The sequence below is a fragment of the Ovis aries genome, chromosome 9, assembly GCF_016772045.2.
Source record: "Ovis aries strain OAR_USU_Benz2616 breed Rambouillet chromosome 9, ARS-UI_Ramb_v3.0, whole genome shotgun sequence".
Lineage (NCBI taxonomy): Eukaryota > Metazoa > Chordata > Mammalia > Artiodactyla > Bovidae > Ovis > Ovis aries.
The window spans coordinates 49342683-49486861 of record NC_056062.1 but is presented as its reverse complement, the minus strand read 5'-3'; the positions used below and the strand labels follow the sequence as shown (position 1 = coordinate 49486861).

Here is a 144179-nt window from a genome sequence, read left to right as displayed (position 1 = left end):
TACAGGAAACACTTTCTGAATGGCATTCATCCAAATTCTTAAAGTACACTAATCTTCAAGGCTTGAAAGTGTTTTAATGGCTTGCAAACTCTTAAACTTTCTGTTTATCATGAAAATAAGGATGACACACCTTATGATTATCTGCTATCTCCAATGGAAGAGTGTTATCTACACGAAGCTTTATTCTTCTGTGCCCCTTCCAAACCAGTCAGTTCTCGCTTAATCACGGACACATCCCCTTTGAGATGTCACTTGTCTATACCTGGGAGGGTTTCAACTACGGACTTTAGGGGCACATCTCAGGAAGTCTAGGACCAGAGGAGGGACTGTCTGGATCTCTGAAAGAATATAAGCTTTCTATGGAGTCTAGGTTCAAAGTCAAATGTAACTTTTGAGCTTAACTCCTTCGTGTGTTTCACCCACATTTCTCTCTGTCCTCTCAGTGTGGATAACTGAGATTTAGCCACATTTTAAATCCCTCCTTCCCTGTTCATTCCAACCAGAGTTCCACCCCTACAATTTCATTGAAACGGCTCTTAGTTGTCCAAGTCACTAGATATATTTTAGAACCTGGGAATACAGAGACAAACAATCAGGCCTTGACTTTGAAGATGTTGTTGACTCTGGATTAGAGACATGGGTAAACAAACAGTGGAAGGCACGGTAAGGGCTTTGGCAGGTGTTTGGGAACAGAGTGGACATCAACTGACCTGTCTGTGGTGGTTGAGGTGGGTTGACATTTTCTATTCTTTTGGTTTCTAGAATAATACCCGTTGATTTCTTTCTCTCTGATTACTGTCAGCCTCTTCACAGTTCTGCTTTCTCTATTCATCCCCTGCATGGTGGTATTACTCAGGTGTCCAGACCAAGGCTCCTGCCCTTATTCCTTGGGCTTTCTTAGGACAATCTTATCCATAGTTCTGACTTCTGCCCCAGTAAGTTAGTGACATCCACATTTCTGTTTTCCATTGTGTATCTCTCTTTTTGGCTCCAAATTTACTCGTCTGTGTGTTCACCTAGGTCTCCCACAGGCATCTCAAACCCAACACATCCCAATCTGAACCCATCATCACAAACCTTCTTCTCTCTTCTGTTGCCTATTTCAGTGAATGGCACCACCATCCGCCCCTCCCAGGTACAAACCCGGGAGTCATCCTGGACTCACACAATCACCAGGTCCCATTGGTCCTGCCTCCTCGCTGCCAGGTGAGCTGCACTGCATGCCTGTCGCACTGTCCACAGAATCAGAGTCCTGCTCCATACAGCCTTCTGGGACTGGCACTCAGGTGTCTCCTTCAGCTGTTTCCCCGATAACTGGGCCTCACCTGGTGACACTTCTTGGTGAGAAGCGTTTCCATTTTGGATAGTAATGTGATTAGACAGGCAATGGCGACCTGCTCTTGCGAGAGGGGAGTGACTCCTACTCTCTGGCGTTGTAATCTTTCTCTGATATCTGTTCTTAAATGCCCTGTTATTAGCAGCCAAGTCATAAAATGGAAAAATAAATCTTAATCTCTTCCTTAAGAGGAATGAGAAAAGTATTATTGAAATGGAAAACAGGATAGAGGAATAGCTTCAGATTGTTTCCGATGTTTGGGAAATTCCGACCAGGGCAGAGTAGAGGATATTTGTATCATTTTTTTACATTTAAAAAAGTTTAAAAATAAACAGTGACTGTAAGATTTTGAAAGAAATTTCTTTGCAGAGACCAGAAAGACTGGGCCTCCTGTAGTGTTATTTAGAAACTTGAATCCTTGATGACAGTGTGTGGTTAAAAAAAGGGAAACTATGTTTGCAAAGATACTACTTCTCATTGTGTTTGGATATGAGTTAGTTATAGGACGTTTTCATTGTTATGCATTGCAAAATTGGCATAGAGAAAAACTAGACCTGGGGGTTGAATAATTTTCTCTAATGAACAAATAATTCCACACAATTTATATAATGATGAATCAGATGAACAATTAATTTACCATTTAAGTGAGCAAATTCTGGTCCCTAAAACAAATGTATTCTATAGATTAAATAAACAATTCCCTGTTTTACATGCTTTGAGATTTAAATTTACATTCCAGAAATTTTGTATTTAATGTTTAGGACCATCCTAGGTGGGAAAACCCTTGAAGAACTTACGAATATTTTAGGAAACTTCTTGTTTCTTCTTAAGAAACATAGCAGTGGTCATAGCTCAGACCATTCAAATATAAAATAAACATAAATAAGAAACTCCTTGTTTCTTCTTAGGAAACATAGCAATGTATCATGGTGCATGTCATTTTCCCTCTATCTGATTTCTTTGTTCTTTCAACTGCTGAGATTACAGGAATGAACAGTTGTTCAGACCACCTGTCTATTAATGACTAGTACTTGACACAATAGGATTTTGCCCCCAAGACATCCAACTGATGCTAACCTATAATTTCTTTCCATTTTAGACAAGACAGAATCAAAGTGTTTATGTCTTTATTTCATCATCGCTGTATTTAACCAGTTGTTGTATTTGAAAGTTATATCTTTTCCCACTACAAAAATGATCCTTCCTCCCTTTGTTTCTTCCTTTTTTCTTCCATTTCTCCCTCCTGCCCTCCCTTCACTCCTTCTTTCCGTCTTCAACAACTATTATCTGAGCCCCTAATCTGTCATACAATGGATGTGGGAGATGAAAGAATAGTTCAGGCATAGATTCTCACAGAGGAGGCTAGTGTAGTGGAGAAAGCAGATATGCAAAGAGAAAGTCAGAAAAGAAGTAAGTGCAGTGATCAAGACACATACAAGGAACACAAACAAAAGCCAAAATAAAGGGTAGTTGGGATTTCTCTGGGGGTCTGGCGGTAAAGAATCTGCCTTCCAGTGTAGGGGATGAGGGTTTAGTCTCTGATCAGGAAACTGAGATCCCACATGTCGTGGGGGCAACTAAGAGCCCACAACAAAGAGCCCACATGTCACAACAAAGACCAGACACAGTCAAATAAAGTAATTAATTAATTGATTGATTAATTAAAAAATAAAATAAAGGAAAGTTGAGGATTCATCAGGAACTGCCTCCCAGCAATGCGAACCTGAGCAGGTAAAGGAGGTTTGTGTGTAGGAGAGAAAAGTGCTCAAGGCTTTCTGGTTAGTGACCCTGGGACAAGCAAAGAACAGAAATTTGAAATCATAGAGTAAGGTCAGAGAAGAAAACCAGGTCATCATATCTAGAGTGTGAATTGTGAGGCAGGAAAGAAACAAAGGAAGTTAGGAAATTGTTCAGGTGCCAGATTATGGAGATATATTAAAGAGCTTGGATTTGATTCAATCAGAGTAGGATAGACTTGTGGGATCTAAGACTGAAGACAGAAAACAATGAAGAGATGATCACATTGGTTCAGGAAAGGTAAGAAAATGTGAGGTCCCAAACTAGGGTGGTGAGGAGGGAAGAAAGCCCAGAAATATGTAGAAAGTAAAATTGGCAAATGTAAATGATTGTTGGACACTAGTGACAGGAAGTCCACGGGTGGAATCTAACTGCTAGGTTTCTAGTTTGTGTGATGAAATAAAGGGTGTGCTATCAGCTAAGGCAGGGGACAGGGGGAGGCAGATACACTGGTTTAGAAGGAAGCATAGTGAGCTGTATTTTGGACATGTTGAGCTCGAAATGTCAGTGGGGTTATGAGGTAGATGTGTTCAAAGGTGGTTGCATATATAAGCCTGGAGCTTGAGAGAAAGATCTGAAGATTTAGATTTTTGAGTGATTGGCATGTATGTAGTATTTAACACCCAAAAATACAATAAAATCATCAGTGACTGCTCTGGGAAAGTATGGAAGATAAGAGAAGCAGTTGGATAAGGAAGAGACCTTAGAAACAGCAACATCTGAAGAACTGTGAGAGCAAAAGAATGCCCAGGAAGAGGACAGGAAGTAATGGTCAGAGGAGCCTGAAAACAACTGAAGGAGGCATCATCACGGACAGTACAGGAGGGAAATGTCTCAAGGAGAATGAGAACCAGACTCTACAATGGAGGGATTCCCCTGGTGGTCCAGTGGTTAAGAATCTGCCTTGCAATTCAGGGGACTCCAGTTTGCTCCCTGGCCAGGGAACTAAGATCCCACATACCTCAGAGCAACAAAGCCAGTGCCTCAGCTAGAGAGCCCATGGGACACAGCCAAAGATCCTGCAACTAAGACCTGAGGCAGCCAAAGAAATAAATATTTTTTTAAAAATGTAAATGGACCAAATTTTAAAAAAAGACTATACAATAGAGGAGAGGCCCATAAGGTTTTGACAGTTAGAACTTCATTGGAGAGAGAGGGAGAGAGTTCAAGAGGGGGATGAGGAGAGAGGTGGGAGAGAGGTTTGAGAGGGAAGGGACATACGTATACCTATGGTTGATTCACGTTGATGTATGGCAGAAACCATCAGAACATTGTAAAGTAACTATCCTCCAATTAAAAATAAAATAGAAAACTAAGTAAAAAAGTTAAATTAAAAAGAAGAGTAGGGGAAGCAGAAGTCACACTAAAATGCCTTGGGGGGAAACAGGAGCTGACACTTAGAATCATATTCACTGATTGTAGGGAGTTTGGATGAGAAAGAGAAGAGAGATTTAATAGTAATCAGAGGGGAACTTGGAGTTGAGAGAGATGTTTGAAGAACTGGTGTGGTGAAAATGAATTTTTGAGAGAACTACGCTGTAGAGAGAGTAAAATGTTGCAACTTAAGATTTCTGATATGAAAACGGTTCTAGGTGATAGCAAGATTCATGGTGTGGCCCTAGGAATATATTGATCATTAAAGTTAAAGATATTATTAAGTGAAAAAGTATAGGACTGTCTAAGCAAGGACATTGTATCTGCAATGTACATACAAGTGTCCCAGTTTCATGAGAGAATTTGAGTGTAATAGGAATCTGTGAACCAGACTCCGAAGACTTTAATGATGGTATTTGCATATCTTAATCGGGTTTCTAGGGGCTGCTGTAAGTTCTTTGTATATATTTAAACCCTGTGGGACTGGTGTTGGGGAAAGGAAAGCCTTCTCTGAAGAATTCGCACTTGAGCTGTGTCCTCGAAAAAGACCAGAAATCAGTCACAGGAAGATCCCAGGGAATAGTATTTCAGACAGAGAGAGCAGCAAGTTTAAGAACTTCAAGGTGAAAATCATCTTGATATGTCTAAGAGACGCAAATGAAACCAGTGGATGAATGAGATAAGACTGGAAAGGTAGGAAGGGGCCAGGTCAAGTCGCCCTCCTGGGTTATGATAAGGCAGGGCTGGATATTATTCTAGTGACAGAGGAAATCCATGGAGCGTTGTGAGCAAGGGAATGACTGCTAGGAGACATTTATCAATGGATTCCTTGAGCTCCTGCCTGTTCGAGGTCTATCTGAGCCAAGGCATTTATATCCATTGTTTGTATAAGGAGATCTTCCAGGATAGCAAAGCTTAGAGATGTTCCTTCTTTTCTCTGGAGACATCCCAGAGTAATAAAGATAATGCTCTTTCCTTTTGCTTCCTGGAGGAGTTCGGCTTACATTCCAAGGTAATGAGTAATCTCTCTCTTTAAGGGGAGGATGAGCAGGTTACTAGCAGCCCTATATAAAATCAGATTTTCCTGACTTCAGAGTTCCTCTCCTCTGATATACTCCACTGCATGTGCGGGTATTGTCTGCCTTGTCATGTTGAAGAACCAAAGCAAGATATAGCTCTGGCTACTGCTCCTGCTGTGAGTAAGAAATGATCTTTTTCTCTGAATCAGAGAGACAGTAATCTCATGTCTTCTGTTGGTATAAGTTGAGAAACCTCTGATGTGGTAAGCTAACTTGTTAGCTCTCAAGTGGGGCAAAATCTCAGACCCTCCAGTGTCTGATTTATCAAGGACCTAATCCAATTTGCATTGGGAAAGGATTTTATCATGTCAAAAGGAGACGGAAAGTTAGAGAGCTGAGATGCTTTCCCTGAGATGAGGTAGACCAAGGTTTTCACTGGGACTTTGAACAGGACAAAGTTTTGTAGGTGCTTTTTTAGTGCTTTTCAGAAGAGCATCTTGGCTTCTCTGAGTTTCTCTTCCGAACCCTCCAGGTATATCATCATGTAGTTCCTGTTCACAGATTACTCATACCAATCTTCTGAAAGAGGGCTATATTTTCAAAAGGTGATTCAAGTAGACTCAAAGAGAAGGAAAACTTAGGGTTACCAAAGGGAAAAGGAGGAGAGCATAAATTAGGTATTTGGGACTAATATATGTTCTCTGCTCAGTCGCTCAGTTGTGTCCAGCTCTTTGTGACCCAATGGACTGTAGCCTTCCAGGCTCCTCTCCATGGGATTTTTGTGATGCTAGAGTGGGTTGCCATTTCCTTTTCCAGGGGATCTTCCCAACCTAGGGATCGAACCTAGTCTCTTGCGTCTGCTGCATGGGCAGGCAGATTCTTTACCACTTAACACCACCTGGAAAGCAACATATACACACTACTATATATAAAATAGATTAACAACAGTCTATTGTATAGATTGTTAGATCTAACAATATATAGCACAGGGAACTGTATTCAATATCTTTAATAACCTATAATGGGAAAAATCTGACAAAGAACACACCCACACATATATATATGCATATATATATGTGTATATTTAACTGCATCACTTTTATGTGCATGTGAAATGAACATAGAATTGTAAATTCTATTTTTAAAATTCAGATTAAAAAAGAAAAAAAGACTTTACTGGGTTTCCCTGGTGGCTCAGTGGTAAACAATCCACCTGTCAATGCAGGAGACACGGGTTTGATCCCTCATCGAGGAAGATCCTGCATGTTGTGGAGCAACTGAGCTCTGTGCCACAACTATTGAGCCTGTGCTCTGGAGCCTAGGAGCCGCAACTACTGAAGCTCATGAGCCTAGAGCCTGTGGTCTGTAACAGGAGAAACCACAGCAATGAGAAGCCCTTGCACGGCAACTGAAATGAATGTGCTTACTCGTTCAGTCATGTCTGACTCTTTGCGACCCCATGGACTGTAGCCCTCCAGGCTTCTCTGTCCCTGGAGATTCTCCAGGCAAGAATACTGGAGCGGGTTGCCATGCCTTTCTCTAGGGGATCTTCCAACCCACGGATCAAACCAAGGTCTCCTGTATTGCGATGAATTCTTTACCAGCTGAGCCACCAGGGAAGCCCAAGAATACTGGAGTGGTTAGCCTATCCCTTCTCCAGTGGATCTTCCCAACCCAGGAATTAAACAGGGGTCTCCTGCATTGTAGGTGGATTTTTTTTTTTTCACCAGCTGAGCTACGCAGAAAGCCCCAGCACTTCATTGCTGGACTGAGCAATGAAGACTCAGCACAGCCAAAAATAAATAAATAAATTTATTTTAAAAAAACAACAAACAAAACTTTGCTGATTAAAGGTTTTTAAAGGAATTTGAAAAACAGCCCAATGGAAGGCACACATAGAAAGTCAGGAAGTTCTGCCATGGACTTTATGGAAAACAAGGTGAATAGACTAGTTCTAGGATTCTTTTTGAGAAGAAAATGATGCCTGATGGATTTCTGTTTGAACTGAGTTTACTGAGAAAAGGAATTCATGTAAAACCATCCTCACATTGTGTGAAATCAGCATCTGAAGATGCAGTGAAAACCTTGCCACTCTTCTCTCTGTCTGGGACCGGATGCCTCCAGCCCACGCATGGCAGAACTGCCTCCCTCCAGATGCAAGGCTCAGCTGGTGTGGGAGACTGTTCATTTCATGTCACCTGGAAAGAGAGCAGTCAGACAAGGGAGACTCTCTGGAGACCTCTTTTTCTGTCTTTGTTTTGACTATGCATGTTGAACACAAAGCAAGTGACACCTTTGATAAAACTTAACTATTTCCAGGTCCTACTGAACATCTGCTCTTGAATAAAGAGCACTATTTGGATCCAAAACCAAACGAAAACAAAACAACAATCCTCATTAAGGAAGGGAATCTTGTACCCTCTTTTGCAGGGTCTTTTCCCCACTTATTGATCTCTAAATTCTCCTGTGGTCTCAGGGTTTACAGTTGGTATTTCTATCATGGACTCACATCTTCAAAGGAATTTGTTACTTTCAAATTTGTTCTGCATTACGCTGCCCCTCACTACAATGGTGTGCCCTGTTTCAGAAACGGGGAAACTCCTAAGAACTGATCCTTTGGATAAATTACAGTATTCTCTGGGTGGCCATCAAGGCAACGAATCTCAACCTTTTTTATTGAACATCCTACCAGTTATTGGGTGAAACAACCTTGGCTTTTTTTTAAATTTTAAATTAATTAATTTATTTTAAGTGGAGGCTAATTACTTTACAATATTGTAGTGGTTTTTGCCATACATTGACATGAATCAGCCATGGGTGTACATGTGTTTCCCATCCTGAACCCATCCTCCCACCACCCTCCCCATCCCATCCCTCGGGGTCATCCCAGTGCACCAGCCCTGAGCACCCTGTCTCATGCATCGAACCTGGATTGTTGATCTGTTTCACATATGTTAATATACATGTTTCAAGGCTATTCTCTCAAATCATTCCATCCTCGCCTTCTCCCACAGAGTCCAAAAGACTGTTCTTTACATCTCTGTCTCTTTTGCTATCTCACATATAGGGTCATAATTACCATCTTTCTAAATTCTATATACATGCGTTAGTATACTGTATTGGTGTTTTTTTTTCTGACTTACTTCACTCTGTATAATAGGTTCCAGTTTCATCCACCTCATTAGAACTGATTCAAATGTATTCTTTTTAACAGCTGAGTAATACTCCATTGTGTATATGTACCACAGCTTTCTTATCCATTCATCTGCTGATGGACATCTAGGTTGCTTTCATGTCCTGGCTGTTGTAAGCTGGGCTTTCCTGGTGGCTCAGTGGTAAAGAATCTGCCTGTCATTACAGGAGACACAGGTTCAATCCCTAGGTCATGTAGATCCCCTGGAGAAGGAAATGGCAACCCACTCTAGTATTCTTGCCTAGAGAATCCCATGAGCAGAAGAGGCTGGTGGGCTACAGTCCAGAGGTTGAAAAGAGTCGGACATGCTTAGCAAGTAAATAACAAAACAAGTATCTATAAGCCACTGCATCTGTGGGAATTTGTTATAGCAGTGATAGAAAATGAATATGCTTTATATGCATTAGAATACCTGACAGGCTGATTAAACTCCAGATTGTTGGGGCTCATTGCCCAAAGCTTCTGACTCAGTAGGTCTTGATTGATTGAGGCCTGAGAGTTTCAATTTCTAATAAGTTTCTAGTAAGCAGATGCTGATACTGGTGGACACTTTGACAATGTCTGCTTTATCTCACTGAAGCCCTAAACTGCAGCAGGTTATTCAGCTTTGAAAATGTCCCATTTTATATATTCATACCCTTTAGTTTGAGAAATTCAAGAGTGAAAAGAGGACTTGAATGTATGGGGGTAGTGAAGCAATGATCACACTAGGCATGCACACCAGTTTGTAAAAGTCAGTTTCATTCCCTGTGGCATGAGTTTGGGGATAAGTCTGTATCAGAGAGATCAGTAGTGGCCTGTGCAAGAATGTAACTAGACAACTCAACTAGAAAAAAACCCAACAACCCCACTGAAAAATGGGCAGAAGACCTAAATGTCTTCTTTAAAGAAGATATACAGATGATCAGTAGGCACAAGAAAAGATCCTAAGCATCTCTAATTATCAGAGAAAGGCACATCAAAACTACAATGAGGTGCCGCCTCCCACTGGTCAGAATGGCCATCATTAAAATGTCTACCAATAATAAATCCTGGAGAAGGTGTGAAGAAAAGGGAACCTTCCCACACTGTTGGTGGGAATGTAAGTTGGTGCAGTCACTATGAAGAACAGTATGGAGATTCTTCAGGAAACTAAAAACAGAATTACCATATGACCCAGCAATCCCACTCCTGGGCATATATCCAGACAAAACTACAATTTAAAAAGACACATGCACCCTTATGTTCATAGCAGCACAATTCACGATAGCCAAGACACGGAAACAACCTACGTGTCCATCGACAGGTGAACAGATACAGATATGGCATATACATGCAAGAGAATACCACTGAGCCGCAAAAACAAAAGAATGCCATTTGAAGCAACGTGGAAGCTGGAGATTATCATTCTAAGTGAAGTGAGTTAGAAAGAGAAAGACAAATACCATATGGTATCACTTAAATGTGGAATCTAAACTACGGCACAAATGAATCTACCTATGAAACAGGAACAGACTCACAGATATATAGACAACAGACTTGTGGTTGCCAAGGGGGAGGAAGGGTGGGATAGGGATGGATTGGGAGCTTGAGGTCAGTGGATGCAAATATTATGTATAGAATGGATAAACAACCAAGTCTTATTGTGTAGCAACATCCTGGGATAAATTATAATAGAAAAGAATTTTTAAAAGAATATATAATGTATATAATGGAGTCACTTTGCTATACTGCAGAAATTAGCACCTGGTAAATCAACTATACTTCAATAAAAATTAAATTTAAAAAAAGAACATAATTAAGGGTAACTGCATTGATCTGCATCATGTTCTTTGTGGTACGGAGCTGGACTCCACAACCCCATCACTCAGCATGACCTTAATCCCTAGCATGGATGGAGCCCAGTGAGTCTAGAATGACAACATTGATCTTGATTTTCACCTGAGCTCAGGCCTTACGGTTTTCTCAGATTTCACTACATGTCTGCTATTGCACAAGTTCTTCAGCTTTTCTCATTCTCAGTGGACCTTTTAAAACTCAAAAATATTAATAGTTCTATATGCTGAATGGAGTCTCCAAACCAAAGCCAGGTTGGTTGACAAGGGTGACTGAAGAGACTTCTTACAGTCACTGGGCATCCTCACCTCACTTTGAGAGCAGGAGCTTGGCAAGAATGGACAATTGTACTCTGGGTTATTTTTCAAAGCACATTCACATCTTTTATCTCATCCTGTCACAAACATTAATGACAAAAGTCAGGAAGGGAATACAGGCTTCCTGATCTTTAGCCCCATGTTCTGTACTGCTTATGCTGCTGTGACATTTTATCTCTGCCTCTAGATCAATGTCCAAAGTGCTGCTGTATCTATAGGGGAGACAGAGCTAGAGAGAGAGAGAGAGGCAGAGAAAGAGAGAGAAAAAAGAATACACATTACACACACAGAAAGAGAGAGGGAGACAGAGACAGAGAGAAGGAAAGAGAAATAGAGAAAGAGAGGGAGAGACAAATAGGAAAAGAAGGGGGAAGAGGAAGGGAGAGAGCAAACAAAAGGAGTAAAAGAGGAGAAGGAAACAGAAAAGAGAAAGAAAGTAGAAAAGAAATATAGTGAAACTCCTCAACAATTGGGAAACATAACTCTCCGTGTCTGTGAATGGGATTACAGGCATCCTTCGGCATCTGTGGGCGACTGGATTCAGGACATTGCTCACTTCCACCCACACTCTATACCCCCTAACCTCCCACCCCTGCTGTCTGTCACTGCAAATACCCAAATCTATGGATGCTCCAGCCTCTTATAAACATACACACAAAAGCCTGGTTCTGCTGGCCCTGCACACTCACCTCCTCCTCTCCCTGCTTGGCAGGCTCTGAGACAGCGTGTTGGCAGCTTACCTGTAGTGTCTACAGGCTGTACTGAGTCAGGCTGGGGGAAGGATGAGGCTAGGAAATGACCGGGACACCCTGACCATCCCTGGGTTCTCAGGAGTCCCATAAAGTCCCCGAGATCACTCTCAGATAAGACCAGAGGGAAACAGGAGAGAACAAAAGTTGGGAAAACAACCCTCCCCATTCTTTTTCAGTGTTGTCTTAACTATTAGAAGATTAAGGTCAAGAAATCTTTCCACAGGGAGTGTGGGTCAACGTAACACTACTTGAATGGTGGAACGACATTTTTCAGAACATAAAATAAGACCAATTCTGAAGGCTTGCTGTAACAACTGTCAGTCTGGCCAGGCTTGGGGTCTGGGAAGGGCAAAGGTGGGGAGGATGGCAAAGTGGGAATTACTATCTCATGTTATAGGTTGTTTCGTTTTGTTTTGACTCAGCGTTTGGAACCATCTCACTTTTTGTTTGACCCTTGTCTATACCACTCTTGTTCTCTGTGCCCACAAACTTGCCTCTTGAGGTCCCTAGGCCCCTGGCACAGCAGCTGGTGCACTGCAGGTTCTCAGTAGGTGAGGGGTTGTGTAGAAGGCAAAGAGATTCTGCTCCTAGGAAGGTCTAATGCCAAGGGTGCTTGCCCCTCATTTGGTGGAATGTGGCAGTCATGGGTAAAATGGATAGTTAGACAACATGACTTTAGGGTGCCTCGAAACTCTGAACTTCTGTATTTCTTGTGTACTTAGAAAACTTCAACAATACCAATATCTGCACTGGAGAAACATTTATTAAATATATATACTGGGGCTTCCCTGGTGGCCCAGTGGTTGGGATTCCACCTTCTAATGCAGGGCACGAAGCTTTGATCCCTGGTCAGGGAACTGGGATCCCTTATGCCATGGGGCAACTAAGCCTGTGCTCCACAACTATCTAGCCTGTGTGCTCTGGAGTCCCTGCTCTCAACAAGAGAAGCCTGAGTGCCACACAAAGACCCAGGGCAACCAAAATTTTAAAAATACATTAAAAATAACAAATAGAAATAATAAAACCTTTTTAAAAAGATTTATAGTAAATTTCTTTGTTGGAGGCTTATAAATAGCATTATTATTTGTCTTGAACATAAGGTCCCAATTTTCTATTTTCCTCTTTACTTAATTAGATACCATAAATCCCAATGACTCTGCCTACTGTCATATCTTACTTTGCAAAATTGAAAGGGCACATTTTTAGAGTTCCGAAAGAAAGTTAGATTCTTCAAATGGAATGTATACAGCAAAACATCAATGGCCTCTACCCAAGGCTTCCCTGGTGGCTCAGATGGTAAAGCAAGTGAAAGTGAAAGTCACTCGGTCATCTGTCCGACTCTTTGAGGACAGTAGTCCATGGAATTCTCTAGGCCACAATACTGGAGTGGGTAACCTTTCTCTTCTCCAGGGGATCTTCCCAACCCAGAGATTAAACTCAGATCTCCCACATTGCAGGCAGATTCTTTACCAGCTGAGCCACAAGGGAAGACCAAGAATACTGGAGTGGGTAGCCTATCCCTTCTCCAGAGGATCTTCCCAACCAAGGAATGGAACCAGGGTCTCCTGCATTGCAGAAGGGTTCTCTCAGTTGATAAAGAATGCGCCTGCAATGCAGGAGACCTGGGTTCCATCCCTGGTCTGGGAAGATCCTCTGGAGAAGGGAATGGCAACCCACTTCAGTCTTCTTGCTTGGAGAATCCCCATGGACAGAGGAGCCTGGTGAGCTACAATCTGTAGGGTCACGAAGAGTCAGACATGACTGAGCCACTAACACTTTCACTTTCAAGGTGTATATTATAAAGTATCAAAAGTTGTTTTTTTCCAAACTTTCCACAATATCATCTATCAATTCATAAACTCTGGGAGAGCATATAAAGCTTAAATGCTTCCTGTGGTGATAGTGTTTGGTTGTAAGCAAAAGAAGGAAAAATAGCTGGAAGTTCTACAGAGAAAAGAGAGATAAAAAGGGGAAAATAATATCACTGTGAAATAAAAATAAAACGAAAATATTTGACTTTGATCAACTATCAATGCTTTGCGGAAAACAAAAATCCGGAAATCCAGTGTTGCCAGTTTTGCAAGATTTGCCAGCTTCTGTCTTCTTTTTCTTTTTGGCTGTGCTAAGTCTTCATAGTTTCGAGAGCTTTTCTTAGCTTTGAGAGCTTTTCTCCGGTTGCGGGGGGCGGGAGGGGCTGGGGCTACTCTCTAGCTGCGGCGCGCGGCTTCTCCCTGCCCCGGCTTCTCTTGTTGCGGAGCACAGGCTCTAGGGTGTGAGGGCGTCAGTAGTTGCGCCTCCTAGGGCACAGGCGTAATAGTATGGCACATGGGCTTAGTTGCTCCCCAGCATGTGGGATCTTCCTGGATCAGGGTTCGAACGTGTGTCTCCTGCATTAGCAGGCAGATTCTTTACCGCTGAGCCACCAGGGAAGCCCCAGCTTCTCTGTTCTTGAGGAAGAGAGCGAGGGGCTTGCTGAGAAGAATGTAGCATACTGCAGAAACTGAATTCACACTGAAGCGAAAACCACCCAGGCTTGTGTAGGAATTTCTATATCTCTCACATTTCCTGGAGGCTGGGACCTGTTCAGAAATATTTACATGTGTTTCAGAAAAGAACTTTAAAGAAATAACATTTCAAGTAAGAAGTTACATAAACTCAAGCTTCAGCTAATTTTTCAAAACCTACTTTCAGCCATGCTAAGGATGATGGCAAAATAACAACACTTATCTTCTTGGGCTCCAAAATCACTGCAGACAGTGATTGCAGCCATGAAATTAAGACACTCCTTGGAAGAAAAGCTATGACAAATCTAGACAGTGTATTAAAAAGAAGAGACATCACTTTGCTGACAAAGGTCCATATAGTCAAAGCTATGGCTTTCCCCAGTAGTCATGTATGGATCTGAGAGTTGGACCATGAAGAGGGCTGAATGCCAAAGAATTGATGTTTGAGAACTGTGGTGCTGGGGAAGACTCTTAAGAGTCCCTTAGATAGCAAAGAGATCAAACCAGTCAATCCTAAAGGAGATCAATCCTGAATATGCATTGGAAGGACTGATGCTGAAGATGAAGCTCCAAAACTTTAGCCACCTGATGCGAAGAGCCAACACGTTGGAAAAGACCCTGATGCTGGGAAAGATTGAGGGCAGGAGAAGGAGGCAACAGAGAATGAGATGGTTGGATAGCATTATTGACTCAATGGACATGAGTTTGAGCAAAGTCTGGGAGATAGTGAAGGACAGGAAAGCCTGGTGTGCTGCAGTCCATGGGGTCGCAGAGTTGGACATGACTGAGCAACTGAGCAGGCACTCACGCTAAACAATTTAGGGATAAAATAGCCTTTAAAATACTTCAACTGTGATTTGGGAGAATGACATTCTAACATGTATACTATCATGTGAATTGAATCGCCAGTCTATGTCTGACGCAGGATGCAGCATGCTTGGGGCTGGTGCATGGGGATGACCCAGAAAGATGTTATGGGGAGGGGAGGTGGGAGGGGGGTTCATGTTTGGGAATGCATGTAAGAATTAAAGATTTTAAAATTTAAAAAATAAAAAACTAAAAAAAAAAAAAAACTTCAACTGGGTTTTTCTGTGGGTATAGTATTGATAACTTCCCTTCACAGTTGCTTCAGTTCAAACTCAGTTTTCCTAACAGTATGTTTGAATGCTGATGGCAGTTTTTTAGTGGAGAGGAGAAAACTGATGATTCAGGGTTGGGGAAGGGATGATTTCTGGAGAAATGTCCCTGAGAGGCAAGAAGGTGTGTGACTAATCCAGGGCTATCAACTCAGAAGGACCCTTGGACCCAGGTCAGTTACAAAGTGTTTGTTGACAAGGTAAGTGCAGAAGTTGAAAGTATACATTCTGAAATAGCAATTTGACAGAGTAATTTAATGCCCATTGACTCTAGTCATTTTAAAATGAGGCTTATAAAAAAGATGGGTTTTCTGTTACTTATAACTGATGTAATGTTTCTTACTTTGCCATCACCGTTTCTGGGCTTCTTAACCCAAGTCTTAGATGGGTTATATCTAAGACAACCATTGCTGAACAAGGGAATTGCCCACAAATATACACATAAATATATTCATGCATGTACCATACACATGTCACACACACATCTGAAGATAGCTTTCATCAGATGCTTGTAGTGGTCCATGACCCACGAAAGGCTGAAGCAGCCTTGCCCTGGATTGTCTTGGACAAATCCTCTATACTCTCCTTTGACTTGCCTGTGTGGATACTTTCTTTCCCAGATTTCCAAGTCTTAAACTTAAATGCCAATTCCCAGTCCTACATATTTGTGTGGCCCCATCACTGATAGTCATTTAAGCGTAAGTGTCTTTGGTTGTCCCCTCCTCACTCTGCCAAAAGGGAGCTTTGAGGCTGAACATTACAAGAAAAACCAAGTTTCCGCCATGACGGCCAAGCTCCCTCCATGACGGCCAACCTCCCTCCCACCCACAGTGGGGGAGGGGGCACTGGGAGAGCCCTTCAAAATCCTCAGGCTCTCACCCATCTTGGTCCTTGGGACACAATTCTTTCTGGCTTGGCTGCTCACCACACGATTCACTGTTTAAACAAATTCCAGAAAGCACATCAATTATTACTAATGAATTCCAAATCAAATCATCCAGAACTACAAAGGGCCGCCAGATGTTTAGGGCAAGGAGTAAAGAGCGGGTGGGAGGCGTGGGGAGAGAGAGAATTCTTTCCCACCGCTCTATTAACTTGGATCTGAAAGCTATAATTTATCAGGCACCTGACATACAGAAGGATCACACACATTTTAAAATATTTCTTGGAGATTGTCCAAACATTAATTTTATTGTGGAATATTGCTTTGTATTGATGTTGTGTCTAGCAAAAACTTTTCAGACCTCTTTTTGCATTTAGGTCTAATTTTATCCTTACAGTGTCTGAGTGAAGAAGCAAGGGTATGACAAGTTCTTGTTTTTCCAGATAAGCAAATTACAGCAAAGGTTTTGAGGGGGTTGTTTTATGGTAGGACTTTGTTTAGAGACCAGATGTTCTGAGAATAGGATACTGCCATTTCCAAACAACCAGTGAGCTAATAGACATGAAAACTTTGCAAGGTATAAAGTCACTAGGGCTCACATGAAAGGCTCACAACAGGTTTCAAGATATGTATCCAAATGAGATATAATCAGAAATAGGAGTCAGCTCTGCAGTGATGAGTCTCAGGTTCAAAGTCGGAAAGTGGGATGGCCACGGGCAGTTGAAGGTCCCTGAGGTTGGGGCCCCTGACATGGGGAGAGGGAGCAGAGGCTCTTTAAACACTAGGATGCCATCAGCAAAGACATGGGAAGGCTTTTCCCTGGTGCATCTAGGGTCAGCTGGCCAGCAGTAAAGCGCTCCTGAGCTGGTCCCTCTCTGAGCAGTTTCATTTCCTCCAAAAGCTTCTTCCATCATCAGGCTGATGTCAAGATTTCCAATGGCATTTTTGGGTCTAAAATAAAACCCTTCAAATGGCTGTAATCAGTCTCCTGCAAAATATGGACGACTTTTGAGGTGGTTAATGGACTTCAGAGTGAAAAAGAGGGAATCATGGTGTGTGAGGCCAAGAAGGGAGGTTTTTCCAGGTGAAGGACCTGGGACGCAGAGAGGATCAGAGATTCACCAAGGACCTATACTTTCTTTCTAGATGTTGAGGTGATTGTTGGTTTATGAATTGCTTTCTTCTGCTTTAGTTTCATTTTTATGCTCATTCAAAATACTTTTACCTCCAGTGGGTTTTGTGGGCTTCCCTGGCAGCTCAGATGGTAAAGAATCTACCTGCAATGCAGCAGACCCAGGTTTGATCCCTGGGTCGGGAAGATCCCCTGGAGAAGGGAATGGCTACCCACTCCAGTATTCTTGCCTGGAGAATCCCATGGACAGAGGAGCCTGGCAGGGCTATAGTCCATAGGGTTGCAAAGAGTCAGGCATGGCTGAACAACTGACAATTTCACTTCCAGTGGGTATTACATATTTAAAACTTGTGGTCTCAAATGTTGGAATGAATAAGAATTAAGTTTTGGTTTTTGCCTTTTCTGCTACATATTAGTTCAAATAACCAAATTTTCTTTAAAGGTAGATTTCTTTCTTCCTCTCCTTCCCCTTCCTCCTGCTCCTCCTCCTCCTCTTCTCTTTACGATAACACATGTTAACTGTCTCAATAAGTGTTCATAGTTACAGCATCGTAGAGAGAAAAGTCACAGTGGCTGTGCTTTGGTTTCTGCTGAAAGGACTGCTGAATAAGGCTGGGTTTTTGTTCTCAAATGCATTTCATGCTGCATTCCATCTCGACAATACATTTGATTTATCAACTCTAAAAATAAGACATGCTTTAGAGAAAAGATGTGGGCTTGGTCAGGGTGAAAGTAATGAGATAAACAATCTCTTGCAATCACTAACATTCCAAAATCATTTTCCATGGTGACCATCAAGCCAAGAGCTACCAAAACCATTTTCTTTCACTTGTACTATACATAACAATGCAAAACAAAAAAGAAAAGAAAAACCCTACTATTGAGTCAAGGATGTATTTGTTTGTTTTTAATTCCAAGATCAACTTTCTAATCATCCATTTCTTTTAGAAACAATGGGCTGATCATATATTTAGAACAACACCTTGCTTCTTTCTCTTCCTTCTCTCCTCTTCTTGACTAGATTTTATTTTTATTTGTTAATTTTTAAAAGTTTTTGGCTACACTGTATGACTTGCAGAATCTTAGTTCCCCAGCCAGGGATCGAACATAGGCCCTCCACAGTGAAAGTGCAAAGTCCTAACCACTGGACCACCAGGGAATTCCCTTGACTGGATTTTAAATTAACTTTTACTTTAAAATAATACATAAACATGTTCATTAAAAATTTTAAGTTTTTAAGGCAAGTATCATATGATATTTCTTATTTGCGGAATGTAACAAAACACACAAATGAACTTATTTACAAAACTGAAATAGACCCACAGACATAGAAAATAAACTCATGGTTACTAAAGGGGAAAAGGCAATTAAAATAAATTAGGAGGTTGGTATTAACATATACACACTACTGTCTATAGAATAGATAACCAACAAGGGCCTACCATATAGCACAGGGAACTATACTCAGTATCTTATAATAATCTATAATGGAAGAGAGTATAAAATATATATCTATTTATATGTATATGTATAACTGAATCACTTTGCTGTGTACCTGAAACTAATGCTACATCATAAGTTAACTATATTTCAATAAAAATTATAAAATAAATGTTTACTTAAAGCTGAAAAATGTAAAAAATTTTAAAAGTGCTTAAGATGTCGATTGTTATTTTGAATTTAAAAAATAGAAGCATATCAAAGGGCAGAGAAAATTGTCTCTCCATCAAGTTCTCTTCTGACAAATATCATGACTCTCTTCATCTGTTGGTGCCAGCCGCCAAGTACCATGCCTGAAGTAACCAAAACCTGATGTTTCGGCAGAGTGATGGCTTTGAAGAACTGTGCCAACACTTTTGAGGAACAGAAGTGCCGAGTGGAAGCCCCCACCAGACCTTCTGAATCATCAAAACCTTGTGTTGCAAGCTGACTGGAGTGGTTGGAGTAGTCGTTCAACAAACATTTACTGGGTGTCAACCCGCGTGTCAGGAGTTGAATTTGAAAGACAAGGGCGATGCGGTCCCTGTCTTACAGGAGTTTGCAGTCTCGGCCTCTTCCTCCGTGAAAGTGAAATGTAAGTTCCTAACCAGCAAGGCTGCTGCTGGAATTAAATGAGAGAGGTGTCAAGACTGGCAACCAGCATGTGATACTCAAAATGGGAAGCTATATTTGTTGTCATTATTCAGTCACTCTCTGGCCTCCAGATGACAACCCAACACCCTGACATCTGGGGCTCAGAGTGGATTCCTGAATTCAGTGTGTATATACGTGTGTGTGAGTATGTGTGTACGTGCATGCATGTGGAGCATTGGGAAGAAAAAGACATGTCAGTCTCTTCCAGAGATTCTCAGTCTTGGCCCTATTGGCATTTTAGACTGGATGAACCTTTGCTGGGGTGTATTGAGCATTGGGGGGTGGTTAGTGGCAACCCTATCCTCTACTGACTAGACTCCAATAGCATTGCCCCCCACCGCTCAATAGTTCCCAGCAGAACTATTCCCAGACATTGCCAAGTGTCCTCTGGGAGGGGCAGAACCCATGCCAAAGTTGAGAACCACTGCTCTACGCAGTGGTCTTTAACCCCTCTTGTTGCCAGCCAAATACATCACAGAGAAGGGGATGATAATTAACCTGTGTCGATTACTGTTGCATTGAAGTTTTCCAACACGTGCTGACTCAAACAGAGACCTGTTTCAAAGGACAGACCTTGTCAAGGTTATCTGCAGGCTTTCACTCACACTCTTAGCAGCACAATGCTCTTGACTTTTTGAGTCCAAAATGCTGCTCCGGAATATCTCACTCTCCCAGGCTTCCTGACCCGGGCACACCTCTCTTTTCCTGCTCACAAGTCCGCTTTCTTCTCTGCATTTGTGCACGTGACATTGCGACTCTCTCATCAAGCTCCCTTTCTCATTTTTCCCAAGCAGACACACTCTCGACCTTCCCCTGGTTCCTCAGGATGTCTCTGTTCTTACCCCCACCACGGCTGGAAGAGCCTCCCACATCCTTCCTGCCTGATCACCCCTGACTCTTCCTTACAGATCCTTTTCCAGACCATACTCCATAGGGACAGCTTTCCTAACTCTCTGTCTAGCAATCTCTCTTCCCTCCAGCAACTTTCCCATGGATCATATCTATCCACCTGTCGATGAAACAGGCTCTGAAAAGAGCATCATTTGACATGCCTAATGGAATAACAGGCGATTTCACTAAAGAAGAGGAAACTTTCACTGCTGTTTGCCCTTTTCCCTGAGTTGTATCTGCTTGGGTAGTTGTGAATTTCATAGTTGTCTCTAACATGTATCTTGGTCAAACATCCACTTGTTCTAGGCCTACTGATACTTCAAAAATGAGAGTCTTTATGCTAGATGCCTGGTTGTTTACAAAGTCCAGTTAATATCAGGCGTGAACCACAAATTCAAACTCAAACTCCAGAGCAATTTGCTCTCAACCTGTTCCTTGCCAGTTTTACTCTGTTCTTTGCTCCAAATCAGTATTGTTTTCCAAACTCCATTCTATCTCCTGGCATTTGGTTCTCCAGTTTATGACATTTTCTTATAGACTTCAATCCTTGCTAAAAAGTTATAAGTAATTTTTAATGAGAGAAAAAACTTAAAAGAAAGGGATAGGGAGGAAGTAAAGGCATGGAAGTGGGTGCGGGAAAGACAGCTTTGGGGTGAATAACATGTATCTCATGCTGATGACTCACTCATATTAAAACATATTAAAGTTTTTAGGTTTATTAATACATTTCATTGTCCCAATAACATCCTCAAAGGCTACTTAGCATACTTTTGGGAAGAAGTTTGGGCACATCCTGTGCTTAATGAACCTAGTTACAAAAAAACTTTTCTCCATGTAATTGGATTGACTTTTTGACTTTTTCTTCTGTGTTAAGTATAGAACAGATTGATGAGCTTTCTTTTTTTAAAAAAATCCCTGGTGAGCAAATTTAGTGCCCTGGTTTTCTTTAGGTTACACCTGATGACTTTTTATTTTTTTCTCACTTTATTTATTGTTACTTGAAGGAAAATTATTGTGTTGATTTCTGCCATATGTCAACATGGATCAGTCATAGGTATACATATGTCCCCTCTTCCTTGAGCCTCCCTCCCACCTCATCCCACCCCTCTAGGTTGTCACAGAGTCCCAGTTTGAGCTCCCCAAGTCAAACAGCAAATTCGCACTGACTGTTTTACATATGGTGGCGTGTATGTTTCCACGCTGCTCTCTCCTTTCGTCTCACCCTCTCCTTCCTGGCCCGTGCCCTGGGCCCACAAGTCTGTTCGCTACGTCTGTGTCTCTACCGCTGCCCTGTAAACAGATTCATCAGTACCATCTTTCTACTGATGACCTTTGAAATATTTGTTTATCTCTTTGGCTGTGCTGGGTCTTAGTGTGGCATGTGCGATCTATTAATAGTTCACTGACCAGGGATGGAACCTGGGCCACCAGCATTGGGAGCACAGAGTCTTAGCTCCTGACCACCAGGGAAGTCCCTATACCCAGTGACTTTTACGAGGCATTCAGTCGGTTCACCTATTTTCCCGATGACAGTGGAATGAACAGTCATAGTTCTCTTCATGGAGTAGCTGGTTTTAGTCCTCTTAAAGCTGCACCCTTATTCTTCGTATGTCCTCTATCACTAATCCCATTCATTACTGAAAATTCTCCATTTTTCACTAAACTTTGTCCATTTTACCTGCAGGGGTGCTTATTTTTGCCCACATCTATTTTTGTAGATAAAATTTAAAGGCTCTCACATGCTGGCTGCTGTCTTGAGAAAGTTTAGTTCTGTTCAAAGTAGTTCATCTTCCTGTCCTCATAACCTTCAAAAATTCTGGAGTAAAAACTGACCTGGAAACCACCTTTTAGAAACAGGGCAAAGATGTGAGCTGAGGACTGACTCAGTCTAACATTGTCCCTCTCCTGATGCCTGTCATCTGAATTGGGTTTAAATCCCAGCTTCACCACTTTCTAGCTAGAGGATCTGAAGCAAAGTCACTTAATGCCTTTTAAATCTTGGTTTTCTCCCCTATGAAATGTATTGCATTGAATTTTCATAATGATTAGATGAGTTAATAAAGGTTGTTTTTGTTTAGTTGTTATGTTGTGTCTGACTCTGCAAACCCATGGACTGTAGCCTGCCAGGCTCTTCTGTCCATGGAATTTCCCAGGCAAGAATACTAGAGTGGGTTGCCATTTCCTCCTCCGGGGGATCTTCCTGATCCAGGGACTGAAAACTCATGTCTCTTGCATTGGCAGGTGGATTCTTTACCACTCAGCCACCAAGGAAGCCTGTTAATAAAGTAAAAGCACTTAAAACAGTGTCTAGCACATAGGAAACACACAGGGGGCTTCCTCGTGGCTCAGATGGTTAAGAATATATCTGCAATGCAGGAGATCTGGGTTCAATCCCAGGGTTGGGAAGATCCCCTGGAGAAGGAAATGGCAACCCATTCCAGTATTCTTGCCCGGGAAAATCCCATGGACAGAGAAGCTTGGTGGGCTATAATTCATGGGGTCGCAAAGAGTTGGACCATTTGAGCAACTAACACACACCTACACACAGCACATAGTCAGTACTCAATGAATGTGAGCTTGGTTCTTCTATGGGATTGGGATCAGAGGATGGCATCTCTTAGGATAGGGTCAAGGTGAGAGATAGAGTCAATATGCTGATCCTCACTGCTCTCCCAAAAGTAGAAGATACCAACTGTGAATAGTTTTGTGAAGCAATAAACATCACTCTTTTCTCTTTTCTTTGGCCACACCATGTGGCATGTGGGATCTTAGTTCCCTGACCAGGAATCGAACTTGCACCCTCTGCACTGGAAACCCAGAATCGTAACCACTGGATTGCCAGTGAAGTCCCCAACACCACTTTTAAAGTGAATTACAAACAATACCATTAAAATATGGGCAAACAACTTGAAGGCACTTCTTCAAAGAAGATATACAATCAGCCCTTGAAAAACATGGGTGTAACTGTGGAGTCTACTTATAGATGGATTAAAAAAATAATAAATTCCTACTATAGTACTACATGACCTGAGGTTGGTTGAATCTGCATATGCAAAATCTCAGGGTCAACTGTACAAACGGCCAACCTACACACACAAAGACATTCAAAATCATTAGTCAGAAGGGAAAGGCAAATCACAAACACAGTGAGACATCACTTCACATTCACTAGGATGGCTGTAACCAAACCAAAAACAAAGAAGCAAACGAAAACCAACACTGACAAAAAGGGGAAATAACAGGTATCAGTGAGGCTGTGAAGGAAGTGAGACATGGTGGGACTGTAAAATGGTGCAGCTCCTGTGAAAAATGTTTTGGCAATTCCTCAACAAGTTAGTGGAGAAGGCAATGGCACCCCACTCTAGTACTCTTGCCTGGAGAATCCCATGGACAGAGAAGCCTGGTAGGCTGCAGTCCATGGGGTCGCTAAGAGTCAGACACAGCTGAGCGACTTCACTTTCCCTTTTCACTTTCATGCGTTGGAGAAGGAAATGGCAACCCATTCCCGTATTCTTGCCTGGAGAATCCCATGGACGGAGGAGCCTGGTGGGCTGCCGTCTATGGGGTTGCACAGGTCGGCCATGACTGAAATGACTTAGCAGCAACAAGTTAGTGTAGAATTACCATATGATTCTATAATTCCACTCCCAAGGTATATACCCAAAAGAATTGAAAACAGACATTCAAACAAATACTCGTGTACATGTGTGTTCACAGCAGTGTTACTCACAATGGCCCAAACAGCCTAAGTGTCCATCAACAGATGAATAGGCAAACAAAATACAGTGTCTCCATACAATGGAATATTATTCAATCATTAGAAAAGAATGAACTATGCATACATACTTTTATACAACCTGGATGAACCGTGAAAATACTATGATACAGGAAAGAAACTAGACCCCTAAAAGTCTCACATAGTATGATTCCATTTATATGAAATACTCAGAATAGGTAAATCTACTGAGACAGAACGCAGGCTGGTAGTGGCCAGGAGCTAGAGGTAGGAAGATTTAGGAGTAACTGCTTAATAGGTACAGGGTTTCCTTTGGGGATTATGAAAATGTTTTGGAACTAGATATAAGTGATGGTCTCACAATATCATGACTGTACTAAATACCACTACAGTCTAGCTTTTACTATCCCCATTACAGCGTCAAATATTCTGGTGGTAACTAAATGTTGTTCTTTTTCTTCATCATCTGTCCAGCTGCAGAAAACCAAATTGCACTGAGTCTTGTGTTGAGTTAGCCAACAATTCAGTTGGCTGAATTGTTTGTGTTAAAGTGGTTGATTTTATGTTATGTGATTTTCACCTAAATTTTAAAAAACTGGAGTGAGTTACTCACTTGCCAGTCAGGGTGATTTTTATAGGGGATTTAATACTTCATTGAAATGGAAGATGTATTTTCTAATGTATTTTAGTTACCATTAGAAAAGTTTGCAGAAATATTTTCTTTAAAAAGTGAAAATCCAAAATAAAACTGGTAGTAAACTGTGGACTCTAAGTGACTTCGCTGTTCTCTCTGCCATGGCACAGCAGTGTATGTGGCCTCCCTTGCTGTGACAGCGGTCATAGCATTGAAATCTTCCAACATGTTCTTAAGGTATGCACTGTAATAGACACATTGAGTGCTCTGATCCAGAAGGGAAACTAACTAGTGGGGAGAATTTGGTTGTACATTTGTGAGGATGGGGCTTTCCATTCATGTCCCACTCATTTCATGATGCCCTATTGGAATAGAACTGATTTCAGAACAATCAGCAGCATCAATAGATGAAAGGATGAAGAAGACATGGCACCTGTATACAATGGACCATTAATTAGCCGTGAAAGGAAACCAAGTCGTGTCATCTGCAGAGATGTGGATGGACTGAAAGTCTGTCAAACAGAATGAAGGAAGTCAGAAAGAGAAAAACAAATGTCGCATATTAACGTGTATATATGGAATCTAGAAAAATGGTACAGACGGACCTATTTGCAGGCAGGAGTAGAGATGCAGATGCAGAGAACGGATGTGTGGATGTGAGGAGGGAAGGGGGCGGGTTGGGAGACTGGGATTAACATATATACGCACTGTCACGCAGAAAATAGCTAGTGGGAACCTGCCGTAGAGCACAGGGGGCTCAGCTTGGCGCCTTGTGATGACCTAAGTGGGTGGGATGGGGATGGAGTGGGAGGGAGGCCCACGAGGGAGGGGATATATGTTTAAATATAGCTGATTCACTTTGTTGTACAGGAGAAACTAACATAACATTGTAAACCAACTATACCCCAATTAAAAAAAAAAAAGAACAATTGTCAGCTAATCCAAATGCCCCTTTTGACTGCCAACATAGAACCTATGTAAGTTCAGTAAGATCTGTGGGTTTAACCACATAAAGCTTCCCACTGTCCGCAGGCCACACCATATTTTCCATTATGTCCCACCTCCAATTCATGTGTTGCTTCAGCTTAGCTGTCCTTGTTCACGTTGAGACTTGCACTTTCCTATCTCCTATCTTTGGTTATTGTCCAGATTTTATGACTGCACTAAAGCCCAAATACTCCAGTGGTGACTAAATGTTCTTTTCTTTATTATTTGTCCAGCTCAATGAAACCAAATTACACTGAGTCTGGCTTTGATGCTAGTTGACTGGCTCCTTTCCAGGTGATAATTATTGAAGAATTTGTCTTACTATTCGATATTAATTACTCTGTGTGGGCTTCAGTGGAAAAAATAGTCCAGAGATGGAATGTGACATTGGAAACAGGCCCAAATCCTGAATATTCTTCCCACCAGACCAGGGTGTGCTGAGCTTTTTAACCCTGGGAGGAATGATGGAACGCTCACAGCTGCCTTTAGAAGACTTAAGAACCTAAAGAAAAAAATGGGAAGAGCAAACAGAGAAGGACCAAAGACAGTGGATGGGTGTGGAGGGCACAGGAAGGCAGTGACTCTTGGAACATCACATGAGCAATAAATGGTCGCTTTACATGTATTTGCTGTTAGGAGGCATAATGGTTAACATGAACTTGGGGATCAGAACATCATGGGTTATAACCGAAGCCCTACTAGATACTTGCATAAAGGCAGGCTATCTAACCCCTTAGATCCCTAGTTTTCTCATATGTAGGATGAGGATAAAATTGACAATAGTGTATTTAAAAAATTTTTTGGCTGCACCCCATAGTATGTGGGATCTTAGTTCCCTGACCACGGATTGAACTCATACCCCTTGAACTGAAAGGTGGAGACTTAACCACGGAACTGCTGGGGAAGTCCCTAGCATATCTTTATTATGAGGAATGTTTCAGCTAATGTATGCAGGATCTCACCATACGGTAGGTAATCAATAACTGATGCCTCTTACTATAATTGTAGTAGTTGCTGTTTATGCAGCCATTTACCTTTTTTCTCCCACTTTGTGGATAACTTAATAGAAAAGGACCTTGCTGAGGTACTTAAGATGACCTCTTTATTTAATTTTGAGCTATTAATACTGAGCTAAGCAACTATTCTTTTCCACATATTATTTATTTTTGGTTGCACTGTGTCTTTGTTGCTACCCACTGGCTTTCTCTAGTTGTGGTGGGTGGGGGCTACTCTTCATTACAGTCCATGGGCTTATTGCAGCAGCTCCTCTTGTAAAGCGTGGGCTCTAGGCCCCCTAACTTCAGAAGCTGCAGCACCGAGGCTCAGTAGCTGAGGTTCCTGGGCTCTAGAACGCAGGCTCAGTAGTTGCGGCAAATGGGTTTAGTTGTTCTGCAGCATGTGAAATCTTCCTGGAAGAGGGATCAAACCTGTGTCCCCTGCATTGGCAGCTGGATTCTTATCCACTGGACCACCAGGGGAATGCTATGCAAGTATTCTTAAAATAAATGTTTGTTTGTGGTGTGCTGATTCTTTTTTGGTTTTGCACTAAACTTAGTCTGAGTTCTAAGATGCTTGTCTGGAAAAGAGGGAAGGGATGAAACCGAACCTTGGAGAATCACTGTGGAGCCAAGAGGCCACACAGGAGACTGGACAGCAGACAGGTGCCCCAGAAGGTGCCATGGAGGAGAAACAAGAGGTAACGGGATGGAGAAGTGGGAGGAATGCTGGAGCCTGAAAGACCCCCTGGGCAGTGGTCTTCAGGCTGGAACACAGTAAAAGGAAAAGTCGATTTTTCCTCTGTGTGTTTCTTCCCCATGTGTCTTCTTTCTTGCTCACACAAAGCATTTCATTTCTGACACTTTGGTCACCAAATGTGTGGAGGGTTTTCTCCACAAGAAGAAGCAAGTCTTCATGATGCCACTGTTTAATCAATTTAATCAATTCTGACACTATCTGTCCAGAGATGGCATCAGATTCCACAGGGCAAGGGTTCAGTCCTACAAGACTGTCTGTCCCACCCCCTACCACACACCCACACACACACACACACACACACACTTCAGATGCCAGTTGAAAGCCAAAGTTGTCCTCTGGGCTTCTGACCACCCAGCTGTATATTGGAAGTTCTAACAATCCCCTCCTTGGGTTCAATTACTTTGCTAGAGCAGCTCACAGAATCCAGAAAAAGAGTTTACTTGATTCACAGTTTATTATCAAAGAATATGATAAAGGGTATAGGTGAACATACAGATGGAAGAGGTACATGTGGCAAGCTAGGAAGGAAGTGGGTGTGTAGCATCTGTGTTCTTCTGGGGACCAGTCTCCCAGCTCTAAAACCTGTTCACCAACCCAGAAACTTCCTGGAACCTGTGCTTTGGGGATTTTATGGAAGCTTCATCGCAGAGGCATGATCAGTCGTCAACTTTATCTGCAGCCCTTCTCCTTTCTCAAGAGAAGGGGGAGGGGAGCGGCACTCCTCTCACCCAGGAAATGACAAGGGTTTCAGGGGCTCTGTGCCAGGAACTGGGGGCAGAGACAAATGTACATTTTTCCATTATTTCATAAACACATTACCCTGGAATATACAAAATCTTTCCAAGAGGCTCACAGATATCTCTTTTAAAAATATTTATTTTGGCTGTGTGGGGTCTTAGTTGTGGCATGTGCGTTCTTTTAGTTGGCACTCACACTCAGTTGCAGCATGTGGGACCCAGTTCCCTGACCAGGGATAAAGCCCAGGACACTTGCATTGGGAGTACGGAGTCTTAGGCGCTAGACCATTAGGGAAGTCCTGCAAATAGCTAAAGCTATCAAGTTCAGTCATCAGCTTCTTCATATGTCTTTGGCGAGCAAGGGACCTGTAGGCCAGAAGATGCTCAGGCTACCTCCACATTTATCAGTGTCCTTCATCCATTTTACAAAATAAAGATATCATCTATCTCTAACCTAGCAACACTGCACTGTCCTGGGTCTGACAACCTCTAGAATACCTCACAAAGGACCTTTCGATGTATCATATTGGCAATCATGGACTTCCCAGGTGGATCAGTTGTCAAGAACCCATTTGCCAATGCAGGAGACACGGGTTCGATCCCTGGGTCAGGAATTTCTGCTGGAGAAAGAAATGGCAGCCCACTCCAGTGTTCTTGCCTGGGAAATCCCATGGACAGAGGAGCCTGGTGGGCTACAGTCCATGGAGTTGCAAAAGAGTCAAACATGACCTAGCGACTAAAGAACAATGATTGGCAATGATGTGGAGAAAGTGAGTGATTCTAACAATCAAGGGACACACGTTTTTCCAACTCAGATGGTTTCCAAATACTTTCAACAAAAGTGAAAGATGACCTTTTTCAGTTGTAAGCTGATTACAGAAGACTCTAAAGGAGTTCAAAGAGTTGAGGGACTTTGCTATAACAAAGTATCTTTCATTTTCATATACTTATTTATATGAACATTTTCCCAGTTCTCACATAAAAACAAGAATAAAATGAATACAAGCCCATCTTATTCTAGCAATATGCCTACATGAATTAATTTTTTAAACCCCCAGCTAAGTCATTATTAAGTGATATATTTAGGCTGCCTTAATTTAAGGCAACCCACTCTGGTTCTCCTTAGCTCTTTCACACAGCTCAGCTGAGTTGATTAAAGGAAGAGTTTTTTCAGTGGAGTTTTTCAGTCTTTCAGAAGAGTTTTTTCAGTTTTTTCCACGTTATGTAAGTGGTCTCTTGAACAGTCAGAACTCAGTTAATTACAAACACGAAATAGTTCAATTTTCTTACCTAAGTTTTGCCTTTAAAAATACTCTGTTAAATCCCCTACCCTCACAGCTTTTGGGTCATCTTGGGCTTTTAAAAAGTTAGATCAAGTTCAGTCCAAAGTGAAGCCTTATATCCAAATTGGCTTTGTTCTGTGCTACTCCACTGAAAGTTTCTCTTTCCCTTTGAATAATTCATTAAGAAACATACCCTTCACAGCTTCTTCCATTCTCAGATGAGGCCATGGGTACGCTGATGCATTGGTTTTCAAAATGTTTGTTTATGCACCGCCCTCCACCAAAGGATGTTTTAAACTTGGGGTAAACCCTCATGAGGGTTTATCTGTAAACTCTTGTATATGTGTCTTAGTCACTCAGTTGTGTCTGACTCTGTGACCCCGTGGACTATAGCCCACCAGGCTCCTCTGTCCACGGAATTCTCCAGGCAAAAATACTGGAGTGGGTTGCATTTCTTTCTCCATTAAACCCTCATGGTTCAAGATAATTTGACTTCTAAAATTTTTCTCAGTGATATAACTTGTTGTAACTGATACAATTTCTATTGTAGTATAAATATTGGTACTCAAACATACAGTATTGTATTACTCTCTTAAATATATTCATTGAACTATGAATACCATAGTTATTTTATAACCACTGTCACTCATTTGTAAAACATGGAAAAACCCTTCTCTCATTGTGGGAAAGTTTGCAATGTTCCTTTGCTTCCGTGAACTTGTATTTCCATTCCGCTTCTCCCATAAAATTTTATCTTATTATCTTGTTATGCTTGAAAGTTTAGGAACCACCCTATCACAATGTTTTATAATAAAAATATGTGTATAAACTTAAATCTCTAGGTCTCTTATGTCTCTAAGACTGTAAGTGTTTAACTTTTATTCGACAGTGAGTTTTCAGATATTATAAGGATTGCTCAAAATGACATACACATGTTAAAATATTTAAATAATGTTGTTAAACATAAAACATACAATTTTATTGGAAATACATTTTGTTTATTTTTTCTCCTACTCCCCTAGCCCTATATTGCCCCACCCCCATCACTGATGACCACTAGTGTTTTCTTCACATCTGGAGTCTGCTTTTTTTTGTTATATTCACTGATTTGCTGTAATTTTTTAGATTTCACATATAAGTGATATCGTACAGTATTTGTCTTTGTCTGACTGGTTTTACTCAGCATAATGCCCTCCAAATCCCTCCATGGTTGTTGTAAATGGCAAAATTCCATTCTTTTCTATATTCCCAGGTGGCACTAGCGGTAAAGAATCCGCCTGCCAATGCAGGAGACATGAGACTCAGGTTTGATCCATGGGTCAGGAAGATCCCCTGGAGGAGGGGATGGCAACCCACTCCAGTATTCTTGCCTGGAGAATCCCATGGACAGAGGAGCTTGGCAGGCTACATTCCATGGGGGTCACAAAAAGTTGGACATGACTGAAGCAAATTAGCACCCATGCACACAAATATATACCATATCTTAATCCATTCATCTGATGAACACTTAGGTTGGTTTCGTATCTTGGCTATTATAAATAATACTGCTATGAACATTAGGGTTCATGTATCTTTTTGAATTAGTGGTTGTTTTCTTTTTTTCTTTTAGATTCCTGGGAGTGGAACAGCTGGGTCTTATGGTGGTTCTAATTTAGTTTTTTGAGAACCCTCTGTAAGATTTTCCATGGTGGCTGCATCAATTTACATTCCCACCAATAGTGTACAAGGGTTCCCTTTTCTCCACGTCCTCACCAATATTTATTAGTTGTATTCTTTTTGATAAGCCATTCTGACAGGTGTGAGGTGATTTCTCATTGTGGTTTTTGATTTATATTTCCTTGATGTGATGTTGAGCATCTTTTCATGTGCCTGTTGGCCATCTGCATTTCCTCTTTGGAAAAAAACACAAAACACACAATTTTATTGGAAATATGTTTTAGAGAGCTTCCAGCTTCTTTCCCAGCACCATACTGACCATGATGATCTGCAGACAGTGAAGCAAATTCCAGGAAAAGAGCTTCTTTCTCTCTAAGAACAGAGCTGAGTGGTGGTGGGCATGAAAAATTGTGCCCAGTCATGTCCCAGGAGCTACCTTCTTCTAAGGGTCACTGAACTTCTTTTAATTTCTGTTTTCCATCTTTATAAACTGAAGGTAATACAATACATGCCCTGTTTCCTGCTTAGGATTGTAGAAATGTTCACCTAAGATAATGTAGAAATGCCTTGTATGCAAACAAAACACAATTGCTAAAGGAGAGAAATGCCCATCTCTGAAATGTTGGCCTCTGAGGCCTGGAATTTAAATTGCAGTTTTGATCATTATAATGCTCACTTGAGCTTCACCTGTTTGAAGCTTATCAGTGTACAATATATTAAAATAAATTAATTTTTCTAAAGAAAATGACAAGAGTCCTTTAGCGATCTTTGAAATAATCTTAAAAATAAAATTAAAAGGATTCCTGTAAGCAGAAGAAAAAAAAAAAAGGACCAGGAAGCCTGGTGAGCTGCAGTCCACAGAGTCGCAAAGAATTGGTCATAACATAGCAACTGAACAACAACAACAAAAAGCCAAAACGACTCAGGGTTCATGCTAGTGAGAAGTTGGCTCTGGGTTAGCCCCCAGCGAGGGCCTGGGACCCAGAAAAGCCAGCCACCCACTCCTCAATCGGGAATGAACTGTGAGTCACAGACTCAACAGCCTGTGTGCACACAGCCCCGCAGCTTCTGGTTTTAAGGACCTTTCATCCTAGGCTCTTGGACGTGAGAGAAAGAGAGGGATCTCTAAAGAATAAACAGACAAGGAAATAAGCAAGTGAGGGGAAAAAAAGGAAAAGAAAAATACAGACAAGCAGCATGTTTGAAGTCTCCCATCTTGATTCCATCAGTGAAATCCCCCAGAGAACCTATAAAGTGAGCGGGCGGGCTGGGAGAGGAGGTGGAGGTGAGGTGGGGCCAGCACTCTGCTGACAGATCCCCCATCTCAGCTCCGCTTTGAAGTTGACCTGAACGATCCTTTCATCGGGTTCTCAATATCGCCATGGCTATAATTTAAACTTGAAACAGGAACAAAGTGTTTGTACTATTGAGTAAATCCTCTGCTCCAAGAGCAGCTTCTCCGGTGCACATGGCTTCTCTCTGCTCTTCTCGGGGGTGCGTTTTGCCTCCACGCTTCACACACACAGCTCGAGGAAGCTTCACTCTGTAGAGCAAGTGGACACATTCGTCACGACTAAGCGTGGCATACAAACACCGAATGATTAATAATAATTTTCTGAAGTATTTCTTCCTCCTCCTTCCTTTCTTTCTTCCTTTCTTCCTTCCTCCCTTCCTTTTTTTCTTGCCTCTCTTCCTTTTTTTCATAGAAAAAAATTGTTTTCAGTCTTTCGTTTTCTTTCCATACTGGCACAATTCTATTACAAATGTAATGCTCATTACAAAATATTAAGAAAAATACAAACAAGCAAACACAAAAAGATCAAAACAAAACCATAAGACTACCTCATGCTAAAGTAATCTCAATTAACATCCTGGTGAAAACTCTTCCAGACCATCCATCTCCCCGTGTCTCTCTGTGTGTGTCTCTATGTGTGTGTGTGTGCTAAGTTGCTTCAGTGATGTCTGACTCATTGTGACCCCACGGACTGTAGCCTGCCAGGCTCCTCTGTCTGTGGGTTTCTCCAGGCAAGAATATTGGAGTGGGTTGCCATGCCCTCCTCCAGAGGATCTTCCTGACTCAGGGATTGAACCTATGTCTGTTACATCTCCTACACTGATAGGGGGATTCTCCACTAATGCCAGCTGGGAAGCCCTTGTATGTGTGTATTCACCTATTAATAATTACTTGACTAGAAATGAAGTTTCTTGGGGCTGATAACTTTTCTTCCCCTCATTTTGAGCCTTTAAAAATATTTTTTAAATTTATTTGGCTGCCCTGGGTCTTCGTTGTTGCAGGATTTTTGTTTGTGGTGTTCAGGATTGTAGTTGCGGCAGGTGGGACCTTAACTCTTGGACCCCATAATACAGCATGATTCTCAGATTAAAGGATCTGAATAGATGTGGAAGTCAGAGCTTCCTAAACAGGGTTTGTCTGATCTCATCTATGTGGTGTGATTTAAAAGTGTGAAGTAAGGGAGCCCCCAGCAAGCCCATCATAAATAGCCTCCTCCCTAGCCCTCTCTGGTCCCTACACTTTCCAAGAGCCTGTCATTCTTGTGCTACAGGAATCCTGGGAAGATTCTCAAAGAGAAATATGCCTGCTCCTAGATAGCACACCAAACTCTTGTCAAGCTTGTAGTAACCATCAGTTTCTGGGAGGAGAGGAAGGCTTTTTGATCAAGGTCTGGGTTGGGGTGGAAGAAGTGAGGAAGAAAAGAGAGTTAAGGGAGGGGACGATTAGGGAAGAGGCTGAGTCTAGAGACCTCCTCCAGTGTGATGGATGTTCCAACAGCAAGGAAACACAGAAGCGCGCTCACGCACGCACGTGCACGCACGCACATGCGCACACACGGGCCATTGGAAGGAAGGATTAGTATAAAGATCCAATATTATTAAAACTATGGGGAAATAGCTCAGTTGGTAGAGAATCCACCTGCAATGCAGGAGACCCTGGATCGATTTCTGGGTCAGGAAGATCTGCTGGAGAAGAGATAGGTTACCCACTCCAGTAACCCTTATTGCCCAGCTGGTAAAGAATCTGCTTGCAATGTAGGAGACCTGGGTTCGATCCCTGGGCTGGGGAGATCCCCTGGAGAAGGGAAAGGCTACCCACTTCAGTATTCTGGCCTGGAGAATTCCATGGACTGTTTAGTCCATGGGGTCACAAAGAGTCGGACATGACTGAGTGACTTTCACTTTCACTTTCATGGGGAAATGAGATGAAATATGGTAGGTCTTGAGCAGATGGAAATTCAAGAACAGAGGTCCCTCTGTTTCTTCTGCCTCTCATGTTCCTCTACCCCTCAAGCAATGTCTTCTAATCACTCACTTGACATTTGGCTCCAGATAGCCTCAGGCCCTAACATCATGACCATCCTAGTCTGGTACCCACTACCACTGACAACTGTTTCTGTCTCTCTCAATTCAAATTCCACAGGGTGATGGCTCTGAAATCTGACCATTGAAATCATTTGAGGCTTTGTAAACACAGATTCCTGGAGGTCTGTCCCAGGCACTCAACCAGCATCTCCGAGGAGAGAATAGGAGACTCACTGCTCTGACTCTGGCAGAACTGCCAATGGTTGCCCTGGGGTCAGGTGTCCATCCAAGGACACTGAACTGTGGCCAGGGTGGGTGGGCTTCAGGACGAATGTGGGGCCATTTCAGGGTTGAGGTCAAGGAAAACAATAACACTTCTTTGTGACTCTGCTCCTTCCGATCCATCCTCTACTTGCCACTGGGAGTTTTTTTCTTTTTTTTAATTTATCCATCAGGTCATGCTCACAACCCTTCAGTGGATTTCTTATCTTTTTAAGATAAGGATCAAAATCCTTAATATGGCTCACATAGACAGAGAGGTGAGGGTGGATAGAAACAAACAAAAACACACAGGAAACACTAACTGCAGAACTGCATATCTTGTGACCTAAATTCTGGCTTGGATTCTGCATAATCTTCCCTGGTGGCTCAGATGGCAAAGCGTCTGCCCACAATGTGGGAGACCCGGGTTTGATTCCTGGGTCGGGAAGATCCCCTGGAGAAGGAAATGGCAATCCACTCCAGCACTCTTGCCTGGAAAATCCCATGAACGGAGGAGCCTGATAGGTTACAGTCCATGGGGTCGCAAAGAGTCAGACACGACTGAGCAACTTCACTTCACTTGTCAGTCCTATAACTTCTCTGGCCTTAGTTTTCTCACTGTAAGAGGGTGTGGTTGGATAAGATAATCTCTAACTTTCAACTTCAACATTTTGATATTTCTTGAGTCTGCACCACTGTTTAGGGGATAAGAAACCATTCTAGGGTTGGAGATAGGATTTGGTGGAGGGGGTAACATGGGTTGTGAATACTTTCACATCATATTAACTGGGGAGAAGTAACAGTGAGAAGCCAGTGGTAATAGCGGACTCTGTTTACAAGATACTGACCAAGTCAAAGACAAGAAACAAAACAAGCATATTCCTTCTGGCTTTGAGGACACAGTCAAATGATGAAGGTGAGAAATTGGGATTCTGAGACTGTTTTTGCAAAAGACTCACTCTAAAGCCTGCTTACAAGTGTGTCCAGGTTTTAGCTCTGACAGTACATGGTAAATGCTGAAACAATTTAGTTCCAAACAAACTGAAGAATTGGTACAGGAGGAAATGATGTGAAACTAACTACCAAGAGAAAATTAAAAGTCTCTAAGGATGACTGGTCACATTGCCGCTTGTAATAGTCATCTGCAGAGTAGATGAAATAGTGTGTCAACAATTCATTGGTTGAATGACTATAATGACTCTTATAAGCTGATGAAGAGGCTTGAGTTGCAATTTTTTAAGCAAGTTCAGAAGTACTTCATTCATTTCCACTGGTCAATGTCCGTGTCCCTGAGGTCAAAGATGGCATCCATCACTTTAACATACTTGGGCCAATAAATTCCAACAAACCCATAGCAGTAGATGGAGGCCAGTGGTTGGATGAAAGATGCTCAAAGACTCTTTCATTCAATATCCCACTTCCCAATCTTCCATCTACTTTTGAGATTGCCCCCGACGGTTCCCCAGTTTTGAGGAATGCCCTTTTCTTCTGGAGGCCAGCCTTTCTCTCTCATCATTCAACCTACTGTGAAGTTTTACCTTCGTCATGAATGCTGTCCTTGAGACTTCCCTGGTAGTCCAGCGGCTACCAGGCACTCCCAGTGTAGGGGGCCTGGGTTCAATTTCTGGTCAGAGAACTAGATCTCACATACTACAGTGACTAAGAGTGCCCATGCTACAGCTGAAATCCCGTGTGCTGCAACTAAGACCTGGAACATCCAAATAAATAAATATTCTTTTATAAAAGAAAAGGATGATGTCCTTTACTAGAGAGGTTGGGGATGATGCCTTCTGATTCTTAATGTTTAATTGGTGGCGCGAGTGGTAAAGCACTTCCCTGCCAATGCAGGGGACGTAAGAGATGCAGGTTCGAACCCTAGGTTGGAAAGATTCCCCTGGAAGAGAGCATGGCAACCCACTCCAGTGTTCTTGCCTGGAGAATCCCATGGACAGAGGAGCCTGGTGGGCTACAGTCCATGGGGTTGCAAAGAGCTGAACATGACTGAAGGGACTGATCACGCACGCACATCCCATCTTCTGTGCTGCCACAGCATCTTGTAAATACTATGCTTATAAAGCTTAGAGTATGTTATGCCCATCTGCTCCTCTCGACTGTATGTTTCCTTAGAGCAGACATCGTGACCACCTGTGTTTGTATTTCCCACACCTCTCACAGTGCATGCTTCGTGCTAAGTCACTTCAGTCGTGTCGGGCTCTTGGTGACCCCTTCAGACTTCTCTGTCCACAGGATTTTCCAAGCAAAGATACTGGAGTGGGTTGCCATTTCCTCCTCCAGGGTATCTTCCTAACCCAGGGATCAAACCCCACCTCTTACATCTCCTGCACTGGCAGACAGGTTCTTTTCCACTAATGCCACCTGGGAAACCCTACCACACTGGCCAGGGCGCAAATACTTAGAGAAGGAGAATTGTATCAACGATGGAGCCAGTAGGGGGCGGTGGAGAGGAGGAGTTACCATCTCAAACGGACTTTTATACCAATTTGTTTCATAACAGTTAAAATGCTACACACTGACAATGAAAATAGAGCAGAATACAATATCGTCTGAACACAAGCAATTCAAACAGAAACATTCCGTGTGGGAAATATTTATTTTGAATGTTGGTGCTCGGAAAAGAGAACAAACTGGTTTAAATAAATGAGAATGAGGAAGTTAGGAGGTTCTTTTTTTTTTTTTTTAATTTTCTTAAAAATTTTTTATTTTATATTGGAGCATAGCTGATTAACAATTTGTGTTAGTTTCAAGTGTACAGCAAAGTGATTCACTTTTACGTATACATGTATGTATTTTTTTTTTTTTTTACTTTATTTTACTTTACAATACTGTATTGGTTTTGCCATGCATTGACATGAATCCACCACGGGTGTACATGCGTTCCCAAACATGAACCCCCCCTCCCACCTCCCTCCCCATAAAGTTAGGAGGTTCTGGAGAGAGATCCTGAGTGTTCTAGGGAGTCGCTCATATCTCCCCTCAGGTCAGGCTTCAAAGCACATGGCCTTCTTTTCCCTAGACATGCCCATTCTTTTTTATATAAACATATTCTTATGTTTTAATGCTTAATGCATTTTATTTATTTGCTTTTATTTATTTATCTATTTTAGGCCTCACCCCGAGCTGTGTTCTCCAACCTGGGATCTAACCTGTGTCCCCTGCACTAGGAATGCAGGGTCTTAACCACTGGACTGGCCCAATCTTATGTGTTTCCACTGTATAAGATAATTTTCAGATTGACCAGGCAGGTAGAAGGAAGAACAGAGGAGAAAATGAAAGTTTAAAAAAATGCCTGAAGGGATCTGAGCAAGTTGGAAGGAAAGAGGAAGCTGCTATGGGTTGAATTATGTCCCTTCCCCTACCCCCAAATTCATGCACTGAAGTCCTAGTCCCCAGAACCTCAGCACGTGCCCTTATTTGGAAATAAGGTCATTGCAGACATAATTAATTAAGTTGAAGTCATGAGGGGGGGCCCCGAGCCAATATGACTGGCGTCCTTATGAAAAGCAGAAATTTGGACACAGAGACCCACCAACAAGAACATCACGTGACTATGGAGACGACCATCCACAAGCCAAGGAGAGAGGCCTGGCACAGATCTTTCCCTCACAACCTCAGAAGGAACCAACCCACTGACACCTTGATTTCTGACTTCTGGCCCCCAGAACTGTGAGAGATCATAGATGATAAATTGCTGTTGTTTAAGCCACCCAGTTTGTGGTATTTTGTTACGGGAAGCCCTAGAAAATTAATCTATGGATGAAAGAGCATGATGTATACACATAAAAGAATGATTTCTTGGGAGGGAATGAACAGAATGGTGAGCTGTGAAATACAGAGGCAGAGGAGGACTGCGGAAAGCCAGGTCTGATAAAGAAAAGGAAACATTTCCTGGGGCTAGCCAGCAGATGGCGCTGTTGATCGGAGCAGCTCGCAGGGGTGGGAAGAGAAACCCTGTCTACTATTTGTTGGACTTTTGCAAGTGGAGTAGCCCAGACTCGTAATTGCTGGACATACAGACTGCTGCCAAGCTGTGTCCAGCATCTTCTGTGATTCTTGGAAGGCTGTGAACAAGGAATTGTGGGAAATATTTCTGATGGCTATAATTTAGACGGGCTGCACAGAATGGTATGTGTGCATGGAATTTAAACTTTTGCTGCATCTGACAAAAATGCAAACTCCTAGAGGCTTTGAGACAGTGGCTGCGCTATTCTCTTTGCACAGAATCTAACACAAAATTAGAAGATGATTGTTCGTGGTGGTAATAATTTTATCCTTTTGAGTTTACGAAAAAGATCATTTTTTCCTTAAAAAATTACATTTTTAAGTCAATAGTATTTACATCTCCTTAAATCTCTGAGGCATGCTCTCCAGTTTACTTCTTAGAATATTAACAGCTAACATTTTAATATAAAAGTTATATGTATGAGGACTTCCCTGGTGGCTCAGTGGTTAAGATTCTGGGCTTCCAGTGCATCCCTGGTCGGGGAACTAAGATCCCACATGCTGTGTGGCATAACAAAAATGATAATAAATAGATAAAAGTTATTTATACGAAGAAACCCACAGTGACCAAGTACTAACAATAAGTGCTTACCGAGCTCTTTCACCCAAGAGCTCTGTTATCAAGGTAGATCTTATGGTTCCTGAGACTCATGGAGTTTAAGTACACGTAGGGAGTAGCACAACAAAAGACTCAGTTCTTCCAACTCCGAATTCAATATTCTGTTGATCTTTAATTAAATATTTAGGAATTTTAGGAACTGCTGGAAATACAAATCAAAACCACAATGGGATATGACACTTGTCAGAATGGTTATTATCAAGAAGAAAGAAGTGTGGGTGAGCATGAGGAGGAAAGATGCTCTTGTCCACTGTTGGTGGGGATGTAATTGGTGCTGCCACTATGGAAAGCAGTATGGAGGTTTCTTAAATTAAAACTAGAACAGCCATATTGTCCAGCAATTCCACTTCTGGGTGTTTATCCAGAGGAAATGGAAAGATGAACTAGAAAAGATATCTGTAGTTTCATGTTCATTGCAGCGTTATTTACAATAACCAAGACAGGGAGTCTTCCTAGGTATCCATCAATGGATGAATGAATAAGGAATCATGCATTCATGCTAAGTCACTTTAGTTGTGTCTGACTCTTTGTGATCCTATGGACCAGGGCCTGCCAGGCTTCTCTGTCAATGGGTTTTTCCAGGCAAGAATACTGAAGTGGATTGCCATGCCCTCCTCCAGGGGGACTTCCCGACCCAGAAATCGAACATGTGTCTCTTATGTCTCCTGTATTGGCAGGTGTGTTCTTTACCACTGGGGCCACCTGGGAAGCCCGGATAAAGAATATGTAGTATATATTATATATACAGTGGAATACGACTCAGACATGAAAAAGAGGAAATGCCTGCCATTTGCAACAGCTTGGGTGGACCCTGAGGGCATTATGCTAAGTGAAATAAATCAGAGAAAGACAAATACTATATAATCTCAGCTACATGTAGCTTCCATGATGGATCAGACGGTAAAGGGTTCACCTGCCATGCAGGAGACCTGGGCTCGATCCCTGGGTCAGAAAGATCCCTTGGAGAAGGCAGGGGCAACCCACTCCAGTATTCTTGCATGGAAAATCCCATGGGCTGAAGAGCCTGGTGGGCAGTTCATGGTGTCACAAAGAGTTGGACACGACTGAGTGACAAAGCACTCACAGACTTCCCTATAGTCCAGCAGTTAAGAATCCGTCTTCCAATGCGGGAGACACAGGTTCTATCCCTGGATGGGAACTAAGATACCACAAGCCTCAGGGCAACTAAGCCCATGCGCTTTGGAGTCCATGCTGTAATGCAATGAAGGAAGATCCTTTATGCTGCAACCAAGACCTGATGCAGTCAAATAGATAATTTTTTTTTTTTTTTTTTAAGAAACTGAGCTCATCACTACAGATGATGGTTGCCAAAGGTGGAGGGTGGGAGGTGGGCAAAATGAGTAAGGTGGGCAAAAGGTATAAACTTCCAGATATAAAATAAATAAGCCATGTAAATAAGGCATAGAATGTACTGAATGGTGACTATAATTAGTAATACCATTTGTACATTTGAAACTTGCTAAGGGAGTAAATCTTAAAAGATCTCATCACAGGAAAAAAAAATTATAACTAAAAAAAAAGAGAGAATTTAAGGTACTGATAATTGAAAATAATACCATAGGGTTCAATGTCTTCAGTTATCTCATAGTCTAAGCATGCACGCTCTGTCGAGATATTTATCATAAAGAACCTATGAAATTGTAATAGAAATCCAGTGTTGATTATATAATTAGTTCTCTGAGTGGAAGAAAAAGTAGACTCTTGAAATTGCACAAAACAGGTTTGAACGTCTCAAGTTTGGGCAAGTTCTTTAACACCATCAATCTTCAGTTTCTTTAACTGTAAAAATAAGTAGTAATACTTCCCTCATAAGAGTCAATAAACTAAAATACAATTAAAATGGCACCCCACTCCAGTACTCTTGCCTGGAAAATCCCATGGACGGGGGAGCCTGGTAGGCTGCAGTCCATGGGGTCGGGAACAGTCGGACATGACTGAGCGACTTCACTTTCACTTTTCACTTTCATGCATTGGAGAAGGAAATGGCACCCCACTCCAGTGTTCTTGCCTGGAGGATCCCCGGGACGGGGGAGCCTGGTGGGCTGCCGTCTATGGGGTCACACAGAGTCGGACACGACTGAAATGACTTAGCAATGTGGCGTGGTGGGCTTCCCAGGTGGCGCTAGTGATAAAGAACCTACCTGCCAATGCAGGAGCCATATGAGAAGCGGGTGTGATCCCTGGGTCTGGAACACTCCCTGGAGGAGGAAATGGCAACCCACTTCAGTATTCTTGCCTGAAGAATCCCATGGACAGAGGCGCCTAGCGGGCTACAGTCCACAGGGTCCCAAAGAGTGGGAAATGACCGAAGTGACTTAGCACACATGTACATGTAGTTTTTGGAACCAAGTAGGCCTTAATAAATGGTAGTTCCTTTATTTTCTTTAAAGAAGTGAGTATCTGGAGGATTAGCGTGCAAAGAACACGTTTTCTCTGTAGCAGATTTCTAGGATCGAGGTCAAAGTCATAATATGCAGCATGGACTGCCTCACACCCACACAGGGCTCCAGACATGCCAATGAGCACACTGGTTTCCCACTTGCCTCTTAGAATAAGCAGAGTAGGAACATTCCTCTCCCTTGAATGAGGCACATTTCTCTCTGGCTTATCGGGCAGGAACTTCTGGGGACTTTGTGCTTTTGCTGACTTAGTGGGAGTTGTACACATAGAAAGAAAAAACAATCCACTATAAAAATCCCCACTGTGGCTCAGAGAAGGTAATTTTACCGTAAAAGGAGTAAATTACTTGACTTCTTTAATGTTATCCAGATGATTTTCTCCTTTTCATTTTTTAAGCTTTGCTTATAATTCCACATTATTTCCTCGCAACTCGGGCCCAACTTGGGCACAAGCCAGAGCTTCAACCCTTGCCCTAAACAAGTAGTGCCGAGCAGAAGTTTTCTGGCTGTGCCTTTTAGATTTCAGAATTCCATTTTACATGAACCTGTTTCATGTGGAGGAATGCTATGTAGCTTCCAAAGTGTTTAAGGCATATTAATCCATAAATTGTAGAGCTGGAGGTACTGAGTAGGAGTCAGACAGACATTTTCTGTAAATTCTCAGGTAGTAAATATTTCCGGGCTTCCCAGGGGGTGCTAGCAGTAAAGAACCCGCCTGCCAATGCAAGAGACGGAAGGGGTCTGGGTTCGATCCCTGGGTGGGGAAGATCCCCTGGAGAAGGAAACAGCTACCCACTCCAGTATTCTTGCCTGTGAGATCCATTTGATTTTCACATGATACCAAAACATCTCTACAAACATTTTTCCCTGAGTTCACAAGCTGTACAAAAATCGACATAATTTGTCTCTCCCTGAACTAGACGATTATAGTTGACAGAATCAGTGTTGGATCCATGGAAGATTTTAGAGTTTCTAAAAGCCTTTCATTTGATAGCTGAGATTCTGGAACACAGAGAAGTAGTTTCCTCAAAGTCATATGTTAGAGATTTATGGGCCGAAATTCCCATTATGGGCCATAATTCCCATCTCCTGATTCCTAAATCAGATTTTTTTTTTTTTTTGACTCTACCCTGTGGCATGTGGGATCTTAGTTGCCCAGCCAGGGATCGAACCCATGTTGCTTGCATTGGAAAGCAGAGTCTTAACCTTTGGACATCTGGAAAAGACCCTAAATCAGATTTTTTAAAGTATTTTTAAACTTTTATTTCATTTTTAAAATATTTTGACTGCACTGTGAAGCATGCAGGATCTTAGTTCCCTGACCAAGGATTGACCCCATGCCCCCTGCAGTGGAAGCTGGGAGTCTTAACCACTGGACCACCACAGAAGTCCCTAGATCAGATTTTTCAAAACTGTGTCATTCTACAATAATCTCCATGACTCATACACACTCATGCAAGCATCTGCAAAGAATCCATAATTAATCTGTGGACATAAATGTCTGTTTCCAAATAAGCCCTTCTGATTTCAACTTGGAGAATCTTGGACTCTGCAAAAGGACTTCTTCAACTGTGTTACTTGCAGTCTAGTATTAGGGGTAAGGAAAGCCTACGAGACCTCTCTGTCATGACTTATATCTCTACTTAAGTTGAATATTAGTATTTTTGAGCTAAAAGGGTCATTGAAGATTTTCTTGGCTCACACCTTCAAATTATTTAATAGAAATCAAGGTCCAAAGAGCCTAAATGAACTGGCCAAGGTCATTCAATGACAAGATTTAGAAGTCAGGTCTTTGGATTTCCAGTGAAGAGCTGTTGCAATTGTACCTTACAGTCTGACAGCTTGTGAATATGAAATTGTTTATGAAAAGCAATTTTATTGTTTATAATTAAAGCATGTCTTGTGTTAAAGTCCAGAGAATATGTATAATAATCATTGATTACCAAATTGTTCTTATATATCAGAAACTAAACTAGATATTATATAATCCTTTCCTTCTTTATCTCTTTATTTTATTTTGCAGATCAGGAAGCTGAGGCTTAAAGTGTTTACAGGAGATCGCTTCAAGAAAATTAGAGATATCAAGGGAACATTTCATGCAAAGATGGGCTCTACAAAGGACAGAAATGGTATGGACCTAACAGAAGCAGAAGATATTAAGAAGAAGTGGCAAGAATACACAGAAGAACTGTACAAAAAAGATCTTCACAACCCAGATAATCACAATGGTGTGATCACTCATCTAGAGCCAGACATCCTAGAATGTGAAGTCAAGTGGGCCTTAGAGAGCATCACTATGAACAAAGCTAGTGGAGGTGATGGAATTCCAGTTGAGCTATTTTAAATTCTAAAAGATGATGCTGTGAAAGTGCTGCACTCAATATGCCAACAAATTTGGAAAACTGAGCAGTGGCCACAGGACTGGAAAAGGTCAGTTTTCATTCCAATCCCAAAGAAAGGCAATGCCAAAGAATGCTCAAACTACCACACAATTGTACTCATCTCACACAGTAGTAAGGTGATGCTCAAAATTCTCCAAGCCAGACTTCAGCAATACGTGAACCATGAACTTCCAGATGTTCAAGCTTGTTTTAGAACAGGCAGAGGAACCAGAAATCATATTGCCAACATCCACTGAATCATGGAAAAAGCAAGAGAGTTCCAGAAAAACATCTATTTCTGCTTTATTGACTATGCCAAAGCCTTTGACTGTGTGGATCACAATAAACTGTGGGAAATTCTGAAAGAGATGGGAATACCAGACCACCTGACCTGCCTCTTGAGAAACCTATATGCAGGTCAGGAAACAACAGTTAGAACTGGACATGGAACAACAGACTGGTTCCAAATAGGAAAAAGAATATGTCAAGGCTGTGTATTGTCACCCAGAAACGCTGGACTGGAAGAAGCACAAGCTGGAATCAAGATTGCCGGGAGAAATATCAATAACCTCAGATATGCAGATGACACCACCCTTATGGCAGAAAGTGAAGAGGAACTGAAAAGCCTCTTGATGAAAGTGAAAGAGAAGAGTGAAAAAGCTGGCTTAAAGCTCAACATTCGGAAAATGAAGATCATGATATCTGGTCCCATCACTTCATGGGAAATAGATGGGGAAACAGTGTCAGACTTTATATTGGGGGGCTCCAAAATCACTGCAGATGGTGACTGCAGCCATGAAATTAAAAGATGCTTACTCCTTGGAAGGAAAGTTATGACCAAACTAGATAGCATATTCAAAAGCAGAGACATTACTTTGCCAATAAAGGTCCATCTAGTCAAGGCTATGGTTTTTCCAGTAGTCATGTATGGATGTGAGAGTTGGACTGTGAAGAAAGCTGAGCACCAAAAAACTGATGCTTTTCAACTGTGGTGTTGGAGACTTGAGAGTCCCTTGGACTGCAAGGAGGTCCAACCCATCCATCCTAAAGGAGATCAGTCCTGGGTGTTCACTGGAAGGGCTGATGCTGAAGCTAAAACTCCAGTACTTTGGCCACCTCATGCAAAGAGTTGACTCATTGGAAAAGACCTTGATGCTGGGAGGGATTGGGGGCAGGAGGAGAAGGGGACGATAGAGGGTGAGATGGCTGGATGGCATCACCAACTCGAAGGACATGAGTTTGAGAAAACTCTGGGAGTTGGTGATGGACAGGGAGGCCTGGTGTGCTGTGATTCATGGGGTTGCAAAGAGCTGGACGTGACTGAGCGACTGAACTGAACTGAACTGAACTGATTCCATATTATGTAGCCAGCATAATCTTCCCTGGTGGCTCAGACGGTAAAGCGTCTGCCCACAGTGTGGGAGACCCGGGTTCAATTCCTGGGTCGGGAAGATCCCCTGGAGAAGGAAATGGAAATCCACTCCAGCACTCTTGCTTGGAAAATCCCATGAATGGAGGAGCCTGATAGGCTACAGTCCATGGGGTCGCAAAGAGTCAGACACGACTGAGCGACTTCACTTCAAGTGACAGAACCACAGTTCAAATTCACTTTTCTCTTTAAAACCTGAACTCTTCACTTTCCAGGTCACCTCTGTTGGGTGCTGTTGTTTTAAGCCACAATTTCTTGTTTTAAGGAATTACAACAAACTGGTATAAATTATAAGGGGTATTTATTGGGGAAGGGAATTGCAAGATGAAAATGTGACTTCAAATGTCACTCAATCAGAGCCCTATAAACCCCGGCTTTGTCTTCCCTTGCTTGCTGGCTAAGATCTCAGGTGGGTTCACATAGGTCACTTCTGTCCTCAGGCAAAGGTGAAACTAGATCATCTACAGGCCAAACAAGCATCCCGATCCTGAGGCTCTGATCGCACAATCCCATGACCGGTTCATAGGTTGAGGATGGAGTTAACCTCAGAACTCATCACTAGCACTCCAGGTGAGGTTAAGCCACCCAAAATGAATTGTTGTCACATAAGAGAGGGAAGTGGTACTCCCTCTGGAAGGGAAAATCTGGGGGCTGTTAAAAAAGAAGTGAAGAGTGAATATTTTATAGGCAACCAGTGAATTTACCACCTTCATAGCCACTCTACATCTATTTAGTCAATAAGGTCAAAGATACAAAATTGGCAGCATAAACCTTGATAATGGTAACCTTGACTGCTTTCTACAAGGTGGTAGGGGAGGAACTGCTCAAGGTCCATGAAGCACACCAATCTTTAGCAAGCATCTTTGGATTCTTGCCTGCACTTTAGGCATTATTGAACAAATAGGTATCAGCTGATTAAGTCATACCTCCCAGGTATGTGAGGTTTTCCTGGGGACTAAGTCTGCACTTTGCAGAGAGACAGAAAGGAAATAATAGTGACCCAATTCAACCTCCCTTTGCCTGCCCAGCTCCCCTGTCAGTCATCTCAGACACTTCCATCACCTCTTGTTAGAATAGCCCTCATCACAACATGCTGTGATGAACTGTTATAAGTCTACTGTTTCCATGAGACCTCAGTCTCCTTAAGGAAGGACCATTTTTTAGCTCTCTTTGTCCATCAGCCCGGAGTAACATCTCACCCACAGGAAGGGAATGACTGCACAGATAGAATGACTGCAGTGCTGGCCACAAAGGAAGGCTCGACTTGAGCCCTGGAGTGCTGGAGAGGTCACTTAGCTCCTCTGAGCCTGCTGTGCTGTGTGTGTGCTCAGTCCTGTCTATTTGGAACCCCATGGACTGTAGACCTCTAGTCCATGGAATTTCCAGGCAAGAACACTCTAGTGGGTTGCCATTTCCTACTCCCAGGGATCTTCCCGACCCAGGGATCAATCCCGTGTCTCCTGTGTCTCCTGCCTGGGCAGGCAGATTCTTTTCTACTGTTCCACCTGGGAAGCCTCCCCTCTGAGTCTCCTCTCCAACAAAATGAGAAAATTACCAATACCTGCCCCGTGGGGTTTCCTGCAAAGCACATTATAAAATGTAAAGTGATGAAAGTGCTGTTTCTTTAGATTTTTCATTAATTCTCAGGTGCATATTTTCACGTTTTACCAACTCTGAAACTGAGATCCATTCTTGCTGTGTACTGAATGCGTATGTTTCCCCTGTATTCATATGTTGAAATCTATGGATTTCCCTGGTGGTCCAGTGGCTAAGACTCTGTGCTCCCAATGCATGAGGCTTGGGTTCCATCCTTGGTCAGGGAAAATAACTAAAAGTTCACATGCTGCAACTAAAAATCCTGCATGCCACAGAAAAAATCGAAGACCCAAGCGCCACAGCTAAGACTTGGGCTAGTCAGATAAATAAACAAATAAAATTAAAGTATTTTTTAAAAAAGAAAATAAATCTAATGCCCAAAGCAATGGTATTAGGAAGCAGGGCCTTTGGGAGCTTATAGGTCCTTGGGAGGGAGATGAGTGCCCTCATGGAAGAGACCCCAGAGATCCTAGTCCTTTGCCATGTGAGGTTACAGCTAGAAGGCACTAGCTATGAACTAAGAAGCAGGCTTGCACCATACACTGATCTTGGGCCCACAGACAAGTGAGGGATAAATTTTTGTGGTTTATAAGCCACCTGAAAAGAAAGTGAAAGTGAAAGTCACTCAGTCGTGTCTGACTCTTTGCAACCCCATGAACTATAGAGTTCATGGAATTCTCCAGGCCAGAATACTGGAGTGGGTAGCTTTTCCCTTCTTCAGGGGATCTTCCCAACCCAGGGATCGAACCAGGGTCTCCTGCATTGCAGGTGGATTCTTTATGAAGTGAGCTATCAAGGGCCACAGCAGTCGATAGTAAGCCACCTAGTTGACGGTATTTTGTTATGGCAGCTTGAATATACTGAGACAATACTTCAATCCATAAATAAGTATGCACCATACTTTAATCAACAGTGTTTTGCCTTATATATCTTAGTAGTATAACATAAAATAATGGTGAATCTTACAATTAACTATGTCTGACTGTCAATAAAATATGGGTTTTCCTGGTGACTCAGATGGTAAGGAATCTGCCTGCAGTGCAGGAGACCAGGTTTGATCCCTGGGTCAGGAAGTTCCCGTGGAGAAGGAAATGGCACCCCACTCCAGTATTCTTACCTGGGAAGTCCCATGCGCAGAGGAGCCTGGTGAGCTACGGTCCATGGGGTCACAAAAGTCAGAGACAACTGAGCAACTAACACCTTCACTTTCAGATATCCATGCAGTATGTTGCCTCTGACAAACGGCCCCAAACCTGCCTAAGAATCATCTATTCTATTTCATGTGGAATCTAAAAAAAAAACAAAAACCAAAGGACTTCCCTGGTGACGTTGAGTAGAAATCCTCCTACCGATACAGGGGACATGGGTTTGATCCCTGGTCCAGGAAGATTCCATGTCCTGCAGAGCAACTAAGCCCCTGAGTCACAATTACTGAGCTTGTGCTCTAGAGCCCAAGAGCCGCAATGACTGAAGCCCTTGGGCCTAGAGCCTGTGCTCCCCAGCAAGAGAAGCCACTGCAATGAGCCCACACATCATAAGGAAGAGTAGCCCCCACTCACTACAACTAGAGAAAGCCCACACGCAGCAACGAAGACCGTTACGACCAAAAATAAATAATTTTAAAGAGCAAATAAATAAACATAACTAAATAGAAACAGAGACATAGATTACAGAGAACAAACAGGTGGTTGCTAGAGGCAAGAAGATAAATAGAAATTATATCAGTTATACAATAAATGAGGGCTGGTCCGATGGTAGTGGGTTACCAGAACTTATTAACGTTAGTGTCACTAAAGTTGGTATACAACCCCCCACTGCTAAATTTGACTGGCTTTAAAAAATAAATAAGTAAAAAAATAAAATAAATGAGGCATGGATGTGAAATGTACAGTGTGGAGAAGACAGTCAATAATTGTGTGATAGCATTGCAGGGTGACAGATGACAACTAGACTTATGATGGTGACGATTTTGAGATGTATAGAAATACTGAACCATTATGCTGAATACCAGGAACTAACATAGTGCCTTGGTCAGTTATACTTCAAAAAATATATTAAAAACCTATGAAACTATTTGCAAAGCAGGAATAGAGACACAGATTCAGAGAAGAAACGTGTGGACACCAAGAGGGGAAAGTGGGGTTGGGATAAACTGGGAGATTGGGATTGACATCCATACACTGCTTTGCATAAAATGGGCTTCCCTGGTGGCTCAGACGATGAAGAATCATTTGCAGTGTGGGAGACCTGTAATAGGTAACTAATGAGAGCCTACTGTACAGTATAGGGAAAAACAAATTCATAGCAAAAGAGATCAGATTTGTGGCTACTGGAGGCAGGGGATGAGGTGGGGTGGGAAATTGATAGGCAAAAGCTACAAACTTCCAGTTATAAGATAAATAAGTACTCGGGATGTAATGTACAGTGTGATAAAGGCAATTAACACTGCTCTTCATTATATATTAAAGAGAGTAAACACCTTGAGTCCTCATCACAAGGAAAATTTTTTGTTCTATTTTGTACATGTTGCATCTACAAGAGATAATGGATGCTCACTAAACCTATTGTGATAATCATGTGATGATGTGTGTGGTCAAATCGTTACGTTGTACACCTTAGACTTGTCCACAGCTCTATCTCAATTGTTGTTTAATGGCTAAGTTGTGTTTGACTCCTTTTTGACCCCATGGACTGTAGCCCACCATTCTCATCTGTCCGTGGAATTTCCCAAGAAAGAATACTGGAGTGGGTTGCCATTTCTTCCTCCAGAGGATCTTCCCGACTCAGGGATTAAACCTCTATCTCCTGCACTGGCAGGCAGATTCTTTACCACTGCACTACCAGGAAAGCCCAGTATGTCAATTATATCTCAGTAAAACTGGAAGGAAGGAACAAAGAATCAATTCTTCTATTATCAACCTCAAGAGATTGCCTCCACAGCCCTCAGAACATCCTGGATGCCTTTTATGACTCCCTGTCCATCCATCTGACATACATCCAAACCTTTCTGGAAATTATTCGCATTTTCATTTCCACACGTTTAGGGCAGCACTCAATCTTACTTGTCCCTATGTTCCATTACCCTCTCACCATCGCCACTACCAAGCTATAAGTAATGGGAGGAACTCTGCAACATTTTGGAAATATTTAGTTCGGGTCTAGTTTTGTTGCTAATTAGCTAGATGTCTAATCCCTGTCATCTGTGGTACAGGGATGCCAACATTTTCCTCACAGTTGTGCAAGGTTGAATGAGATCATATATGTGGACGTCCTTTAAGATGACTGCCCTCTGAAATCCAGTGAACAGAAAGGCCTCCCTCCCCCTCTGTAATTTTACCAGTCTTGGGCAACGTCCAAAAACAACACTTTAGAAGAGAGTGTCTTTTAAGGTGAGTTTTGCGAATTGCTATACTCACTGCACATTCACTGGGATGATTTCTGTTCTCCTGAGATCCACAGGGCATGGAAAACAAAGTGACTGATTGTTGCATCTGACTGCACCCAGCTTCCAGTAAGAATGTGAACTCCACAGCTTCAAATGTCAGTGTCCCCTCAACTCTGCCTTCTGGCAAGAACTGCTTCCCTTGCAGGGGCCGGCTGGAGAATCTTATCTTGATGGTTTCAAGGCAGTACAAGATACAACATGAAACTGTGAGTTTTCTTTCAATGTCACCTACCACAGACAAGCTCCTTTTTATGTTTGGTAATAGGAAGTAATCATTTACATCCAGCTCTATGGACAGAGGAGCCTGGTGGGCTGTTGTCCATGGGGCCGCAAAGAGTTGGCTGAATGCACGCACACACTGTACTCGACTGATCAGTGGTTGGTTGAATCTGTGGATGCAGAATCCATGGATACTGGGGTGGGGATGACTGTACTATGCCATTGTAACTAAGACACTCAAACACCTGTGGATTTTTATATCTGTGGGAGAGAAGTGGGGGGGCGGTGTCAGTTATGGAACCAATTCCCTCACCACCGGCAGACAGAGGGATGGCTATATTTGCAGTTTCTTCTTTTTAACTTTGTGCTTCCCCTTACTTTGTGTGTTAGTTTCTCAGTCGTGTCCAACTCTTTGCGACCCCACCAACTGTAGCCAGCCAGGCTTCTCTGTCTATGAAATTCTCCAGACAAGAATACTAGAGTGGATTGCCATTCCCCTCTCCAGAGGATCTTCCTGACCCAGGGATGGAACCCTGGTCTCCTGCATTGCAGGCAGATTCTTTACCATGTGAAGTCCTTTCCCCTACTTTGCACACAATTAAAACGGGAGTTTGTCTCTTACTTGGTTTTAGGCTTTAAATGACGAAGTGGGAGCAGGGTGGGCATTAGGACACAATCTAATTTATATTTAATGACCACTTTGTTCTCAATTTACCCACATCACCTCATTTCTATAGACAACACACAGCAATCTTAAAAGTTAGCATTCTTTATTTGAGATGAGAACACTGGAAGCGAACTGTCCAAGATCATAGAGTCAGAACTGGACCCAACCTTTTTGAACAGACTCCCAACTTCCTGTTTTTGATTTTTGATTTTAGGTTTTGTCTGGGTATAAGTAGAAAAGGATGATAAAAAGTATTTGAGGAAGCATTGGGCATTGTATTTTTAATTCTCTTAAACCAGAGGTCATCTTCTTCTACTTTCTGTATCTGAAAATGAACTTGTCAGTGGAGCATTTATGTTTTCCTGGAACAAGTCCAGATTCTTAAGACATTACAGAACAAGTCTCTAGCTAAAGGCATTCCATGAAGCAGACAGCCTTAGGGAAGACGTGGGAGATAAATTACATGAATGAGTTAGTATGAAGATGCTAATAAAACGTACACACACAGGTAAAAGCAAAGGGTATAATTTGCTGACAAAGTTATTTAATATCAACTACCAAGAACTAAAAATATTAAAAAGTAAATCTTTTTAAATTAAATTGCAAAAAGAGAGACTTACCTAAAGAGGAAAATAAGATTATTTCCAAGCCTGAGATTTACTAGTATAAATAATCACAAAGAAAAGATTTCTTTTTTATTTTAGAGTGTGTTTTCTTTGGACAGTGGGGAAAAATTGCTTTGTACCCTTGTCAAACTTCATCTGTGATTTCAGTTTATAAGATACAATTCTTATAAAAGATTCAATCTTTTTCATGTCACAGCTTTTTTGCTTAATTTTTTATGTGTGATTATTGTATTGTTTATTTTCGCAGCCAAGTTTTTTTTTTCCCTTTTGTTACTTTTCTAGTCTCTGAAGAGTAATGGGAATTCTTTGATAAGTCTTCGTATGAGAAAGGAAAAAATTATTCTGAAATTAATTAGATTTCTCAGATACAACTTTATGGTCTCAGTTTCTTACAAAAACCATGAATAGTTTAAATGTTTAAAAACATAAAAGAAAATGAAACTTCCAGAACTTTTTGGTTAACAAAAGGAGTACAGAAAATATATTTGGAGAAAAAGGTGGAAGAAAATGTCTATACGAAGTTAGGATGGCGCTTGATTAAAGCGGAAATTAATTCTACAATACCATCAAGCAGAATTTCTTTGGGGAAATCTGCTTTAACAGAAAGCCAGGCACTGTTGGTAGTCTATGTGTCATTGATTGATTCTTCGGTGAAACAAAGTGGCGTTTTCCTGGGGCAGGAAAAACCCATTAGAAAATGCTGCAGAAAGAAAGGACGTTTCTTCAGTCCTTTCTCTCGATTCAGTGGCCTCGGGAGATTGTGGAGGGGAACTGGGTGTCCTGGGAAAAGTACATCGTTACTTTCTGGGCTAAGTCTGGGCGAGCCGTGCGACAGAGCCCGGTTCATGCCCATCGAGTGCGATATGGCTCCTGGCTTCGGAGTCAAGCTGCCGACTAGCTAACCTGTCCCCAGACGTCAGGAAGCAGAGTTTGGAGCCAGGAGATGAGGCCGCCCTGGCGGGGCGGCTGGCGGGCACGGTCGCTCCCTGAGATCCTAGAGCACCTGCTTTTCCGCTGCCTCCCGGCCGTCCCCGCGGGCTGGGCCATGGGCGCCGTGGGCAGGGGGCCGGGGTCCCGAGCGTGGATCGCGGGCACCCGGGGCGGAGGCGCCCTCCCCGCCGGTCCCCGCCCGGCTCCCGACGGGCGCGCCGCCAGGGCCGGGGAGGGGCGGGGGCCGGCGCGGGGCAGGGCCAGGCCGGGCTGCTGCGGGGCCGGCGCTCTCGGAGGAACCCCGGCACTTGCCCCGAAGGTGTGCAGAGCGCGCGTCATGAGGACACTGTGGATGGCGCTGTGCATGCTGGCGCGGCTGTGGCCCGGGGCCCTGGCCGGCTGCGCGGACGCCGGGCGCTGCTGCCCCGGCCGGGACCCCGCCTGCTTCGCCAGCGGCTGGAGGCAGGACCGGGTCTACGGGACGTGCTTCTGCGACCAAGCCTGCCGCGTTACCGGGGACTGCTGCTTCGACTATGCCAGGGCGTGCCCAGGTGGGTGGCGGGCTCGAGGGTGGGCAGCTGGCAGTTCGCCCGCAGCAGAGGGACGCAGGTCCCACACCGGGGACCGCAATCCCGGAGCCAGGCTTTCCTGGGCTGTCCACCCAACTCTATGCTAGGGTCCTCCAGCCCCTTGCATCCAGGTCCACCCAGCTCTCTTTGTCCTAGGGTTCTCAGCCCCTTCTCTCTAGGAGCTCCCCAGACTCTCCATCCTAGGGTCCCCCCTGCCCCCTGCATCCAGGGATCTCCAATCTTCTGGACATACAGTTCCAAAGCACCCCTTCCCACCAGGGCCTGGCCATAGGGACTAGAGCTCTTGTTCCGGAAGGGCACAGGCCATCTCTGCCTACTGAAGCCCTCCACTTGGGAGCTCTGGGCCTGGTCCGGCCACCTCCTACCTGGAGACATGGTGCTGACAGGTGCCAGGGGAAGGCCCCAGGCCAGGTTCCACAGGGGTGCTTTCTGTTACCCCTTAGCTTTCAATCAAGAGGGGTGAGGGGAGGAACGTGGCACCAAGACCTGGCTCTGGGAAGGTGCTTTCTTCTGGAGGAGGAGTTCCTGGAGGACCACAGTTGTCCTCACCTGCACTCCTGCCTGTTGCACAGCCCCTTCCTCCTACGAGGTGTTTCATATATTCTTTAAATTCAGTTGTATCCATATAACATGAGTAAGGGTTTTATCTCAGGGTTCCTAGTATGTTTCATTCTTGCTGGTTTTCCTTTAGGTTCAGTCTTTTTGATCTTTAAACCTCACACAGTTTAGGCTCCTGGTATAGACGTGATAAATGCCAACTTAATTAAAAGGTAAAGGAAGACGTGGTGAGAATAGTCCTGGAGAACAAGGCATACTTGAGAAGAAGCCAGGTCTGGAAAGAAAAGTAGCCCTGCTCCCTGGTAATCACAATACCCCCAAAGCCACACATGCATTAGGGCTTGACCTCAAGGATCCTGGTGTTGTGGGATCCTCAGCATGTTCCTGGAAAAGGAACCTGCAGGGCTGCTATTCCCCAGGTACCCGGATGCCTGGTAGAGAGTGGCACCATTTCTGCCTCTTTTTAGGCAGGGAGAGGCCAAGGGCCCATGCCAGGATGGTCACCCAGGCCTGCTGCTGCAAGAACGCAGTTGAAAAAACATGAAGATTTTTTTTTTTAATCTCAATTGAAAGCTAATGATACATCTGAGAATATTGACTTTTTTTTGTTTTGGATAAGCTGCTTTCCTGCTTCTGCACCAAAGCCAGGGCACTTTACTACCCAAGTAAGGTGAAGAGTCAATTACTTAGGAAATGCAGTAGCCTCTGGCCAGGTGCCCCTGCTCCTCACAGCATCCCTCCCAAACTCCTGTTTGTCTCGGTTTCCTGGATCACTCAAGCGAAGCTTGCCCACTATGGCAGTCTCTCTCTCCAAAACTTTTTTTCTCTCTTGAGCATTCTACCTACATTTTAAAGGGAAATACAGAATTCCTGCAGTTCAGATAATGGGACCCAGTCTGTGGTAAGCACAGTGATACAGAAACCATGAAGACACAGTTTCTGTCCTCCTGAAAGTTTAGAGTCCAGCAGGGAAACATACAAAACCGTCTGCCACATGCTCAGTGGCAAAAGAGTGGATCAGGGAGGCCAGAGAGGAAAAGCTCAGGAGACCAGAGGAATTCAAGGACGGCTCCTCAGAGAAAGTGATGGGCAAGCCTAGTCACAGAGAATGAGCGAGAAGCCTCTAGAAGGGGAATGGGAGTTCTAGGAGGAAAGCCTCCCTGGCTGTTCAGTGTTACCCGTGGGCAGCAGCCTTTTGTGCCAGTGGTAGGCCAGGCCCTGACAGTCACCTGGTGAACAGGACAGACAGTGAACACAGCTAGATAGGTGAGTGTCAGGAGGAGAACTGGCCTTTTCATGAGCCCTAACAATGCTGTGAGGAATTCCAGAATCCTCCAAGTCTCTATTTGGTCAAAAATAAATCCCTCCTTTTTAGTCCAGGAAGTAGAAATGCTAAAACAAAGGCCTGTCTTTTCAAAGTGAGGATTTGGGGAGAAGGTGATAGCAGAAGAGAGAAGACTTTATCATCTCCCAGAGAACTCAGAAAAAAATCCTGGGCTCTTTGTGCTTAGGGAGGGCTGGGGCCGTGGACAAAGAAACCCAAACCAGAAAAGGGAATGGGGCCTGATAGGATTTTTAAAGGAGTATTTTCAGGAACCTTAAATGCCCTTCCTAAGGGAGTTAGCAGAGGCTCTCCCAAGCCTAGGCAGAAACAGACTTGGGATGGGAAAGGCTCCTCCGTGATAGATTCTCTGCATCTGGAGTTTTGGGGACAAGGCAACAAGAAAATAGAGACAACCAGGGACTTCCCTGGTGGTCCACTGGCTAAGACTCCTCCCTCCCAGTGCTGGGGGCCTGGGTTTCATTCCTAGTTCGGGAACTAGATCTCGGAGAATGCCGCAAATACAACCTGACACGGCCAAATAAATAAAGCTATTTTTTTAAAAGAAGAAAGAAAATAGAGACAGTTGGAAGGCAGCCACTCTGTGAGCCTGAGTCTTCTCAGGCCTCAGAGCTGAGGGAGAGTGAGGGGCAAGACGGAGCTGAGATGCTTGGTCTCCTCAGCCCTGGACCAGCATCACAACCACGCTATGTGTTTGGGGAAAAGGTGAGGTGGGCTTGTATTGGTGTTTCCCAGCTGTAGGAGCTGGGGCTTTCAGAGGGCTTTCCCATCACAAAGTTAACGATAGTGGGGAGCAGAATGAGGTCAGAACCCATGACTGCCTGCTTTCAAGCTGCCATCAGCCCCATCTGTCTGTGCCAACTCATGCTATGATTTACTCTTGGATAAATCAAGGTGCAGCAGCTCAAAGCTCCCAGTGACTCGGTGTACACAGAACCGCTCTGCCTCTGAGAATCTTGTTTGCTTCTTACCTAAGGATACATTATCTGCCAATGCTGCCGGAAGCAGTTTTGACTGAAATGACATTACATGGGAATGAAAAAGGTAACTGCGTCAATGGAACTTACCTCTAGCCCTTCTGATTTTTTCATCTTGATAAATGCATTATTGTTATTATTTTTGATGTGGCTAAGAGATGAAGTACTGGAATTTTTTTTCTAAATAGAAAGTTATCTTTTTATTCAGTAAAAATAAGTTGACTCTAAAGACTGACTAAACTTTCAGGATTTCCCTGGCAGCACAGAGGTTAAGCCTCTATGTTACCAATGCAGGAGGTGCAGGTTTGATCCCTGGGCAGGGGACTAAGATCCCACATGCCCCACAGCACAACCAAGGGAAAAAAAAAAAAAAAAATCACAAACCCAGAATGACTAAGCTTTTCAACAAAAAATAAGTTCTGAAACTAATCATCTCAGAAAATCTCATTAGGATGATGGCATGGGTTTCAACACCAATAATGTATGTTCATAACCACTCCGCATCCCCAAATGATAGGAAATTCACCATTGGCTGAGCCTGATCAGATCTGGGAAAAGGCCAAGGAGGGGGCAGATCCAAGTTACCTTGCCCTGAAAGAACTTCCTGGAAGATTTGCTTATCAGGCTCCTAACGCCCAGGCTCCAGCTCATCAGCTGTGTTCACAGAGTCTGCCTTCTAGACCTTAGAAGCAGTAAGTTGCACTAGATCGTGGATGAGCAACTTAAGAAAGAGTAATCATAAACTCAAGTGAAGCAGGACAAAGAAACGAGTAGCCTATATGGGCCAGTCTCTTCTGCCAGATTGATGGGGAATCTAGGAAACCAACTAGGGCTTCCCAGGTGGCGCTAGTGGTAAAGAACCTGCCTGCCAATGTGAGGAGACGTAAGAGACCAGGTTCAATTCCTGGGTCTGGAAGATCCCCTGGAGGAGAAAATGGCAACCCACTGGTATTCTTGCCTGGAGAATCCCATGGACAGAGGAACCTAGCGGGCTACAGTCTGTGGGGTCACAGAGAGTCAGATACAACTAAAATGGCTTAGCACACAGCACTAGGAAATCAAGTGGCCGAAATCTGCTGACATCTTAACTGGAGGGAGCAGGGACACCATGCTGGAAAATACAGGCTCCCAAACTCACCCCCTAAAAAGGATGGCACAGTCCATGATGATTTAGAAAGTCAAGACTTCACTGGAGCCGTCATGGCCTGAGAGACAGTGTGCGGCTTCCCCTGCCTTTGTCCCTGCGGAAATAACGAGCAGGGACTGGCGCCAGAATTTGACATGATTTGGCTGCAGCCCTGGGTGTGCAGTCCAGGAGGGGAAAGTCATCCATGCTTACCCAGCACTTACTCTGTGCCAGGCCCTCCTCTCTAAGGAGCCTCACAGCTCTCAATTTACTTAGGTCTCACAACCAACCCACCAAGGGATTCTCCATTTTGACCTCATTCTACGAATGAGCTAAACAAGCGCAGAAAGGTCAAGCAGTTTGTCCAAAGTCACACAGCTAAAAAGTGAGATGAAGTGAGATTTGAACCCAGGAGTTCTGGATCCAGAGCCCACAGGTTTAAACGTTAGGTTTTCACTGCCCCAGGGAAATGAGGCTTTATGAGAAGCTGTGGACTTGGCAGAGCAGGCACCATATAAATACTGGTAGAATGAGTCTTTTTTTTCTCCATAACTGTGTGCCACTTGAGGGCAAGAAAATGTGTCCTGCTCCTCTGTGCAATCCCCGAAGAGTTGTTGCAAGGCTTCCCAGGTGGCACTAGAGGTAAAGAACTTGACTGCCAATGCAGGAGACACAAGAGACAGCAGGTTCAATCCCTGGGTAGGGACGATCCCCTAGAGTAGAGCATGGCAACCCACTCCAGTATTCTTGCCTGGAGAATCCCATGGACAGAAGAGCCTGGCAGGTTACACTCCACAGGGTCACAAAGAGTCAGACACGACTGAAGCAACTGAACGTGCACACACTCAAGAGCTATTGCAGTGTTGCTAACAAACAGTTGTCCAAAAAAAATGGGACCACTCAGTGCCTCTGAGGCATATCCACAGGTCCTTTTTAAAAATGATAGTTTCTTTCCTTATCACAAAATATATTTTTGTTGCAGAAAGTGTGGGAATACACAAAAGGAGAAAAGAACTCACCTTAGAAACTTACTACCTAGAAAAGTATCATTATCTTTTTTATTTTTATCCCCTTCCCCCCCATCCTAGGTTTGCACGGTATCTACAATCCTGTTTTTCTAAGATGACAGTTCATTTCACTGTCCTGCTAGCATTACATAAACTTGTCCAGTTAATATCTCAAAAGAAAAAAAAAACCTATCAGGGACCAATAACATGGTTTCTGCAAGAGGAAACAAATACTTGATCATTTTATTTATGCTTTTTGAGGAGCTCCATAGGCACTTGGGCAATTTTTATGGTCTTGTTTGACTTTCAGAGAAGTTGTGACAAGTTTCCTGGGAAAGGGGCACGTATGCATAAGGAGAGAGAAAAAGGCAGATGACGTAAATTTAAAATTGTGTCACCCAGGGGCTTCCCTAGCAGTCAGTGGTTAAGACTTCCTCTTCCAATGCAGGGGGTGTGGGTTCAGTCCCTAGTCAGGTAGCTAAGATTCCCACATGCTTTGCAGCCAAAAAACTGAAACATGAAACGGAAGTACTATTGTAACAAATTCAATAAAGACTTTAGAAGTGGTCCACATAAAAGAAAAAGATCCTTAAAAAAATAAATAAAATTGTTTCACCCTGAGGAGTGTGTGTGTGTGTGTGTGTGTGTGTGTGTGTGTGTGTGTAAGGGACTGTTTTATTTTTTCTTCTATAGACTTTTTTTTTTTTTTCCAGTTTTTTGCTGTGCTGTGCAGCTTGTGGGATTTTAGTTCTCCATCCAGGGATCAAACCCAGATCCTCGGCAGTGAGAGTGTGGAGTCCTAACCACAACCACCAGGGAATTTCCTTCCATAGACTGTCGAGAAACAGAAGCCAAGCATCAATGCTGCTGCTGTACATAAAGTGCAAAAAGAATATTTCCTTAGAAATGGTTAGGGCTAAGAACTGATTGGAACTTAACAAAGTAAGGGAGAAAGTGCTTGATCGTGGGTGGCCTTCACCTTTTAGGTGGCAAAGAGCCAGGCAGGCAGGGCCAGATTACAGAGAGGAAAGTTTGAGTGTCTGATTAACCAAGGAGAGGCTATAGGAAGATAACCAGGCCTTACATTAAGAAGAAATAATCCAGACTGTATTCACGAAATGAAGGAGCTTGCCTTTCAGCTGAGTTTGCTGCTGCTGCTGCTGCTGCTGTGTGTGTGTGTGTGTGTGTGTGTGTGTGTGTGTGTGTGTGTGTGTATTTGGCATCATCAAAGAAAAGCATTAGAAAAAAATTTTTAGATTACCCTTTGATACCTACAGGACTTCCCTGGTGGCTCAGATGGTAAAGAATCTGTCTGCAGCGCAGCAGACCTGTGTTCAATTGCTGGGTGGGGAAGATCCCCTGCAGAAGGGAATGGCAGCCCACTCCAGTATTCTTGCCTGGAGAAACCTATGGACAGAGGAGCCTGGCAGGCTACAATCCATGGGGTCGCAAAGAGTTGGACATGGCTGAGTGACTAACACTTGATACCTACAGTTGAAAATAGTGTGTGTAATTTTGGTTTCCACCTCTCTCTGGACTGGGAATGGGCCTGGGGAAAGTTGAGTGGGAAATCTGAGAGGGAAAGTGTCTATAGAAAGATCGGCCCAAAAGCTGCAGGGCAAGGGTCTACTGGAACAGTAAGTCCACGAGTGGATCAGACAAGATACACACAGGGGTTTTCCCACCATGTTCTGAAATTCTCGAGTGAGGGAAATCAGGCTCAAATAAAAGGAAGTACCACCTCACTCCACAGATATTAATGCTGAGAGAGCTTGTCACTTTCAAGATGTGGTAATGCCAGGAGATATAAATGGATTAAGAAGGACTTGATGGACTGTGGTTGCTGGGAGAAACTGGACTCTACGTAACCTTAAGGAGCAGAGAAGTGCTCCTTCCAGGGGGCACTCTTTGGGGCCACCATTGCCAGGAGATCCCAGGCAACTCTGGCTCAGGTTAGGAATTTCTTCTGTGTTTGGCTCTGGGAGTTTTGACTTTGTTCTACCGGCTTTCCTTCACACCCTGGAGCCTCCGTCAGTCCTTTGCCTTCTTATTGGGTTGGGCAAAAAGTTCATTACAGAAAAACTCAAACGAACTTTTAACCCAACTGAATACGTATGATGTGAGCAGGCCAGAGTCTGTTTCAATGTAGAATTTAATTTAGGAAGGAGGAGGACCTGGTCTAATGCCATTTCATTCATCCATCCAGCAATTTATGGAGCACCTGCCATCTGCCAAGTGCTAGGGATGAAATACAAAATGAACAATAAGCAAAATAAATACATATGTATTCTGAATTGTGAGCTTCCCTGGTGGCTCAGAAAGTAGAGTCTGCCTGTAACGTGGGAGACCCAGGTTCAATCCCTGGGTCAGGAAGATCCCCAGAAGAGAAGAGAGAAGAGAAGAGAATGGCAACCTACTCCAGTATTCTTGCCTGGAAAAGTCCCATGGACTGAGGAGCCTGGCAAGCTACAGTCTATGAGGTTGCAAAGAGTTGGACACAACTGAGCGACTTCATTTGGTTGGTATTCTGAATTATGGAGATGCTAGAAGGCAGGAATCACTGAGGTCTGAGAGGAAATAATTTTGTGGGGTGTGTATGTGTGTGTGTGATAAGCCGGTCAGGAAAGGTCTCCCTGGAAAGGAAATAGTTCAGCTGGGACCTCAAAGATGAGCCAAACCCAGCCATGCCCAGTGTGGGAGGAACATTCCAGCAGAGGGAACACACAGCCAAAGGTCCTGAAAAAGCATGAGTGGGAGTGGCCAGGGGCAAAGGGGCCACTGTGAGCAGAGCTTGGAAAGAGGTGGTGGGGAGTGGGGGCTGGCTCCCAGTGGAAGTGACAGGCAGGCACAGGCAGGTCACCTAGGACTTGGTGGGCCACTCAGGGAATTTGAATTCTATTCCAAATTCAATGGCAAAACCTTGGAAGGAGTTTTAAAAGCCATTGAGATGGAGAATAGTGGTACATCTTTTAAAGTAATTTTACTTGGATCCCACTTGCGTTTAGTCACCAAGTGTTGTCCGACTCTTTGAGAACCCCTGGACTGTAGCCCGCCTGGCTCTTTTGTCCATGGGATTTTCCAGGCAAGAACACTGGAGTCAGTTCCCATTTCCTTCTCCAGGGAATCTTTCTGATCCAGGGATCAAACCCGCATCTCTTGAGTCACCTGCATTGGCAGGCAGATTCTTTACCACTGAGCCACCCAGGAATCCCAATTTTACTTCCATATGACTGGCTATTCCCCCTAGAACATGGGGAAATATCCCCTACTCTCGTGTGAAGATTCATTACTGAACTGTTTAACTTACTTTTTTTGCTTTTGGCTGTTCTCCCTGTGGCTATGGTGGGGACGTCTGATAACCAGACGGCTCCAGAGGAAGGGACACGAGCTGGACTATGTAGGGGGAAAGGCTTGACGGTTCCTTGCATTCCGGATCTGTCTACTTGCCACTCCCCAGTGACCCCAGAGCCAGAGGCATTCACTGCACCCAAAGTAGAAGCTTAGACATCCACTTCCTACCTCTGTTCTCTTCCATGTCTGATTCTGTCTCTGTTTCCCAGTCCCTTATACTTCCTGGGATCACCTCCCAAATAAATTGCTCTCAGTCAGATCCATGTTTCAGGGTCCGCTTCTGGGGAGACTCAACCTGAATGTTATGTGGAGTTGAAACAGAGGAAAATAAAAAAGGCTTGCAGTGCCTCTAGGCACCCATTAAATCTAGGCTTCTTTCCTCTAAAAAGGGTAGGATGGTTCCATTAAATTCAAACAAAGACCCGGGGAAGCTGCAGTGAGCTTGGAGTCAGGAGCTCTTTCTGCTAGCTAGGTGAGAGTCTGCCAGCCCCCAGTGACAGCCAGGGAAATAAGACTGTTTTGTTATGCTGTATACAGATGTGAGTTAGGTGGGCTTTAGTGGGAAGGGAACAAGAACACTAACAGAAGAGTTCAAAAGGAAATCTGTGTCAAGCAGCTGAGATATATGACTTGTGGTAATAAATCTGTCAGAAGTTTCTGTTCTCCCAACCTCCGTGACCAAAGATTGCTTGTGATCTGTGACAAATTGCAATCCAAAGAATCACAAGTTCACAAGTTAATCAAGATGAGAATCTTTTGTGCAGAACAGGAATAAATACTTCAGACTCATCTTCGAACTCAAAATATTTTGTGGAACACCTGTCTACTGGTGAAACTCTACATGAACTTTTTTCACTTGTCTGACAATGAAGACCCCAAGATGTTCTTGTTTGGGGCCCAGAACTTTCTGATTCTCTTTATGAGGCTGTTAAAATCATAGATTGGGCTTCTCAGGTAGTGCTAGTGGCAAAGAACTCTGCCTGCCAATGCAAGAGACTTAAGAAACGTGGGTCCAATGCCTGGGTTGGGAACATGCCCTGGAAGAGGGCATGGCAACCCACTCCAATATTCCTGCCTGGAGAATCCCTTGGACAGAGGATCCTGGCGGTAGGGTCACAAAGAGTTGGACATGACGGAAGCCACTTAGCACACACATACAAAGTCATAGATTAGGAAGACAGGGCATAGCATTTTGCCAAGGACAACTATTAACCAATAGGAACAACAATTGATTCAATGACTCTGTGGTTTGAGGACTTTACCTATGATTCAAAGCAAATAAAATAAAGATTTATGAGATAAGATATAAATGTTGAAGAAATACTGGGAGACTAAATTCATCCTCCCATGTCAACTGTTACCCTATGGATAACGTATTGTCGTTCAGTCACACAAGTGTCCAACTCTGCGACCCCATGGACTGCAGCACACCAGGCTTCCCTGTCTTTCGCCATCTCCCAGACCTTTGCTCAAACTCATGTCCATTGAGTCGGTGATGGATAGGATATAACCAAGGCCATACAACTAAGTTTTGGGTTAAAGCCATGGCAAAATTGTATTTTATAGTGCCTCCAATTGTTTAATTTTTGAAACAAGTGTATATTTTTAAAGTGTATTACTAAGTGTAGTTCAAGCATAGGACTAACTAAACTCAGGGATGAAGAGATTTGGGGAAGAAAAAGAGTTATTAAGGGAATTAAGGACAGGAGGTGTCCTTCTCAACCAGCTCCCAACCTGAAATCTCCTTAAATGCCTTCTGGTTCTATGGGCCAATTGAATCACAGGGCTGTGAAAATAAACAGGGAAGGTTAACAAGAGATAATGAGCAGGAAGTGACCTGTTATCGATTTTCCAAAGGATGTGTGCCTGGCAGATATTGGAAATGAACTCTGGTGTGGCTCATTCTTGCTTCCTAAGGTTGTTGACATGTGATACCTATAAGGTTTTTGTTTGTTTTGTTTTTAGGTTCACAGGATTTTATTTATTTCTTTGCCACATTGCAAGGCATATATGATCTTAGTTCCCTGATCAAATCCGGAGCCCCTGCAGCGGAAGCACAGAGTCTTAACCACTGGGCCACCAGGGAAGTCCTACCTATAGGTTTTTAGATGATTAATAAAAGCAGTTTTAGAGCAGTTTAACACTCTTTAGTTACTGACCGAACTTTATGTTGTATGTTACCCTTTTTATGTCATGGGCAGTGCTACCGAATGATGTAGCTTCCAGACACCAGGAACCCTAAACTAGAGTGTGCTGAGAGGCAAAATGCGTTTTCAAGTACAAATTGTCAGAAGTCCCATCCGATTTCAAAGAAGTTTGGGTGTTTTCTTGGTGAAGACTTTGAAAACTTGAACGTATGAGGGTGATTGGGAAAAGTGGGTCACATTTTGTGGGAAAGGAATTTTGGCATCCAGTTCAGGGTACATCTTCTGTTTCTTTGTTTTTCTCTTTTCTTATATCCAATTTCAAGTCTTCAAGTAATTCAATTTGAAAACTCAGTACAGTCCTTTTAAAAGACTCATTAGGATTTTAAATGAAAAAGTTAAATATGCAACCACATTGATTTTTACAGTCACGGGCAGAGAATTGAGAACCAAATTCATCCCCTGACTCTGTCCCCATGCCTGACCATGGGTATTCTTACCCTCTGCGGACCCTGGTTCCTGATCTGTAAACGTCACCTCATACAGTGTGTGAGTCCCCGAGCCACGGAAGGTGAGAATAGAGCACCAGGAGAAACCTACTAGATAGGGGTCATTGGTGTGCCTCCCTATGCCATGTCTTAAGGAGGCACATTTTCTGATAAGAATTGAGCTGGGTAAGTGATGGGATGGTGGGAGAAGTGATTGGTGGGAGAAACACCTGTTGTTTTTTCTCTGGCTTCACTGGGTCTTTGTTGCTGCACATTGGCCTTTTCTAGTCTCAGGGAGCAGGGGCTATCTCTGGTGCCGGGTCTTCTCGTTCTGATGGCTTCTTTTGTTACTGAGCAGGGTTCTAGGGCCACTAGGCTTCAGCAGTTGCCAGCTAGGGCTTAGCTGCTCTGCAGTATGTGGGATTTTCCCAGACCAGGGATGGAACCTGTGGCCCCTCCATTGACAGACAGATTCTTAACCACCAGCCCACCAGGGAAGTCCCACCTTTTCTGTTTAGAATTTATTTCCTTTATGTTTTCTACAGTGAATGTGCGTGACTGCTGTTGTTTAGTCGCTACGTTGTGTCCAACTTTTTGCGACCCCGTGGACTGCAGTGCACCAGACTTCCCTGTCCTCCAACAATGAGTGTGTATTACTGTTGCCCTAAAAATATTCTGGAGAGAGGAGGATAAAGTTACAATCAAAGGAAAACAAGGGCAAAGAGCTGATCTAACACTGGACTGTAAGAGGAAGTACCCCAAAGGCATCAGGCTCTTACTCGGGTGGGTCCTGGCTCAGACCCACCTTCATGATCTGGGAACATCTGCCCGCCTTTAAGGGATACCCGTTTATCAGTTCACCATCAGGGCGGGTGGCGTCAGTGTCAACGTTGTGCGCCCGGCAAGACTGAACAGCCTGAACTTGACTGTATGTCTTGGTGGGAACGGCCTGGCAGGCGGCTGTGCTCAGGTGTGCGTCCCCGTCGTGCTGTTTTTCAGCTCGCCCGTGCATCGTTGGGGAGTGGAGCCCCTGGAGCGGTTGTGCTGGCCAGTGTCGGCCCATGGCGCGCGTGCGGAGGCGCGCTGTGCAGCAGGAGCCTCAGAACGGCGGCGAGCCCTGCCCGGCCCTGGAGGAGAGAGCCGGCTGCCTGGAGTACGCGACACCGCAGGGCCAGGACTGCGGGCACGCCTTCGGTACTGCGCTTTCCTTAATTGCTGTCCCTGGGTGGTGAGCATCCAATTCAGGCACTGCAGGGAGCGGGGTGGGCCAGGCTGCTCAGAGGAGATAGGAAGCTCAGGAAGTGTTAGATAATGTCTTTATCATCAGATGCATTAAAGCCCTCCCCAACACCCGACCCAGCCCTTCCCATTTATAGTTTGTAGGCGGGCCCCTCCCGCGCTGCAGGCGCCAGCTGTAACGGGCTTGCACTGTGGTGTTCAGCAAACTTTGTCAAGCTGACCACAAAGGACTTAAGGTAGGATGAGGCTATTTCACACAGGATAAGATGCGTTCAGTAAGGATAACTGGATTTCAGCTTTCACCGCCATCCCTGTTTAATCGGGACACTCGCATACCTGTGAAAATAATAGAAAAATTAGAAATTCCTGTTGTTGTTTAGTTGCTCAGTTGCATCTGACTCTTTGTGACCACATGGACTGTAGCCCTTCAGGCTCCCCTGTCCATGGGGTTCTCCAGGCAAGAATACTGGAGTGGGTTGCCATGCCCTCCTCCAGGGGATCTCTTCCCAGCCAGGGATGGAACTTGTGTCTCTTGCATTGCCCTCGGATTCTTTACCACTGAGCCACCTGGGAAGCTCAACAAATTCCTAAAGCATGATAAAATGATTCTCTTAAAAAACCTGTTTCTCCTCCCAGACCAACTGGATTGGGGCTGATGTGATGAGATTTTTGATTTGGGAAGATTGTTTCAGTTGTGGGCTGGCCCAGGAGACCCAGAGTCAGCTCCTTCATGAGTCGGGAGCCATAGGAAACTCACAAAGAAACAAACAGGCCAAAACTGGTGTGTTGATAGGGGTTGAATCTGATAGAGCAAAACACTGACTTCTCAGGGTAGCAGAGATCATGTTTTTTTCATACGAACCTGGAAAATTCCATGTCAACGTGATCCTCCCTGAGTTGCTTTGCTCCTTTGTTCTTTCCACACACATGTGTTTATTGAGCATCTCCTGGATGCCAGGCACTGGGTGCCAATTACAGTGGGGAGAAAAGTTGCTGTGGAATCTGCTGTCAGGTAGATCACAGGCTAGCGGGAGGGGAGGATGATAAGCAGATCATCCTAGGAAACTAGTCCCAGAGAATTACCACTGCAATGGTAATTCAATGGTAAATCCAACGGGGTATGGAACAAGGGCTTGTCTATTGGGTCAGTGGGTAAAGAATCTGCCTGTAATGCAGGAGACACAGGACATGCGGGTTTGATCCCTGGATCAGTAAGCAACCCTGGAGGAGGAAAATGGCAACCCACTCCAGTATTCTTGCTTGGAGAATCCCATGGACAGAGGAGCCTGGCAGGCTACAGTCACAAATCTTCGGATGCAACTGAGTGACTAAGCACTGCAAGCATAGGATATCATGTATGGAGCAAGGGAGAGGTGTAGTGAGTTGTGAGTGTGTGTTGTAAATACCATCTGAGCCAACAAGGAGGTCCCATATGTGTTGTAAATAGATTCCTTGGTGGAGAAGGGGATCCACAGAGGCTAGGAGGGGAGGGACTTCCCTGAGGATATGATGAGGCTGAAAAATGCAGAACCATCCAGGTAGAGGGAACAGCATGGTGAGCCAGACACTCAGGTGTAGGGGGGTTGAGGATCTGGGGACTGGTCTAGGAAAAACTCATGACTGCAAGAGGCAGTAGCACACAATGACCTTACAGGTCGTGTGAGAGAGAATGATCAAAGGTTGCACTATGGCGACCACCATCCAGAGGGGGAACAGAAGAGTCTGCCAGGAGCTCGTGTATCCAGTTGCTGTCAACTAAGCAGCATGGTTTGGAGTCCCTGGGTGAAAGGGCTTCATAGGGCAGGTGTCATGGTGGCTTGGGGTCTTGCAATCATAAAGATTTACCTAATCAATGGCCAGCAGATGTTGGGTATGTTTCACAGGATCTGCAAAATAAGTAGGATCTAAATGGCTAAAAATCTGCTTGTTTGGCTATTTTAAAAACAATCAAATGTATAAAAATTTTAGTTTAGTGCCTGTAGGGTTTTGTTTCATTTTGTTCATTTTTGGCTGTGCTCAGGCTTTCTCTAGTTGCAGAGAGTGGGGGCTACTCTCTAGTTGTGGAGCGCGGGCCCTAGGGTGCAGGCTCAGTTGTTGTGGCACACAGGCTTAGTTGCTCTGCGGCATGTGGAATCTTCCCGGACCGGGGATCAAACCCATGTTCCCTGCACTGGCAGCTGGATCCATTAGAAAGAACAACGGCATCGCTTAATTACAGGGATGGGCTGCTAGAATGTATTCCAGCTGCACAGGCTGACCCTTCAGTGTGGCACCAGGGTGCTCAGCCCCCTTCCCAGGCCTAGGTCTCTTCATAGTTATGGTAATGCGTATCCTTCCATCCTTTTGTATTGTCTTCAGTTTCCTTCATCAGTGTCTTACAGTTCTCAGAGTACAAGTCTTTCTCTTCCTTGGTTCAGTTTATTCTTAGACATTATATTCTTTTTGAGGCAATTGTAAATGAGATTGTTATGTTAATTCCTCTTTATCATAGTTTGTTACTAGCCACAGTGTATTTTGTGTATTGAATTTTGGGTTGTACTGGGTCTCCACTGCTACGGGCTTTTTTCCTAGTTACCTCAAGCAGGGGCTGCTCTAGTTGTGATTTGTGGGCTTCTCGTTGTGGTAGCTTCTCTTGCTGCCAAGCATGGGCTTGTGGGCTCGTGGGCTTCAGTAGCTGCATCACGTGGGCTCAGTAGATGTGGCTCCCAGGCTCTGGAGCACAGGCTCAACAGCTGTGGCACACAGGCTTAGTTGCCCCAAGCCATATGGGATATTCTCAGATCAGGGGAACCTGTGTCTTCTGCGTTGGCAGGCAGATTCTCTACCACTGAGCTACCAGGGAAGTCCCTGTGTATTGATTTTATATCTTAAAACTTTACTGAATTCATTAGTTAGAACAGTTTTTTGTTTTTTTGTTTTTTGGTGGAGTCTTCAAGGTTCTCTGTGTATTAATAGTATCATGTCATTTGCAAATAGTATCAGTTTTATTACTTCCTTTTTGACTTGAATTTATTTAAAAATTTTTTTCTTGACTCATTGCTGGGACTATGACTTCCAATACTTTGTTGAATAAAAGTGGCAAGAGTGGACATCCTTGTTTTATTCTTCGCATAGAAGAAAAGTTTTCAGCTTTTCACCACTGAATGTGTTTGTGGGCTTGTCATATATGGCCTTGATATGTTGAGGTACATTCCTACTGTATCCAGTTTGTTGATATCAACATCATAAATGGATTTTGAATTTTGTCAAATGTTTTTGCACATCTATTGAGATGATCATATGATTTTTATCCTTCATTTTGTGAATGTCTCACGCTGGTTGATTTGCAGAATCAATGAAACCATCCTTGCATCCCTGGAATAAATCCCACTTGATCATGGTGTATGATCCTTTTACTGTATAATTGAATTCTGTTTGTTACTGTTTTGCTGATGATTTTTGCATCTATGTTCATCAAGGATATTGGCCTGTAATTTTCTTTTTTCGTAGTGTACTTGTCAGGTTTTGGTATCAGGGTAATGCAGGCTTCATAAAATTTGTTTGTAAAATTTTCCTCCTCTTTGATTTTTACGAAACATTTGAGAAGGATTTAGAAACGTTTGGGCTTCCCTGGTGGCTCAGAGGTTAAAGCGTCTGCCTGCAATGCAGGAGACCTGGGTTCGATCCCTGGGTTGGGAAGTTCCCCTGGAGAAGGAAATGGCAACCCACTCCAGTATTCTTGCCTGGAGGATCCCAAGGACGGAGGAGCCTGGTGAGCCCCAGTTCAGGGGTCTCAAAGAGTCGGACACGACTGAGCCACTTCACTTCACTTCTTTTGAGAAGGATATTAAATATTTTTTCTATGTTTTGTAGAATTTTCCAGTAAAGCCATCTAGGCCTGGGCTTTTGTTTTTTGGGAGGTTTTGTTTTTTCATTACTGTTTCAATTTCCCTATTAGTGGTCAGTCTATTCAGATTTTCTGTTTCTTCATAATTCAGTCTTGTATGAATTTATTTGTCTAATTTGTTGATATATAGTTATCTGTAATAGTGTCTTATGATCCTCTATATTTCTGTGGTATTAGTTGTAACTTCTCCTTTTTCATTTCTAATTTAACTTATTGGAATCGCCTCTTTCTTTCTTGGTGAGTCTAGCTAAAGTTTGTCTATTTGGTCTGTCTTTTCAGAAAACCAGCCCTTCATCTCATGGGTTTATTCTACTATTTTTTAGTCTCTGTTTATTTTCACTCTGGTCTTTATTATTTCAGGAAGCAGTGAAATACTATTTTAATCCTCTTGGAACAAGGATTTGATAAACTGTGAAACAGCCTACCAAAATGCAGAAAACACTAAAATTAAAAGATTCACTCACAGGAAAACACCTTTTAGAGAAAAACACGCTTGGTGTTGTATTATTATTGTTCAGTTGCTGAGTTGTGTCTGACTCTTTTCGATCCCATGAACTGCAACACGCTAGGTTTCCCTGTCCTTCACAGTCTCCCGGAGCTTGCTTAAACTCAAGTCCATCAGGTTGGTGATGCCATCCAACCATCTCATCCTCTGTCACCTCCTTCTCCTGCCCTCAATCTTGCCTAGCGTCAGGGTCTCTTTCAATGAGTTTGTTCTTTGCATCAAGTGGTCAAAATACTGAAGCTTCAGTATTGGTCCTTCCAGGGAACATTCAGGCTTGATTTCCTTTAGGATTGTATTAGCTTTTGTCAGTACCTCAGAAAGCTGGAGGCAGCACATTACCACAAACTTAGTGACTTAAACAACACAAATGTATCATCACACAGTTCTATAGTCAGAAGTCAGACATAGGTCTTACTGAACTTAAACCAAGGTTGTCAACAGGGCTGAATTCCTTTCTGATGGCTCTGAGGGAGAATCGGTTTCTTTGCATTTTCCATCATATCAGAGGCTTCCTTTTCTCATGGTCCCCTTCCTCCACCTTCCCAGCCAGACCATAGCATCTTTCTGTGCCTCTCTTCAGTCATAACATCTTCCTCTAACTCTTCGAAGGACCATTGTGCTTACATTCAACCCATCTGGATAATCCAGAATAATCTCCCTATTTTAAGTTCAATCGAGTAACATCTTTAATTTCTCTTTGCCATGTAACATAACATATTCACAACTTCTGGGGATTTGGACATGAACATCTTGAGGGAGGCATTATTTTGCCTGTGATGGACAGGGAGGCCTGGCATGCTGCGGTTCATGGGGTCACAAAGAGTCGGACACGACTGAGCGACTGAACTGAACTGAACTGATGGATATAGGACAATGTCATCACTCTGGGTTTACACATGAGGACATTGGAGCTCAGTGAGGTGACAGCATGACAGGTGATCTCATTGCCCTAAATTTTATGAGTTCCCCCCCTGAATAGCGTTTTGCTTCTAAGCATTATCATTCAGTTCAGTTCAGTTGCTCAGTCATGTCCGACTCTGTTATGATTATTATTATATTGAAAATGAATATTGATAATGTAAATCAGTGAATTTACATTATCATTATGAATATGCAGTTGATATTAATATACTATTGTAATATGAATGTTAATAATATAGAAATGTTAATACTATACAAATGTTAATAGTATTGATATATTATCATTATATTGGGTTGGCCAAAAAGTTCATTCAGGTTTCCCCATGATATCTAACAGAAAAACCTAAACAAACTTTTTGGCCAATCCAGTATTTTAAAATCACAATTACAGAGTCTGATAACTAAGTAGAAATATAAAGGCCATGCAAGGCCAGTGAATAAAATATGATCATGAAGACACTCTAATTAATGATCAAGCCATTGGTGGCTCAGCAGCAAAGAATCTGCCTGCCAAGGTAGGAGACACAAGTTCGATCCCTGAGTTGGGAGGATTCCCTGGAGAAGGAAATGGCAACCCACTCCAGTATTCTTGCCTGGGAAATCCTGTGGGCAGAAGAGTCTGGTGGGCTGCAGTCCATGGGGTTGCAAAAGCAGTGAGCATAACTTAGTGACTAAACTCACACACAGCCTTTGCCCTCTTCCAGTTTCATTTAATGTGCATTGTGAGTATATATTTTTTATCATAAAAGCAAACCCAGAAGCATATATTATGTGTTTGTTGCCCATGCTGACTACTGTTCACGTGGGTTTTCCTTCTGCAAGATCACTGTGCACTATTGTGAACCGTCTGATTCTAGGCTGGCATCATTTGTCAAATTTTCATTCCATTCTCTTCGACACCATATCTACAGACTAGTGGTTCTAAGCCTGCTTTTGTGACACCCTGTTGTGTCAGAGGGCTTTATGAAATTCTCAAAGCAAATTTAATTTACTTTCACGTTCAAAGTAAGTACGTGCGGTGCCACTCTTTTAGAAGTGGAAGTTGCTGTAAAAGCAAACAATGGTAGGTTGATGGGATGCCAGAAAAGTTGGCAAATAGTCTGTTAACAAAGAATCTATTACATTGAATATTGTTGCCAGGAAGGGGAGAGGCGGGGGAATGGGCATTTATTGAAAGCTTGTGTCCTAGAGCACCAGCTATGTGCTGCCACACAGAAGCAGAAGGGAGACTGGAGGCAAAAATAATTTCTAAATTACCCACTGCTCTTAGTGAAAAATTAAATTTGTGGGGAATGTTAAAAAATGGAGCTAGCTCAGAGACCTCTAGGTGATCTGGCTCTTGGCTTGTTTACTTTAGACCCATGCCAAAGGGAAGGACACCCCCTTAGTAGAATGTGCCATCCAACTAAGCTTGCCAGGACACAGAGGAGACAAGGTCCAGGGTTGCCTGCTTAATTCTATGATTGGTCATAACCACAGAGACTCAACACTGAGTTTGAATTGTTACAGTTGTTCAGTTGCTAAGTCACTTCCCAGTCTTTGCAACCCCATGAACTGCTACACATCAGACTCCTCTGTCCTCCATTATCTCCTGGAGTTTGCTGAAATTTGTGTCCAGTGAGTCAGTGATGCTATCTAACTGTCTTATCCTCTGCTGCCTCCTTCTCCTCCTGCCCTCAATCTTTCCCAGCATCAGGGTCTTTTCCAATGAGTCAGTTCCTCCCATCAGGTGGCCAAAGTATTAGAGCTTCAGCTTCAGCATCAGTCCTTCCAATGAATATTCAGCGCTGATTTCCTTTAGGATGGACTGGTTGGATCTCTCTGCAGTCTAAGGGACTCTCAAGAGCCTTCTCCAGCACCACAGTTCAAAAGCATCAATTCTTTGGCGCTCAGCCTTCTTTATGGTCCAACTCTCACATCCGTACATGACTACTGGAAAAATCATAGCTTTGACTATATAGACCTTTGTCTACAAAGTGATGTCTCTGCTTTTGAATAGTAGGTCTTAAAAAACAGACTTGATTCTGTACTGGGGCGCCTGCTTGGTCATTTACTGTTTATTTTCCCTTAACTTCCATGAGCCTGTTTTCTGATGAGAAAACCTGTCTAGACAGAGCTTTGGTGAAGATCGGTGATGTAGACTATGAAAGCACTTTGCAAATATACAAGGTGCCCTCCTGCCCCAGGCCCTCCCCAACCCCTGAGCCACACCTCGCGCCCATCCCCCAACCTGAGGGGCCTCAGAGTGTCAGGGCTAACCTTTCCCCCCTTTCTTATCTCCACTCTCACTTCACAAGGGGACGAAAATGGAAAATGAAACCAAATTTAAGCAATTTATCAGTAATATGCTGCCATATTGAAACATTAATATTAATAAACTAGTGAAACTTTGTCATCTGTGTTGTAATAGAGTCAGACTGCCACACTTTTGAGCCTTGAACACGTTTCTTATGCTCTCTGGACCACAGTTTCCTCATCTGTGAAATGGGGAAATAACTGGTGGTTGTGAAAATTAAATGACTAAAGAGATAGGAATACCAGACCTGCCTCTTGAGAAATCAGGTCAGGAAGCAACAGAACTGGACATGGAACAACAGACTGGTTCCAAACTGGGAAAGGAGTACATCAAGGCTGTATATTATCACTCTGCTTATTTAACTTATATGCAGAATACATCATGAGAAACACTGGGCTGGATGAAACACAAGCTGGAATCAAGATCGCCAGGACAAATATCAGTAGCCTCAGATATGCAGATGACACCACCCTTATGGTAGAAAGCGAAGAAGAACTAAAGAGCTCCTTGATGGAAATGAAAGAGGAGAGAGAAAAAGTTGGCTTTAAACTTAACATTCAGAAAACTAAGATCATGGCATCTGGTCCCATCACTTCATGGCAAATAGATGGGGAAACAATGGCAGACTTTATTTTGGGGGGGCTCCAAAATCACTGCAGATGGTGACTGCAGCCATGAAACTAAAAGATGCTTACTCCTTGGAAGAAAAGTTATGACCAACTTAGACAGCATATTAAAAAGCAGAGACATTACTTTGCCAACAAAGATTCATCTAGTCAAAGCTATGGTTTTTCCAGTAGTCATTTCTGGATGTGAGAGTTGGACTATAAAGAAAGCTGAGCACCGAAAAATTGATGCTTTTGAACTGTGGTGTTGGAGAAGACTCTCCAACAGAGAGAGTCCCTTGGACTGCAAGGAAATCCAACCAATCCATCCTAAAGGAAATCAGTCCTGAATATTCATTGGCAGTACTGATGCTGAAGCTGAAGCTCCAATACTTTGGCCACCAGATGCGAAGAACTGACTCACTGGAAAAGACCCTGATGCTGGGAAAGACTGAAGATGGGAGGAGAAGGGGATGACAGAGGATGAGATGGTTGGATGGCATCACCGACTCAATGGACATGAGTTTGAGTCGACTCTAGGAGTTGGTGACGGACAGGGAGGCCTGGTGTGCTGCAGTCCATAGGGTCGCAAAGAATTGGACATGACTGAGCGACTGAACTGAACTGAATGCATGAAAAACACTCAGAAGTGCATCACTGGTAGCTGTTTTATTATCTCAGAACTTTTTCTTCGGATTTCATATGAGAAACTGCAGTCCTACACTTACCCTCTACTTCCTGACCAAGTGTTTTTTCCCTTGAGCTATAAATTAAGTGCATTGCCTTTGAACTTTTATAATAACATGCCCAATACAAATTAGGAGCTCAGGTAAATGTTTTGAGCTAAAGAAACATATTCTGAAAATGTTATAGTTTGACTGGTAGGATGCTACAAGTATTTAGCAGTAAGTATATTCCTTACTTAGTGAATAAGTCCATATGTGTGTCAAAAGAACAGAAATGAAAACAGTACATGAGAAAATGAAAACCCTTTCGATATTTGTTTCTGATAATTAAGTCTAAGAGAAACAGAAGGATCCTGACGTACATGCATTCACTTGTCCTTTTTGATTCCGCCCGTGAATTTTGGAAGTTCCAAAGCTACAGTCACATTTAGAAAGAATGACATGTTCTCTTCGGAAAACAAACATGCTATCACAGCAAGAGACACTCAGCTGGGTGTCTAGAGCTTACACAAGATGTGGGTAATGTTCAGACAAGAGATTAGGTGGCCAGCCACATGGGACAAGAATGTGCCTACAACTCTTAGGAGCAAGTGGCTATGCTTATGTTTCCATGTAATAGAAAAAATGACATCTCATTCAGAAAATCTAAAGAATTCAGGCTGCCACCTTGTGGCCAGAAGGAACTTAGCAAGATGAACATACAGGCTTGAAGCATCTGTCTTGCTGCTGGTTCCCCCATGCCCTCGTGCTCTTGTTGATGACTTGGGCATCTCACAAGCCAATCTCAGTTGGTATCTCCTCTTCCCGAAATGGTCCAATTTCTGAAATAAGAGGTCAGAAGGATAGTAGAACTTTCTCAACTGCAAGACTCAGTATAGGAACAGAAGACCTCAGGGAAATAGGACCCGTGCACCTCATGGCAGTTTCATGACTTCATTTATTCATTCATTCATTCATCAACCCATTCATTCCTTGAACATGTATTTGTTGAGCATGTGAATATATGAGGGCTACCATGATGATCAAGGCAAAACCCTGTCTTCCTTGAATTGACAGCAGGATGGAATCAAGAGATCCCCAGGGGCTACACAGAGCAACAGATGCCCCCACCCCAGACTTAGAGATGAAATAGGAGGAAGACAAAGTAAGAGGGAAGAGGTGGAAGGAAAGGGTTTCTGGCTATGTTTTTTTCTCTCCGATCCAGAGTATCAGAAGTGAGGGTGTTGGGGGGTGGGGTGAGGCGGAGAGCCCCTTCAAGACCTTCATTCCCTGAAGTTGGAGCGGGGACAGCACTGTGCTGGCCAGCACCCGATGGCCACACCCTGGGCTGTGTGGTTGGTGGCGAAGCTTCCAGGCTGCGGTTATCAGAAAACCTGGGAGCAGTCACTCTTCCCTCCTTTGCTGTTCCTGTTTTTCCCTTTCTCATTTACTCTCTGGTTGCCTTTTTCTCTTTTTCTTCTTCTACTCCACTTTCTCTCTCGTCTTCTTCCTCTAGCCTTTGTTCCTTTTCTCTCTCTTTATTCTACTTTTCACTTTTCTTCTCTATTTCTCTTCTTTTCATTAAAAAAACAAATCTCCCTTTCTCTATTACCTTGCTTTTTCCCTTGGTTCCCCCTACCCCACCCATCTTTTTATTATTCTCTCTGCTTCCTGCCCCCATGCCTCCCCTCACCTCCTGGCCCCTACCCCCCAGTTTCCTTTGCACATGCTGAGATCACTGCAGGCAAGCGTGCCCCTCCCTGCACAACTGTGCTGCATGAGGCTTTATGCAATTTGGTTCTGGGGTCTCTGGCTTCACCTCCTTCCCTCCTTGGTGGTGTCCCATAGATTTAGGGGTGGAGGGATTTATTTATTTTTTCAACATCCAAAACATTTTGTATTGGGGTATAGCCTATAAACAATATTGTTATAGTTTCAGGTGGACAATAAAGGGACTCAGCCATACATATACACAAATCCATTCTCCCCCAAACTCCCCCTCCCATCCAGGTTGGCACATAACATTGAGCAGAGTTCCCTGTGCTCTATGCTAGGTCCTTGTTCGTTATCCATTTTCAGTATAGCCGTGTGTCCATGACCTTCCCTAAGTCCTTAACTATCTAGGACTGGAGGGCTTTGGATGGGTTTGAAACCAAGTTTGGGAACAGTTGCTCTGGAGACTTCAAGCTGCATGTGTTCAAGGTCATTCTCCTTTTCCAGTCCCTGCCTTTATAACTACCTCTGCATTCAACAAGGAGCGAACAAGACAGGCAGCCTCCCCACACTGGACCAGGAACACAGAGGATGCTGGGTAACTTGGTATTATTTGTTTTTCACATGTTTTTTTTTGGTCGGATGGTCAAGTCAGCTCATGAAGGTAACTTGTTGGGGTGGAATTTCTTCTGTTATTGTTCATGTACTTTGAGCAAATAAAGTGTGACTCTTGATCCCAGAGCTGGGAAATACTTGCCCCTTCCCTGTTTTTTTTTTTTTTTTTTTGTGGAAGGGGCTAGAAATATTTTGTCTCTGATCCCTAAGAAGAAAAATGCTGTATAGAAATGAGATGGTATATTTTGTCATTCACACCAAGGATGCTCAGCTTGTAGTCTTTATGGAACCGTGGACTCCAGCACCACCTCTGTTTGTGAATTTGAACATGGTCCCCATCTGAGGTGTGAGCCTTTCTATCAAGACCTAATGGCTCAGAAGGAACCTCCACGCTCATTAGAAGCCCACTTTTCTGCTATTAAAATAGGGACACCAGACGGCTGCATGTTCAAATCCCCACACCACCTCTTACTGCGCCTCAATTTTTCCTTCTTATAAAATGAGAATATTGATTCCTATCATGTGGGGTTGCTGTGAGAATTTAATGAGCAAATATCCTTGAAAAAATGTTAGGGTTAAGCTGTCTAAAGCTGACTGAAGCTGCATCATAGATTTCCTACCTTAGTACCTTAAGGTAGCAAATAAACTTTACCTACCATTGTTAAAGATTTTCTTTGAAACAGTTTCTCTAAACACTTTCCATCTAACTTATTACAGTTCATAATTATATGGATTAAAAAACAAGAGTCCATTTTAGTATAGTTAGAACCTAAAATGCCATGTTGTTTTGTTTCCCTGAAGAATTGTAAAATTGTGTTGCTTTTAAGTACAAAACTCTAAAATATTCATCCATGTCTGAATGCACTCTGGGGCCTTCAGGGTCTAGTCACATAATATAATGTTAGAGTTTTCCACAGCTCAGTGTAAGGTGACTCTAGTCTGTTACAGAAAAGCGTGTCTCAGCTTCCCATGTCCTTTCATCTGTGATGTCCGATATAACTTTGATGCTTGGCTCTGAGTCAAAACTCATCTCATTGCCCCAGATTATGTAGGTGAGCTGGGAGAGCAGGTATAGGGAAGGTCCCAGGAATGTTGGTGAGGCAGAAAAACACAGGTGCTAGCCTGGACATCCGGGACCAGCCTTCCTGGGACTCACATGTTTGCAGACTCAAGTTCTTGTTCAATTTCTGTAATTCATTAAAATCTCTGCAAAGTTATCAAGGGCAATTTTCCTACTGAAATGTGTTTTGAGACATAAATTCATGGTCAAGCTAGATAGGATCCGAGATAAAATTTGTGCAGTATGCTATTGACCAAATAATTCAACCATGGATTGGAAAACAGCAAAAAGGTTCAGGTGTCAGATGTCAAGAGCTCAGTGAGTGAGAAGCTTGACCAGGCCTTCTGTGACCTGTGACAAGGCAACACCCTACCTTCCCCGGGCTGTCAGGAGTCCTCAGGGGGTTCCGGCCTTCCTACAACATCAGGGTACTTCTTGTTGTTGTTCTTGTTGACCAAAAAGTTCGTTTGGTTATTTTCATAAAGTGGTATGGGAACATGCGAGTGAACTTTTTGGCCAATCCAATCATTACAATTACAGCAAGTGAAATTGCTCCTTTTTTTTTTTTTTTTTTTTCGTTCTAGATACTGTATGGAGTTCAAGACAGAGTCATTGACTCATCACTGTGCCATGGAAAACCGCCCTCTGACCCGATGGATGCAGTATCTCCGAGAGGGCTACACAGTGTGCGTGGATTGTCAACCTCCAGCTATGAACTCTGTGAGCCTTCGTTGTTCTGGTGATGGCTTGGACTCTGATGGGTAAGGGAGAGAGACTGGTTGGAGGATTTCTCTTGGCCCTCATTTGGGGAGATATGTCCTTTTCATGTTATGCACAGCAGACCAATATTCAATTTGGGGAATCACAACAGTGGGGAGAAACTTTCATTTGGCCGTTCCAGAGTCCAGGACCCAGTTCACACTCTAGGACTTAGAGGCTCTGTACCAGAGAGGTGTGGGTGAATTTGGATATTTGGGTTCAGACCAAGGTCTCAAGGGATCATCAGAGACCTGCCCCCAAAGCAGCCACAGATGCTATGCAAACAGATGAGCTTATCTTTGTTCTAGTAATACTGTATTAATGGACACTAAAACTTCTAAAATTAAATTTTATAGAATTTTTATGTATCATGAAATAATCTATGAATTGCTTTCAGTTCTTTAAAAACATAAAAATAATTATTTTTATTACTGTTTTTTAAAAGTTGAGGTAGAGTTTATATCAGGTTCAGGTGTGAAAGTGAAGTGAGGTGAAAGTCAGTCAGTAGTGTCCAACTCTTTGCGACCCCATGGATTTATACAGTCCACGGAATTCTCCAGGCCAGAATACTAGGGTAGCCTTTTCCTTCTCCAGGGGATCTTCCCAACCCAGGGATTGAATCCAGGTCTCCCGAATTGCAGGCAGATTCTTTACCAGCTGAGCCACAGGTTCAGGTGTACAACATAACAATTCAAAAATTTTTTAGCTTATACTCCATTTATGGTTATTATAAAATGTTGGCTGTATTCTCTGTGCTGTATTCTTGCAGCTAGTTTATTGTATACCGAGTAGTTTGTGCCTCTTAACCCCCCACCCCCAGCTGTCCCTTGCCCTTCCCTCTCTCCACCGGTAACCACTAGTTTGTTCTCTATATCTGTGAGTCTGTTTCTTTGTTGTTTTCACTAGTTTAATTTGCAGAATCCACATACAAACGATAATACACAGTATTTGTCTTTCTCTATCTGACTTATTTCACCAGGTCCACCCATGTTATTGCAACTGGCAGGATTTCATTTCTTTTATGTCTAAGTTGTAATATGTATACCACATATTCTTTATTCATTCAACCATTAGTAAACACTTATATGCTTCCATGTCTTGGCTATTGTAAGTAATGCTGCTATGAACATTGGGGTGCCTGTATGTTTTTGAATTACTGTTTTCATTTTTTTTTTGATATGTGCATATATACAGGAGTATAATTTCTGGATCATATGTAGTAATCCTTCTTACCCTGTAGACCACAAGGGGTGGGTGGGCTGGATTCAGCCCATGGGTCACAGTTTGCTGAACCCTGTCCAGATGATTCATACTCACGGCAAAATTTCAGAACCACTGCTCAGTGAGGCAGTCACAGTCATGACTGAGGTAGTCTTGGAGGGCCTAGCTTTGCATGACATAAACCCTTTTGATGTTCTAAGCACTCAATTTTAATATGGGGGGTTGGGATTTCCTCACACAACATGAAGCAATTCATGGGATACCAGGTTTGGCATCCAACAATTTAACTTAATTCTGACACTATCAGTCCTACAAGCCTGCTCCCTCCTGCCGCCCCCTTCAAATACCAGTTTCCAGCTCAGTCAGTGCTTCTGACTGACTGGCTATACATCAGAGATTCCATGATCTCTTCCTCAGGTCTGATTAATTTGCTAGTGGCTCTCAGAACTCAGAGACACATTGCCTGACTAGATGACCGTGCATGTGTGCGTGCTACGTCACTTCAGTTGGGTCTGACTCTTTGAAACCCTGTGGACTGTAACCGACCAGGCTCTTCTGTCCATGCGGTGCTCCAGGCAAGAATACTGCTGAAGTGGGTTGCCATGTCCTCCTCCAGGGGCTCTTCCCGACCGAGGGATTGAACTCGTGTCTCTTAGTCTCCTGCATTGGCACGCCAGTTCTTTACCACTAATGCCACCTGGGAAGCCTGACTAGATGACCAGTTTATTGTAAAAGGATATAATTCAGTAACAGCCTGATGCGAGACAGGGAAGAAGTATGGGAAGGGGCGTCATTCTCCCCACCTCTCCATGTGTCCACTCACCTAGACACCCTCTAAACCCTGTCCTTTTGGCTTTCCTGGATGTCTCACTGTGGAGGCATCATTGATTAAGTCATTGGCTACTGACTGATTCAACTTCCAGCCCCTCTCCCATTCCTGGATGTTGGGGTTGGGGCTGTGGAGCCATGAATTCCAACCTGCTAACCACCTGGTTAATTCTTTTGGCAACCAACTCCCAACTTCAGGTGCTTTCAAAAATCTTCCTACTCACATAAAAAGACATCTTTATCACTCTCAACATTTAAGAAATTCCAATGGCTTTGGGGACTGTCAGTTAGAAACTGGACAAAAACCAAACACACAGGAGAAATATAGTTTAGTCGCCTGGATGGCCAAATATGTTTCTTGTAAATCATAATATTGCATAAATCTACAGAAATCTAGATTGTCCAAAAGAATTGACCCTTGAAAACATTTTACCTTCCTAAAAACCCATTCCGGTCCTGTACTTATCTACCAGTTAAATCCAGTAACATTATTCATAACTAAGAGACGGGTAGAATTGGTGACGGTATGGTTTATGGCTTTTAAAAATGTCAGATGGAATTGGTAAAAATATAGATTAGAAAGAAAAATGTGGACCTTTCTACTTAATCATTATTCCCAGAGCATATTTTAATATTTAATAACTTGAATTTATGTTTATTAGTCTCTTGTGTCCAACAGCCGCTATATCAAGTATACACACGAAGAGTAAAGTGGGTAAAGAATTCACATACAACAGAAACTTAATATTTTCCTGAATACCTCATCCATATTTTGACTGTAAAATGAATATTATAATTTAATACATACCTATAAGGCACCTTCAACCCTGGCTGAAGTTCCAGTGACTTAAAAAATAATAATTTCAATAATAGGGCTTTTTTCTTTTCACTGCTCACATTTTTCATTATGGGATCAAAGAGTTTTGGAAAGGATTACGAGGAATCATTTGGTTCAGTCCCCTCTAATTTAAATGTACACAAAACAGTACCTAGCAATCCCACTGCTGGGCATATACCCAGAGGAAACCACAGTTCAGAAAAACACATCACTCCAACATTCACTGCAGCACTATTTAAACAGTCAGGACATGGAAACAACCCAAATGACCATCAACAGAGGAATGGACAGAGGAGCGTTACATGCACACAGTGGAATATTATTCAGCCAGAAAAAGGAATGAAATTTGGTCATTTGTAGAGATGTGGGTGGACCTAGGGACTGACTGTCATACAGAGTGAAGTCAGAAAGAGAAAAACAAACATCATGTGTTAATGCATATATGTTGGATCTAGAAAAATGGCATAGATGATCTTATTTGTAAAACAGAAACAAAGACACAGACATAGGGAACAAACATCTGGACGCCAGTGTGGGGGACCATGGGAGATGGGATGAATTGGGGAGATTGGGATCGACATGTATACACTATTGATACTACGTATGAAATAGTTAACTAATGAGAACCTATTGTATAGCTCAGGGAAACCTACTCAGTGCTCAGTGGTGACCTAAATGGGAAGGAAATCCAAAAAAGAGCCAATATATGCATACGTGTAGCTGATTCACTTTGCTGTACAGTAGAGACTAACAACTCTGTAATGCAACTATAATCAGTTCACTTCAGTTCAGTTGCTCAGTCATGTCCGACTCTTTGCGACCCCATGAATTGCAACATGCCAGGCCTCCCTGTCCATCCAATAAAAATACACTAAAAAAACGTACACAAAACAGAAAGTCATTTTCCTTTATGCAACACTTCATATACTCAGAGCAACCGAGAGACATGCGTGCAGTGACCTCAAACTACAGTTCTCAATGTGCAGGGTCGGGGGAGGTCCTCAAATAAGGATTAATTGGTAACTTGTTTTGACAGAACCCAAAGAAAAGAAACAGTTGTGTTGTGATCATGTTTGTTTTATAATTTCAATTTGTAATGTACTTCAAAACTTCAAGTGTTAACCACTTTAAAAAAAAACACTTTAATTTATAATTCTGTAAATTAGAATCATCTTTGGTTTGCTTTAGTGTAACTCACATTTTCAAAATATCATTTCAGAAATCAGACCCTCCATTGGCAAGCAATTGGCAATCCTCGATGTCAAGGAACTTGGAAAAAAGTTCGGCGGGTAGAACAGTGTTCTTGTCCAGCCGTTCACAGTTTCATTTTTATATAGATCTTGATATAAATATTTCAAAGTGTGTTTGTAAACATGCTTAATACTAGCAAGTCATGTTCGATGCTGCATAATCCTTTGAAAACTCTTTGGCCTAAAGTTCCTAAATGTATGTCGTTGCCACATTCTGAAGCAGAGAAAGGAAATTCAGGGGCCAGTTCTTAAGAAACGCAGTACCTTTATTTTTATTTTTTACTATGTTGAGGACCCATTCTAAAGTCTCCTGTGGTTTTCTGACCTTGGCCTGTCACTTGGAGTCTCCTCATTGAACAGGTAGCCCTCTGGACACAGAGTAAGTCTGTTTGCACTAAAATGACTATGTTTTGTTAGTCCACTTACTGGTAAGTTGTCATTTAAGGGTACTCATGCTTTGAATCTTGGGTTCTTTCTTTCTATTCTGTAATCTCTTAAAAACTTCTTGCCTTTAAAAATGTCTACAGATATATGTACACTCATGCGTGCATTTCTAATATATTATTCCACAAATTCTGCAATAATAATTTCAAGCAAATTTGTCACAAGTAATTTTTCACTGGATGAGTTGTTTGAGATTTAGTAAGCAAAACCAACAGCTCTACTAAATATACCTTTTTTTTTTTAAAATAGAAGAAATTTTCTTCTGTTAACTGAAAAGCATCAATCAAATGTTCATTCTAGGTCAGTACAATTCCGTTAAATGTTTTAATTTCCATGAAGTGAAATTTTGGCAACAATAAGTGAAATAATTGCTTTAATTATGAACATTCTACCATCATTAGCATTGAAAATTATTTCCAAGGCATAAAGCCTGAAATTGACTACAATAATTTTGGAGTCCAACTTCAAGTTTAATTGAGGTGACATTACTACATTTCCCCCCCCTATAGCACAGGTTTTCTTTTGTTTGGAGTAGAAGGTAGAGGTATAGATTATGGAAGGCATAGATTTATTACAAATGCTATGATCTCCATCCCCACCCCACCTCTACAAACACAGAAGTATTAGTTTCCTTATTGTATGATTGGAAAATCAATGAACCAGAGACAAAAGGCCTTGTTGAAGAATCTGGACTGACAGAGCCAAATCTCAGCTTCTCATTCAGAATTTAGCTTCGATGACGAGCCTAATGTTGCCAAAGACTGCTCTGTAAAAGCAAAGCTTTTTGTATTTCTGAAGCAAATTTTAAATTCAGAATATTTTCTTCAGAGAACTGAATCTAGAGATTTAAACTGTAGGTAAACCTCGGAGATATTTGAGTTTGGTTCTAGACCACCACAATGAAGCGAGCCTCAAGATAGTTTTGGTTTCCCGGGGCATAAAATAGTTACGTTTACACCATATGTTTGCAGTCTATTGGGTGTAATAGCATTATGTCTAAAAAAAAGTATATAATTTAATTAAAAAATATTTTATTGCCCAAAACTACTAACCATCATCTGAGTCTTTGGTGAGTAGTAACATCAAAGATCACTGATTATAGCTCACCTGAACAAGTATAATAATAATGCTGAAGAAGTTTGAAATATGCTGAGAATCACCAAAATGTAACATAGACACACAAGGTGAGCAAATGCTATTGGAAAAATGGCACCAATAGATTTACTCAATCTAGGGTTGCCACAAACCTTCAATTTGTTAAAAAAAAAAAAAAGTAATATCTGCAAAGCACTATAAAATGAGGTGCGCCTGTATATGAAATTCCTTTGATTTCATATGTAGTAAAATATTATTTACTAACAAGTGATTTACTAAAATACCTATTTCTTGGCACTTATCATGTAATGATATAATGACAATAGCAAGTTTAATAGGGATGGAAAAGTCCCCAATATTTGATGCTGAGAGTAGCACTATTTCTGAGAATGTATTTGTTTAAATCTCAGGACTGTTTTGTGGTAAATTAAATTCTTCACAAATTAACAATAAAAATTTGAGTCTCATCAGAGTTAGAAACTTCAATTATCAGCTCAGTATTAACATTTCAAGATCATTTCTAACATTTGTAAAACAAAACTTTTGAAGGCATACTTGGGTAACTTTCAATGTTACTTAAAATTTTATACCAGTAAATAAACTTTCTGTTCACATTTTGAAAAGCTCTTTACTTGTTTGGCTAGAAAATACCCAAGTTTTCTGGACAAGTCAGGGAATAAACAAAAAATCTCACAAAAGCCAAAAGAAAACATTTTAGAATTGATAGGCATATGTATGATGATTAACAGCAATAAAGATATGACGTATTTATGGTTCCAATATGTTATAACATTCAGCCTATTTGAGTTGTATAAAATCAATTTTTCAAATTACATATTTAGCTTTCACTACATGACCATTAATTACTTTCATATTGAAGCATATTTTTGTTACTTCTATTCTTATGAAGAATTTCAAGGGCTGGAAGACATAACTACTAAATAATGATCTTGAAAAACTTGGTATTACTTCTAGCAAAGCCCATGGAAACAGTACAAAACTGAAACAAACTGAAACATGTGGTCTGAATGATGAATGAAGAACCCCCAATTTTTTATTTTCAGAGATAAAGATCAAGGAATTTAAGACTTCTTTGCTATTCCTTTTTAATGAGTACGTTAGAGTGGGGGTCCTTTCCAATGACCCTCTACAATGATTTACAGGCTCTAGCACTGCTTAATAGGTTGCTTTTAAAAAGTGCATGAGAAAAGTAATTTGAACAAAAGTAGATATACCCACTCAGGAAAGAAGGGGAAAGGAATTAAAGATGGTGATTATTCAGTAGAGAAAACCTGGGGGAGGGGAAATGAGAAGAGAAAAGAGTAGAAAAAGGAGCAAGGTAAACTATAATCTCATTGTTCTTTTTTTAGGGTCTTGGAATTTAAATTCTTGGAATTAAAAAAAGTTCTTTCTTTCTTTCTGTCTGTGCTGGGCTTTTGTTCCTGTGCCAGCTTTCTCAGGCTGCAGTGTGCAGGTTTCTAATTGCAGTGGCTTCTCCTGTGGAGCACAGGCTCTGGAGTGTGGAGGCTTCAGCAGTAGCTGTCTGCGGGCTCAGTAGTTGTGGCACATGGACTTAGTTGCCCTGCAGCCTGTGGGATCTTAGTTCCCAGACCAGGGATCAAACTCATATCCCCTGGATTGGCAGGCCTATTCTTAACCACTGGACCACCAGGGAGTTCCCTTTCTTGGGACGTTTTTATCTGAGAATGTTGAAATTATGGATAAATAGCAATAGCAATAACTTAAATTGTTTAGTTCTACTCTTGTATAAAAATTGCAATTACCATTTCTTCAAGGAATGCACCAAAATGATGTTAAAAAAAAACTAGTTCTGCCCTCTAAGACTATTTTGGTGAAGGTTTGTACAAATAAGTGTAAGATGGTTTAGAAAACCTGAATATTCTGATGAATATATTGAAAGAGAAGTGAAATTTCTAGGTCAAGGTGACAGATGGATAAACATGTTTATCTTCTTCCTCAACTCCCATTGAGATTATAGGATTCATGGAAGAGTCTGTAACACAGAGTCTATAACACAGATGAGAAGGCAGGGATGGAATGAGCTCATAGATTTTGAAGAAACTTTTTGAAGATTGAAAGCACATAGGATTCTATGGATGGATAAACCAGAATAGAGGGACCATACCCTTTAAAACACATAGAAAAGAAGATGGAAGTAGGGCCATTCTTCTTGGAGTGTGGCAGTCCTACCAAGCTCAAACAAAATGGATTTTAAAACTCCCCATTCCTAGAGACAAACTTGTGAAATTTAAAATCAAGGATAAAGAAAAGACTATAAAATCTTTCAAAGAAAGAAAAGCAGATTACCTACAAAGGAATAAGAATTCCCACGAGAAACAGCAGTCTTCTTGAAAGGTTGTTGTTGAATCACGATGCCAGGATTCTTGGCCCCCGGGGGAGAAGAATTCAATCTGGGGCCAGAGATGAGGCTTGATCTCTCAGAGGTTTTGTGTAATAAAGTTTTATTAAAGTATAAAGGAGATAGAGAAAGCTTCTGACATAGGCATCAGAAGGGGGCAGAAAGAGTACCCCCCTGCTAGTCTTTAGCTGGATGTTATATAGTCACTATCAGTCTGTTAATGAAAGAAAGGAATGTCTCAAACTTAGAATGGCACCAGGCCCCTCACCCATAAGATGTATTTTGGGATAATCTTGGCTCCAAATAGTTCATCTTGGGCCATAAAAGGATTAACTTGAATCTTGAAGAAGGGCAGATCACCATACAAATAGTGTCGTTTGCATAGATTAGAGGAACAATATGGGAGTATAACACACTGGTTTATCAAGTAGGTTCTGAGCCCAAAAGGCGGAACTGACTTGAAGACAGAGTTTGGGGTAAATGCATAGTACATTAGCATAGCTTAAGATAAACATTTCCATAAGAAAAAGGCATTGGTTAACTTCAGGTAAAACCAGGTGTCATGGCAACACAGAATTTTAAGAGAAACCCCCTTTTAAATTTGTATAGAGAAGGAAAAAAATATCGCTAGTTTGTTTGCTCCTGCCGCTTTAGGGAGATAAAAATGTCTGACACTTGCATTTGGAGACCCCTGGCCTTCCTGCCTGTTACCCTCTCATTCTCATCATCAGTGGATACTTAAGTCTAATAGAATAAAGCCGCCAAGTTCTGAAGGACAATAATTTTGAAACTAGAATTTCCGTATCAGTCAAGGCAGTGATTAAAGTGTGAAGGCAAAGATTCAGCCTTTCAGAGGTGTAGAGATTTAGAAGCCTTGTGAAATTGTCCTCAACAGGGTATTTTTTACTTTCTGACTTTAAGCCTTCTTCAGCGATCAATGCAAATAGAGGAAAACAACAGATTGGGAAAGACTAGAGATCTCTTCAAGAAAATTAGAGATACCAAGGGAACATTTCATGCAAAGATGGGCTCTATAAAGGACAGAAATGGTATGGACCTAACAGAAGAAGATATTAAGAAGAGGTGGCAAGAATACACGGCAGAACTGTACAAAAAAGATCTTCACGACCCAGATAGTCATGATGATGTGATCACTAATCTAGAACCAGACATCTTGGAATGTGAAGTCAAGTGGGCCTTAGAAAGCATCACTACGAACAAAGCTAGCGGAGGTGATGGAATTCCAATTGAGCTGTTTCAAATCCTGAAAGATGATGCTGTGAAAGTGCTGCACTCAATATGCCAGCAAATTTGGAAAACTCACCAGTGGCCACAGGACTGGAAAAGGTCAGTTTTCATTCCAATTCCAAAGAAAGGCAATGCCAAAGAATGCTCAAACTACCGCACAATTGCACTCATCTCACATGCTAGTAAAGTAATGCTCAAAATTCTCCAAGCCAGGCTTCAGCGATGCGTGAACCGTGAACTCCCTGACGTTCAAGCTGGTTTTAGAAAAGGCAGAGGAACCAGAGATCAAATTGCCAACATCCGCTGGATCATGGAAAAAGCAAGAGAGTTCCAGAAAAACATCTATTTCTGCTTTATTGACTATGCCAAAGCCTTTGACTGTGGATCACAATAAACTGCGGAAAATTCTGAAAGAGATGGGAATACCAGACCACCTAACCTGCCTCTTGAGAAATCTGTATGCAAGTCAGGAAGCAACAGTTAGAACTGGACATGGAACAACAGACTGGCTCCAAATAGGAAAAGGAGTACGTCAAGGCTGTATATTGTCACCCTGCTTATTTAACTTCTATGCAGAGTACATCATGAGAAACGCTGGACTGGAAGAAACACAAGCTGGAATCAAGATTGCCAGGAGAAATATCAATAACCTCAGATATGCAGATGACACCACCCTTATGGCAGAAAGTGAAGAGGAACTCAAAAGCCTCTTGATGAAAGTGAAAGAGGAGAGAGAAAAAGTTGGCCTAAAGCTCAACATTCAGAAAACAAAGATCATGGCATCCGGTCCCATCACTCCATGGGAAATAGATGTGGAAACGGTGTCAGACTTTATTTTTTGGGGCTCCAGAATCACTGCAGATGGTGACTGCAGCCATGAAATTAAAAGACACTTACTTCTGGGAAGAAAAGTTATGACCAACCTAGATAGCATATTCAAAAGCAGAGACATTACTTTGCCGACTAAGGTCCGTCTAGTCAAGGCTATGGTTTTTCCTGTGGTCATGTATGGATGTGAGAGTTGGACTGTGAAGAAGGCTGAGTGCCGAAGAATTGATGCTTTTGGACTGTGGTGCTGGAGAAGACTCTTGAGAGTCCCTTTGGACTGCAAGGAGATCCAACCAGTCCATTCTGAAGGAGATCAACCCTGGGATTTCTTTGGAAGGAATGATGCTAAAGCTGAAACTCCAGTACTTTGGCCACCTCATGAGAAGAGTTGACTCATTGGAAAAAACTCTGATGCTGGGAGGGATTGTGGGCAGGAGGAGAAGGGGACGACCGAGGATGAGATGGCTGGATGGCATCAGACTCGATGGATGTGAGTCTGAGTGAACTCTGGGAGATGGTGATGAACTGGGAGGCCTGGTGTGCTGTGATTCAAGGGGTTGCAAAGAGTCGGACACAACTGAGCGACTGAACTGAACTGAACTGATTTTGTATTGGAGTATAGCTGATTGGCAAACGATGTTGTGATAGTTTCAGGTGAACAGTGAAGGGACTCAGCCAAACATGTACGTGTATCCATTCTCCCCCAAACTCCCCTCCCATTCAGGCTGCCACATGTCATTAAGCAGACTTCCCTGTGGTCTACAGTGGGTCCTTGCTAGTTATCCATTTTAAATACAGCAGTGTGTACATGTCGATCCCAAACACTAGGATACTTTTCTCAATTAAACATGGCAGGTTGACAGTATCTTTACCTCCTTTACCTCCAGATTCCCGATAAAATTACAGTTAAAGGATTTTTTTAAAAAGACAGAGTATACTGATAAGGAGATTGAGAGGGAAGAATCTGAAAAGAGGTGGCTGTAAAATTTCAGGACCAGTAAAGCAGAAGAAAGGAGAGTCAGATCCCTAGAAGAGAGAATTTCAGTAAGCAAGGTCTTCTCCAGTATCCCAGGAATGTAGTCTTAGCCACTAGACCACCAGGGAGGTCCTGTGGGACCCATTTTACAGTGCCATTTCCCTTGCCACCCTCTTTTCTTCAGCAAGGAGGGCTGCCCAAATGCACAGCCCATGCCCAGACGAGATGGAGTATAATTAAACAGGGATGCCGAAAGACTGTCTTCTTAGAGGAAGACTGAACTGGAAACAAACCCCAAACTCTCCCCTTCTCCCCAAGGAATTGTGGGAACACTGCTTTAAGAGGTCTAAGAGGTTGTCACCAGTCAGCCGTCCTGTGAATCTGCAGCCCAAATTCTCATCACCAGGCTGGGCTTTAGAAATCTCACACTGCTAATTCAGTTTCAAAGTGGTTCTAACCGACTAAAAAAGAGAGAATTAAGAGAAGTTCCCAGATTTGGAATTAACTGCCTATCAGAACAAAGTCCAATATAATTCAGAGGAAGAAAACAAAATCTAGAACTCAAAGTCATCGGTCAGCAAACTACAACCTGCAGGCTAAATCTTGCCTGTAGTTTCTGTAAATATAATTTCCTTGGAACACAGTCAGGCCCATTTATTTTCATGTTTATGTCTATGGACCATTTCAAGCAGAGTTGACAGAAACCCAGTGGCCCGCAAGGCCTACAATATTTCATCTGGCCCTTTACAGAAAGCTTGCTTACCCTGGCTTAGATCATTGACATTTAATGTAATTATTCGTGTGGTTGCATTCAGGAGCACCATCTGTTTTTTTGTTAGTCCTTGTGGTTTTGTTGGTTTTTGCTTCCTGTTCTTCTCCCTGCTTTTGCTTTCTTAGGGATTATTTAAATAATTTTCACTATTTCAACTTATATATTAGTTATATATGTGTATTTTTTTAAATGGTTGCTCTAGGGGTTACAGTATCATACCTAATATTTTATAATAAATGTAACAGTTACTATTATTCCTCTTTAAACATTCATTCAGCTGCATTGGGTCTTAGTTGTGGCATGTGAACTCTTAGCTGTAGCATTTGGGACCTGACAAGGGATTAAACCCAGGGCTTCTGCATTGGAAGGGCAGTCTTGGCCACTGCAACCAGGAAGTCCCTAATATGATTCATAATATTACACTTCTTGTAAATTGGAAAAACCTTGCAGGCATAAACTGGAAACTCAGAGAATGAATCTAAAAATTGACAAAGGGCAGAACGTATACGACAACACTGAGTCATAACCTCTGTGGCAATCAGTTTAGAATGAAGAACTGAATTCCCAAAGCTATCTACCCAGAATGGGCAGGACTCAGTTGATGACTACCAACATCCCAATTTTTTTGTCCCTACTTTCCACTTAAGAGCAGAGAAAGCCAAGTATGTTCCCCAAAACAATCATATAAGATGCCTGCTGCTGGCTGGCTGGCCTCCAGCTTCCTCATGCCAACAAGCTCCAATCAGAGCACGCCTGAAGCCTTAGTTTTTGACTACAAAGCTTTCCCACTATAAACATCTGCCTGCATCTCTGCCAAACACAAGTGATGGTGGCTGGCTTCCTTAATATAGCAAGCTCTGAATAAACAGCCTATTTGTTTTCATTTTTGAGTGGTTTCATTTATTTCCACAACTCAAATAGTTGTGATATAAGGAAGAAGCACAAGCTGGAATCAAGATTGCCAGGAGAAATATCAATAACCTCAGATATGCAGATGACACCACCCTTATGGCAGAACGTGAAGGACTAAAGAGCCTCTTGATGAAAGTGAAAGAAGAGGGTGAAAAAATTGGCTTAAAACTCAACATCCAGAAAACTAAGATCATGGCATCTGGTCCCATCACTTCATGGCAAATAGATGAGGAAACAGTGGAAACAGTGGCTGACTTTATTTTTCTGGGCTCCAAAATTACTGCAGATGGTGATTGCAGCCATGAAATTAAAAGATGCTTACTCCTTGGAAGGAAAGTTATGACCAAACTAGACAGCATATTAAAAAGCAGAGACATGACTTTGTCAACAAAGGTCCGTCTAGTCAAGGCTATGGTTTTTCCAGTGGTCATGTATGGATGTGAGAGTTGGACTATAAAGAAAGCTGAGCACTGAAGAATTGATGCTTTTGAACTGTGGTGTTGAGAAGACTCTTCAGAGTCCCTTGGACTGCGAGGAGATCCAACTAGTCCATCCTAAAGGAGATCAGTCCTGAGTGTTCATTGGAAAGACTGATGTTGAAGCTGAAACTCCAATACTTTGGCCACCTGATAGAAAGAGCTGACTCATCTGAAATGACCTTGATGCTGGGAAAGATTGAGGGCAGGAGAAGGGGACAACAGAGGATGAGATGGTTGGATGGCATGACCGACTCAATGGACATGGGTTTGGGTGGACTCCGGGAGTTGGTGGACAGGGAGGCCTGGCATGCTGCATTTCGTGGGGTCACAGAGTCGGACACAACTGAGTGACTGAACTGAACTGAATTATATAACCTTACTTTGTAGAAATGCAAATGAACAAGTATGGCTATATACATGAATATGTTGAGTGGGGGTTAAAAGACAAAGAATACAGAGTAGTTCATTTCCTTAAATCAAAAAGAAAAACAGGATTTCCCTAGTGATCCAGCAGTTAAGAATCCACCTGGCTATGCAGGGGACATGGGGTCAATCCCTGGTCTGGAAAGATCCCACATGCATGGGGGGACTAAGCCCATGTATAAGCCCATGTGCCTAAGCCCATGCTCCACAACAAAAGAAGCCACCACAATGAGAAGCTTGTGCTCTGCAACTAGAGGGTATCCCCTGCTCACACTCACAGCACCTAGAGAAAGCCTGCATGCAGCAAGGGAAGACCCAGAGAAATAAAAAATAAATAAAAGTAATTAATCAATTAAGGAAAAAAACCAGATACTCTCCCAGCCTTTGCAGCTTGGCTCTGAGTTGGGTAGCTCATTCAACGCTGAACCAGGCCACCTATAACTTACTCTGTCTTAGCCTCCATCTCCGGCACTTATGAAGCCTAGGATCACACAGCAGAGGCCTAGGGTGCTCCCAGGTCTTTCCTGAGACTGTGTCTAGTCCTGGGCACAGAGGCCTGGTCTTCTGGATTCCCTGGTTTACTCAAGACTTTCAAAGCCTTTACCTACCACATACCTTAATTTCATGCAGCCATATTAAAAGATGCTTGTTCCTTGGAAGAAAAGCTATGACCAACCTAGACAGCATATTAAAAAGCAGAGACACTACTTTTCCAACAAAGGTCCGTCTAGTCAAAGCTATGGTTTTTCCAGCAGTCATGTATGGATGTGAGAGTTGGACTCTATAAAGAAAGCTGAGCGCCAAAGAATTGATGCTTTTGAACTGTGATGTTGGAGAGACTCTTTGAGTCCCTCGGACTGCAAGGAGATCCAACCAGTCCATCCTAAAGGAAATCAGTCCTGAATTGGAAGGACTGATGCTGAAGATGAAGCTCCAATACTTTGGTCACCTGATGGGAAGAGCTGATTCATTGGAAAAGACCCTGATGCTGGAAAAGACTGAAGGCAGAAGGGTATGGCAGAGGATGAGATGATTGGATGACATCACCAACTCGATGGACATGAGTTTGAGCAAGTTCCAGGAGTTGGTGATGGACAGGGAAGCCTGGCATGCTGCAGTTGATAGGGTCGCAGTTGGACACTACTAAGCAACTGAACTACCTTCTTTTCCAGGCTCTCCAATCTGTCTGCTGTCTTTGACCCCAGGCAGATGGAGGCACTACTTTTAAAGCCCATGAGTTCAGAAGGGGCAAAACATAGGCAAATCTCTGAACCCTCAGGGAACTGCCAGACATGGAAACACCCCACTACAATCCTGAGCACAAGATCTGTGTCGGCCTCTCCCACATCATGAAATTACACCCCGACAACACATATCACTGGTCCCCACAAGCAGGATAAAGAAAACCACCAGAATGCTCTACAATTTAGCAGGCTCTTTTTTCATTGAGCACTGCCCGTTTAAGTTATTAGATTCGTTTCAAAAAGTTGATTCTAATAGTTTTTTTTTTTTGCCAGCTTAATATTTGCTTCAGAAAAGGAAAGCCTCTCTGGAACTCCCACTTTGTCATTCTCTATGTAACCTTTTTAATGATTGTTTTAGAAATGAAGGGCAGATTAGTGGTTGCCAAGGGTTGGAGGAATGATGTAGGAGAGAAAGATGAGCGGCAACATAAGGGATCCTCACCGTGTTGGAGTATCTTGCCTGTGGTAGACACATGCACCTATATAAGAGATAAGTTGTTTGGAATTACATACAGCGTACACACAGGGTACAAGACCGGGAAAATCCGGGTAAAACTGATGATTTATATCAATAGTCTGATGGTGACTTACTGTGGTTTAACTGACACTGGGGGAAGCTGGAGCAAGTGTACAAGGACCTATTATTTCTTACAACTGTATGTGAGTCTAGATGTCTGAATAAATTTCAGTTTAAAAATTCAAAATATTCAGATAAAAATGAGGAAGCATTTAGGAATACAACCACCCAACTTATTTCACTTTTCTATGTGTCCACAAGTTATATAATAAAAATCTATGCTTACATAAATCTATAACAGTTCTTTAATTAAAAATAAAATTCTAATAAGAAAGCACCACATTATAGCATAATTCATAGTGATCTTTTTTAGTGGCACATGAAATAACTGAGCATCTTATAGTTCCTATCAGTTTAGATTTGATGATTTAGGGTATTTGGAAAGAGGTTGACAAACTGGTCTATTTTGGCTCATAAATAAAAGCCATCAGCTTTGGCACTGATCATCAAAATGTCTGCAGTACACACAATGATGGTAACCATACTGCAGCAGGACAGACAGAACCAGGAAACATTATCCACATTTTAATTTATTATACATATAAGACAACAAATTCACAAACTCAGGAACAATGAGAAAGTAATGTATAAAACTTTAATAAGAAAAACAAATAACAAAATAATCATTTAATTTTTTGTCCAAATACTTAAGCATTTTCACATACTTATTAATAAAACATACATAACTCAAAATGCTAAATAATTCTAGTTTTTGACAAAATTCTCTAAAGAACATGTTGGTAAAAACTCAAAAGTTGTCTAATAAGGTGTGCAGGATCTTGTTTATTTACTATTTATCATAGACATTAAAATGATTATGTTTAAAGCCAATTTAAACATTTATAGAATGCTATTTAGGCCGGATATTTATCTAACTAAATGAAAATATCAGAGAAATTGATATTTATAGCACCAGGTTATAAAGAAGCTTTATTTAAACTATCTCTGTCAAAGTTTTAACACCAGAACCAAAGTCAAATGTACCTAAATGAAACATAAGCTATTCTTGGTAGCAGTATAAACTCTGTCCTATGGGTATTACATTTTCAAGTTTTTTCCTTTATATGAAACTACTTAAAAGGAAATTTTGAGTATATCTCATAGATTACTTTGTACATTTATCATTCTATAAGCAAATGTGTTAGTAATTAACATATTAAGGTCATAAATCATTACGCCTTATGTCAAAGGCCTCTTATTCACTGATTTAGAAACTTCACTTTTAGGAGTGTCAGAGTTGAAGTCAGCCCACACATATACAGCAGGTTAACAGCAATATATTTTTCCTCTAATCAGGCTTCGGAATAGGGTTTGGAGGTAGGAGGACTGAAAGCACTAGGGTTCCAAAAAATTTATGTTTTTTATTAAAGGAAAAAGATTCTTAAAGAATACAATGATGGTAATGCTCTTATAGCACAAATCCTCATATTGAATGACTGTGCTACAGAAAAAATACTGTAATGCTTTAAACAGAATTTTGACCAACTTTCAAACAACATGCAGTGATTAGTGTTAAACTGTCATCTCATCAAGCTCTGCAAACACTCTCAGTCTTCACTGTCCGAACAGATCAGTTTTAGCTTCTTCATAGTCCTCCATCTGTCTTTCAACATGACGCTTGTTCGGTTGTTGAATTCATAATGTGATAGTATTTTTGACCAATTTCCCTCTCCGTATTTCCTCACACCAGATCTCAGATTCTTGTCTTCTTCCCAAAGCCATGCCTTTTGATGAAAAGTAGGATAGTTAATCACAGAACCAGTTCTTGACAAATAGCATTAGTTTCAGGTGTACAACATAATGATCCAGTATTCATACATATTGTGAAATGATCATCACAATAAGTCTAGTTAACATCTGTCAAAAGTGGATAAAAAGTAGAGCAGTTATTCACAGAAACAATTCTTTAACATATCTAAATACAAATTTTTAAAAAACCAATATGTTACAATTTCTTAACGGTGGAAGAAATTCTGTGAACATATCTTATATTTCTGTAAGATCTTGTGGTGGTGATATTATCAAGGGTCCTGACTAGATCACTGTTCATTTTGCATGACACACTATGGCTCTGCTGCCCCAAGTCAGACAGCTATAAAGGGTGAGAACTAAACACAAACCCAATTTGTCTGACTTAGCCCACAAAGTCTCTTAAAATTCGACACCTGTTAACAGGTTAGAGATGTGTCTCCCTCTTCCTCGCTCTCATGCGTACTCAGTCATGTCCAACTCTTTGCGACCCCATGGACTGCAGCCGGCCAGGCTCCTCTGTCCACGGAATTCTCCAGGCAAGAATACTGGAGTATTTCTCCCTCCAGTATTCTTTCTTCCTCCAGGGTATCTTTCCAACCCAGGGACTGAACCCGAGTCTCCCGTGTCTACAGCACTGGCAGGTGAGTTCTTTACCACTAGTGCCCACCTGGGAAGCCTTAGAGATGTGTAGGATTCATATAATGCCAAATAGAACTTATGAATATTTAATTCTTCCCTAATGAACTCAGCGAAAACCCTGTTCTATGTTGGGCAAAGTACACACGCACGTAAGACTAAAATCTTCTCACTTTCTCCAACAGGTTTCTGAGAACACAACTAACACAAACTAATTAAAGATACAGTATTTTGTTTTTGGAGAAAATGACTGAAAAATTTAAAAAATCAAATTCAGTATTATACATAGAAAAAGATTACTGATACTTGGCATTTGCTAGAGGTGACCAACTAACTATTCCTTCTGTTGACATGCTGAGAAGCAATACATAGGGTCATCTGAATGATTATTTACTGTTTCCGAACTACGAATGCTTTCCCCAGCTGACTCACATTTGGTTTAAAAATTTATCCATCATCAGTCATGAAAGGGCAAATACTGTATGATTTCACTTACGTGAGATATCTACAGTAGTCAGATTCCCAGAAACAGAGAGTAGAATGATGGTTGACGGGAACGGGAGGCAGGGAAATAGGGGGCTGTCTAACCAGCATAGTGTTTCAATTTCACAAGATGAAAAAGCTCTAGAGGCTGTTGTACAATGTGAATGCATTTAATGCCAGTGAATAATACACTTAAAAAACAAGGTGACAAATTTTATGCTATGTTTTACTATAAATACATTTTTAAAATGAATAAAGGTCTTGAGTAGACAATTCTCCAAAAAAGATATATAAATAGCCAATAAGCACTTGAAAACATGCTCAATGTCACTTAATAATTACAGAAAAGCAAATCCAAAACCCTAGAAGATATTGCCTCAAACCCATTAGGAGGTACACCATGAAACAACCAACCAAATACAGAAAATAACACGTGCTGGTGAGGATGTGGAAAAACTGGAACTCTTATGTGCTTTTGGTGGGAATGAAAACTTACGTGACTGCTAGGGAAAAGTGTGGTGGTCCCTTGAAAATTAAAGGCATCATGTGACCCAACAATTCTGCCTGTGAGTAGAATTCTATATTCTTCTGAATACAGCCAAAAGAACTGAGTGCAGAGACTTGAAATTTGCACACTCCTGTTGATAGCAGTATTACACATAATAGACAAAAAGTGGTATATAAATACAATATCATTAGCTTTAAAAAAGGAAGATTCTGACACATACAAGGGAAATGATCTTGTCCTCAAGGTAAATGAGGACATTATGCTAAGTGCAAGGAGTCAAATACAAAAGAAAAAATACTGTAGATTTCCACTTATATGAGGTACCTACAATAGTCAAATTGAGAGAAAGTAGAAAGTTGGTTGCCAGATGCTTGTGGGGGCGGGGTGAATGAGCCGTTACTGCTTAATCGGTACAGAGTTTCAGTTTTGTAAGATAAAAAGAGCTCTGTGGATGAATGGTGGTAAGGTAGCACAGGAGGTGTTTAATGACACTGAACTATACACTTTAAAATGGCTAAGATGACAACTGAATATTCACTGGAATATTGGACTGATGCCAAATCTTCAAAACTTTGGCCACTTGATGCGAGGAGCTGACTCATTTGGAAAAGACCCTGATGCTGGAAAAGATTGAGGGCAAGAGGAGAAAGGGATGACAGAGGATGAGATGGTTGGATGGCATCACTGACTCAATAGACATGGTCTGCGCAAACTCTGGGAGATAGTGAAGGCCAGGAAGACTGCTGTGCTGCAGTGCATGGGGTCACAAAGAGCTGCACATGACTTAATGACTGAACAATAACAAGATGGCAATTAAAAAAAAAGAGAGAAAAAAAAAAAGAATCCAGCTCAACTGTCTGACACACCAAAAAGAAACTCAAGGTGCTTGCAGACAAATATGAGATCAAAATTATCTTGTGTACGACTCAATGCCATAAAACTGGCAGTATCATTATACCTCCTGCAGAAGTTTGTTTGAGCTGTCGCCTATCAGCAATGATGCTGCCTACAAGTGTAAGACTACTCACCCTCTAGACAAAGACTGACATCTGCCCTATGACCGTCTGTCCTGACAAGCCAGCCCACTTCCCTCACCAGTCACCACTCCTAAAAGCCTCACCACACTGCTCATTACTAACTGACACAAAACCAAAGGAGATATAAATTCTGCATGTGTGCAGTAAGGAGTTTAAAGGGGAGAGGGATGTACTTATTGATTAATCTCTGGGTTCACGTAAATCTTTGAGAATGTGATGAAAGCTATGGATCCATTTTGCAGACAAGTGAAGGTACATAACATTTTACACAAAATTTCAGGAGCCATTTAGAATCCCCTTAAGAAAACTTATCAATTCTATGGTCCTTCAAGTTAAGAATTTTTGTTGTGTAAGAAGCTGCCACACGTTTACTCTGTTTTAAAAAGTAGCCTTTGATTTATGCAAATCTAATATACATAGCACCATTTCCTTGTTTTAATCTCAGTAATATTTAATAGAGAGCACAGATGATATCTGATTAAATACAAAAGCCTGTTTCTCTGAAGAAATAACAACCTCTGCTTGAATACTATTTAGGTTCCTGAGTGCAACCAAAGTTTAAATGGTATTTCCAGTGGATCATATTCAGCAAGGGTTAGGCAGGCAACTGTCCCCGGTATAGCACAGGAGCTAAACGATGGTTTTTACATTTTAAAAAGTAGTTTTCAATAAAAAGAATATGCGACAGAAACTGTATATGGCTCACTGCCTAGCCCTTTATAGAAAGTTTGTCAACCTCTGATCTAGAAGTTATAATTTTGTCAGTAAAAGTTAACTGAAAACCACAATGTTTAACATTAAACATTTAATTTTTTTCTTCTATTGAAAACGAGCAACTATAACTTGATATATTATTGTTACTTCATGATTATGGCTTATATTGTTTGATCTGAATGCTTTTTTTTTAATAGCCCTTGCTTACTTTCATCTATGATTTAAAGGGGAAAGAGTCTTAAAAAACACCATATGGAATATATCAGTAATCATATAGCAAACAGAAACTATACTCTTCCAGCCCTGGTTGGGAAACTAGGATTACGCAAGCTACACAGTGTAGCCAAAAACAAAAATGAAAGTTTAGAAAACTTAAAGAGGTCAACCTCTATTGTTCATAGATGGAACTGAATAAGTGACACAATGGACTTATCAGTGTTAAGATTAGAAAGAAAATATGAGGACAGCACAATTTCATAAGTCTACTTTTTTGCTTAAAACTCAAAATTTCATTTCTTTGTATTGTACAGGTGATCTGTTATACTAGATTCCCTTCATAATGACTCATGGTTAATTAGGAGTTTAAGATAATGTATTTCAGGACAAAAGCAAAAACTGTCCCCTTGGAACTATTCTCTTTTGTCTTTTGTTCTTCTTGAGCAAAATAAAATTAAATCTAGCCATGCCTATAACTCAAGATATAGACAGCATGGGACAAATTAAAATGCACCAATCTTTTCTTTCCTTAAGGCTAAAAAGTTATACAACTTATATTTTTAAATAGCATATCATTTTTAATGCCTTTTAGAAAAAAACCCCAATGCTTTAGAAATGGTATCGTTTATTTACACCAACAGAGTCCTTGGATCTAGCGCTATGTCAGTAAATGGCACAGGCATTATGTACTTTCTTATCTGTTGAAATGTAGACATTCTAGCCTAGTTTGGTCTATTTTTAAAGCCTGATTTGGTGTGAATAATCAAGTCAAAAATCAAAACTTCGAAATATGTAATGAGCAACTATCTTCCACTGGTCCATGTAAATCATTTCAAAGGCATCTATTTTATCTGATAAACAATAAGTCTATATTTTGGAGAAGGGATTGTTCCTTACAAGGCCACCAGGGAAGCTATAGGCTTGCTCTACTGTATTCTCCAGCGATGACTTGATGACTCAAAGGTCTACTCCTACCTACCCCCTGTATTTCTCTCAGATGAGAGAAAGCCAGAGCTAAAGTGGTGACCTCTCTCTCCCATGACACAAAACCTTCAAATTGGCTTTGTTCAGGAATATGGAGATCTCAGACCATGATGCTGAGGAAGCTGCCAGAGGCTCAACTGTTCTAGAAAACTGAGAACCACAGTAGTCCCCAACCAGAAAGAAACCTTGTGTGTGTCTCTGAGAATAGAACCTACCAGTTTTCTACCCGTTTCCTTTCTGCCTCAGAGGAAAGATATGGGAGGCAAACATACTCATATAAAATACTAATTTTAAAAAAGCAGCTGGATTTAGAGATCTGATTTCTAGTCTTCATTATAAAGCACATATTCTTGTGGGTTCATAACTGAGTATTATGTATTTGTACCATCCAACGCAGGACATTTTTTCCCAAGGGCCAACTGGATTTTTCCCCCTAAACAAAGTTTTTATACTGAGCAGATGCTGTGTCATGATTGTGGTGGTTCAGTTTTGATATCCTCTAAATTTTATGGGTTCATAAAACAGGAAAGAGTAAACTATCAGTCTGAAAGCACAGTCCATTCCTCCCACTGTTTGCAGTAACATGTGGATGTTACTTTAAACAGTGTGCCCTTGTGCTGCTCAAGTCCAGCTGGTCTACCACCCTGGGGTCCATATTTAAACATCAACTGATTGACAGAAGGGGCTTTGGAAGAGCTTTATAAACTGAAATATCCTTCCAGTTCATCATTCAGATTCCTCAACAGGAGTTGGGAATAATGTTCTTTTCATCTTTCCTATATTTTTTCTCTTACTATGAAAAATAATAGTCGACCTCAAGACATAGACTGAACTCACTGCCTGCTGAGACAGGACTGTGAGTTTGTTTCCTGGTCATACCTACCTGTATGTTGGTGCTCAATGTAGTGTAGACATGTTTTAAAATAAAACAGATGATGTATATTAAACAGTGATATCATTTATAATTTAAAAATACTGTATAATAATTCCCATGACATACCATCCATGGGAAAAAAGTCTTTATTGTTGAAAGCCACTTACTTTTCTTCTGAATAAATTTACAAAGGAAGGCCTCTTTTTAAATTGTGATAAGGCAGGCAAAAATACCTTTGTTTGTTTAACATACAAATGCAGGAGAAAGAAACTGTCCAAGAAACTGTGCAAGACTATTGCAATCAAAATTTTTAAAGAATCCAAATGTCAATACAAAATAAAATAAAATTGGTTGCTCGTCTAACAAGTTATCCCACCAAAACACCAACAGTAGAAAGCTAAAAATAAAACCAGACACAGAATTTTTGGTGTAATAAATAGTGATAGACAATATCACCTATATTTAATTGTGCAGTTGATATCCCACATGTTGTTTCAAACATATAAAAAAGAGAAACCATTTTCTTGATGTATATCACTAAGTAACATCTATAATTCCATTTAGAACTGTTATCAGAAGAACCACAAGAAAAGACAAATATATAAGGCAGAGACTTCTGGATTTTAGACCAACCTGGAGAGTCCAGAACTTGATCCTACCCCAACATATCAACAATGAACCATTTGCAAATAGCTTATCAAAAAAGAAAATCATCTTAAATAATTTACTCATTTACTGTAAAGAACTAGAAAACCAGATAAAACAGTAAACAATGGCTTTAGCAACTAGAGATAGCATAGGACTATAATCACCGAGAGGAAAAACAAATGAGTGAGCCCTAAAACTGACTCAGCTTTCTTAATAGAAAAATTCTATGTCAAATGGTATCTCCTTTTTTAAAGCACACAAAAATATTATTTAAACTGAACCTATGTTAGGAAGATATGAAAATAAGTTTATCATGGGGATTTAAGTTTTACCCTATATCTGATGAATGGACTGTAGGATGGATAATTCTAAATAAATGTCATTAATACCCAAGATTATCTTTAAAATGTGAGTGAACTCTGAACAGGCAATTTGATCAATTTATCTAAGACGGCAAAGAAGAAACATTTTATTCTCAAGATTTTTTAGAGTTGAACAGAAAGAAATAATGTGAAATAGTCACAACTACTCCTTATGACTTTAATATACATTAAGCACTATCAAATTAAAATAAACAAGTACCTGTTTTTTCCTAGACCGATGCTTTTCAGGAGTTACAGGCTGACTTTTTAAAATACGTATTCTCTTACTTTCAGTGGCTCGTCTACTGTTCTTTTTCTTTCTTCCACCTAAAAGCAGAAACACTGTCATCAAAAACTGTCCTACATTAAAAGAATTGTATTTTTAAAGGTTATCATGAAATCCCTATTTATTTTATAGCTATTTAAAAAAAACCTGTTTACTCTTTTTCCTTTGAATCTGGAAGCAGTATGGTATAAATGCAAAAATCAGCCTTTGAAAATCAGGGGGCATGTGTTTCCTTTCCAGCAAGGGCTTGGCAGAGTCGCTCCTGCAGAGGGTGGTGAGAAGGGGCACTCTGCCATCAATGAGATAGTAATCAGAGATGACACCATCAACATCCACAAACATATCAATGGAGTAGGTTTCAAGAAGTGCCTGTGGGGGCTTCCCTGGTAGTCCAGTGGTTGAGGATTTATGTGCCAATGCAGGAGACACAGGGTTCAATTCTTGCTCCAGGAGGACCCCATATGCTGTGGGCAGCTAAGCCCAGGTGCCCAGAGCCCAGGCTCTGCAATCAGAGAAGCCACAGCAGTGAGAAGCCCACACCCCACAACTAGAGTTGCCCTGAAGCCTGCACACAGTAACAAAGACCCAGTGCAGCCAAAAAGAAAGAAAGAAGTCCCTCTGGCACTCAGAGAGATCTGGAAACATGCCATGAAGGAGATGAGAACTCCATATGCATGCACTGGCACTGGGCTCAACAAAACTGTCTGGGCCAAAAAATAAGGAATGTCTCACACTGCATCTAGCTGTGCGCAATTGTCTCAGAAAATGTAATGAGGATTCATCAAGGAAGATTTATATATTCATTATCGATTTAACTACCACCACTTAAAAAAAATCTAGATAGTGTGAATGAGGACTAACTGCTGATTGTCAGTTACAGAGCTGCAAAAAAAAAAAAAAAAGAATGAAAAAAAAAATCAGAGGAGATGTGCTTTGAATCTTGATTCTTTCATGCCTTTGAACAAGCCATTTCACCTCCAAATACCTGTCTTTTCATCATCTGCTAAAAAAAAGGAATATTTACCTTATAGGATCATGGTAGTTTCTTAAAATAATGTTTATGGAATATCTGACACAGTGTAAGAAATAAATATTTCTCTCTTATTTACAGTTTAGTAAGATAAATAAATGTATATGCAACTGAAAAGAAATAGAATGGTCATTATTGAAAGAAAATTGTATATATATAGTTGATCCTTGAATGATGTGGTTTTCAACTACACAGGTTCACTTATACAGATTTTTAAAAATAAATATAGTAGCTATGTTTTCATTTTACAAATCTTTTAAAATGTGCATAAAAGTTTGTCCCATTAGATATGACAATATGTGGAATCAAAAGAACTAGGGTTTGAGTTCTGATTTTATGCCATCTGTTTCAGCTGCCTACCCTCAGGTAAGTCACTTATCAATCCCTTTGTTTCTGAGGCAGAGATAGCAGTATGTGTTGACTGCAAAGAGTTGGAGCCCCTCATCCCTACTGTACTGTACAGAAACCTAAAAGAATCTACACATAGAATTTAAAAAGGATTTAGCAAGATGGTTCCATACAAGATCAATAAACAGAACTCAACAGTATTTCTGTACATTAGCAACAGTTAAAATATTTAAATAATCAAAAGATAATATTTACAATAGTAACAAAATATAAAACATGCTTAGGGATAAATCTAGCAAAAGTAGTTAACATCCACATGCAGTAAATTATAAAGTTTTACTATATTTGTAAGTGTGTGTATACACACATACATGCTGTAAGAAAAATATACATAAGACAATCTAAATAGAGAAATGCTTTTGTGCATAGGAAAGTGAAGTCGCTCAGTTGTGTCCAACTCTTTGCGACCCATGGACTGTAGCCCACCAAGCTCCTCCGTCCATGGGATTCTCCAGGCAAGAATACTGGAGTGGGTTGCCATTTCCTTCTCCAGAGGTTCTTCCCGACCCAGGGATCAAACCCAGGTCTCCCATGTTGCAAAGAGACGCTTTAACCTCTGCACCACCAGGGAAGGAAGACAATATAAATGTGTCAGCTCTCTCCAAAATTATCTATTACAATGTAATTTCAAATAAAATTTCAATAGGGTTCTTTGTAGAACTTAACAAGATTATTCTAAAATTATGTCTTAGGACAGGTAATTATTCATAAGCTCTGAGCATTCCTGTAGTTCTTGCTAAGATTTTACTAAATAGTTTCTGCAGTTAGTCAGGTACCTAAATAGGTCACTGGAACTACAGGCTGACCACCATGTAACTACTCTCCCTTGGAGAAGGGAACTGGATTATTTGCTTGTTGCTTACTCAAAAAGTACCCTTGGCCCCAAGTTCCTCTTTGCAGTACAACCTACTGCCTGTGCAGCGTCCACCTGGGTGCATTATGCTGTCTTTGGGACCTGGCGAGGGAGGGAAACCAGCACAACTACGCTGTTGCCATACATAATCTGCTGTACTGTATAGCAAACTGTCCTGTTCCGACCCATTAAGTCTTGTACACGTTGTGGCACCTACGGAGTGGTAGCAGCTTCACTGCTTGCAATCTTTTATGAAGTTTCCTCCCACCTCTGACAATATGGAAGACCAAAACACCAAGAACACTTAAGATGTTCCTAAGGAATAAGAGGATAATGAAGGAAATTACTCTGTTACATACTGAGTTATTTCTAAACTACAGTAATAGAGACGATATGGTATCACTGCAGGGGGAGACCATATGTGTTGGTAACGCTAATGGAAACCACACCAGTTATGAACAGAGATTTTCATATTGTGAATTGTTCAAACAGGTGCTAGAGGACTAAAAAGGCAAAAATAAATTAACAGATTAACAATGAAGAGAAATTCATAATCATAGCTGGAGACTTCAATACTACTTTCTCTCAGTAATTAGTAGAACAAGAAGACAAAAAATAAGCATGAATCAATTTGACCTAATCGACATTTGTAACACTGTATACTCAACGACAGCAGAATTCACATTCTTAAGTATATATCAACAGTCACCAAGATAGACCATATTCTAGGACATAAAGCTAGTCTTAAAAAAGAAAAAGAAACCCTACAAAGTATACCTTCAGGCTGGAACAAAATTAACTGTAAATCATTATCTTTAAATATCTGAAACTTTAACAAACAGCTTCTTAATAGTCCAGATGATCAAAGAGAAAAGTGTCAAGGGAAATAAAAAATATATTTTGATGAAAATAAAAATATACTATATAGGGATGAAACTAAGGCAGTAATAAAAGGAGAATTTATAGCATTAAACGCACAAATTAGAAAAACTGGGCATCTACGAAGAAAAAGCCACTCATATACAAAGGGAGGAGAGTCAAGTTGGTATCAAGACTGTCCATAGCAACACTCATCAAGTTAGAAAATAGAGAAACAAAATCTGTAAAGTTGTGAGGAAAAGTATTTCCAAAGAATACTATATTTGGTCAAATCTTTTATTATTTTTTGCTAATCTCACCCATTACAGTTGAAATCATCAGTGGTCTGAAGTTTATATTTACTGTTATAGGGGCAATCTGACCCACCCTATCAAAGCATTTATTACTATTTATTCTTCATTTTGAAGGAATCATAGTTTATTGATATATTTCTTATGAGATAGCATTTATATGAACTTCATTGAATCGTTCAGTTTCACCTCTTAAAAATTAAATGTAAATATACTTTTAAGTACATATATAACCTCATCACTTTTTACTAAATTTTTATTTGCTTCGATTCTATCCGTCCCTTGAGGCAGTTTATCTATCTCAGCATTTAAGGTCATGGGCTCTAAAAAGTCAGAAATGTTATTGTGGCTTTGGTTCTGTTCATGATCTATATGACCAAGGGCTTTCTACACTTAACCTCTTTTTGTCTTGGCTTTCTCATCTTTAAAACGGGGGTGATTAAAAAACAAATGCACTGATTCAGATTGTTTTGAGGAATAAGTGAGTTTATGGGTAAAAAGCTTCTAATTCAAATATTCATCATTTCACTGAATACTGGTGAAATTTTTTGGCATGGAACTCAGTGATGCAAGAGATGCAACAGACGTGGGTTGGATCCCTGGGTCAGGAAGATCCCCCAGAGGAGGAAATGACAACCCACTCCTGTATTCTTGCCTGAAAACTTTTATGGATAGTGAGGTAGTAAAGAGTCAGACATGACTAACGGACTAAGCATGTGCACACATGCGCACACACACACGTATGTATTACTAACAGCTAACAAAAAGTTAAGAAATGTACTAAAACTCATAGGATTACCTGTTTAACATCCAGTCACTGCCAAACCACTCTACAAAAAGATTATAGTTTTCATCAGTCTAATTACTGATCAACAACAGTGTAGAAAAGTGTATACTTCCATTTCTCTGAACTTTGTATTATGAAATTAAAAGTCCAGGAAAAACCCTCCAATTATTTTAGTTTAGGATTAGGACTCCAGTGCTCGCTTTGGCACCACATACCCTGAAAGTAAAGTTTTGATTCCTAGTCATTCCTAGGAACTTCACCAACATGAAGCAAGTATTTCTTTGTCCTATCATTGGCCGTCTGCTATGAATAAATTTATTCAATTAGTATTTACTGCATATATTGCACAGGGAGCTCTACTCAGTGCTCTGCAATGGCCTAGTGTACACATGTATTTGTAAAATAGATTCAATATGCTGTACACCTGATACTAACACAACACTGTAAATCAATTATACATCAATAAAATTTTTTTAAAAGTTTTACTGCAGGTCTACCATGTACCTGGCATCAAGGTGGTACATCTATTATTTTTATATTGATCATTAAGTATTTAGATTTGAGTCAAAAAGATTTAAAAATCTTTGTATTAGAACACAATAGGTTCAATAAACATTTTTTGAATGAATGCATATCAAGGAGGAATTTACAATCAAATTCTAATTGAAAATAATTATGGACTGCTTTAAAGATTTTTTTGGTTGTTTTTTTAATCTAGCAATGTTTTTTATAAGGATAATAAACTCTAAATGCAATGAGTAGAGTAGTTAGATTCTATATATAGCCATCCTCATAACAGTCATGGATTCTGGTATTTGAAAATTCACCTACCTGTTGAAAGCTGTAAATCAAAAATCAAAAATTGCAGTGCTTTTGTGGACATGCACAGGGTAGCAAAATATCTGAGTCATGTTCTCAGCTGAGGTTAAACGAGGTGAAGCTCTGTCTTCCTATTTCAGTTCCCACACTAGAAATAATTCTTTTTACAGTCTATTTAGTGCTGTATTTTTGGGCTTTCAGGAGGTAATTTTGCTGTTTAAAATGGTTCCCAAGTGTATTGTGGAAGTGCTATCTAGGGTTCCCAAGTGCAAGAAGGCTATGTATGATATTCCTTATAGAAAAAAGTATGTGTGTTAGATAAGCATCATTTAGGCATGAGTTACAGGGCTGTTGGCCGTGGGTTCAATGTTAATGAATCAATGGTGGTGGTGGTTTAGTTGTTAAGTCGTGTCTGACTCTTGTGAGCCTGACTCTTGCAGGCTAATGGACTATAGCCTGCCAGGCTCCTCTGCCCAAGGGATTCTCCAGGCAAGAATACTGGAGTGGGCTGCCATTTCCTTCTCCAGTAATGAGTCAGTAATATACACTAAATAGGTGTCTTTCAACAAAAACACAGAACAAAGTTATATTTTGAACAGTTGACCAAAACGTTGTCACCAGAGACTCAAAAGAACCTAACACTGTACTCCTCTGTAAGTGTTTAGTATTCACTAAGTGTTCAGGGTGACTTTACAGAATATTACCATAAATACCAAGCACCAACTCTAACTTTCTAAATTAAGCACCACCTCTAATTAACTCTATGAACCCAAGGGATTTAATCCTTTTGTGTTTTCCTTTTCTGAAGTATGTCTGCGTGTTGAGGTGTTAGGTCAAGGGTTGGACTGCTCTCAAGGAAGTATCAATTCTCCACTCCTAAACCTGTAATAAGTGTACTTACTTTGAGAAGTTTCCACTCTTTCCTCTTTCTTATTAAAATCTTGTTGTTGGTTTCCACGTTTCAACTTAGATAAGAAGAGATTTTTGTGAGACCTAAATGAAACACAAAAGCTTGTGATTTGCTCTGCAAAGACTAGAAAGGCTATGGGAAAAGGTAGAGGATTTGCCTCAATCTCTGTCTAGGACCTGCTTCTACTTTGGCCTGTTTCCTTTGGTGTTCCCCTTGCTCAGTACCCCATCTTAACCTTTGGTCTCTAAGATTTTTGTTGTCAAGACTTTCTGCTCTCCCATCACTTATTTTCTCTACTTCATTTACTCAGAAATCAAGATCCTTCTGGCCTTTCAATTGGAGAAATTTCAAAATTCTTTTATACATGATGGTAGATATCACGATTATAGATTCTGAAAAAGGGCTTTTTGGAAAGGTAAGATTGTTTGGAAATATAGGAAGCGGCAGAAAATTTGGACAATTCTGCAAAGATTGTATTATTACAATTTATAAAGGGGCAAACTAAAATGAGAGGGGAAAAAAGTTCACTTAAGCTTAGGCAGCTCTTTTATTATCACCTAAAATCTATACTTTTAACCCTGTAAATGCTAATGCAACCACAAATGTTTTCCCTTCCTTCTCAAATTTTCTGTGTGCTCTGGAATGCCAGTCTCAACTTCTATGCCTTGTCTAAAGTTTAGCTCTCCCCTGGGTACAGCATTTCTGTTCGTGGCCTCCAGTAGAGATTAGCTTCATCTTCTACATTCCGTGAATCAGAGGGTTTCGCGGGTGGGTCTCTATACTTCCTGTTTCCTCATGTCACTTTCAGGATCCTGTTTCCATAGAAACCTCAGCCTTTGAGGATTCATGCCATTGAGGCATATTGCCATTTACTGTTTTCCATAATCATTTGTTATCCTTCCAAAGCACTTCCCATCATTCACAGATCTTTTTCTGAGTGTTGCCATTATCATGAATTATTTCCATGTTTACATGAATAAACCAAATAACATCCTGGCCCCTTAATTCCTCATCTCCAGTGACCTCCTCCACACCAAATCAGCCACCCCCTTCCAAGGTTCCACTTAGCATCCCAACTGCTTGGCAATCACTCATATTGACTTTATGCTCTCTGAATATGCTACACTGTGTGTTATAAAATTTCTAGCAGATTAAAGAGTTTTTAAAATAACTTCTTAAAATCAGGATTTGGGACATTATCAGAAATGTAACCTCTATCCCTTTCCTGCCCTAGCATCATGCCCTTGTTTCTGATAGAATCAAGTTTACTAATTATCTGCTTTAAATTCAAGGACTCCCTGCTTGTGTGCTCCTTGCAGAAACAATGTCAAACAAGCCAGGATCTAAAGAGGCAGGTCTCCACAGTTTGCCATTTCAAGGGTCTTAATATCTGTTGAGGTAAGTTAAAACTTTGTGACATTCTTCAAATCATAGCGTTTGCATGCAGCTATTATAATCTACCTAAGTTTGCATGAATTGCTTCAAAGATTCGAAAAACAGAGAAGAAAAACGTCAAATTTACTTCACCTCAATAAGGATACTGTATCCCCTGAGGATTCAGTTACCGCAGACTGTTTGTCACTAACACTTTAAAAGAAGAAAACATTTGTAAGAATGCAAACATAAGAAATTGTTCATAAGGATAGTACTTTCCACATAGTCAAGTCAAATTTCAATTTATAAAAAGTTATCTCTGGAAAGAAATTCTGTGCTACTGTTGCTGCTGCTAAGTCACTTCAATCGTGTCCGACTCTGTGCGACCCACAGACAGCAGCCCACCAGGCTCTCCCGTCCCTGGGATTCTCCAGGTAAGAACACTGGAGTGGGTTGCCATTTCCTTCTCCAATGCATGAAAGTGAAAAGTGAAAGTGAAGTCGCTCAGTCGTGTCCGACTCCTAGCGACCCCATGGACTGCAGCCCACCAGGCTCCTCCGTCCACGGGACTTGCCAGGCAAGAGCACTGGAGTGGGTTGCCATTGCCCTCTCCCATGTATGTGGGCAGGAAGGGGTTAATGCTTAGGGACAAGGTGTATATGGAAACAAATAAACAAACAAAAAACCAGAAAGGGCCTATGTAATGCTTTGTAACCCATGCAATAAAATCTAATCCATTTAATAAGAAACAGAAAGCTAAGAGAGGTTATTAAGCTGGGAAGTGAGTTAAATGGATTTATTTTAATGGAAAGCTAACTCTGGAAGTCATGTCAAGGATGGATTTTTGTGGCACAAAGCTAAGTAATAATCTAGGCTATGAATGGATTAGAGAAGCATTTCTCAGATGGAAGTTATAACACTTGGAGAGATAACTGGATGTGTGAGGGGAAGGAGGAGAGTCAGGGTACAGAGAGACAAGAACTGTTTTACACAGTGACTGAACTGCATACTTAGAAGGGCATCTGAAATAAGTGGTGGCACTATATTAAGACACTATATAGGTGCTCGCTTTGGCAGCACATATACTAAAATTGGAACGATACAGAGAAGATTAGCATGGCCCCTGTGCAAGGATGACACGCAAATTCGTGAAGCGTTCCATATTTTTACTAAATAGACATTTCTCCAAAGAAGACATACGGATGGCTAACAAACACATGAAAAGATGCTCAACATCACTCATTATTAGAGAAATGCAAATCAAAACCACAATGAGGTACCACTTCACACCAGTCAGAATGGCTGCGATCCAAAAATCTGCAAGCAATAAATGCTGGAGAGGGTGTGGAGAAAAAGGGAACCCTCCTACACAGTTGGTGGGAATGCAAACTAGTACAGCCACTATGGAGAACAGTGTGGAGATTCCTTAAAAATTGCAAATAGAACTACCTTATGACCCAGCAATCCCACTTCTGGGCATACACACCGAGGAAACCAGAATTGAAAGAGACACATGTACCCCAATGTTCATCGCAGCACTGTTTATAATAGCCAGGACATGGAAACAACCTAGATGTCCATCAGCAGATGAATGGATAAGAAAGCTGTGGTACATATACACAATGGAGTATTACTCAGCGGTTAAAAAGAATTCATTTGAATCAGTTCTGATGAGATGGATGAAACTGGAGCCGATTATACAGAGTGAAGTAAGCCAGAAAGAAAAACACCAATACAGTATACTAACACATATATGGAATTTAGGAAGATGGCAATGACGACCCTGTATGCAAGACAGGAAAGAGACACAGATGTGTATAACGGACTTTTGGACTCAGAGGGAGAGGAGAGGAGAGGGTGGGATGATTTGGGAGAATGACATTCTAACATGTATACTATCATGTGAATTGAATCGCCAGTCTATGTCTAACGCAGGATGCAGCATGCTTGGGGCTGGTGCATGGGGATGACCCAGAAAGATGTTATAGGGAGGGAGGAGGGAGGGGGGTTCATGTTTGGGAATGCATGTAAGAATTAAAGATTTTAAAATTAAAAAAAAAAAAAAAAAAAGCAAAACAGTAAAAAAAAAAAAAAAAAGACACTATACAGGAAATATTCATTATGTGCAAGAATCATGATAAGCTCTAATTTTATTTTACTTTAAAGCAGTACTATAGAGGGCAAGAAGTCTGGGCCACAGAATTTATTAGGTCTTAGTATTACTAAACTTTGATTTTCTAAACAAAATGAAATAACCAAGCCAATAAAAGTGAAATCCCTGCTTCTCAAAATGGGTCTTAGAAAAGAGTCAATGAGAAACAAGACTTCAATGGAGCAGTGAGGAGCAGATCATGTTTTGACAGGCAGGGACAACAAGAACTTTAAGACTGAGGTCAGTCCTGAGGTGTGACCAATGCCACATCCATGCAATTCAGACTCCAACTCCCACCTCTAAATCAGTAGTTAAGATGGGGGCTCACAGCACTTAAACCATGGTCCTGAGACGAGAGTAATACTACGTCCACTGCCAAATACATCCACACAGAGACCACAAGGATTTGACTATTTGGCCTTGGTTTAAGGGTGGATGAAGAGAAGGAACGGACTACAGGTTCAATATAAAAGATCTTTATAATGGTAGATTTTATTGTCGTCAATAGAGTTAGTTTCTCAAGCCAAAGCAAAACGTAAAAGTCAATTCTGCAAAAATTACCCTTGAAAATCCCTAAAGAAGAAATAATTTTAGAAACTGAATTTTTTCTCTCAATATGTAGGAATGACACAGCCTGCTTCCTTCCAACACTGGAGCAAATCAGTGTCTGCACTTGTCCACCAGATGTAGAATTAGCTTGTCCTTGGACAAAACGAGGGGCTTCCCAGGCAGCTCAGTGGTAGAGAATCTGCTTGCCAATGCAGGAGACACAGGAGAGGTGGGTTCGATCCCTGAGATGGGAAGATCCCCTGGAGGAGGGCACGGCAACCTACTCCAGTATTCTTGCCTGGGAATCCCATGGACAGAGGAGCCTGGTGGGCTAGTCTACAGGGTCGCAAAGAGTTGGACACCACTGAGGCGACTGAGCACGCATCATGCACAGAGAAGATGAACAGTATTTTAACAGATCAGAATAACCCCCAGTGCAACAGTCACATGAAGGCATGTAGGATTTGAGAACTAAGGGACCCAGATGATTCAGGCTTCCAGCCTCAATACTGTTCTGGAGCTCATGTTCCCTGAGAACAGTAAGTGATACCACACTATCTACACAGTACTGTTTTCTCTGTACTCTTGGTTAGCATTTGCAACAGAATTTGCATAAGCCATGATGTAACTCTACAGTACTTCCAAATATACAAATGTTAGTCATCAGTAAGACAATACACCTACTGCTCAAGAATTATTTTTATTAACAACATCTCACTATCATCCCTTTCACATAGCTATTATATTCGTAAGACAAAAATGTACTAATGAATTTACAAACCTTTGTCCTGTATCCAAATTAGTTTCAGTTGCCAATTCAACATCTTTGCCATTAGGTTTATCTTCAGAATATGTTGTTCTTGCTCTTTTAGTTTCCACTACTTTTGTTGCTGCCTTAAAAAAATGGGGATGTGGGAGAGGAAGGAATGCAATAAGCCATTAAAAACAAATAGTATTAAATCAAGCCTTCTAGTTATTTGATAGTCATAACAGAAGTATCTCTTCACAGACCAACAAAGGGCAGTGCATTACTTCCCCAAGTACTGTGACGTGACTGTCAGCCACCTGCTTGCTTTATAAGCATTACGGAGAAGGGCTTTCCTTGTAAATGTACTTGGTACATACAATACGCTGCAGAAAATTTTTTCCCCCTTTGAGTGTGCTGGGTCTTAGTTGAGGCATGTGGGATCTTTAGTTGTGGCCTGTGGGATCTAGTTCCCTGACCAGGGATTGAACCCTGGTCCTCCTACTTTGGGAGTGCAGAGCCTTAGCCACTGGATCACCAGGGAAGTCCCTATAGACAATTTTAAGATAAAAGGTTACTTAAAAAAAAATATGTATGACATATGTACAACATATTAAAACTTTTTGGGCCTAAGACAGGATAAAATGTGATTAAAAAAATTTCTGTAGTAGCCCTTCTTTGGTCCAACTTGACTTTTCCCAAAAATATGCTAAAATTTTCTTTTAAATTTAATTAAATTAATTTCTTTTTCACATATTTCTCATTTCATTTTGGTAAGTTTTCCCCTCAACTTTTTATTGTGAAAAATTTCCTCAAATCTTACTTTGAAAGGTTGAAAACACTACATAGATCAGAAATAAACTTTCTTTTAGATGCACTAACTGTAACATTTCACCACACTATTCTATAAAATCACTAAGTAAAATTCTGATTAGTTTTTAAGGATTTCTATTTCAAATATTCTCTTTTATTGTAACAGTGTAAGTCTATGTTTAGAGCTCCTCTGAAATACGCATACCTTCATTAGAAACGTTGATGATTTTTCATTTAGCACACAGTTCACATAACTCTTAATTTTCTCCATCATGTGGTTGTAGCTGAAGTGTTGAAAAAAGGAATGGAACGTATCTTTCTGAGAGATTATCATAAGCAATTTCCTTTTAAAAGGCTAAAGAAAACGGAAGAAATATAAATCACAAATAAGATACTAGAAATTCTGTCATATTATTTAACTGAAAAAAGTCAGTAAGCCAAAACTCAAGATTTTACAAATTCTCCCATTTTAAATGCCCACCAATATATTTTTGACGAAAAATTCTATATTTACACAAATACAAAAGGATTAAAATAACTTATAAACCTATCTATGATCACGTTTAAGAAATAAAACATTGGCTATTCAACTGAAATCTTATTACCATAATCTGATGTCACTCCTTGTCCTTCCTGGCCTTCTTCTCAATGTAAGCAGTATCCTGAATTTAGAACTTAGCATATCCATGCATTCCTTTACACCTGTACTACATAGGTATGCATCCATAAACAATGTATAGTACTGTTTAACATGATTTTAACTTTATACAAATGGTGTTATGCTATGTGTATTCTTCTGAAACTTTCTCTATTCTGCTCAACTCTATGTTTATGATATTTATCCACATTGATTTGATACTTATAGAATTACTAGTTACTTTCACTGTTAAATAGTATTCCATTGATCAAAAATACCACTTATTCATCTTTCCTTCCAGCCTGTGTAAGTATTTAGGCTATTTTCTATTTCCATAATTCTATTAAACATTTTTCTATGTGTCTTCTTGTGAACAGTACAAATTTTTCTTAGTTCTTTCAATGCTGATTGTATAATTAAGCTATAAAGCTTAAAAAAATTTTCTTTAGTTCTCAAGCTCTATCTCAGAGCAATTTTCAGTTGGGCCTGGATTGGTTTTTTTTTTTTTTGTTTTGTTTTTAATTTTTTTAAATAAAGCTTCATGACTTTAAAAGCATATAGTGAAAGTAAGAACAGTTACTCTAGGGTATTTATCTAGAAGTGGAATTGCTGGAATGCATGCTAATCGATTTTGCTAAAATACTCTCTGAAGCTTAAGTACCAATTTATAGTCCTGAGAGGAAGGTATAGCAGTGCTATAATTTCTCCACATTTTGAGCCAACTGTTGGTGTTCTAAGACATTTTAATCATTGTCACTCTGAGGCATAGAAAATGTTATTTCAAAATATAACTTGTGGCACGCATGGTGTGTGTTTAAGTCACTATAGCTGTGTCTGATTGTTTGCAACTCTATGGACTGTAGCCCACTAGGCTCCTCTGTCCATGGGATTCTCCAGGCAAGAACACTGTAGTGGGTTGCCATGCCCTGCTCCAGCGGATTTTCCCGACCCAGGGACAGAACTGTGTCTTCTGCGACTCCTGCATTTCAGGTGGATTCTTTACTGCTAAGCCACTAGGGCAAGTATTAGTGAGGTTAGCATTTTCTCTTTATGTTTACTGGCCATAAAATTTCCTCTTCGGTGAAGTACAAGCAGAATGGAGTTTTTAGTCACCTCACAGAGCTAAGGCAAAAAAGTTAGGGCAAGGAACCCAATAGACAGCAGGTTTTCAGCTGAAATCTCTGGAGGAGTACACCCTAGAAACAGGGGCAAATTAGAGATAGAATGAGCATTACTAAAGGCTCCGTTTCTCAATGAATTAAAGTGATTCCCCTCTCCCCTACACCAGTATGTGAAAAGGTTCTCAGCTTCATTAATCATCAAAGAAACAGAAATTAAAACCCAATAAGGCAGCACTACCTCACTGCCAGAATGACTAAATACTTGCCAGAGTGACTAAAATGAAAACCACAGACATGGTCTGTGAGGCAACTGGAACTCTTTCATACTGCTGAAAGAACTGATATTGCTACTCTGGAAGACTGTTTCACCTTATCTACTAAAACTGAATATGTGCATATATTTATAACCTATCAAATCTATTCCTAAGTATTATCCAATAGAAATACATATATTTGTTGTACAGAAGACATGTAAAGGAATCTAACAGCCAAAACCTGGAAATAAGTCAAATGTCCATCAACAATACAATGGATAAACTATAGTATATTCCTTCCTACAATGGAGCAATGAGAATAGCAATTGTTACAAGCAATGCTGTGGATCTTTCTGACAAACAGAAACCTGCTATATTATATAAAGTTCAGAAATAAGTAAAGCTAATCTTGGATGTTACATGTTAGGAGAGTGGTTACCCTTGAGAAGGTGGGAAGGACAGTCACTAGAGTGCTGGTGATGTTCTATTTCTTGATCTAAGAGGTCATCACATGAAGTGTGTTCCTTTTGTGAAAACACATCTACGTATGCTATAAGTATTCTACTAAAGGTATGCCATTGTTCAATTAAAAGTTTACTAAAAACTGTATAAAACTATCTTTACTTCTTTGATAAGCTTAATTGACTCCCACACCACTTTGTTTTTTATACTTAAAAATTAACTTCTATTGACCTTAATATTAAACATACACAGAAAGACTAGTGATCACATAAGAAGCCATTAGAAAAACAGGCAAGTTATAATGCATTCTTCCATACCTGTGCTGCTCAATATGACAGTCCCTAGTCAGAGTCCTTGAAATGTATGAGCCCTGAATTTAGACTTAAGTGTCAAATACACCTCATATTTCAGACTTCGTATACTGTTGCTCAGTATTGGTAGGGAATTGGCCCCAGAACTCCCCTCTGATACCAAAATCCAAGGATGCTCAAGTCTTCTATATAAAATGGTGCAGTATTTGCATATAACCTACACACATCCTTCTGTAAACTTTAAATATATCTAGGTAACATACAAAACCTAACACAATGTAAATGTTAGGTAAATAGTTACCAGAGTGTGGCAAATTCAAGTTTTTCTTTTCGAAACATTTTGGAACTTTCCCCCCAAATATTCTCCATCTGCAGTTGGTTGAATCCCTAGATATGGAAACCAGGATACAGAGGGCTGACTGTCCAAAAAAAGGAGTGCAAATTATCTCACCAATGCGTTTTCACATGGATTGCTAAAAAAAAACTAGCTTTGCTTCTTACTTTTTTAATGTGGCCACTAGAAAATTTAAAAATCACATACATCACTGGCATTACATTTCTATTGAACTACATTTTTCTTTTAAACTACACTGTTTAAAAGAGAAAGCATTTCTTTTCCCTCCCAATGCTTTTTCAATTTTTCTTATTCCATATAAACAGCTCTAAAATTCTAATGTAAATAATTACCATGTAAGAATTTGGGTCACCAAATACTCTTTCAAAGACTTCTTCTGCTTCCTTAAAATTGCCATTTTCCATGCAAACAGCTATAGCCTAAAAATCAGAATGACAAATACATACCTTAGATAGCTTTTTAAAATATGTAATTGCTGTTTAATATTAAAATAACTCAGGTAAGATCTAAACTACTTCATCTAAAATATTCTTACATAGTTTCACAATTTTGATTTGATAAATGACATATAACAGCTTTTCAAAGATGAAGTAACTGTGGTCCAAGACATGAAAATTTTTGACTGGCCTCTTCTGTTTAATTATTAATAAATTCGGAGCTACATTATATATATTGAGGACTCACCAAAATAATAATTTTAAACAAAAAGGAAATAAGACAGAAAGCAGATATACGGTATTTGAGATGATCGAGAGAGAGATATGTATGTATATAAAATTTGCCATTTAGGAGCCTAGGAAAATCACTAATAGAAACCCAGGAAGCCAGATGCTTTTGAATAAGCATTTTATAAACAGGCCTTTTTTATTTCCCCCAACTGATTAAAAAAAAGAAAACAAAACTATTTTGTATTTGGGTAAAGTCAGCAAAAACAAGACTAAGAGCTGACTGTGGCTCAGATCATGAACTCATTATTGAAAAATTCAGACTTAAATTGAAGAAGGTAGGGAAAACCATAGATCATTCAGGCATGACCTAAATCAAATCCCTTATGATTATACAGTGGAAGTGACAAATAGATTCAAGTGGATTATATCTGATAAATGGAATGCCTGAAGAACTATGAACAGAGGTTCATGCAATCGTACAGGAAGCAGTGATCAAAACCATCCCCAAGAAAAAGAAATGCAAAAAGGCAAAATGGTTGTCTAAGGAGGCCTTACAAATAGCTGAGAAAAGAGAAGCAAAAGGCAAACAAGAAAAGGAAAGATATACCCACCTGAATGCAGGGTTCCAAAGAATAGCAAAGAGAGATAAGAAAGCCTTCCCATGTGATCAATGCAAAGAAATAGAGGAAAACAACAGAATGGGAAAGACTAGAGATCTCTTCAAGAAAATTAGAGATACCAAGGGACATTTCATGCAAAGATAGGCTCACTAAAGGACAGAAACAGTATGGACCTAACAGAAGCAGAAGACAAGAATACACAGAAGAACTATACAAAGATCTTTATGACCCAGATAACCACAATGGTGTGATCACTTACCTAGAGCCAGACATCCTGGAGTGTGAAGTCAAGTGGGCCTTAGAGAGCATCACTATGAACAAAGGCAGTGGAGGTGATGGAATTCCAGCTGAGCTATTTCAAATCCTAGAAGATGCTGTGAAAGTACAGCACTCCATATGGCAGTGAATTTGGAAAACTCAGCAGTGGCCACAGGACTGGAAAAGGTCAGTTTTCATTCCAATCCCAAAGAAAGGTAATGCCAAAGAATGCTCAAACTATCACACAATTTGCATTCATCTCACACACTAGCAAAATAACGCTCAAAATTCTCCAAGCTAGGCTTCAACAGTATATGAACCGTGAACTTCCAAATGTTCAAACTGGATTCAGAAAAGGCAGAGGAATCAGAGATCAAATTGCCAACATTGGCTAGATCATAGAAAAAGCAAGAGAATTCTGGAAAAATGTCTACTCCTGTTATATTGACTACTTCTGCCAAAGCCTTTGACTGTGTGGATCACAACAAACTGGAAAATTCTTCAAGAGGTGGGAATACCAGACCATCTGACCTGCCTCCTGAGCCATTTGTATGCAGGTCAAGAAGCAACAGTTAGATCTGGACATGGAACAAGGGACTGGTTCCAAATTGGGAAAGGGGTACAACAAGGCTGTATATTGTCACTCTGCTTATTTAACTTATATGCAGATTACATCATGTGAAATGCTGGGTTGGATGAAGCACAAGCTGGAATCAAGGTTGCCGGGAAAAACATCAATACCTCAGATGCAGACACCACCACCCTCATGGCAGAAAGCAAAGAGGAACTAAAGAGCCTCTTTAGTTGAAAGTGATGAAAGTGAAAGAGGAAAGTGAAAAAGCTGGCTTAAAACTCAACATTGAAAAAACTAAATCATGGCATCCGGTCCCATCACTTCAAGGCAAACAGATGAGGAAACAATGGAAACAGTGTCAGACTTTATTTTTGGGGGCTCCAAAATCACTGCAGATGGTGATTGCAGCCATGAAATTAAAAGATGATTGCTCCTTGGAAGAAAAGGTATGACCAACCTAGACAGCATATTAAAAAGCAGAGATGTTACTTTGCCAACAAAGATCTGTCTAGTCAAAGCTATTGTTTTTCCAGTCATCATATATAGATGTGAGAGGTGGACCATCAAGAAAGCTGAGTGCCGAAGAATTGATGCCTTGAACTGTGGTGTTGGAGAAGACTCTTGAGAGTCCCTTGGACACAAGGAGATCAAACCAGACTATCCTAAAGGAAATCAATCCTGAATATTCATTGGAAGGACTGATGCTTTAGCTGAAGCTCCAGTACTCTGGCCACCTGACGTGAAGAACTGACTTATTTGAAAAGACCCTGATGCTCGAACAATTGAAGGAAGGAGGAGAAGGGGACAACAGAGGATGAGATGGTTGGATGGCATCACTGACTCGATGCACATGAGTTTAAGCAAGCTCCGGGAGTTGGTGATGGACAGGGAAGCCTGGAGTGCTGCAGTCCATGGGGTCGCAGAGTTGGACCCGACTGGAGCAATAGAACTGAACTGATAGCCGATTAACAAACAATGTTGTGATAGTTTCAGGTGAATAGCAAAGGGACTCAGCCATACTTACATGTATCCATTCTCCCCCAACACCCCTCCCATCCAGGCTCCACATAACATTGAGCAGAGTTCCATCCGTTATACAGCAGTACCTTGGTGGTTATCCATTTTAAATATAGCAGTGTATAAACCGGAGTTTTTGATACCATATGTATCACTACCATCTGGATAGGCTTGTAAATTTGGGCAAATCTCTTGGGGTCTTGGTTTCTTAAAATGGGGAAAATTACAGAACCTATTTCATAGGGTAGTTGTGAAAATTAAAGAGTTACTTATGAAAGTACTTATAAAGACAGCTGAGTGCCTAAGAATTGATGCTTTTCAACTGAACTGACTCATCTGAAAAGACCCTGACACTGGGAAAGACTGATGGCAGGAGGAAAGGGGACTGCAGGAGGAGAAAGGAACGACAGAAGATGAGATGGTTGGATGGCATCACTGACTCGATGGACATGAGTTTGAGCAAGCTCTGGGAGTTGGTGACGGACAGGGAAGCCTGCGGGCTGCAGTCCATGGGGTCAAAAAGAGCAACTGAACTAACTGACTGATGAAAGTACTTAGAACAATATCTTCAAATAGTAAGCAATATATTATTACATGTTTGCTATGTATTTCATGGTAACGTGCTCAATTTTATACTAGCATATTTAACAAAGGCTGCTTCCCCTAGACCTCCAAAAGTTTGGGATAACATGATAGATCCCTTTGGCCTGAGCTGAAATTCTTAAAAGCAGCAGTCATGTTTTTGCCCTTTTTCCTCAGGCTTAATTCTACTTGATGGTCACCACACGATCAATGATTAATTCTTGAGAAGGTAGGACACCACCTGGATTTTAGTTTAACTATGAAAATCTTGAGAACGTGCTTTGCCTGTAAGCAAAACATATTTTCCCTTCTGTCTTTGGATGACTTTCTTTAGTTTCTCACTCTTCAATAGGCTACTTGTAAAATTCTCTATATAGTTAACATTTTACATTCTCTTAATCACAAAAATCCATTTCATTTTCTATCATTTGATAACCTTGAGTGGGAGAGCACAAACCACTGGTTTTTTAAGTTTAGTGATCTTTAAATAGATCTGATGGACTGTAGCCCGCCAGCCTCCTCTGACCATGGAATTTTCCAGGCAAGAACACTGGAATGGGTTACTATTTCCTACTCCAGGGGATCTTTCTAACCCAGGGATCAAACCAATGTCTCTTGCATCTCCTGCATTGGCAGGTGGATTCTTTACCACTCACGCCACCTGGGAAGCCCCTATTTTTCAAAGTGGGGGCAATATGCACTTAGGTAACAAACATTAACTCCAGTTCTTAGAGCTTATGTCAAATTTCTAAAGAGAATAATTATATTGAATTTTACTAAAGGGTCATTGTCCAACAGTAGCTCTCAGTTTCTTTAAATGTCATGCTTTTATTTTCTAGGAAAACAATAATTATAAACACAAAGAATACTCATACCTGAATTTTAATTAAATTCTCTATTTCTTCATGAAGCTTGTCATGTTCCTTTTCAATTGAAGCCCAAATCATTAGGGCTGATTCCAAGGGTGTAATTCGTTCATCACTTTCAAACTGTGCATCTTTTAAACCAAAATAAAAACAAGTACCTTAGAAAACCATGAAGAATTTTGTTAATTTTTTATAAATTACTTTCTTTAAATATTGACTGATTGTATTCTATTTGCCAGGCACTGCTCTCATATATGCCAGTTTAGGAAAGATTTTTCAAATTAATTTCCTTATTAAAATCAATTTAAAATAGAAAATGCTAGACGAGTTCATAAAACATTTGAAGCTTTTCTCTGCTAAAATATTTATTTTAAGGACTTCCTTGGTGGTCCAGTAGTTGAGAATCTGCCTTCCAAAGCAGGACACTCAGGTTTGATCCCTGGTTTAGGACCTGGGATCCCATGTGTTGTGGGGCAGCTAAGCCCACATACCACAGGTATTGGGTCCGCACTGAAACTAGAGAAAGCCCACACACTGCAACAAGAGAAGCCTGTGCACCACAACAAAGACCCGGGGCAGCCAGTATATATACATATGCATTGATTTTTTTTTTCTTTTCTTTTTTCCTTTTATTTATTTATTTTTAATTTTTTTTTTTTTTTACTTTACAATACTGTATTGGTTTTGCCATACATTGACATGAATCCACCACAGGTGTACATGAGTTCCCAACCCTGAACCCCCCTCCCACCACCCGTATATGCATTGATTTTAAGAGCCGAAAGAAAAACTTTACATAAGGTATCACAGTAACAGAATTCTTAAATGGTTTATAAGTGTAACTGCAGCGTAACAAACCTCAAATAGAAATCAGATCTTAGCATATACTAACTGAAATCCTTATTATATATTTTGTAGACATTTGAAAGAGGCATTCAGGTTATCTCTCTACCAACATTCTTCCAAGTATCAACGCTTAAAAATCTAAGGAGTCATTGTTTTACTCCTCTTTCTCATCACTGTATCTGTTGCAATATATTATACAGTGGTTTTAAAAACTTCGGAGTTTATTCCAGACTCTATCATTTATCATCTTTGGGGTGCTGGAAAGCTATTTCACCTCTCTAAATCTCAGTTTTCTCACCTATAAAATGCCACAATTATAAATACTATGTGAATATTTAATGAGATAATATTTGTACTGCTGTTACACTTTCTTAAAACAGAATTTTGATCAGGTTATCCTCATGAAACACTCACTGTGGCTGACAACTACTTAACAAATTACACACAAACTTCTCATTTCGAAATTCAGAACCTTCACCATGTACGTCTTACATGTCTTGCACCTCTAACTGCTTATCTATTCACTCAGTATGCATTACAGCTCATTTCAATACTCATCTTTCCTAAGAAGTCTTTCTTGATTGACATTATCCAACCCTTCTTGTTAATCTACCTTCCTTCTTATAAATGTGACATGCAGAAACACTGTATGTATATTAGATCTTAAAAAACTTTACAGTGTAGAAAAACAAGTAGTGTATATTAACACACATATATAGAATCTACAAAAATGGTACTGATGAACCTATCTGCAGAACAGAGACTCAGATATAGAGAACGGACATATGGACACAGCAGGGGAAGGAGAGGGTGGGACAAAGGGAGAACAGCACTGAAATATACACAGTACCATGTGTGAAACACATAGCTAATGAGAAGTGGCTACACAGTGCAGGGAGCTCAGCCTGGTGCTGTGTGACAACCTAGAGGGGCGGGACAGGGTGGGAGGTGGGAGGGAGGTCCAAGAGGGAGGAGACTTGTATCCCTATGGCTGATTCACGTTGTTGCATGGCAGAAACCAACACAACATTGTAAAGCAGTTAGGCCTCAATTAGAAATCAATATATCAAAAAGAAAAATGATTAAAAAAAAAAAACAACTTTACAGTGTAGACTTTCACTTTCAGGTAGGATGCATGGCACTGCAACAGGGCAACACTCTCACCATGATTAGAAGAAAAAAAAAGGGGGGGACAAACTGCAAAATCATGTTGTTGAAGACAGGAGACAGCTGTGCAAGCTCTGAGAACTAGGTGGAATATATCCTATAAAGAGATTCCTTCTCAGGTGAGCTGATGATTCACAGCTCTTTCCCTCCCTGGGCTAATTTGCCAAAAAGGCTGAGGATCCAGTGTACTCCAGGCAGGGAGGCTTTATTGTGGGTAAGAGAAAGAAGAGCTTCTGGTGGTTTCCTTGGGGCTAGCATGGTGGACTGGAAACTAGAGGAACTGAAAACACAGTGTCTCACCAGAAAGCTTTTGCTGAGTTCTGGGGCAGTGCGGGAAGCTGGGGTGGAAAAGTACAGAAAACTTCCAGTTGCACAGATCTTAAGATAAAGTCCCATGAGAGGGTGGAGCCTGCCATAAACAAAAGTTTCCCCTTTAAGACATTTGCCATATTTTAAAACCAGGTGGAACAGGAGACTATAAAGTTAATAAGGCAGCCACTGTTGCTGCTAAGTCACTTCAGTTGTTTCTGACTCTGTGTGACCCCACAGACGGCAGCCCACCAGGCTCCTCCATCCATGGGACTCTCCAGGCAAGAGTACTGGAGTGGGGTGCCATCGCTTTCTCCGAAGGCAGCCTCTAGCTATATGTAATTACTGGACAGTTACAGCATTGCTAATCCAAATTGAGATGTACTTTAAGTATGAAATACAAACCAGATTTCAAAGACATACTGCAAAAAAATTTTAAAAAGGTGGTAAGATATCTCGTTTTGTATCAATCACATGTTGACATACATTTTAGAAATACTGGGTTAAATAAGACATTGCTAAAATTCTACCTATTTCTACTTTACTTAATACAGCTATTAGAAAAATTTTGATTATATATGAGGCATACTTTGGGCTTCCCAGGTGACACTAGTGGTAAAAGAACCTGCCTGCCAATGCAGGAGATATAAGAGACTCCGGTTCAACCCCAAGGTGGGAAAGAATCCTTGGAGAAGGGCATGGCAACCCACTCTAGTATTCTTGCCTGGAGAATCCCATGGACAGAGGAACCTGGAGGGCTACAGTTCAGAGGGTCGCAAAGAGTCAGACATGACTGAGTTGACTTAGTCTGCATGCACGTGGCCTACTTTATATTTCTATTAGGCAGTGCTGCTATACAGCAACCACTAAAAAAATAAGCAGAAGGGTTATATATAGCTGAAAATCCAATACAAATTAAAATGAAATTTTAAATGCTGCCTGACTTATCTGAAATAGACTGACTCTTGTTCACTAACCCCGGCCTATTATATCTAAGATGTGCTCTGGGGAACTTTCAGATTAAACCATGGAGTCACACACAAAATAGGAAATTTTCTGACCCTTTTTTGATATCTTAAAGATATTAGTCGTTTGGATTATGGTAACTTTGCGGTGACTCTTGTTACTGTCACACATTACTAGCAACTATCATATTTGTAACCTCTTGTTGAGCTTGATTTCAGCACTTATTCAATAAGGGAATATGACTTAAACTATGATATCTCTTTCTCTTGTCCTCATAGTTTATTTTAGACTATAATGGCCAAGCCTGGCTCAGTTTATGGCTAATATTTACAGCACAGTCATTTAAAGGACTTTCTGACGCTACACAAGCCAGAGTTGGATTAGCGAGAGTCCTGAGAATGGTACTAACAGGCTGGGATTTCCTGTAACACAACATGTTCATAAGTAAACAGCTTCATGTAATACTGTCTACCACTGGAGACTGTTGGGAAAGCCTTTTGTAAATTGCAAACCCCAATATAAATATGCAATTATCTGCATCAGAAGGTCCTTTACATGACCATGCTATAAATATTAGCCATTAGTGATAAACTGAACCAGGCTTGGTCATTACAGTCTAAAATAATCTATGAAGACAAAGGAAAGAGATATTATAGCTTAAATCATATTACCTTATTAAAGTGCTGAAGTCAAAATCAAATAAGAGGTTTCAAATATGCTGGCTGCCAGTAATGACAGCAGTAAGAGACACTACAAAGTTACCATAGTCTAATTGAGTGATTATGCACTCAACTCCTTACTGCAAAATTCAGACTTAAATTGAAGAAGGTAGGGAAAACCATGAGACCATTCAGGTATGACCTAAATCAAATCCCTTACGATTATACAGGGGAAATGACAAATAGATTCAAGTGGATTATATCTGATAAATGGAGTGCCTGAAGAATTATGAACAGAGGTTCATGTAATTGTACAGGAGGCAGTGATCAAAACCATCCCCAAGAAAAACAAATGCAAAAAGGCAAAATGGTTGTCTGAGGAGGCTTTACAAATAGCTGAGAAAAGAAGAGAAGCGAAAGGTAAAGAAGAAAAGGAAAGATATTCCCATCTGAATGCAGGGTTCCAAAGAATAGCAAAGAGAGATAAGAAAGCCTTCCTATGTGATCAATGCAAAGAAATAGAGGAAAACAACAGAATGGGAAAGACTAGAGATCTCTTCAAGAAAATCAGAGATACCAAGGGAACATTTCATGCAAAGATGGTCACTAAAGGACAGAAACAGTACAGACCTAACAGAAGCAGAAGATATTAAGAAGAGGTGACAAGAATACACAGAACTATACAAAGAAGATCTTCATGACCCAGATAACCACAATGGTGTGATCACTCACCTAGAGCCAGACATCTTGGAATGTGAAGTCAAGTGGGCCTTACGAAGCATCACTACGAACAAAGGCACTGGAGGTGATGGAATTCCAGCTGAACTATTTCAAATCCTGAAAGATGATGCTGTGAAAGTGCTGCATGCCATATGGCAGTGAATTTGGAAAACTCAGCAGTGGCCACAGGACTGGAAAAGGTCAGTTTTCATTTCAATCCCAAAGAAAGGCAATGCCAAAGAATGTTCAAACTATCGCACATTTGTACTCATCTCACTCGCTAGCAAAGTGATGCTCAAAATTCTCCACGCTAGGCTTCAACAGTACGTGAACCGTGAACTTCCAGATGTTCAAGCTGGATTTAGAATAGGCAGAGGAATCAGAGATCAAATTGCCTCAGTTGGATCATCGAAAAAACAAGAGAGTTCCAGAAAAACACCTACTTCTGCTTTATGGACTACACCAAAGCCTTTGACTGTGTGGATCACAACAAACCATGGAAAATTCTTCAAGAGACAGGAATACCAGACCATCTGACTTGCCTCCTGAGAAATCTGTATGCAGGTCAAGAAGCAACAGTTAGAACTGGACATGGAACAACAGACTGGTTCCAAATAGGAAAAGGAGTACATCAAGGCTATATATTGTCACTCTGTTTATTTAACTTATATCCAAAGTACATCATGAGAAACCCTGGGCTGGATGAAGCACAAGCTGGAATCAAGATTTCTGGGAGAAATATCAATAACCTCAGTTATGCAGATGACACCACCCTTATGGCAGACAGCGAAGAACTAAAGAGCCTCTTGTCCGTCTAGTCAAAGCTATGGTTTTTCCAGTAGTCATGTATGGATGTGAGAGTTGGACTATAAAGAAAGCTGAGCACCAAAGAATTGATGCTTTTGAACTGTGGTGTTGGAGAAGACTCTTGAGAGCCCCTTGGACACAAGGAGATTAAATCAGTCCATCCTAAAGGAAATCAACCCTGAATATTCACTGGAAGAACTGATGCTGAAGCTGAAAAACTCCAATACTTTGGCCACCTGACTGGGAAGAACTGACTCACTGGAAAAGGCCCTGATGTTGGCAAAGACTGAAGAAAAAGGAGGAGAAGGGGAAGACAAAGGATGAGATGGTTGGATGGCATCACCAACTCAATGGACATGAGTTTGAGCAAGCTCCAGGAGTTGGTGATGGACAGGGAAGCCTGGGGTGCTGCTGTCCATGGGGTCGCAAAGAGTCAGACACGACTGAGTGACTGAATTGAATGTTATCTTTAAAACAGAGTATATGGAGCATGGTTTCCTACCAGCAGCATCAGAATCATCTGGGAACTTATTGGAAATGTATTTCATCCTACCAAATCAGAAATTCATGATGGGGTAAGGGGTATATCATTCTGTTTCTTAACAAGTTCTCTAATAATTCTTTAGTAAGCAAAAATTTGAGAATCATTGCTCCAAAAAGATAGGGATATTTCCTTTACTAGCTTTAAATATGCTTGTGTATAGATGTACAGGCCAAATACAAGTGGGCAAACTCTCAAAAACAAACGATAGCTTCCATCTCTTTCTGGAGAAGGCAATGGCAACCCACTCCAGTACTCCTGCCTGGAAAATCTCATGGACGGAGGAGCCTGGTAGGCCTGCAGTCCATGGGGTTGCTAAGAGTTGACTAGGAGACTTCACTTTCACTTTCATGCATTGGAGAAGGAAATGGCAACCCACTCCAGTGTTCTTGAGTGGAGAATCCCAGGGACAGAGAAGCCTGGTGGGCTGCCATCTATGGGGTCGCACAGAGTCAGACACAACTGAAGCGACTTAGCAGCAACAGCAGCATCATCTCTTTCTTCTCATCATCACACCTTCAGACATAGACTGAAATATGTCCCATAGAAGATAAAAACATACTTACCAAGGGTTTTTCCAGCTTCAATTCTTGTCAAAAATTGACATACGTATATAGTTCTCAGTTGGTAAGCTGTTAGACTGGACAGTCCATGAATAATAGCTGAAAGTGAATAAAGTAAATTTTATTAAAACATTAAAACTCCAAACTTGGCCCTGCAGTACCTCTGTGTGGTGTGCTGAGTAGTAAGTTAACAAACACCACCCAAAGATTATCATAAATTTAGAAATGGATGCTTTATTCACAGACAATTTTTAAGAAATCAGAACAAAGGTGAGTAACAATGAACACTTTACCTTCAAAATAAAACTGATGTTTCATACACAGAATAATAAATCTTTAAAACTACGTACTTTCACAGGTACCATTCTGTACTAATTAAAAGGGAGATTTAGATCCAAACTGTAAAATATGTCAAATCATTAGATGGAAACTTATTTTACAGCTTAAGATGCCTAACGTAATAGGAAATATATTATTACTCTCAAGGTTTCAGTTGAATGAGTCTCTTTAGTTTATAAAACTTTATTTTAAAAACGTGTATTTATATTAATCTCCCCAATATTTGAACACCCACCCACCCAGTGTTATTCTACGTAGTGAGTACGTACAATAAGTAAACCATAATCCTGGTTTTCAGTGAGTTTACTATGTACAATGAAAGACAAAGATTAAATTAACTAGTCCTGTAGCTGCTAAGCAGATGAAACAAATATTTATTTTCATTTATTTCCTCAATTTTAATATGCCATAACCTTATGCTATACCGGAGATTATCTGTACCAAATACAGTCATAAAATAATCGGATTCAAAAAGAGAGCAAAACTTTTATAAAATTTAAACACAACTTATTCAATATTTATAGAATATCTACTGCTGGCCAATGGTAGGGACTCATGACTGAATGATAGATAGCCCCCTAGGAAGGTTTTAGCCTGAAAAGACACAAATTAAACAAAAATGTAGGCCGGTGACTAATTAAAATTTTAATACGTCATAAAGGGTAAGTATGGTATAGGAGCAAAAGAGAAGAAAAGCCCAATCTATTCTAGAGAAGAACTGCTCTTTGTACCTATTAGGCATAAAACAAAACAATGAAAATCTACTCAAGTTGAAGCCAGCTATCTGCTTTTTCCATACCTGTAACCAAATACTACTGACAGAAAGACACCAGAGGATCTAATGACCAGCAACAATAACAACTATATTTAAGCAATTACTAAAATACCAGGCATGTACTTTAAGCCCTGAGCAGTGGTTTTCAACTGGGGCTGTTGTGACTCTGTCCCCTAAAGGACATTTGGCAATGTCCAGAGACATTTCTGATTGTCACATTGAGACATTCTGATTGAGTGGGAGGGGCTGCTACTGGCACCTAGTGGCTGAGGTCAGGGATCCTACAATGCACCAGTGAACCTCCACTCTGTCCCTTCTTCACCCTCAAGCTTACACAGAATAAAGAATTATGTGGTACAAAATGTCAACATGCTGAGGTGGAGAAACCTTGCTTTATAAGTATCAGTTCATCTGCTTCTCTTATCAGCTCTGTGAGGAAGATGCCATTATCCCTACCATTTTACAGATGTGGAAACTGGTGGTATCAAGTCCCTGCTTCAAGGCTTGTGACAATAAACAAACTAAGCCAGGAATCAAACTCAGAAAATTTACAAGGATTCCCTGGTGGTCCAGGGGTTAGGACTCTGTGCTTCCACTGCAAGGGGCACAAATTCCACCCCTGGTCAGGGAATCAGGGAACTAAGATCCCACAAGCCATGCAGCCAAAAACACAGACACACACACTCACAAAAACAAACAAAAATCCGCAGACAACCAACGATGGAGCCCAACCTCTTAATCACAATCCTACACTGCCTCCCACGATGGAGACAGGTTAGGAGTATCAGTCTGGAAAAGGCATTATCTGACACAAGTGAGGTGGGAGAACAATTCTGAGTTTGAATGAAAAAGCTAAGAATTTTCTAGCAAGCACCTAGAGTTGCACATGTTTACATTCTTGAAAAGTGTAGTAAATGTAATTCTGTAAGAGATAAAATGGAGTCCTGTCAGTCAAACATGGCATACAGAGACAACGTAACGTTAAGTTCACAGTTTGTGTATCTGTCATTGATTTAGCAATGTAACTTGGAAAACAGTTTACTCTTTCTGGATTTTGGTGCCTTTAACCTTAAAATAATGGAGGTGACCTAGATTATTCCTTGGGTCTTGGGCTAGAACCTTAAAAGGTCTTTGTTTTTTATTTAAATGACTTTTTTTTTAGAATGGTTTTAAATTTACAGAATGTTGGGAAGATAGTAGAGTACGTGCATGCAAGGTTGCTTCAGTCATGTCCAACTCTTTGCGCCCCCATGGATTGTAGCCCACCAGGCTCCTCTGTCCATCAGCTTCTCCAGACAATACTGGAGTGGGTTGCTGTGTCCTCCTCCAGGGGATCTTCCCACCCAGGGATCAAACCCGTGTCTCTTACATCTCCTGCACTGGCAGATGGGTTCTTTACCACTAGCACCACCTGGGAAGCCCCAAGATGGTAGAGAGGTCCCGTATAATACTCTCCATCCAGTTTACCCTGTTATTAGCATCTTACATTAGCATTGTTACATTAATTAAACAATATTGATACATTATTACCTAAAGGCCAAGCTTTACTCAGATTTCTTTAGTTTTTACTTAATATCCTTTTTCTGCTACAGGTTCCCATCCAAGGTTCAATTCAGTTCAGTCACTGAGTTGTGTCCAACTCTTTGCGACCACATGGACTACAGCACACCAGTCCTCCCTGTCCGTTACCAACTCCCGGAGTTTACTCAAACTCATGCCCATTGAGTTGGTGATGCCATCCAACCATCTCATCCTCTGTCATCCCCTTCTCCTCTCACCTTCAATCTTTCTTTCCCAGAATCAGGGTTTTTTCAAATGAGTCAGCTCTTCGCATCAGGTGACCAAAGTATTGGAGTTTCAGCTTCAGCATCAGTCATTCCAATGAATATTCAGGACTGATTTCCTTTAGGATGGACTGGTTGGATCTACTTGTGTCCAAGGGACTCTCAAGAGTCTTCTCCAACACCACAGTTCAAAAGCATCAATTCTTCAGTGCTCAGCTTTCTTTATAGTTCAACTCTCACACCCATACATAACTACTGGCAAAACCATAGCTTTGACTAGACAGACCTTTGTTGGCGAAGTACTGTCTCTGCTTTTTAATATGCTGTCTAGGCTGCATAGCTTTTCTTCCAAAGAGCAAATTCTTTTTCATTTCATGACTGCAGTCACCATCTGCAATGATTTTGGAGCCCCCAAAATAAAGCCTCTCACTGTTTTCATTGTTTCCTCATCTATGTGCCATGAAGTGATGGGACCAGACGTCACGATCTTAGTTTCCTGAATGTTGAGTTTTGAGCCAACTTTTTTACTCTCTTTCACTTTCATCAAGAGGCTCTTTAGTTCTTCTTTGCTTTGTGCCATAAGGGTGGTGTCATCTGCATATCTTTATTGATATTTCTCCCAGCAATCTTGACTCCTTCTTGTGTTTCATCTAGTCCAGCATTTCTCATGGTGTACTCTGCATATACAGTTAAATAAGCAGGGTGACAATATACAGCCTTGATGTATTCCTTTCCTGATTTGGAACCAGTCTGTTGTTCCATGTCTGATTCTAACTGTTGATTCTTGACCTGCATACAGATTTCTCAGGAGGCAGGTCAGGTGGTCTCATATTCCCATCTCTTTAAGAATTTTCCAGTTTGTTGTGATCCACACAGTCAAAGGGTACCACATTACATTTAGTCATCATGTCATCAGTCTTTCCTTGGTTTTGATGACCTTGTGGGTTTTGAGGTGTTTTGTAAACTGAATCTCTCTATTGAGATTTGTCTGATACTTTTCTCATGAGTAGACTAGAGTTATGGGGTTTGGAGAGGAAGATCACAGTGGCAAAGTACCACTTTCATCACATTATATCAAGTGCACATGCTACCAACTATCACTGTTAATGCTGACCTTGAGTACCTGGGTGAAGCAGTATTTGTCAGTTTTCTCTACTTTCTTCCCCTTTCTATACTGTGCTCTATACAGCCCACACTTCAGGGGTGCGGACTTATACTCCACCTCCTTGGGAACAGAGTAGAAACATGAATTACCTGGAATTCTTCTGCATTGGAGATCTGTCTCTTCTCCCACTTGTATATTTATCCCAGCATTTATTTACATCAGTGTGGACTTTATGGATGTTTTAAAATAATTTGGGTTATAATACAACACTACAGTTGACCCTTTAACAATGAGGGGGTTAGAGACACTGACCCTCCAAGCAGTTGAAAACTGCAGTGTCGATCCTCTGAATGCATGGTTTAACCAACCATAGATTGTGTAGTACTGTAGTATTTACTACAGAGAAGAAAAAAAAAAAACTGGCTTGTAAGTGGACAGGTACAATTCAAATCTGTGTTGTTTAAGGGTCAACCGTATTTTTATTTTCTTGCTTATGTCTGCTTGGGCTATTGGGAACTCTTGCAGTTGGCTCCTATGCCCCTTTGTGCTCCCATAATTGTGGAGCTTTGTTGTCTTTGGGGGTTTTGTTTTGCTTTTAGTACTGCCCTACTTTTTGTCACAAGATGCTCCAGGTTCAAGTTGTATATTTCCTGTCCCTGTCCTGGAATCAGGCCATTTCTATGGAAAATGGTATTGGAAACCAATACCTGAATGCCACTGGAAGGACTGATGCTAAAGCTCCAAAACTCTGGTCAACTGATGAGAAGAACTGACTCATTGGAAAAGACTCTGATGCTGGGAAAGACTGAAGGCAGGAGAATGGGATGACAGAGGATGAGATGGTTGGATGGCATCCTGACTCAATGGACATATGTGAGCAAACTCCAGAAGACAGTGAAGGACAGGGGAGCCTGGTACGCTGCAGTCCATGGGGCTGCAGAGAGTCGGATACCACTGAGCAACTCAACTGAACTGAACCCTGTCTCTAGTGTTATCTGGCACAAGGGAAAGGTTGTTGGATTGGAAGATAAGGCAGGTGTCTGGACCAACCCTCTTAACCTATCAATGCTTTAGGTTGTTTAGATCACTCCTCCATAAACTGAGATTTTACTTGCCTCACTCATGGGATAACTGTGAAGCTAAAATGTGTCAACATGGTTTTCTAAAATATTTAATTTTCTATTAAATTCTATCTTGGGGTTGCGGTCTGCTGCAATAAGCTGAGAGCCAACTCCAATAAATATTAATACCAGAGTATCTTTCGGTTATCATTCAAAAAGCCAGCTAGCCTTCTATAGGAATCAATGCCTTTGCCCATCATTCACAGGCTGTCTTGCATAGGTGGTAGACTTGTCAGTTACTTTCATTCTGAAGCCTATACTGAGCAGCAGGCTCAATGAGGGCTTCCCTTGTGGCTCAGCTGGTAAAGTATCCGTCCGCAATGCGGGAGACCGAGGTTCAACCCCTGGGTTGGGAAGATTCCCTGGAGAAGGAAAGGGCTACCCACTACAGTATGCTGGCCTGGAGAATTTCATGAACGGTATAGACAATGGGGTCGCAAAGAGTCAGACACGACTGAGCGACTTTCACACACACAGGGTCAATGAGGTTTAGACATCTCATAGAGTAATACAAAACAAGGTCTCAGTGACTTGCTAAAAGAAAAAGAGAAATATCAATAACCTCAGATATGCAGATGACACCATCCTTATGGCAGAAAGTGAAGAGGAACTAAAAAGTCTCTTGATGAAAGTGAAAGAGGAGAGTGAAAAAGTTGGCTTAAAGCTCAACATTCAGAAAACGAAGATCATGGCATCTGGTCCCATCACTTCATGGCAAATAGATGGGGAAACAGTGTCAGACTTTATTTTTTTGGGCTCCAAAATCACTGCAGATGGTGACTGCAGCCATGAAATTAAAAGACGCTTGCTCCTTGGAAGGAAAGTTATGACCAATCTAGATAGCATATTGAAAAGCAGAGATATTACTTTGCCAACAAAGGTCCGTCTAGTCAAGGCTATGGTTTTTCCAGTGGTTGTGTATGGATGTGAGAGTTGGATTGTGAAGAAGGCTGAGCTTTTGAACTGTGGTGTTGGAGAAGACTCTTGAGAGTCCCTTGGACTGCAAGGAGATCCAACCAGTCCATTCTAAAGGAGATCAGTCCTGGGTGTTCTTTGGAAGGACATACTAAAGCTGAAACTCCAGTACCTTGGCCACCTCATGCGAAGAGTTGACTCATTGGAAAAGACTTTGATGCTGGGAGGGATTGGGGGCAGGAGGAGAAGGAGACGACAGAGGATGAGGAGTTGGAGACGGACAGGGAGGCCTGGCGTGCTACGATTCATGGAGTCGCAGAGTCGGACACGACTGAGCGACTGAACTGAATCCTCTTATCAACTCAACGGGTTATTCTCATTTTACCGACTAGTAAAATTTATGAATCTGAGAAAAACTGAGGAGCCCATGAGAGGCGGAGGCGGGATTCGAACCAACGATTGACTCCGAGCCGGGGGCCCTCAGCAAGCAGCCCGATCCCCGACCCCTGAGGTAAAGCGCTGCAAACCAGGCCTCAGTCGCGCGCTGCGGTTCCCGCTCCCTGCCCGGGCGCGCCCAACACTCACCCTCGGCGCTGTCGCGGGTGCGATGGAAGTCGTCGGAGCGGCCGTCACGGAAAGCCCGGCAAAGCGAAAGGCAGAGGAAATCGAGCATCCAGCCTGCAGCTACCGCCTCTGCCTCAGCCACCAGGCCCGCGTCCTCCTCCTCCTCAGGGGCCCCCAGCTGTACCTGGCACTCGAGCAGTTCTTGGCATTCAAACTGCTCCTCATCATCTGTCACCGTGTCCGCCACCCGCTTCTCCGAGGAACCTGCATCCTCCCCGTCCGCACGCCCTCGCGGGCTCTGAGCCGCAGAGGCGGTATCTTCCGCCATGTTAAACACCTCGCGCAGCTTCTGGCCTTTCCGGCGCAGAGCGATTACTGGCTCGCGCCGCGCGGAGCGAGCCCACGGCAGGCGGCCTCTTCCGCCTGAGGGGAAACACCAATCAAACATCGCCGGGATGGGCGAGCGGCTCGAGCCTGGCTTCGGATTGGCCGAGACCTGCTCCAGCCTCTGCATGTTGAATTCACCCGCCACCCTGCAGTGCCGCTTTGTTGGTAAACCAGAGAAGTTCGGGCTAGACCCGGAGAGAGGACCGGAGGTGGTGGTTGTTCAGCGGTTCAGTCGTGTCCGACTCTTTGCGACCCCATGGATTGCAGCACCCCAGGCTTCCCTGTCCTTTACCATCTCTCGGAGCTTGCTCAAACTCCTGTCTGTGAGTCGGCGATGCCATCCAACCATTTCGTCCTCTGTTGTCAGTCTGCCTTTAGTCTTTCCCAGCATCAGGGTCTTTTCCATTTTAACTAACCGTGTTGTTCTAGACGATGTTGCATTTTAGCACAAGAATAGAATAGTTCCCCCACCTCCTGGGGGAGGTGTTTTAACTAGAAAAAGAAAACATTTTTAACTTTTCCCAGTTAAAATGGAGAAACATTTTACTCGTTTGTGCTTCAAAAGAGATAGGTAATTAAAATGTCACTATTTTTCGAGCATAACACTTTAAATCCTAATGTACTCTTAACAGTTACTATGCAGTCAGGAAGCAAAACTCTTTCAACAGACAGATCCGTGCTTTCCCAATCTTAAGGAGCGTCAGAATCAGTCCCGAGGCTTGTTGGGCATCACGCCTATAATTTTTGTCCTGTAGGTTTGGATTGGGATCCTTAATCTGCAAGTCCTTTGTTCGCAGGTGAGTGATACTAAGGCTGCCGGTTTGGGGACCAAATTTTGAAATTATTGCTCTAGAAAGAGTCTGTTATTATGGAAAAGAATTTCAGTCAGGACCTGAAATAGATTATAAAAATTCAGCTTGTACAACAGTAAAGTGAAAGTGTTAGTAGCCTCTGACTCTTTGCAACCCTGTGGAATGTAGCCTCCCAGACTCCTCTGTCCTTGGGATTCTCCAGGCAAGAATACTGGAGTGGGTTGCTATTACCTTCTCTAGGGTATCTTCCCAACCCAAGGATCCAACCCAGGTCTCCCATATTGCAGGCAGATTCTTTACTGTCTGAGCCACCAGGGAAGCCCAGTGGCTTCCTGTGTTCACAACAATAACTGAATACTTATTTTGAATTTTCAAACTTACCTTGGAGCACAAGAGGGGACTGAGGGGAGAGGGGTCTGGTTATGTTCTATTTTTCTATGTAGGTGACCATCAATGGTCACTTTATGAACATGCATGGAACGTGATATATGCACTTTTCAGTACATGAGTTATAATTGAACAAAAAGCTTCCTTTAAAACCCTGTTTGTAACATATCCAGTGTTATCAAACCCTTTATATTTTAATTTTTCACATTTATTATTGCCTTAAGGCTGAAATGTTGAGTCATCAAAGGACTATATTGTAGCCTTTAAGAATGCCTAAGTTGGGGACTTTCCTGATGATGCAGTGGCTAAGACCCTGTGCTGCTAAGCAGGGGACCTGGTTGGAACCCTGGCACAATGATCTTTGAAGATCCTGCCCCCTGCAGCTAAGACCTGGAGCATTTGTGTGTGTTAAGTCACTTCAGTTGTGTCCAACTTTTTGTGACCCTATGGACCATAGCCTGCTAAGTTCTTCTGTCCATGGGATTCTCCAGGCAAGAATACTGGAGTGGGTTGTCATTTCCTTCTCCGGGGGATCGTCCTGATCCAGGAATTGAACCCATGTCTCTTATGTCTCCTGCATTGGCCGGCTGGTTCTTTATCACTGGCACACCTAGATCTGGCACAGCCAAATAAATAAATATATTATATATATATATAAAAAGAATACCTAGGTTGGAATTCCCCTACCATATATACCCATTAGCTGTGTGACCTTGGATTAAATATGCCTCAGTTTTCGGTTTACTGGGTATACTAGTAATACCATCATTACAGTCTCCTTGGAAAGATTAAAGGAATTGATAAATGTAAAGACTTTAAAAGGAAACCAGGAACTAGGTAAGTGCTCTGTAACATTAGCTGGAAAAGCAGGACATTTGTGCTACTCAGAGAGTAGTGAGTCAGAAGGAATTGTTTCTTCAGACTCCAGTAGTCCCATGGAAAGTAAGTCCTATTTGTAAACAATATAGAGGACTGCTGCTGCTGCTGCTAAGTCGCTTCAGTCATGTCCGACTCTGTGTGACCCCATAGACAGCAGCCCACCAGGCTCCCCCGTCCCTGGGATTCTCCAGGCAAGAACACTGAAGTGGGTTGCCATTTCCTTCTCCAATGCATGAAAGTGAAAAGTGAAAGGGAAGTCGCTCAGTCATGTCAGACTCTTCGCGACCCCATGGACTGCAGCCTACCAGGCTCCTCCATCCATGGGATTTTCCAGGCGAGAGTACTAGAGTGGGGTGCCATCGCCTTCTCGGATATAGAGGACTAGGCCTAAGGAAATAAAAGATAAGGTATAAAGAAAATGACCCTAGATGAGTGTCAGATTTCCACTCCACTTTGAGGCAGTGGACACAATGTAACATTACTGGTAAAGAAGCTTCTTGCTCATGAAGAGTTCTTCCCTTTGCAGAGTTAGTAAATTAGTGAGGACTGAAGGAATGTGTGGAACTAAAATGAAGCAGATTTCAGGATTGGAAACATGTTAGACAATTCTAATCCTAGGCTTCCCTAGTGTTCAGATGGTAAAGAATCTGCCTGCAATTCGGGATACCTGGATTGGATCCCTGGGTTGGGAAGAAGATATCCTAGAGAAGGGAATGGCAACCCACTCCAGTATTCTTGCCTGGAGAATTCCATGGACAGAGGAGCCTGGCAGGCTACAGTTCATGGGGTCACAAAGAGTCGAACACGACTGAGTGACTAACACAATCCTTTAGAGCTTTGAAAATATTTAGAAGATCTTGGTAGCCCCTTGAGATTTTTTAGACTGGTATTTCATGTATTATAGGATTAGTATATGACTGTCAGACAATAGGCATCAGTGTTGTACTGTCTTACCCTGTAAGGGCATGTAGTTTGTTAAATGCTGAAGTCCAGGCTGACTGTCCGTGATCACATAATTTTGTTGCTTTATTAAAAAAAAAAAAAAAAGCCTTGTGGTGTATGTCTTTAACAAGTCGCCAATTAGCCAATATTTTTAATAAAATGCATCTGCCCATAGTGAAAGCAATAACATTGCATAGGAGTATAAGGATATGTCTACAAACAGCTGGGAACCCAAGGGAAGAATGCTGTTTCTATTTCCTCCTGGAAATGAGCCAACTCTGTATGATGCAAGGTATCCTGGTGATGGTTTCTACCCCTGAATAAAAAATAAGGGGAAATCTCTTGACCACACAGCACTAAGAAATACATTCTATGGACAGTCTCTACTTATTAAAGCCTCTACTAAATTTTTTCAACATTCTTTTTAAAAAACATTTTTTTTTGGTCTTGCCTCATGACATGTGGAATTTTAGTTTCCTGACCAGGACAGAACCCACACCCCCTGCACTGAAAGCAAGGAGTCTTAACCAATGGACTGCTGGGGAAGTCCCAAGTCTCTATTTATTTAAGTGAATGAGCCCGATATGATTTTTTCAATTTTCTAGGAGCTTTATTTAGAAAAGAAAAAGCTGAAATTCATTTTAATATCATAGTTCATTTAACCTAACATATCCAAAATATCAGGGCTTCCCTGGTGACTCTGGTAAAGAACCCGCCTGCCAATGCAAGAGACTCAGGTTTGATCCCTGTGTTGGGAAGATCCCCTGGAGAAGGAAATGACAACTCACTCCAGTATTCTTGCCTGGCAGTTCACATGGAAAGAGGGAGCCTGGAGGGTTATAGTTCATGGGGTCACAAAAGAGTCAGATACAACTTGGTGACTAAACAACAAAAATATCAACAACCCAAAATATCATTTCAACCTGTAATCAATATAAAAATGATTGAGATATTTTACATTGTTTAAATGTCTTTGAAATGCAGCATCTATTTTACATTTATAAACATCTGTTTGGAGTTGTCATGTTTCACATGCTCAAATAGCCAAATATGGCTAGTGGCTATAACTGTAGGACAGTTCTATACAGTACAGGTAGAAATTCAGGATCTAGAGTCAGAGATTTTGATTTGAATTCTTTCTCCACCACTTTCTAAAGCACAATTAGGGAAATTTCTGGTTTTAAAAGAAGTATCAGTTTTTTACCCGCATGAACTTCTCAGAGCTACATACTAATCGATACACTAATATGGATTATGAATTTCTAAGAAAAACATAGCATAAAACATATGCTCTAATTTATCATTACACTCTTTTTTTCACATGACAACCTGTATAATTATTGTACCAATAAATACACTTTGATGCTTTAAACTACTATACCAATATATACAGATACCAGCTATTAAGATGATTCCATGATCTCTAAGGGGAATGCCCCGGTGGCTCAGTGGTTAAGAACTCTCCTGCAATGCAGATGCCGCTACAGATGTGGGTTCTATCCCTGGGTCAGGAAGATCCCCCGGAGGAGGGCATGGCAGCCCACTCCAGTATCCTTGCCTGGAGAATCCCATGGAGAGAGGAGCCTGGCGGGCTACAGTCCATAGGACAGCAGAGAGTTAGACACATGTAGATGTGGACTTGATCTCTAAGGGTTATAGTAAACTCAGTATCACTCGATCCAGTGGATCATACCCTCTTCCTGGATACATTTTCTTTATTTGACTTATAGGATCCATCCTTTTTTAATTTTCCTCACATCTCACTCGTCACTTCTCTTTAGTTTTTAAACTTTTGGATACTCACTATAATTTTCTAGTTGATCTTCTCTTCTCCCATTGTTTAAAATTGTCAACAGGAATTCCCTGGTGGTCCAGTGGTTAGCACTCTGCGCTCTCAGAGCTGGGGGCCTGGGTTCAATCCCTAGTCGGGGAACTAAAATTCCACAAGCTGCACATGGCAGAGCCAAAAAAACTAAAAAATGAAATAAAATACAATTGTCAAGATCCTGTTGAGGGACTTCCATGGTTTTCCAGGGGTTAAGAATTTGCCTGCCAATGCAGGGAACACGGGTTCAGGAAGAGCCCACATGCCTCTAAGTAACTAAGCCTGCTGCGGCTGCTGCTAAGTCGCTTCAGTCGTGTATGAGTCTGTGCGACCCCATAGCCGGCAGCCCACCAGGCTCCCCCATCCCTGGGATTCTCCAGGCAAGAACGCTGGAATGGGTTGCCATTTCCATCTCCAATGCATGAAAGTGAAAAGTGAAAGTAAAGTCGCTCAATGGTGTCTGACTCTTCGAGACCCCATGGACTGCAGCCTACCAGGCTCCTCCGTCCATGGGATTTTCCAGGCAAGAGTACTGGAGTGGGGTGCCATTGCCTTCTCCAACTAAGCCTAATGTGCCACAACTACTGAACCCACGTGCAGCAATGCAATCCTGAAGCTCACGCAGCTAGAGCCTGTGCTCTGCAACAAGAGAATCCACTGTGTGCAAGCAGAGAGCGCCCCGCTTTCAGAAACTAGAGAAAATGAGAGGGTAACAGGCAGGAAGGCCAGAGGTCCCCAAGCGGCAGGAGAAAATAAACTGCAAGTGGCAGATGTTTTTTCCCTACTCTACACAAATTAAAAGAGCCTTCTTTTGATTCTGTGTTGATGCCACCTGATTCTGCCTTGAGCTAACCAATGCATTTTTCTTACGTTAATGAAACTATGTATTTGCTTTGGAATTTTCCTTTCTTCTAAATGGTTCTGCCTAAGACTAATATTTTCTTTTCTCAAACCTTGGGCTGATAATGGCTCAACAACTAGAATTCCTCTCAATTGTTTTATGGCCAGGGGGATGACACACCTCATGCCATCCTATCTCAGAAGTGTATATTGTGGGAGAGGGGCCCAGTGAAATGGCTAAACTCCCTCTAGCCTTGAGATATCTCTCTTATCTGATTAATAGCTTTCTAACAGACATAATGGGCTTCCCTGTAGCTCCAATGGTAAAGAATCTGCCTGCAATGCAGGAGAACAGGGTTCGATCCCTGGGTTGGGAAGATCCCTTGGAAAAGGAAATCGCAACCCACTCCAGTATTCTTGCCTAGAGAATTCCATGGACAGGGGAGCTTGGTGGGCTACAATCTGTGGGGTTGCAGAGAGTTGGACATGACTGAGCAACTAACCCAAGCAACAGACATAAAACACCTTGCTAAAAACTAGCAAAGGGGCACTCTTTCTGTTCCCTTCTGATGTCTATGTCAGAAGCATTCGCTATCTCTATTACACTTTAATACAACTTTGCTACACAAAAAGCTCCAAGTGGTCAAGCCTTGTCTCTGACCCTGGATCAAAATACTTTCCTCTGAAGGTCATGAATACTGGCATAACACATGACTGGAAGCAGCAACCTTTCAAACGCTGCACAGCAGTGAAGACTGCTGCTCTTCCTTGTGGTGCACCGGCCCTAGGATGCCAGGCTTCAGTACTTGCAACCCTCGGGCTCAACAGCGTGGACTCAGTAGTTGTGCCTTGGGCCACTTAAGTGGCAGGTGGATTCTTAACCACTGGACCACCAGAGAAGTCCCATAAAATCTTTTTAAAAAGAAAAAATTCAGAGTATAATGGACCTTATGTGTGTGCTAAGTTGCGTCGGTCATGTCTGACTCTTTGTGACCTCATAGGCTATAGCCACCAGGGTCCTCTGTCCGCGGGATTCTCCAGGTAAGAATATTGGAGTGGGTAGCCATGCCTTCCTCCAGGGGACCTTCCTGATCCCTAAGGGATCCCCTAAGGCTGGTGCATTGCAGGCAGGGTCTTTACCGCTGAGCCACCGGGATAGCCCACAACTGGACCTTAGTACTAAATAAAGATTTGACCAGGATTGCCTTTCCAAATTAACCAATTATTTGACTAAGCAGACTGAACTGACTACTTTTTGTCAGCCCTGGTGATACCTTTACTGTTCCCAGTAGAGGTCACTATGTAACAAATTCTTTGATTAAAAAAAAATATATAGTATAATTCCTCCCATGCGGGAAAAAAAAAAAAAAACCACCAAACTGAAATTCTTTGTTACTAGATCCCTTGTAATCCAAATAGGCAGAGGAACCAAGCACGAGATGGGATGAGGGCCAGAGAGCCAAGAAGCTTGTGTGAAAGCTACTGCACAAATACAAGTAACATTCATGCATGTGGCTTAGTATGTTTGCTCTTTTGGTTTCGGGAATTTCTTCCGATTTCAAAAATCTAAGATTCCACTCTGTGCTCTCCACAGAGCACCAATGTGATACCTGCTCGGACTAAACCCATACAAATCAGGAGGCTTACAGCAGGGCACCACTCACTTGGAGGATGGTGTCTTCTTCTGAGTCTGTCTTTCATGGCCTTTCTTTTGAGTAGGAGAGCCTGGACTTCTTTCTGTGATAGCTTTTTTTTTTTTTTAATGGAACACTTCACAAATTTGCATGTCATCCTTGTGCAGGGGCCATGCTAATCTTCTCTGTATTGTTCCAGTTTTAGGATATGTGGTGCCAAATGAATCGAGTATGACAGCCAGATTTTTTAAAAAAAAGCAAAAGTATGGGAATTTCCTGGTAACCCAGTGCTTAGGGCTCTGTGCTTTCACTGCAAAGGCCTGGGTTCAATCTTCAGTCAGGGAACTAAAATCCTGCAAACCACACAGCAAAAAAGAAAATAAGCAAAATCAGCAAAAGCAAACACTTTCAGGCCTCTGGAAGCCCAAACCCAGAACAGCACAGCGTCCCTTCTTCCATGCTTAGTTGGTCAAACAGAGCCAGAAAGCCATTGCAGATTCAGTGGTGGACAAGTAGGCTTCACTTCTTGATTGGAGGAGGAATATGCCTGCAGCAGGATGAGAGGAACTGTTGAAGGCTAGCCTTGTGAACAGGGCTTCCCGGGTGCTGCTAGTGGTAAAGAACCTGGCTGCCAAGGTAGGAAACGAAAGAGATGAGGGTTCGATCCCTGGGTCGGGAAGATCCCCTGGAGGAGGGCATGTCAATCCACTCTAGTATTCTTGCCTGGAGAATTCCATGGACAGAGGAGCCTGGTGGGCTAAGGTCCTAGGGTAGAAAAGGGTCAGACATGACTGGAGCAACTTAGCACGAACCCACACATTCTTGTGAACCACATACCAATGTCTAACTGAATGTGGAAAAATAAGACACTGGAGTCAAAGGGTGAGTCTAGGGTGGTTACCCAAGCAGAGTTATATCTAACAGCCAAAATGACTCAACATGGGAGAGGGAAGCTAATACGTGTTGTTGTTCAGTCATTCAGTCGTATCCAACTCTTTGTGACACCATGGACTGCAACACACCAGGCTTCCCTGTTCTTTACCATCTCCCTGAGTTTGCTCAAACTGATGTCCATTGATTTGCTGATGCCATCCA

The 144179-nt window shown here is 41.5% G+C and overlaps 2 protein-coding genes and 3 non-coding genes across 10 annotated transcripts; 2 read left to right on the top strand and 3 right to left on the bottom strand.

The window, feature by feature from the left end:
• Window positions 1-18344: 18344 nt before the first annotated feature.
• TRNAE-UUC (transfer RNA glutamic acid (anticodon UUC)) lies at window positions 18345-18417 on the bottom strand. Its single transcript has one exon. It is a non-coding gene; the product is annotated as a tRNA-Glu (tRNA).
• A 34887-nt stretch (window positions 18418-53304) lies between these two features.
• SBSPON (somatomedin B and thrombospondin type 1 domain containing) lies at window positions 53305-90982 on the top strand. The gene is made up of 5 exons (XM_027973043.3): window positions 53305-53552; window positions 65584-65778; window positions 76922-77012; window positions 78674-78850; window positions 82955-90982. Exons 1-5 carry the CDS (start codon window positions 53339-53341, stop codon window positions 83070-83072), a joined length of 795 nt encoding a protein of 264 aa, XP_027828844.1. The 5' UTR covers window positions 53305-53338; the 3' UTR covers window positions 83073-90982.
• Window positions 90983-94875: 3893 nt separating this feature from the next.
• Window positions 94876-135729, bottom strand: TERF1 (telomeric repeat binding factor 1). Of its 6 annotated transcripts, XR_009595059.1 has the most exons (11): window positions 135400-135729; window positions 128779-128874; window positions 122207-122355; window positions 117945-118031; window positions 114678-114827; window positions 113696-113808; window positions 110367-110426; window positions 108831-108922; window positions 102798-102904; window positions 97731-97872; window positions 95956-96087 (listed from the first exon to the last, which is right to left on the bottom strand). XR_009595059.1 is itself a non-coding variant. In XM_060393801.1 (10 exons), exons 1-10 carry the CDS (start codon window positions 135704-135706, stop codon window positions 96176-96178), a joined length of 1206 nt encoding a protein of 401 aa, XP_060249784.1. In that variant the 5' UTR covers window positions 135707-135729; the 3' UTR covers window positions 94876-96175. The 6 variants fall into 6 exon arrangements, 5 of the variants coding, with proteins under 5 accessions (XP_060249784.1, XP_042110249.1, XP_060249785.1 ...); XM_060393801.1 differs by lacking the exon at window positions 97731-97872 and having other exon boundaries at window positions 94876-96220; XM_042254315.2 differs by lacking the exon at window positions 97731-97872 and having other exon boundaries at window positions 94876-96087.
• On the top strand, window positions 111275-111381 carry LOC114116507 (U6 spliceosomal RNA). Its single transcript, XR_003590410.1, has one exon. It is a non-coding gene; the product is annotated as a U6 spliceosomal RNA (small nuclear RNA).
• Window positions 135730-143206: 7477 nt separating the features above from the next.
• Window positions 143207-143313, bottom strand: LOC114116515 (U6 spliceosomal RNA). Its single transcript, XR_003590418.1, has one exon. It is a non-coding gene; the product is annotated as a U6 spliceosomal RNA (small nuclear RNA).
• Window positions 143314-144179: the final 866 nt, after the last annotated feature.

Bases quoted from the DNA above. Each gene is read 5' to 3' on its own strand.
- SBSPON (XM_027973043.3), top strand. From the start codon at position 53,339: ATGAGGACACTGTGGATGGCGCTGTGCATGCTGGCGCGGCTGTGGCCC. The intron at 53,553-65,583 runs GTGGGTGGCGGG...GCTGTTTTTCAG, and splicing joins CTATGCCAGGGCGTGCCCAG to CTCGCCCGTGCATCGTTGGG. The intron at 78,851-82,954 runs GTAAGGGAGAGA...ATATCATTTCAG, and splicing joins GATGGCTTGGACTCTGATGG to AAATCAGACCCTCCATTGGC.
- TERF1 (XM_042254315.2), bottom strand. From the start codon at position 135,706: ATGGCGGAAGATACCGCCTCTGCGGCTCAGAGCCCGCGAGGGCGTGCG. The intron at 110,427-113,695 runs GTTTGTAAATTC...CTTCTTTTAAAG, and splicing joins AATTTGGATACAGGACAAAG to TGTTAGTGACAAACAGTCTG. The intron at 108,923-110,366 runs GTGAAGTAAATT...TGTTTCATTTAG, and splicing joins GATACAGTATCCTTATTGAG to GTCTCACAAAAATCTCTTCT.